Source organism: Miscanthus floridulus, chromosome 8 (assembly GCF_019320115.1).
Source record: "Miscanthus floridulus cultivar M001 chromosome 8, ASM1932011v1, whole genome shotgun sequence".
In the NCBI taxonomy this organism is placed as follows: Eukaryota; Viridiplantae; Streptophyta; class Magnoliopsida; order Poales; family Poaceae; genus Miscanthus; species Miscanthus floridulus.
The window spans coordinates 164,784,319-164,927,632 of record NC_089587.1 but is presented as its reverse complement, the minus strand read 5'-3'; the positions used below and the strand labels follow the sequence as shown (position 1 = coordinate 164,927,632).

Here is a 143,314-nt window from a genome sequence, read left to right as displayed (position 1 = left end):
TAAATCCTGATGTACAAAGCTATTTTTCCAGCTATGAATTCTTTGAAAGTGTTGTTGCTAATGTAAGAATTATGCCGCTTTCTTCTTGTCGGTGCAAAAAGTGACCAACTAGTGAATATTTGTAGTTTTGTTGTACGTTGTGATCGGAGGTGGCCTAGCACTCAATGACACAGGATTTATACTGGTTCGGGCAACGTGCCCTACGTCCAGTCGGGGTCGGTCGATGACTTTATTCCTGAGCCCAGGTGCTCGAAGTTTGCAGTGGGGTTACAAACGAGAGGGAGAAAGATGGGGCGTACAAGAGGTCCGGTTGGCTCCGACCGGAAGGGTCGAGAGTGACAGGAACTTCGCTATGAGCTAAGTGTTCGAGCGGGTGCTTGAGGTCCGAACCTGGTGGTTCTGTGGTTGTGAGCTATCGATCTAAGGAACTTTGGCCTACTGAAATTGGTCTCAGGAACTGAGCTTGGATCCTCCTCTGTTGGAGGAAGCGCACCCCCTTTTATAGATGAAGGGGACGGCTTTACAAGTGAGAGGGAAATGGTACGTATGCTACCGAGCCTTGTTGTCCACGCTTACCGAGCCTTGTTGCCCACACCGGCGGGTACCAGATAATGGTGGGTGCCTACAACACTGTTGATGTCACTGTAGAATGTCAGATGCACACGGGAGGTCATGCTGCCTTTTTCAGGGATGGTGGACGTCGGTACCTACAAATACTGTTTGATGCCTAGAGGTATGTGAGGAGTCGCGCTATGTTCACCCGGTACGGTAAATCCTGGTGCCCATACCGCTATCGGTGTCAAGAGACACGTAGGTGGTCTTACCGTATGGGAGTATTAGCGGCCCCTACAATACTGTAGAGGGAGAAGTCGGCGCCTACAATACTATTTGTGTCAGGGTGGCTACAGAGTGCTGTTCCGTGCAGGGTATGGTCCTTGGTATAGTGGTTTTGACTTGTGAGCCTTGCCTTGCCTTTCTCCGCACGCCTTCTGGTTCCTTCCGAGCGAGAGTCCCCGGTCGGATGGCCCCAGTCGGCTCTGAGTGCGCCGGTCGGAGAAGAGCGGTGAGCAGGGTTCCTACGAGCCTCGGTCGGAGGGACGCAGGGTCAGAGTCAGAAGTAGGGCTCGGGGCAGGCCTTCCGATCGGAGAGGCCGTCCGGAGGCGGCTGAAGCCCGAATTGAGTGCTCCGGTCGGAGAGGTGGGCCAAAGTAGCTGATGAACAGGCGTTGCTCTTCTTGGGCCTGGCCTTCCAGTCGGTTGCTGGACCATTCCTTTGCCCTGTTGTTTTTAGACTCTTGGGCCGAGCCTTGGCGCAGAAGCCGGTCCTCGAGGGACCCTGGGTCTATGAACCCGACAGGAGCCCTCGAGCCCCTGGGTGATTCGGGTAGAATCGTCTAGGGGATTTTTGTCTTGTTGACGGGTGCGCACGAGCGCACCTGTGGGTGTAGCCCCCGAGCCTCCGGGCGGTTCGGGCGGAACCGTCTGGGGGTTTTGTTCTAGCGGGCGTGTGTGCGTGTTTTTAGTCTGAGATGGAATTTTGTCAACCAAGGTGTCGTTGTGCAGCCGAGGCGTTTTTAGGCATGAAGATTGGATTGAAACAGAACTTACTGATCCCGGATGCGCACCATGGATCGGGCGAGGAAGTTAGTTTGGACGCGAGAGAGCTCACTGATCTTGGCGTTGGTGCGCGTCGTGGGATCGGGTGAGGGAGTTAGTTCGGACAGACCCTTGGCCTTGGCGCAGCCTGGGCAGCCGAGGTAGTTAGTTCAGTTAGTTTTCACGCGAGTTCGGAGTCGTGGTCCCTTGATTTTTGGAGCGCAGTTGGAAATGAAGCCGTTACGTGAGTTCGGAGTCACGGTCCTAAGCCGTAGCTAGATGTCGTAGATCCTGTCGACGCGAGTTCAGGGTCACGGTCCCTGGATTTTTTGGAGTGCACTCGGAAATGAAGCCGTTACGTGAGTTCGGAGTTGCGGTCCCAAGCCGTAGCCAGATGTTGTAGATCCTGTCGACGCGAGTTTGGGGTCACGGTCCCTAGATTTTTTGGAGTGCAGACAGAATGTAGTTAGTTAGTTAAAGATCGGACGAGACGATGCTCGTGGATCCTGGCGTCGGTGAGCGTCGTGGGACCGGGTGAGTCGTAGTCGTGGATCTGGCGAGTTCGAGGTCGCTTCCTTGGCATTTGTCTTGAGCCCCCGAGCCCTATCGAGCCTTTGTGGGGGTCGATGTGAGTTATGTGTGTTACCCCATCCAGTTCCTCACAAACCGGAGGGGCTGAGTTTCGTCACTTGTCCCGATCGCTCGGGCTCGAAGACTAGCTCGGTGAGTTCACTAACGGGTGTGATCGAGCGAAATCTAGGTCCGTCGTTCATGATGGGGTTGGCATAGCCCTCTTGTGACATTCTACTACTCCTTTACCTACAACACGGTAGATGCCTAGGTCGTTCCAGAGACCGACCCGGGTGGCCTAACGGCCTCTCCTCGATGGAGATTCTATGGGCCTGGCGAGAGGTTCAGGATCGAACAAGAAGGTTGAGATGACCCAGTCTGCTGGACCTGGCTAGGGCTACACGGTGCTCATCTACAATTTTCTCCCCTGGCTCTATTGGTTACTCATGTCGAATGAGGCAACCGCCGCTTTGTGACGCAACACGGAGCGTTCTGGTGCATTTCGCTGCACGTGCGATGCTTAGTTCCCGAGCCCCCGGGCGATTCAGAGCTTGAATCGTCTAGGAGGCATGGGCGTATGGAATGAGATGCATGTATGGATGTATGAAATGATTTATAAGGAAATAGAGGGGGTTTGATAGTGTTTACCTTGATGACTGGAGTGACGGGGCTCGAAGAGCTTTAGTCGAAAACGTCCGACTGAGACCTGTGCTCGTCGTTCGTGACAGAGTCGGCATGGCCCACATGGGGCATCCCTTTGCTTCCTACCTGTGTCTTGGTTGTTGTCTCGACTACATGAGAAGGTCAGGAGCTCCATGTTCTTCTACTGAGCATCTGTGGGTGCGATGTCCTTGATGTACCCATTGCGCTTACCGAAGCCGAGGGAGCGGAACCGAGCGGATTCCCCTATGGTGGTGGTGTCGCCGCGGGATTCCTGGGGGTCGCAGTGGTATTTGTAGTAGTAGAAAATGTAAAAGTTAAGTTTATGGGTGAGTCCCCGTGTGAATAGTTTTTTGTATTAATGAATACATTAGTACTGTCCCTGTGACAGAACCACGATATCCGTTCTCTATTTATATCCTAGCATAATCTTCGTTCTTATCCTTTTTCTCTCGTACCTACCCGATTGTCCCGTAGGGTGCGGCCTTGGGAGTCTGGGGCGTGGCCCGTGGGGCTCGACTGCTCGTATCCGTAGGGAAAGGCAGGGTGCGTTCGGTTGGGATTAAGAACAGAGTTACGTAGGGTAGTTAAAGACATGGAATGTATTTCCGTTCGGGGACAAAGTTGTTTATTACAAAGAAAAGAGAGGAAATATTCAATATTGTACCCCTATGGAGCCCCCGAGCGACCTGGGCTAAAAGTGTTTCGGGCAGGGGTGCTCTTATGGGAGCATGTTTTAACCAAAAAGTGGTTTAGACCAAATTTAGGGGAAAACGATGTAGCTGTTCAATGTTCCAAGTGTTGGTGAGAGCATTGCCGTTGTTGTCCTCCTGTCGGTAGGTGCCTGGTCGGATTACTTCGATCACCGTATAGGGCCCTTCCCATGGTGGAGAGAGCATGTGTTTTTCCTTCGTTGATTGGGTCCTCCAAAGTACGAGATCACCCCCTTTTGTGGTACCTACGGAGTGTTTGTTGGTAGCGAGCAGAGCGGATGATGGTTGTTTCGTGGGCCTCTTCGAGTAGGTCGACCGTGTCTTGTTTGGCCTCCGCGGCTCGGTCGCGGTCGAAAGCCTTCACTCTTGGTGCCCCGTGGTCGAGGTCGGAGGGCAACACTGCCTCAGCTCCGTAGGCTAGGAAGAAGGGTGTGAATCCCGTGGATCGGTTTGGGGTCGTTCTTAGGCTCCAGAGGATCGCTGGAACCTCTGCTACCCATCGCCCAGCATACTTGTTGAGTCGGTTGAAGATGCGTGACTTAAGTCCTTGGAGGACCATGCCATTATCACGTTCGACCTGACCGTTAGTTCGTGGATGTCCGACCGAAGCTTTGATCTGGATACCATATCCGTCGCTGAAGTCTAGGAACTTTTTTCTTGTGAAGTTAGTCCCGTGGTCAGTGATGATACAGTTAGGAACACCGAACCGGTGGATGATGTCGAGGAAGAATTTGACTGCCTCCTCCGACTGGATGTTGGTGATGGGTTTGGCCTCTATCCACTTGGTGAATTTGTCGACCGCTACGAGTAGGTGGGTGAAACCGCTTGGGCCTTTTTAAGGGGTCCTACCATGTCGAGGCCCCAGACCATGAACGGCCAGGTGATGGGGATGGTTTGGAGCCCTTGTGCCGACAAATGGGTTTGTCGAGCGTAGAACTAGCATCCTTCACACCTGCGGACGACCTCCTCCGCATCTCGTAGCGCGGTGGGCCAGTAAAAACCTTGACGGAAGGCTTTTTCGACCAGCGACCTTGGGGATGCGTGATGCCCGCAAATGCCGACATGGACCTCAAGGAGGAGCCGCCTCCCTTGGTCGGTGGGGATACACTTCATGAGTACTCCTGATGGGCTCTGTTTGTAGAGCTCATCACCGAGCGCGACAAAGGTCTTTGCGCGCCGAGCGATCCATCGGGCTTCAGTCTTTTCAGGCGGGAGAACCTCCTCGAGGAGGTAGGCGAGTAGCGGTACTCGCCAGTCGGTTTGATCGAGTGTTAGTACGGTGATGTTTGTGGGTGACGCAGAGGTACTAGGGTCGGAGCCCCCGGGCGCTGGCTGGGCATTGGGGTCGAAGCCCCCGAGCGCTGGCTGGGCGTCGAGGTGTGTCCGGGTTGGACCATCTAGGATGCGGGCAGACGGTTCGTGGATGTTGTTGATGAAGACCCCGCTTGGGGATGGATCCCGCCTGGCAGCCAGTTTCGCGAGTAAATCAGTGGCATCGTTGTCCCTTCGAGGGACATGATGCAGTTAGATCCCCTGGAATTTGTCCTCGAGCTTGTGCACCTCTTGGCAGTATGCTGTCATGAGGGGGCTTTTGCAGGAGGACTCCTTCATGACCTGATCAACGACTAGTTCCGAGTCATTGTGGACGTAGAGTCGCATAGCACCGAGCTCGATGGCGATGTGGAGCCCGTTGATAAGGGCCTCGTATTCCGTGGCATTGTTTGAAGCTGAGAAGTGGAGGCGTATGGTGTAGTGGAGCCTACTCCCATCCGGGGAGATCAGAACCACTCTGACCCCTAAGCCGAGCACCATTACGGACCCGTTGAAGTACATTGTCCAGTACTCATGGGTGACGTCCGGGGTCGGTAGCTGGACCTCCGTCCATTCAACGAAAAAATCCACGAGAGCCTGAGACTTGATAGCGGTGCGGGGGCTATATCTGATGTCATGGCCCATGAGTTCAAGTGCCCACTTGGAGATTCGTCCCGCGGCGTCGCGGTTGTAGATGATGTCTCCAAGCGAGTTTGAAGTGACGACTATGACTTCGTGGTCGGTGAAGTTGTGTAGGAGCTTCCTAGTCGCCATTAGTATGGCGTATAGGAGTTTCTGCACCTAGGGGTACCGAACCTTGGGGTCAGTAAGCACTTCTCTGATGAAGTATATGGGTCGCTATACCTTGAGCTGGTGTCCTAGTTCCTCCCTCTCGACGACTAGGGCGGCGCTCACCACATGGTTACTTGCCGCGACGTAAAGGAGGAGGGGTTCTCCCCGTTCGGGAGCGACAAGGATTGGGGCCGACGTCAGGGACGCTTTGAGGCTCTCGAGAGCCTGCTGGGCTTCCTCTGTCCAGACGAAGGCGTCTGTCTTTTTGAGGAGCTTGTATAGTGGCATCCCCTATTCGCTGAGCCGGGAGATGAAATGGCTTAGGGTAGCCAGGCAGCCGGTGAGCCTCTGCACACCTTTGACATTGCATATGGGACCCATGTTGGACATGGCTGCGATCTTCTCGAGGTTGGCCTCGATGTCGCGCTCGGATACGATGTATCCGAGCAGCTTCCCCTTCGGAACCCCGAAAACACATTTTTCGGGATTCAGCTTGATGTTGAACCTTCGGAGGTTAGCAAACGTCGCGGCCAAGTTTGCGATTAGATCGCACGCTCGAGCTATTTTGACCACTATGTCGTCAACATAGATGGCGATTGTTGGTTTCGGCCATTCGGCCTGATCAGGCTGATCGGGCAGGTCGATTTGGTCAGCGAAGCATTGCTGCATGCACCTTTGGTAGGTGGCACCAGCGTTCTTCAAGCCAAAAGGCATGGTCACATAGCAGTACGAACCATACGGGGTGATGAACGAGGTTGCGAGTTGATCAGACTCTTTCATCGCGATCTGGTGATAGCCTGAATAGGCGTCTAGAAAGGAGAGGATCTCGCAACCCGAGGTGGAGTCGATTATTTGGTCTATGCACAGTAAGGGAAAGTGATCCTTTGGACACGCCTTGTTGAGTCCAGTATAGTCAACGCACATTCTCCACTTCCCGATCTTTTTTCTGACAAGGACAGGATTGGCGAGCCAGTCGGAGTGGAAAACTTCCTTGATGAATCTGGCTGCCAAGATCTTGGTGATTTCTTCGCCTATGGCCCTGCGCTTCTCGTCGTCGAAATGACACAGGCGTTGCTTGGTGGGCTTTGAGCCCGGGATAAGGCGTAGTGCGTGCTCGGCGACCTCCCATGGTATCCTTGGCATGTTAGAAGGCTGCCATGCGAAGACATCACGATTGTCGCACAGGAAGTCGATGAGCTCGCATTCCTATTCGGCCGAGAGTTGGGTCCCGATTCGCACCGTCTTGGCTGGGTCGGTGGGGTCGACACCCACCGCCTTGGTTTCTTTGAGCAGGCAGAAGGCCGTCGAGGAGGTCGGTTTGTTGTAGTCTAGGATTGCTGGGGTTGACGACTCCCTGAGCTGCAGGAGCTCGGATGAGTTGACGACCGCGGTGGCGAGCTCATATTGCTCGCGGTCGCACCCAAAGGCGTGTGAGAAGGCGCTACTCACAGTGATGACGCCGTTTGGTCCTGGCATCTTCAACTTGAGGTAGGTATAGTTGGGGATCGCCATGAATCTTGCATAGCATAGCCACCCCAAGATGGCGTGGTAGGATCCTAGAAAGTCCACCACTTCGAAGGTGAGGACCTCCGAGCGGAAGTTGGCCCCTCTACCGAACATGACGGGCAGATCGATTTGTCCGAGCGGGTATGCCTGCACTGCCGGGATTACCCCGTAGAAGGGGGAGCCCGCCCGGTGGAGCTCCGATCGGGGGATGCGCATGGCATCGAGGGTGTCGACGTACAGGGTGTTGAGGCCGCTGCCCCTGTCCATCAGCACCTTGGTGAGGCGCTTCTTACGGACGATGGGGTCAACGACGAGCGGGTAGCATCTCGGTCTTGCGACGTAGGAGGGATGGTCCCTCTGATCAAAAGTGATCGGGGATTCCGACCAGCTGAGGAAGGAGGGGACAGCCGTCTCGGCGGCGCATGCCTCCCTATAGCGTACCTTATGCTGGCGTTTAGTCTAGATGGCATCGGACCCACCGAAGATCATGATGCATTCTTTGGGTTCGGGGAAATCATCTCCGTCCTTGCCTACCACGCCTCCCTTCTTGGCTGCCGGCTCCTTGCCGTCTCCCACCTTTGACCCGCCGGCCTATCGGAGGAAACATTTGAGGAGCTCACACTCCTTGTAGAGGTGTTTGATGGGGTAGGCATGGTTGGGGCACGGACCATCCATGAGTTTGTTGAAGTGGTCAGGCAGTCCCTGTTGGGGCTGTTTGGCCACTCGATCGGCTGCGGCGACCAGCGCGGGGCCGTCCAACCGGTGTGGATCTTTTTTGCTTCTCTTGCCTCTCTGCATGGAGGGGCCTTCGTCCGGGTCCGTGCGCTTGGCTTTGACCTTGTCCCGGCCTCTGCCGAAGACCGCTCTGACCGCCTCCTCGCTAGAGGCGTGGTTGGTGGCAACGTCGAGCAGGTCGCGGGTGGTACGGGGTTTCAAGCAGCCAAGCTTGTGGATCAGGGACTCGCAGTTCGTCCTAGAGAGGAACGCGCTGATGATGTCTGCGTCGACAACATCGAGGAGGGAGTTGCATCGTTGGGAGAACCTATGGATGTAATCCCGCAGGGACTCATTGGGCTCCTGCTGACAGCTCTTGAGGTCCCAAGAGTTTCCTAGGCGGATGTACATCCCCTAGAAATTCCCGATGAAGACCCTCTTGAGGTCCGTCCAGTCGTGGATGCTGTTGCGCGGAAGGAATTCAAGCCATGCCAGCACATGTTCCCCCATACAAATGGGAAGGTATTGAATGATGAAAGAGTCATCATCCACTCCTTCGGCCCGACAGGTGAGCCAGAAGTCTTCGAGCCAAATGCCTGGGTTGGTCTCCCTAGTGTATTTGGTGATGTTGGTGGGCAGCCGAAAACGCTGTGGGAACGGTGCTCTCCGGATACGCCGGCAGAAGGCCTGTGGCCCTAGGCCCTCAGGGCTGGGACTCCGGTCATCTGGCCGACAACCGCGCCTGGGGCGCGTTTCACCATTTCCCTCGATGGTTTGGCCGGGGCCCGTGTCGCCTGCTGCCGTATGGTGGACGTCGCTATCGTGTCGATCCTGATGTCGGTTGTTGATGATGTTGCGGGTGTCCTAGTGCGGATCGGGACGCTCATGTACCACGATTGGTGTGGAGCAGGCACTAGGTAGGACCGTGGTGCGACTGCTGCACCCTAAGTCGGGCCTGATGGCTGTGGTGGCGAGCGAATGGAGCAGTCCATTCGGTGCATCCTCGTCCCCCCGGTGGGGAGAGAGGGTGCGGGTCAGAGTCGCGACGCGGAGCTTTCCGCCTGTTGGACGGCGGTGGCTTCTACTAGAACCTGAAGGTTCCGGTAGACTGCGCGCTCCTAGGGTCGGCGGGCTCGGGAACGCCATGCAGAAGCATTGCCGCAGCGGCGATGTTCTGTCCAGCCTGGGTGAATTGAGGGAGATCGTTTCCCTCGTTCATGATGTCGTGTTGGACCTGACGGGCGCGACCCCGGGCGCCGCCTGCCGGGCCATGCACACGGGGTGCAACGGGCTGTACTGACGGCGCAGGCGCCGACGGCGGCTGGTTCTACCGTCGTTGTCGTAATTCCTCAGCGTGTGCTTGCGCAGACGCGAGGGCCCCCGCACGTGGGTCCGGAGGGATGTGAGTTTGCGCAGACTCCGCAACCACCGGCGGCTATCCCGGAGCGTCCGCCATAGCGCACTCCCGGGACGGATGGTGGCGGGGTGCCACATCATCGATGCTGGAACCGTTGCTCTCGCCCTCACCATCCGGGAGTCCGTGGGAAATGGCAGGAATGTAGCCTGTCATTCCCACAAACTCGGACGTGAGGGGGATGGTGCCAGCATCCTTCGGAGCCCCCGAGCGTATGTGTCCGCGGAGGATGCGAGGCCGTAGGGGAACCGATCATACGGTGTTTGTGGCGTGGGCGATACATTCACACCGGGTGTATGGTGGGAGATAGTAAATAAAGAGGGAATAGTAGTATGCATATTACTTACAGTGGGGTTTGAGCAGAGAGTTTGCTCGGAATGAAGCGCAGATTTCGCGTCGTTGAAGTTGCGCGTCCCGGAGTCGATGGAGGACGTCCCTCCAACGGGTGCCGGGTCGCGAGCCTCCTCGTGGAGGTGTAGTACGCCGAGCCGGTCGATGATGAAGTTTAGGCTTCCGAAGAGGAAGGCCTGGGATGGCTCGAAGATGGGTGGAACCCGCATCCTAGCGGGTGAGAGCGCGGGAAACTCCAGCGAGCCAAAGCGAATCGTATCGCCCGAGCCCGCCACGGCGAGGGTGGCGGAAAAGTGGGCCATCCGATGACTAAAAAAGTGTTGAACGTACAGCGTCTTCCCCATGGACGGCGCCAACTGTCGGTGCAGAAAGTGACCAACTAGTGAATAGTTGTAGTTTTGCTGTACATTGTGATCGGAGGTGGCCTACCACTCAATGACACAGGATTTATACTGGTTCGGACAACGTGCCCTATGTCCAGTCGGGGTCGGTCGATGACTTTATTTCTGAGCCCAGGTGCTTAAAGTTTGCAGTGGGGTTACAAACGAGAGGAAGAAAGATGGGGTGTACAAGAGGTCCGATCGGCTCCGACCGGAAGGGTCGAGAGTGACAGGAACTTCGCTATGAGCTAAGTGTTCGAGCGGGTGCTTGAGGTCCGAACCTGGTGGTTCTGTGGTTGTGAGCTATCGATCTAAGGAACTTTGGCCTACTGGAATCAGTCTCAGGAACTGAGCTTGGATCCTTCTCTGTTGGAGGAAGTGCACCCCTTTTATAGATGAAGGGGACGACTTTACAAGTGAGAGGGAAAGGGTGCATATGCTACCGAGCCTTGCTGTCCACGCTTATCGAGCCTTGTTGCCCACACCGGCGGGTACCAGATAATGGTGGGCGCCTACAACACTGTTGATGTCACTGTAGAATGTCAGATGCACACGGGAGGTCGTGCTGCCTTTTTCAGGGATGGTGGACGTCGGTACCTGCAAATACTGTTTGATGCCTAGAGGTATGTGAGGAGTCGCGCTATGTTCACCCGGTACGGTAAATCCTGGTGCCCATACCGCTATCGGTGTCTAGAGACACGCGGGGGGTCTTACCGTATGGGAGTTTTAGCGGCCCCTACAATATTGTAGAGGGAGATATCGGCGCCTACAATATTGTTTGTGTCAGGGTGGCTATAGAGTGATGTTCCGTGCAGGGTATGGTCCCTGGTATAGTGGTTTTGACTTGTGAGCCTTGCCTTGCCTTTCTCCGCACGCCTTCTGGTTCCTTCCGAGTGGGCGTCCCCGATCGGATGACCCTAGTCGGCTCTGAGTGCGCCGGTCGGAGAAAAGCGGTGAGCAGGGTTCCTACGAGCCCCGGTCGGAGGGACGCGGGGTCGGAGTTGGAAGTAGGGCTCGGGGCAGGCCTTCCGATCGGAGAGGATGTCCGGAGGCGGCTGAAGCCCGAATTGAGTGCTCCGGTCGGAGAGGTGGGCCGAAGTAGCTGATGAGCGGGCGTCGCTCTTCTTGGGCCTGGCCTTCCAGTCGGTTGCTGGACCGTTCTTTTGCCCTGTTGTTTTTAGATTCTTGGGCCGAGCCTTGGCGTAGAAATCGGTCCCCGAGGGACCCTGGGTTTATGAACCCGACGCTTCTGATACAAGAACTGTTATTGAAAATCAAAATTCCTGCCATTTGTTGTGTCATCGAGTGCTTCCCGCCAGCTTTGAATTGCAGTAGTCGTAAATCAAATGTTGGCAGGCTGCTGGTTGCTGGTAGCTACACCCAGTGCAGTTGTAGCTGCAGCACAACAATAACATCACTGCCAATCACACTGATGATTGACTGCTTTAGGGCGTCCCAATGATCGTCAAATAGCTAGTCTATAAGAGGAGAGAGATTAAATAGCTAACGATTTTCAAATAGCTAGTTTAGTATGATTTCTCAGAAACACCTCTCTCACAGCTCACATAACTCTCCACTACGGTGTTCATTTTTTATTATTTTTATGTCTCATCTAGCTAGCTATTTGCAAATTATCATTGCGAACACCCTTAGAGCATGTACAATAATGGGATTATAGCGAAGCTAATGCTGATGTGGAGGAGAGAAAAGAGATAAGAGCTTAGATCTCATGCAAGCACCAAGCTGGGCACGGAAGCATATGCAATAGTGGGTCCAAGTAGCAAGTGTTGTGAGAAGAAATAAGAGAGATTTTTTAAGACAAATAAGAGACACTTATTGTATAACTTGACTCTTGTAACTTGGCTTATAACTAAGCAGCTTGGCTCTATTAGAGTAAGGTTAATAATAGAGCCAAGTGCTTGGCTATTAGTAAGGTCATAAGAGTCGATCAATATAATAGTTATCTCATATTTGTCTATAAAAAGTTTTTTATTATTATGTGGTATCATGTTTTATTTTCTCTTTCCTATTTCTCTTCACATATACTTTTGTTTGGGTCCACAGATGTCTATGCTTTCGTGCCTTGTTGCTTACATGAGAGCCAAGCTCTCTTCTCTCATCTCTCATATCTCTTCCACGTCAGCAAAAACACTGACTAGCTTGGCTATAAGCTTATTATTATACCTGACCATGCTCTTAGAAAAAAAATATCTTCACGTTGTAATCGATGGCCTAAGACTACTGCATTTCCCAATGCAAACCGGTCATAATTTTCCTATGGACCCCATTAGTCTCTCGTTGTCCCATATCCCTACATCCAATGGCTATTGTCCTAATGTAATCGTCGTGTGCCAATCATGGACGTCACACGTCCAGAAAAAAACACATTTTAGGGTCTGTTTGTTCACCCTTTCTAGTCATTTTTAGTCATTAAAATGCTAAATACATTCACTAAAGTTTAGAGGTCACTAAAGTTTAGTAGCCTTTAGTCACTAAAGAATAGCTAAAAGTAACTAAAATATATATGGAACAGCTGCTTTAGTCACTTTTAGTTACTATAACCAAATAGAGGGTCACTAAACTTTAAAAGGATCACTAAATTTTAGGGGTGGAACCAAAACAGGCCCTTAGAAGCGCTCGTTTGCCATAGTGTGTTCTTCATTGGATACTTCTGCAAAATGTGAGCTGAAGTATCTATGGCTTCTGTAAACCACACTCTGATAGCCCGCGTAATGACCATTTTCTTGACTTTTCTCTACATGTGGCATCCAAACCTACATGGCCTGACAAGGCCACTAGCTAGCATGGTACGTTGGTCATGGCCTTAGCAGTTTAGGCCATGGCACCAAGCAACTCCCTGACCAATGCTAGTCGCTGGTGAATGTTGATACACGGTTGCTTTGAAACTATTGGGGGTTAGAAGAAAAAACAAATTCGGACTTAAACTTTGATCTCTCTACGTGTTACATTCTAAAATTCAACCATTCATTGATTTAGAAATACTTTCCCAGTTTAAAATCATTCATACGTAACATGGTACTATGAGATTTCATTTGGATCCTTTTACTTAAATTTTACTATTCAATGTGAAGTGCTAATAAAATCATCAAGAACTTTTTTGCATAGCTGCTGTTCCACCTCATTTTCAGGCTCCAAAACTACAATGACACTTTAAAGAGTCTTCATGATAAGCAACACCACATACTCTTCTACTCATTAATTCAATTATGTATCTTCTTGCCAATAAGACGCCAAATTTGTTTTAGGCATGATGTATGGACAATTTTACCCTGCTTCGTTTTTGTTGGTTGACAAGATTCACCTAAGAAAATACAAGGTCATTAAGCTCAATACACATCAATGTACTTACAACATGGTTAAATCATTTCCATAATCTGCAAAGGTGTTTCTATGCGTGTGTGGATGCTATTTAGGTCTCCTCCAATATTCGACAATGAAAGAAACAAGAAGCTACTCCCACTGTCCTGTAATATAGTGCATTCTAGCATTCAAAAATTGTCCTCAAATATAATGCATCATAGAGGACAAAAACCAGTTTTGTATTAAATACTTTTCATTTATCAACCAATCACCATTAATCATGTTGATGATAGTGTCTGATTAGGAAATAAAATGAGGGTACATGCGTCTTTTATGTTCTCTCTTAATTTGTCTTAAAATTACTAGAATGCATGGTATTTCAGGACAGAGGGAGTAAGTGCATAACACATAACCTTTCAAAATAGGCAAAAGGTGCATGGTATAGGTACCACAGACATCTAGACACACAGAAAGCCGAGAGAACACCTCTCATTGCCACTGAAAAGAAGAAAGAAAGTTGCATAGGCTCGAGGCTTGAACCTTGGTCCAAATTTGCCATATATAGAAGGCATATATAGTATAGAACAAAAGTAGAGAAGGGGGAGGGCATGCTACTTGCATTGCTACACATGCAAAACGAATTCATTCATCCCAATTGATCCTTTAGTCTTCATGCCAATTTATTCTTTCGCCTCAAGAGGAGGTTATTGTCTAGAAGAATCACTAGGATCAGAACCTATAATACTCAGTTATCAATACATTACGTTAGAACAGACAAACAACCACAAACTTGCACAGATAATTACCTATTATTTACCTTTAAATATGTTATTGAAGGGTTATTACCGCAAAGTAATGCTAAACTATTTCCTCTCCTTTTTCTAAACCTAAGCTAACTCATTTTTTTCTCTCTTTCCAAATCATTTTTTATTTTAACATGGTCATGAAGTTGAATGCATCTGGCCATGGCATGTTCGTTTGAACTTATCAGCCGACTTATCAGCTAGAATCTACAATATTTTTCTCTCACAACAAATCAGCTTCAGCTGGCTTATCAACCGGCTTTAATACCAGCCGAACATACCCTTTTTAGAGACAAAGTAATCCTAACTACCTGAAGCTACCGGCATATGCATCTGCTATAGCTAAATAGAAGGAACCCGCTACAGGAATTCTATGAAATCTCAGCGATCCACGTCACCTATATGGCCCACAGTTCTCCATCCCTAAGGCTGTCCGCACTGCAGACCTGCAAACCGGCCGGTACGCCAGCCGTAGCGTGCGCGCGCCCGCACCGAGCACCTATATCGCGCGCGGGCGCGTAGCGGCCGGCCGGTACCGCGCTATACCCAGAGGCGCACTGTGCACGTACGCCAAACACTGTAGCAGGAGAGAGAGAGAGAGAGAGTTGGGGAGAGAGAGAAGGGGGAGGGAGGGGAATAAAATATGGAATAGTGGGTATAGAGTATGGGATAGAGATAATACGGGTGCGAGAGAAATGGATATAGAGTAGAGAATCTCGATGAATATGATAGAATATTCCTTTTTAGAGATGAAAATAGAGGTGGACGAGTGTGGATAGCCTAAGTCTACGCTAATGTCCTCCTCTCTCCGCTACCGAGTCTGTTCCTTGGACAACACTGATGGACAACAACTGATGCATGAAGTCAGTTCCTCGGACTTTGAAGAGACACTGACGGTCACTCCAACTCCCAACAACTGATGCATTAGGGCAGTCACAATGGTGTATTGACGATGGTTTCTATCCTCATTAAATGACTTGCCATATAGGCAAAATGCTGACATTGCAACGTAATTAATGAAGAAAGAGAGCAAAAATCCTAGAAATGGTTTCCTCATGAAGAAATCAGGTCTTCTCTTGACCCAATGCACCAAGAAATCATGAAATCGTCATTGGGGAGAAACCACCAGTTTCTAGCGGGCTCGTGCCGCACTCTCTTTGAAGGAAGAAGATAGAGTTGGGAGAGAGAAAGAGAAAATAATTATTACTCATAGAAACCATGGGTTGAAAAACAGTACTTTTTTGATGCGGTATCCTATATTATAGAAACTACTAGTTTCTTTCATTGGGACTGCCCTTATAAAACCATTCTCACCCCTGCAATTGATGCAGCTAGATCGGACTTTGAAGAGACACTGACTGTCACTCCAACTCCCAGCAATTGATGCATCAGAAAACCATTCCCACTCCCTGCAATTGATGCTGATCAGTAACTGCCAGACAATTGAGCGGTCCACTGATGATGGTACTTATATAGTACGTTCATGCATCTATTGGGGGAAAGTAAATTTTGGTCGCCATTCGCATGGCCTGAGCCATTCGTCTCTCCTCTCTAAGTTTTCCTTTTCATGCTTTACTACGGATGATGATCTAATGGATAGAAGAAGTAATATTATTATGTTTGCTTGGTTCGATATGCATGATCTAGATGCAGGTGGTGGTGGCTGGTGAACTTCGACTCAGTGATGGGATTCGGCGCGACAACCTCGTAAGGCGCTGGCAGTTCTGGTGCCTCAAGGTTGCCATCCCGTCGTAGCTGCAGAACATGTCCGAGTTGCTGGGCAATAAGAACATCGGCAGCCTGTCTTGGTGAGCACCTGGGGCTGCACGCCATCGAATAGAGCCTCCGTCAGCACTCAGCAGCGCGCCTTCCACCACATGGGCATGATGAAGTAGCAGGAGGCCTGGAGCCTCAACACCGCCTCCCCGAGCACTCCATCGACATCATCCGCTCTTTGTTCCATGAAGGCTTGAACACTTCCTCCACACGTGCATTGGTCGCAATTCGCATGGCGCGGGTGCACCCTGCGTACGATTGGCATCATCGATTCATCGTTGTGACAGCTCTGCAGGACATGGTGGAGGTGCATACATGGTGGGCTAGAGGAGGAGGCGGTGTACATGGTGCATGTGCGGAAGTGCCATGGAGGCCGTGGTTATGCTGGTGCCTGGAGCGTGGCTACGGCGCATGCAGGTCCTGGGGCCAAAAAAAAATCACTGGTGACGAGATTCGATGCCTAAATGCTCATCTTCAGAATTCAGATGAAGCTTACTGATTGTTAGTAGTTTTGGCATAAGTGCAACTATAGTCTATACATTGATGATACTGTTCTAATTATTTTCTCCTTCGGACATTCTTTAAATAGTTAAACTTTTGTTAACTTACCAGTTTAGCAAGATTGTTGCAACTATATTATAACATGATTTTCTATAGCTCTATATTTTCTAAGTTCTAACATAATTTCTGTGGCAATGCGCGGGGTATCATCTAGTTTAATAAAACAAGCTAGCCTCAACTATCAAAGATTTTAAAAGTAGAACACATCATATTTTTTAATTTATTCGAGCTCAAAATCACAAGGGCCCTCTCATTAGCGTAATTAACAAGGAGATGCCTCGCTGTGAAAGCATAAACCTTCTAAGAGGCTCTACACCAATTAGTCAAATTGGCAAAGCCGTGAGCTACAAGAAGATTTAATGTTTTATTTTTGCAAATCATTTTTAATCGAAAGAAAGACACTGTACAAGAAAAACCTTATATATATATATATATATATATATATATATATATATATATATATATATATATATATATATATATATATATATCACTAGAAGTTCAATCTCTTCGTGCAAGGTGTCTCTGCATCATTTTCCACTAAGTGCTCCACTAACTTGCAATCCTTTCCTGCAAACTATCCATGTCTTCTCCTATTAATTACAAATATTGTCCACATCATCTCTATTATGTACAATACTTTAATCTTTAATCTATCAACGTACAAGTCATCTACATATGTTATTTGTTTCATTATTCTATCCTTCTATAATGTGATCTAATATTCAATTGGCTTTTCTTCTATTACTTTACCGATTTTTACCGGATCCGATACAATAAGATAGCATGCAAGTCAAGTTCATATATATACACATAACACCCTGCAGCACCCGGTGGGTATTCTTTTAGTTATATATATTTGATATTATTCTTGTGCTTTTCTCTCGGTAAAGCCACATGTTTAATATTCTCAAATTACATTGTAGGATACAAAAGGCCATAAATGCTTGTATATCTAGGAAAAAACAGAAATAGGCCACAGGTTTTGTAGTAAACACTACTCCTTCCATTTTAAATTATAAGTCATTCTAGTTTTTCTAGACATATAGCTTTTACTATACATCTTGATATACACTAGTAAAATTTATATATTAAAAAAATAAAAAAACAACTTACAGTTTGAAATGGAGGGAGTACTTATCTTTTGCAGTAGGCACCTTTCAAGTAAGATAATTTGCTGTTACACACCCTAACTAACTAATAAAATAATGATTTTCTAGTGCATTGAGAGTGAGGGGTTTAAGAATGACCATTCTGCCCCTGCTAAAATTGGTCCAACCACACTTCTGCTGCCTGCTGCCGCTGATCATGCATGTTCTCCTCGACGTTGGCACGTGTACGAGCAGATCATATATGAGAAGTGGGACTGTGGGAGGGGATGGAAATTGGAAACTGAACAGTGGTTCACACTACTTGAAAAATAGTTTGTAGCAACGGGACTTTTTTTAAGGGTGGCTGGCATTGGAGCCACCCCTACAGTGGCATGCTCGGGCTCCAGCACAGCAGCCGCCCCTACAAATGCGTCGATTTGTAGGGGCGGCTGGTATGTAGAGCCGCCCCTGCTATGTCCATTTGTAGGGACGGCTGAATCACCAGCCGCCCCTACAAATGCCCATTGTATATATAGCAGCCACCTTCTTCCACTTCCCATGGGCTCCACACAAAAATATCTTCCTCCTCTCTTCCACTTCTCTTGTTGCCTCCTTGTCTCCACCGCTTCTTCCTCCCCTAACGACGACTCCTCCTGCTCCCTCCGCACCGGGCCACATCGGCCGGTGACCGGCCCTAGCAGCGCAGCCGCCCCGGGCGCGTGCGACGCCGGCAACCCGGCGAAGCGACCCCAGTGCCATAGCTGCTGCTCCGCCCCTCCCGACACGACCAAGCCCTAGCGCGGCGGCACGGACGACGACCGGCCCCAGCAGCGCGGCCGTCCTAGCGCACGCGACGCTGGTCGCCCCGGCGGCGTGGCCCTAGTGCCATCGCTGCTGCTTCGCCCCTCCCGACACGAGCAAGCCCTAGCGCGGCGGCACGGATGCGGTCGTCCCGGTGCGAGAGGCCTCAGTCACGACCAGCCCTAGGTGAGGGTGTGTTGCCTCCTTTATTCCTCTCCCCTTCCCTCGCCGACGCCGGGGATGGGTGATTTGTTGATGGAGATGACTATTGGAATGAGGGTTAGGCCACCACGATGAGTTTCTCTGAGGTTTGGTTCTGCTGCCCCTTTGTCCTTCTTTCTTGTCGCAAGCAAAGAGATAACAAGCACGCTCAATGTTTGTTCAATCCGATTTAGCCAAGTTGCAGACCACTCAAATGTTGGAAATTATGAGGATGTTTATTTTGTCCTAAAGTTTGTGCTGCAGCTTCGACCAACTAACTTGCTTTGGATATCAGTTTTGCCTTGCTAATATCGTAGAGTTAATGAAAGGGATACCTTCTCCATGCTACCAGCTTGCAACTAATTTTAGTTGGGGATTCTCTTTAGTTTTCGATTACTGTCGTCTAGAAAAAGTCTTAATTTTATTTATAAAATCTTTGAAGTAACCTATCCTTGAAATTGAACTATATTAATGCACCCTTCTTTTTCTTTCAGATGCGGTCCGGTGATTTCCATGTTTCTCTTTTGTAACCACTATTGGACCAATGTGATCTGGGTTTTATTTAATTTTTTATTCCCTTTCAATAGTTGTGTACGTAATTCTAATGTTCTTCACGTATATGAGCGGGCATGTTTCCTATATCAGAAAATACAGAGCAACACACAGTAGAAGATATTCTTCAAGATCTGCCAAACTTGATTGCTTCATCTTGAATTTATGTTGCCAATTCTCTGGCTGGACACAAAACTAATATTGTTGGACCTTCACTTGAATTATGCTTCAGGCGCTCCACAAGAATAAACCCTGGGAGGAGATAGGCCAGTGTTTTAGATGAACAACCTGTCTTTGCCATAGCTACTATATCGTGACCCTTTATACCAGTTGGAGATGACTGAGCTTGATACAATTTCCCTAAAGCAATATGCTAGATATTCATTTGGTATATCATTCCTATCAGATTGTTCAAGCATCTTTGTTGAGCATGGGCATTAATTAATTTAGAGTTACTGCAGAGAGGCCTAAAAAGCATTCATTTCTGGTCGATTAGTTTGCACAGCAATCAGAAAGACAAATATTGGGCCTGCCCTTGTTTCAATCATAGGGTCAGGTGACCTCCTTTCCATTCCATCTTACAAGAAGTTCATGACATCTATGTTAGCTTCGCTTTTTCCCATGTGTTCTCAGTTTTCACGGTATTAGTTGATCCTCATGGATGTGAAGCTAAATAATTGTGTTCTGCATATAGACCCAGTATAAAATTATCAATGCCTACCTACATTGTCCATGCCTGGTATTCTATTTTGTTTTATTCTTTCTGCTACTACCATGAATTGGATGAGATTTAGATTTGAACGCATAAATGAGTCCTCCTACACTGATTCGTGGCCTGGATGCAAGGATTCCAAAGTTTCCAAAAGTCTTATCTAGATATTTTTATATTTCTTTGCAGCTCATCCAAGGCCTACGATGAGTTGACTACAATCACGAACGTGGCTTCGCGCAGCCTATTAGTCCTCACTGCCCTCTCCACTAGCATTGTTTGCTAACCAACAACTTAGAGTTGGTACCATTTCTTTCTTGTATCTCCTGCTACTTTGTCTTTGCTTAATTTCCAACTATATATTAATACCACAACTGCTCCTTAGTGCCTTAGTGGTTGCAGTTATAGGCTTTTTAAGAAATTTAGGAGCAGCCTGCCATGGTGACCTCTTCCATTGAAAGCAAGAAAGCTTATCCCATCAAGGTAATCATTTAGGGCCCTTGGACTTCCTTCATGTACTGAGTTGTAGTATGCATAATGTTCATGGGACATTTAATTCCTGAATTTACATTTTATTTAGTAGAGAGGCATTTAGTGAATCGCTATGACAGAATAAAAATGCACCAAATAAATTGAGGGTTTAGAGTTTAGCAATCCTAGAACCCTCAATTTATCTTTGCTTGGTTAATTTATTCCATAAGCGATAACCCAGTTCCTAGAACCTTCAATTTATCATGTTTCCAAATTGGTAGCAGTCCTCATGGTCCCGTTGTCTTGTAATAGTTCCAATCTCTTTGAAGAGACATACATAGACACTCTCTCGAAAGTTTCTCATTATCCATCTGTAAACTTTCAACGCTGACAGTACAGTCGTTGCAAATGCAGGAATGAAAGGTGTTATGAGAACTCATAGTACCTATACTCAGATGGATAATTACTTCCACAAATACCATGCTGAGTACCTAGCAAATTATGCATCAGAAGAGAGTTATGCAACTCCAGTCCATTAGGTATATCATGGCCTTCATCTAAACCGTTTTCCCCCTTGATCCATTATTAGAAACCTCTGCTTTGGTGATGTCGTTTTCTTGTTTCGTGTGGTGGCCACAGGCCGGCAATGATGACCTCACATTGTTACAATGGATGCTGGCAGGAATTGTGCCATTAGACCTGCCTCACTCACCCACCAGGGAGGTTGCTTAATGATCCTATCCATTGCTAGAAGAGGTTGCGCCATACTAGAGCGCTCCCTTAGTTCCGTGTAGGTTATGCCGATGGGAGCGATCCAGGTTTGCATCTATGGCCTTCATCCATCGTTGCTTCCAGAGTTGTATCAGTATGTGTTGTTATTCAACTACATTCTATAGTCAGTTTCGCTGATGCGTGTCATAGTCTTCCAACTTTTTTATTTTTAGCCCTTTTTTGAAAATTTTTCACAAATATGCCCCTGGAGGTATGATTTCAAAATCTGGACCCTTAGCTCAGCGCCATCGTTGCTGGCATCGAGCTTACACTTCTCGGTGCCATTGTTGCTGGCACCGAGGTCTTGGCTCGACGCAGACGTGGCGGTGACTTGGTAGGCAGCTCGGCGCCGAGCTTGGCACCGTAGATCCTGGCGCCGAGCTTGGCCCCGTAGATCTTGGCACCGAGCTTGGATCCAGGATCTATGGCGCCGAGATGGTGTTTTGACCCGGCCCCCAACCTTCCTGTCTGAGCCTTCTTTCTCTTCTTTCTCCTCCGTCTCGGGTTTTTTCTCTCCCAACTTCGTCCTACCTCACGAATCGACATATTGGACCTTGAAAACTTTGATTTGATCCATAGATCTTCGAGAGAAAGGTATCCTCACTCCCCTCCTAGTTTTTTTTCGCATCGATTCGGTATATATTAGTCGGATTTTTCAACCTAAGAATCGTCATTACTTAGGGTTTCATGTAATTTTTAATATTTATATTATACAACCATAGGATGCCAAGGCGTGGAAAAGCTAGCAAACCAAGGTAACCTCAGTGCATGTTGTTATATTATGGGTTCATTGTTGTGCATCAAATGCAAAACCCTAGGTTTATTATTTAATGTTAATTGCTTTTGGTTCTTAGAATAAAATTGGTTAAATTGTAGTTATGGCCGGATGATCAGAAATGCCTTCGATCCATTGCCTCTGCCTAGTGGTGTTCCAGTGCCCATGTGCTTTTGCGGCGATCCTTGTAAGGTAGCCAAGTCCGATGAAGAGAACACACATAGGCAAAGGTATTAGATGTGTTCCAATTTTACGTTTGAGCCTACACTTCGTTAGCGCCGCATTAACAAGATGGTGACGAATTGATGTTTGTGTCATATGACATCTTGCATGATTTTTTTTGTTTTGTAACAATTGTATTTTTTGCAGACCCCTCCACCGCTCTGTGATTTTGAGCAGTGGATCGACCCTAAGATCAAGCCTGAAGACATGAAATGGATGTAGAACAGTTGCTGTGGGAGGCAGAGGACAAGGAAATGATGGAGAAGAGACGCGGAGAGGAGGCTGCAAAAAAGGAGCACAAGAAAGAGGATGAAAGGTGGCCGCCGTGGCCATGGCCGAGGGCGCGGGGAAGGGCCAGGGCACGAGCGAGGGCGAGGGCGCGCGGGCGCGGGCGACCGGGGGCGGGAGAGGGCGCGGGTGGCGGCGGGGGTGCGCTGGTTCGGGCGGGGCGCTTGCTGTGCGAGAGAGAGAGGGAGAGCAAGAGAGAAAGGAAAGGAGGACCCATATGTAAGACAGGCTTGACACCACTAACTACGGCACGAAGCTCAGCGCCAAGATCTACGGCGCCAAGCGCCAAGATCTATGGCGTCGAGCTCGGCGCTAAGATCTACGGCACCGAGCTGACTGCTAAGTCACCGCCACGTCTGCGTCGAGCCCAAGAGCTTGGGGCCAGCAACGATGGCGCCAAGACGTGTAAGCTCGGCGCCAGCAATGATGGCAATGAGCTAAGGGTCCAGATTTTGAAATCATACCTCCAGGGGCATATTTGTGAAAAAAATTCGAAAAAAGGCTAAAAATAAAAAATCGGCATAGTCTTCTCTTGCCATTTTTATAATTTCTGCTATAAAATATCTATAGGTAATGTCAGGTTTAGTCCCAAACTTAGATCTCTATTGCTCTGTTCGTAGACTCATCCTGTCACCTGTCTAAAGAACACACTGCATAGGGTTGGCGTATTCATGGTGCAAAATTTTAGAGTCACTTTCAGATGCAACTTGAATATAGAGGCAAAGATATGGCTAACCTAATAGAAATATATACATATTTATTTATCTGATGTGCCTTATTGATTCCGTTACAAGTTTGTATTCGCTCCTGTGTGGCTGGTAATTGTAATTTGAAGGAATTACATACTTTAGCTCACAAAATTATTTGAGGCAGCCTATAAGTTGCCTTCTTCGCATTTAATTCCAGTTGAGTTTATGGCTGTTACAACTGAGTGGTGGATGGTCAGCAATCAATGACCAGTATGCTTTTGTGTGTCCTGCATTTATTTATCTAAAAGTCTCTCTGTGTTACCTATAACAGCACAAGTCCTATAGAACTCAAAACATCACCAGACTTACTTTTGCTGCACCATTCATGTTTTATATTCCATAACATTTTCTATTTGATCATTGATTATTTAATTTGCTTTAGTTAAGACATTGATTATGTTGTACATTTTATCTAATGAAAAATATGAATTATACTTTAAATTTGTGCACCTGTAATTATGTATCCCACATTTCCTTGTTTGCAAGATTTTGCTTTGTCCCATGAAAAAAGGTGATGGATTTTTATGAATTGGACTTGTAATGGTAGTGTATATAATGCTCTTTGTGCTTGTGAATTGGATTTTTGTGAATTAAACCTGTAATTGGACCTATGAATTGGACTTGAAATTTTTTTACGGAAAAATATACTGTAGGGACGGTTCTAGACTAAACCGCCTCTACAAATAGGTATTACAGGAGCGGCTGGTACTACAGCCGTCTCTACAAAATCGATTTATACTAGCTGCCCCTACAAATCGATTTGTAGATGCGGCTAATTATAAAAATAGTCTGAAAAACGTTCCTATAAATACATAATTTATAGAGATGATATGGTAGGAGTGGCCGAGCAAGTCACCCTAGGAAGCCTTATCAGCCGTTGTTAGAAATCATTTCTGCAGTAGCGTCAGCAACGCGGCGGCGAACAGCGGCAGCACGTGATCCGCGAGGTTCTCGCGCCTTGCTCCAGCTTGGGTCGAACGCGGAGGTGAAAGACGAGCTGAAGGACAGTCCTGCATATATGCTCATGCAAGATGGCATAGAGCAAATACTGTTTGATTACTGTCAGTAATAGGAAATGCAGCTTTTTGTTTACCTGATGGGTATTCAATATGCGCTAGCTGTACATAATCGGTCTGTTCGCGAGCAAATACTGTTTGATTACTGTCAGTAATAGGAAATGCAGCTTTTTGTTTACCTGATGGGTATTCAATATGCACTGGTTGTACATAGTTCGCTTCGCTTGATCGGAAACGTTTATAGATTATAAATTAGAATAATATTTTTTCACCTTAAATCAGTCAGCCATAATAACTCATGTCGTTTTATGAACAAACTAAATATACCTTGTTTGCCAACTGTAATTCCTCCTTTTCAAATGAATTTTTTTTATCAGATGCCCTCCCGGAGAGACCTTTTCAAATTAACTTTTTTTCCTACTTCCATTTGCGTGCCGCAAGCCGCTCAATATATCATTATTGTACTCCCATCGTCATCATATACCACGGATATTTGTTAGGGCACTCTAATAATTATAATTTAGACATAGATTAATTAAGTTAATATAATTATATATGGAATATATTTATATATTTATTGTTAGGCATACCAGGGATATATTTATATGTTGCATTTTTATTGTAGAAAAATGAGTTAAAGAGTGTGCTATGAGTTGGAGAATAGAATTATAGCATAAATGATCTATAGAATCCATTTCGATCTCCCACCTCTATGAATTTAAGATAGGTTTATTTGTGAGTTTGAGAAAGTTATATAGGTTTATTTGTGATTTTGTGAAAGTTATGGGATGTCAAATTTTAAGCCAAATAGCCTAATCCATTATGTAGATTTAAATTCCTCCAAAATGAAGTGATCCAAACGGCCCCTTATATGTTATACGAATCTATTTCTAAAAATTTATTTGTTATTTCATCCCTTGAAGGAAACTTTTTTAGACACCTTGTCAACATTTGTATTAACTTTAATTTTTGAAGATATATATAGGAAACATTGTTATCTAAGGTTATGTAACCCCAATAATATTTTGTCTAATAGTCTAAGTGGCTAATTACTTGAATAGAATAGATGAGGGAACGAGTACTGAGTGCCTGAGATATGGAGCGGCCGAGTGATCCGGTGGCCCAGTGACATTTTAAGAAAACAATCGCATCTCATTAGCAAATTAATTCAGAATCTATATCATATTATTATAATTGCGTCGACTAATATAGTTTCTTAAATTATATATTAAGCAAAAAATGTGTTGTGCTGAGAGGGGGCATATGGCCCCTTCCAGCCCCTTACTCTACCCGCCCCTTGACTCTAACCCTTCTTGTTAGGGAACTGTTAGTCTATGAATAGCTTAAAAAAGGTTGGTTATGATTTCATGTCATATATTTATCTTTTGAGCAATTCCCTGGTAGTAATAGTGCTCATGGCACTAGCCGTGCACTGTTACCACCACCGGCGGGCAGCGCTCAGCATGCACGCGATGCGGAGGCGGTGCGCGGGCGAGTGAGGTGCAGCTGTCAGCTGCACAGCTCGCCGCTTCTCAGGCGAGGACGCAGGACCACGAGCTAGAGCTCGCCACGGTGTAGACGAGCACGCTCGAAGGAAAGCTTGCCGAGCTAAAGCGGAGGTGCCACGGCTTCTATGAAGAGCTCAGACAGGAGAGGCAGAAGGCTAAGCAGGACAGGGATATGCTAAAGGAAGGTCAACAGACATCCTATGACATGTACAAGGAGGCAGTGCGAGAGGTGGAGTTCCTCAAGGGACTGCTAGCAGTTCAGGTGGAGCCAAAATAAAAGGTTATATCTCATACCTAAAAGAAAATTGTCGTGCTGAGAGGGGGCATATGGCCTCTCTCGTCCCCCTGACTTCACCCTACTTATTAGGGAATTGTACTTGACTCCATCCCTAATTGTTTGGGAACTATATAACTCATTAGTGTCGGTGTTTCGGATCACCGGCTAGTAAATTTCTAGTTTGCACGTCTGGCCCGGATGGTGTGCTCGGAGGACACAAGGATTATACTGGTTTGGACAGAACGTCCCTACGTCCAGTCTGTTGCTGCTCGTGTTACCGGCACTGTCTGTAGTAGGGGTTACAGATGGGCGAGAGATGGAGCAGATCTGAGGTGAAAGCTCTAGTTTGGTTTTGGTTAATTGATGAAACCCTAAGTGCTAACCTAGTTTATCAAAGTGATTATGAGATAGGTAGCACTATTCCAAGTGGTGAAGCAAATGAAGATCATGACATAATAATGGTGATTCCATGGTGATGATCAAGTGCTTGGACTTGGAAAAGGAGAAAGGAAAACAAAAGGCTCAAGGCAAAGGTATAAGTGGTAGGAGCTTTTTCGTTTCGGTGATCAAGACACTTAGCGAGTGTGATCACATTTAGGTTCGATAGCTGTACTATTAAGAGGGGTGAACTCATATCGAAATACGGTTATCAAAGTACCACTAGATGCTCTAACTTATTGCATATGCATTTAGGATCTAGTGGAGTGCTAACACCCTTGAAAATGTTTGTGAAAATATGCTAACACACATGCACGAGGTGATACACATTATGTTTAGTACTTGAGAGCAAGGGTTTAAAACTCCACCAGCGGAGTGCCCGCCCGTAGAGTGCGGACAGTCCGACGGTGCCACTGGCGCTCTGTATAGAAAAGACAGGATTTCATAGAGTGCACCGGACGCTGGCCTCAACTGGACCGGAGCGTCCGGTCAGTGGAAGCAGTGAAGACGCTGGCGTCGGTCTTCGACCAGACGCTGGGTCACTTAGTGATCGGACGCTGTTGGGGTGCGTCCGGTCCTACTGATGTGGCAGCACACAGTGAAGAGGGTGACTGACCGAACGGTGGGCGAGTCTGGTCAAGGGTGACCGGACACGTCCGATCGTGAAAATTTGTCTCTGGATGCTTACTGGAAACGACCGGATGCTGAGGTCCTACGTCCGGTCACTATGAAGCAGCGCGTCCGGTCACAACTTAAATGTACTGATGACCGTTGAGATCGGACGATCATCGTTTGAAGTAGGGGCCACATGGCGAGCATCGCGCGACCGGACGCTGGGGTCCAACGTCTTGTCGATCTAACCGGCGCGTTCGGTCGCCCCGACTTTTCAGAGAACAGAGAGCCAACGGCTCTATTCGGGGGGCTCTCTATTTAAGCCCCATGGCCGGTTCAAGCTCACTCTCTTGACCATTTGCATTGACATAGCAACCTTATGAGCTTAGCCAAAGCCCTCCCACTCATCTCTATCATTGATTCATAATCTTTGTGAGATTGGGTGAGAATCCAAGTGCATTGCTTGAGTGATTGCATAGCACTTGGTATTCGTGTTTCACTGTGGGATTCACTTATTTCTCTTGGTGGTTGCCACCACCTAGACGGCTTGAAGCAGCGAGGATCGTCGAGCGGAGGTTGGTGATTATCTCTGGCTCCGATCATGGTGATTGTGAGGGGTCTTGTGTCTTCCCCGGCAGAGCGCCGAAAGGTAACTCTAGTGGATTACTCGTGTCATTGAGTTACCTCACTTGTGGGTAGGTTCTTGCGGTGTCCAATTGTGTGGACGAGGTTCGTACAACACCTCTTAGCCGCCGAACCACCAAGTGTTGGTCGACACAACAAGGACTAGTGTGCCGACAAGCACGTGAACCTCGGGAGAAAAATTGGTTGTCTCTTGCCCTTTGGTATTCTCCCGGTGATTAAAGTAGTATTCATCTTATGATTGGTTCACTCCTCTACACGGCGGTATAATCACCCTACTCACTCATTTATATTCTTGCAAACTAGTTGTAGCAAGCTCTTTAGTGTAGCTAGAATTGAGAGCTTGCTTTGTAGTTTAAGTTCATCTAGTGGAGCTCTTTAGTGTAGCAAGTATGAGAGCTCTTAGTGAGTAGTGACATACCAAATTGTGTGTTTAGTGATTATAGCAACTAAAATTATTGCATAGGTGGCTTGCAACCCTTGTAGAGCTAGAGCAAGTTTGCATTTCGCAATTTGTTATACTAATCAAATTGCTCTAGTTGGTCTGTAGATTCTTAAATAGGCTATTCACCCTCCTCTAGCCATATTAGGACCTTCCAAGTGGTATTAGAGCCATGGTCACCGTTTGATTGAAGGCTTAACAACCTCGGTGTCAAATTATGGCTCAAGTTGTGTTCAACCATGTGGGGGGCAAACCACCATTCTTTGATGGCACATGCTATGATTATTGGAAGAGAAAAATAAAGATGTATCTTGGTTCAATCAATGATCAAGTATGGGATGTGATCAAAAATGACTATGCTATCATTGATCCCGACAATCTCACCAACCAAGACAAGGCCAACAAGCAATGCAATACAATGGCCCTCAACACCATATACAATTCCATTGATTCCAAGGTGTTTGAGCAAATCAAGGATTGTGATAGAGCAAATGAGGTGTGGAAGAGATTGGAGGAAACATATGCGGGCACACCGGAGGTAAAGAGTGCCAAGTTGTATATTCTCAAGGATAAGTTGACAAGCTTCAAGATGAAGGAAGATGAGAGCATTCTGGAGATGTTTCATCGATTGCAAGTAATTGTCAATGATTTGAAGGCATTGGGAGAAAAGATAAAGAATAATGATGTCTCTTATCGGTTCTTGATGTGTTTACCTCCAAAATTTGAGATGTTGAGATTGCTTATCATAAGAGAATTGAAGGAGACTACCCCAACCAAGTACTAGGTGAGGTCATGACACAAGAAACTTACCGTGTGGAAAGGGAAGGGGTTGACAAGGATGACAAGAAGGAAGACAAAGATAAGAAGAAAAAAAGTGTAGCATTCAAGGCTAGTTCATCATCCAAGAACAAGGGCAAATCCAAGAAAGAATCAAGTGATGATGATGATCTTAGTGATATTGATGATGAAGCCATGGCTCTATTTATGCGCAAGATGTGCAAATTCATGAAGAAGAAGGGGTACGGTTCAAGAAAGAGAAGAGATCACACCAAAAGCAAAGAATATGTGAGAAGATGCTATAATTGCAAGGGCCCCGATCATGTTGTAGCGGATTGTCCGTACAATAGTGACAATTATGAGGATGAAAAGAAGAAGCACAAGAAGGACAAGAAGGAAAAGAAGGAGAAGAAGGAGAAGAGGATGACCTTCCAAAAGAAGAAGAAGGGTGGATGATATGTGGTCACTTGGGATAGTGATGGCTCTTTGGATAGTGATGACTCTAGAGATGATGATAAGAAATCTATCAAGAAAGCACTAGCAAGCATCTCCATCAACAACAAGCACTCCATCTTCGACACTCCATCGACATGCCTCATGGCAAAGCCTACCAAGGTAAAATATAATGTAAGTGATGATGATGAATGTGAAAGTGATGCTTGTAGGAGTGATGATGATGAGGAGGAGGAGTACACCAAGGAGGAGCTCTTAGACATGTGTGAGCAAGTGCACACTTGCGTTGAGATGAAGAGAAAGGAGTGTAAAGAATTACGCAAGAAAGTCAAATTTCTTGAGCAATCCTTTGATGAGCTCAATGCCACTCATGAGAGGCTAATAGAAGCCTATGAGAAGTTTGGCAAAACTCACTCTAAGCTTGAAAAAGCTCACTCCTCTCTCATTGAGCAAGTCAAGAAGGAGGAAGCCAAGAAGGAGCAAGTGATTGTGTCTTGTGATGTGGGACTAACATGTGATATTATTGATGAATCTTTTTATAAGCCCATTGTAGTTGCTCTCACTAACCCTTCTTGTAGCACTTCAACTTCAACTTCACCTTTGAGTGATGGTCTCACTTGTGATGCCTCACTAATGGTGGAAAATGAGACCCTCAAGAAGGAGGTGAATGAGCTCACTCGTGCCTTAGGCAATGCCTGTGGTGGAGATGTCCGCTTGCTAAAGTACTTGGGTAGCCAAAGATTTTTTCTCAACAAAGAGGAATTAGGCTATACCCACAAGAAAGGCAAGGCGGCCTTTGTCACTCCCAAAGTTAGCTTTGTGAAGAGCAATGGTCGGTTTTGCAATAGATGCAAGCAAGTTCAGCATATAGAGCAATATTGCAAGACTAACAAGAACAAGCAATCTATTGTATCCTCAATTAAATTTGATTCTTGTTATATGCTTATTAAGGGTGCCAATGGTGTGAATGCTAAGTTCATTGGTACACCAATTATGGACCCAAAGAAGAAGGCTATTTGGGTACCAAAGACCTTGGTAACTAACCTTCAAGGACCCAAGCAAGTTTGGGCACCTAAAAGGAATTGTTCTTCTTTTGTAGGTCAATTATAAAGCCGAAGGAAGGCATTGGGTGCTTGATAGTGGGTGCACACAACACATGACCGGTGATCCAAGAATGTTCAATTCAATCAATGAAAACAAGAGCAATGGGATTGATAATATCACATTTGGTGACAATGGCAAAGGCAAGGTCAAAGGTCTTGGTAAGAATACAATATCCAATGACTTGAGCATTTTCAATGTGCTACTAGTAGAGAGCTTGAACTTCAACCTATTATCGGTAGCTCAATTGTGTGATCTTGGTCTCAAGTGTATATTTGGTGTGGATGATGTAGAGATCATAAGTGTAGATGGCTCTAACTTGATATTCAAAGGATTTAGATATGAGAATCTATACTTAGTTGATTTCAATGCTAGAGAAGCTCAATTGTCAACATGTTTGATCACTAAGTCTAGCATGGGTTGGTTGTGGCATAGAAGGCTTGGTCATGTTGGAATGAAACAATTGAACAAGTTGATCAAGCATGACTTAGTTAGAGACGTGAAAGATGTTACATTTGAGAAGGATAAGTTATGTAGTGCATATCAAGCCGGAAAGCAAGTTGCTAACACACATCCTAAGAAAAGCATGATGAGCACATCTAAGGCATTTGAGTTGGTGCACATGGACTTGTTTGGACCAACCACATACACTAGCATTGGTGGAAACAAATACGGATTTGTGATTGTGGATGATTTTACTAGATACACATGGGTGTTCTTTCTTGTTGACAAGAGTGATGTGTTTGCAACATTCAAATCATTTGTCAAGGGCATTCACAATGAGTTTGAAACAACTATCAAGAAAGTTAGAAGTGACAATGGTAGTGAATTCAAGAACACTAGAATTGATGAGTTATGTGATGAATTTGGAATTAGACATCAATTCTCGGCCAAGTACACTCCACAATCAAATGGTTTTGTTGAGAGAAAGAATAGAACACTCATTGACATGGCAAGATCAATGTTGAGTGAGTACAATGTGAGTCATTCTTTTTTGCGCCAAAGCAATCAACACGGCTTGCTATTATAGCAACTGACTCTATTGTCACCCCATGATGGAGAAGACACCTTATGAGCTATTGAATGGAAGAAAGCACAACATAGCATACTTTTAGGTTTTTGGTTGTAAATGCTACATATTAAAAAAAGGCACTAGATTGAGCAAGTTTAAAAAGAAATGTGATGAAGGTTTCTTGCTTGGTTACTCCACTACTTGCAAGACATATAGAGTTTGGAATTTGGCTAGTGGTACTCTTGAGGAGGTTCAAGATGTGGAATTTGATGAAACAAATAGTTCCCAAGAGGAAGATAAGAATCTAGATGATGTAAGAGGCACTTAATTGGTCAATGCAATGAAGAACATGGACATTGGTGATATAAGGCCTAGAGAGGTGATTGATGTTGAAGATGACAAGAATTAAGTGCTCTCTAACTCAAATGTGCAAGCTAGTGGTTCTCATGATCAAGTTCAAGCAGGAACTAGTGATGACAAAGTACAAGATCAACAACAAGTGGCTAGTTCATCATCTCAACCAAGTGATCAATCAAATGCAAGCAATCAAGTGTAAGTACTTCAACCAACCAATGTTGTAAGAGATCATCCATTGGACACTATCATTAGTGATATTTCAAGAGGTGTGCAAACTAGATCAAGATTGGCTTCATTTTGTGAGCATTTCTCATTTGTGCCATCCATTGAACCTAAGAAGATAGATGAAGCCTTGAAGGATGTTGATAGGGTAAATGCTATGCATGAAGAGCTAAACAACTTCACAAGAAACCAAGTATAGGAGTTAGTTGAGAGGCCTAAGGATCATAATGTGATTGGAACCAAGTGGTCTTTTGGAACAAGCAAGATCAAGATGGGATAGTAATAAGGAACAAAGCAAGATTAGTGGCTCAAGGTTACACTCAAGTTGAAGGTCTTGACTTTGGAGAAACATATGCCCCGGTTGCAAGATTAGAAGCAATTAGGATCTTGTTAGCCTATGCTTGTGCCCATAACATCAAGTTGTACCAAATGGATGTGAATAGTGTATTTCTCAATGGGTACATTAATGAGCTTGTGTATGTTGAGCAACCTTCCAATTTTGAAGATGAAAAGAAACCCAACTATGTTTATAAGTTGAGAAAGACTTTGTATGGATTGAAACAAGCACCTAGAGCATGGTATGAGAGATTGAGGGATTTCCTACTCTCTAAGGGATTCAAGATGGGAAAGGTTGACACCACTCTCTTCACCAAGAAGCTTGGAAATGACTTGTTTGTAATGCAAATCTATGTTGATGATATCATATTTGGGTCAATAAATCAATATTTTTGTGAAGAGTTTGGCAAGATGATGGCAAATGAGTTTGAGATGTCCATGATTGGAGAGCTTAGTTACTTCCTTGGTCTTCAAATCAAGCAAATGAAGAATGACACATTTGTGAGTCAAGGCAAGTATATCAAGGACATGCTCAAGAAGTTTGGAATGGATGATGCTAAAGCTATTAGTACACCAATGGGGACAAGTGGAAGCTTGGATAGTGATGCTAGTGGCAACATGGTGGATCAAAAGATGTATCGGTCTATGACTGGAAGCCTACTCTATGTGACCGCATGAAGGCCAGATGTGATGTTTAGTGTATGTATGTGTGCTATATTTCAAGCCTCGCCAAGAGAAAGTCATTTGAAGGCAATAAAGAGAATATTGAGGTACTTGAAGCATACATAAAATGTTGGATTGTGGTATCCCAAAGGAGAAAGATTTGAGTTGATTGGATATTCGGACTCCGATTATGCGGGATGCAAAGTTGAGAGAAAGAGCACATCGGGCACATGTCAACTATTGGGAAGATCACTTATGTCTTGGTCATCAAAGAAGCAAAATAGTGTAGCACTTTCAACCATTGAAGCGGAGTATATTTCAGCCGGTAGTTGTTGTGCTAAATTACTTTGGATGAAGGCTACTCTGAGTGACTTTGGAATCAAGTTCAAGAAAGTGCCATTGTTATGTGATAATGAGAGTGCAATCAAGTTAACCAACAATCCGGTTCAATATGCAAGAACAAATCACATTGATGTCCGCCATTATTTCATAAGAGATCACCAACAAAAAGGGGACATTTGCATTGAGAGTGTGGGCACCGAAGATCAACTTGCAGATATCTTCACCAAGCCACTTGATGAGAAGAGGTTTTGCAAGCTAAGGAATGAATTGAACATACTTGACTTCTCCAATATGTGTTGATGCACCCCCCCATTATATGACATGCCTCTCCTTCGAGCAAAGCAAGGTAAAGTTGATTGACATGTCATCCATCCATTGCTAAGGACTTGCTTAGTGCATCTAGTTATTCCTATCATGTCCTAGGCTCATTCATAAAAATCAAATGAATTTGATGCTTGTATGGTACCACTATTGCTTGTATGTTTGAAATGATCTAGTGGTAGCATATGACATGTTTGTGGTTTTGTAAACCTAGTGTTTGATCTAGAAAATATGCTATAAGTGTTTAACTCAACATGGTACAAGATAACCCTTATTTGGAGGTGTGAAGAAGCTTGTCCTTGGATCAAACCGAGTTAAATATCTTTTGCAAGTGATCTAGATTGGACCGAATTGGGAAAATAATTCTCATTTCACATGGTTTCGCCCCAACCTATCTATAATTTGAGCTCGCCTTTTGTGCTAATTGTTGACAAAGGGGAGACAAATTCACAAAGATAGTAGGAGCAAACAAATGAAATGACATTGTAAGGGGATCAATAAAAAATGCACACAAGTAGGGGGAGATCTCATAAACTTGTATGTTGCATTTGAATGTGCATTTCATATATTTGCTTGCATGGCATAAGTTTAAAATTTCAATATACATGCTTGTGTGGTGTATGCTAGTTATATGATTGAATGGTGAAATGAAAAACTAGCATGCATAGGCTAAAGTAACTAGACTTATGTTCATTTTATGGAAACTAGACCCTTACTTGTAATGTTGATCTCATGGGGTATTCTAGTTTTTGTGTATGTCTAGTTACTAATGGTGCTAAGAATGGTATATTGGTGCACTCCGATTGGTATCACGGTTCAAAGTTCCATCTCTTATACCTTAGCATCATTTGGTAGACATTGTCTCCTATATTTCCTATCTAAGCATATGTGCAAGCTTCAATCCAAACTCTTAGCACATATGTAGGGGGAGCAATTGCTACCATATGGGATTCATGAAACTTGTCCATATCCTTTTACACATGGTAAATATGCTTGGGAAAGCAACGTGGATTCAATTAAATCTCAATTCATATCTTTGTGTAAGGGTTGTCATCAGTTACCAAAAAGGGGGAGATTGAAAGCTCTAGTTTAGTTTTGGTTAATTGATGAAACCCTAAGTGCTAACCTAGTTTATCAAAGTGATTATGAGATAGGTAGCACTATTCCAAGTGGTGAAGGAAATGAATATCATGACATGATGATGGTGATTCCATGGTGATGATCAAGTGCTTGGACTTGGAAAAGGAGAAAGGAAAACAAAAGGCTCAAGGCAAAGGTATAAGTGGTAGGAGATTTTCGTTTCGGTGATCAAGACACTTAGTGAGTGTGATCACATTTAGGTTCGATAGCCATATTATTAAGAGAGGTGAAACTCATATCGAAATACGGTTATCAAAGTGCCACTAGATGCTCTAACTTATTGCATATGCATTTAGGATCTAGTGGAGTGCTAACACCCTTGAAAATGTTTGTGAAAATATGCTAACACACATGCACGGAGGTGATACATATTGTGTTTAGCACTTGGGAGCAAGGGTTTAAAACTCCATCGGCGGAGTGTCCGCCCATAGAGTGTAGACAGTTCAATGGTGCCACTTGCCCTCTGTACAGAAAAGATAGGATTTCATAGAGTGCATCAGACGCTGGCCTCAACTGGACCGAAGCGTCCGGTCAGTGGAAGCAGTGAAGACGTTGGCATCGGTCTTTGACCGGACATTGGGTCACTTAGTGATCGGACGCTGTTGGGGTACGTCCGGTCCTGCTGACGTGGTAGCACACAGTGAAGAGGGTGACTGACCGGACGCTGGGTGAGTTCGGTCAAGGGTGACCGGACGCGTCTGATCATGAAAAATTGTCTCTAGATGCTTACTAGAAATGACCGGACGTTGAGGTCCTGCATCCGGTCACATCAAAGCAGCGCGTTCGGTCATAACTTAAATGTACGGATGACCATTGAGATCAGGCATTCAATGTTTGAAGTAGGGGCCACATGGCGAGCATCACACGACTGGACGCTAGGGTCCAGCTCTGATCGATCTGACCGGTGAGTCCGGTCGCCCTGACTTTTTAGAGAACAGAGAGCCAACAACTCTATTCGTGGGGGCTCTCTATTTAAGTCACATGGCTGGCTCAAGCTGAATCTCTTGGCCATTTGCATTGACATAGCAACCTTGTGAGCTTAGCCAATGCCCTCCCACTCATCTCCATCATTGATTCATCATCTTTATGAGATTGGTAGAGAATCCAAATGCTTTAATTGAGTGATTGCATCTAGAGGCACTTGGTATTCGTGTTTCGTTGCAGGATTCACTTGTTTCTCTTGGTGGTTGCCACCACCTAGATGGCTTGAAGCAACGAGGATCGTCGAGCGAAGGTTGGTGATTGTCTCTTGCTCTGGTCGTGGTGATTGTGAGGGGTCTTGTGCCTTCCCTGGTAGAGCATCGAAAGGTAACTCTAGTGGATTGCTCATGTCATTGAGTTACCTCACTTGTGGGTAGGTTCTTGCAGTGTCCAATTGTGTGGACGAGGTTCGTACAACACCTCTTAGCTGCCGAACCATCAAGTGTTGGTCGACACAACAGGGACTAGCGTGCCGGCAAGCACGTGAACCTCGGGAGAAAAATTGGTTGTCTCTTGCGCTTTGGTATTCTCCCTGTGATTGATTTAATATTCATCTTGTGATTGGTTCACTCCTCTATACGTCAGTATAATCACCCAACTCACTCATTTATATTCTTGCAAACTAGTTGTAGCAAGCTCTTTAGTGTAGCTAGAATTGAGAGCTTGCTTTGTAGTTTAAGTTCATCTAGTGGAGCTCTTTAGTGTAGCAAGTGTGAGAGCTCTTAGTGAGTAGTGATATAGCAAATTGTGTGTTTAGTGATCATAGCAACTAAAATTGTTGGATAGGTGTCTTGCAACCCTTGTAGAGCTAGAGCAAGTTTGCATTTCGCAATTTGTTATACTAATCAAATTGCTCAAGTTGGTTTGTAGATTTTTAAATAGGCTATTCACCCCCTCTAGCCATATTAGGACCTTCCACTAGGTCTCTGGTGGAAGGATTGAGAAGTGCTGAGAGTTTGTTCTACTGTTCAGTCGTGTGCTCGTGCCTATCCTCCTCCTATGTTGCGTTGTGTTCCCCTTTTATAGAAGAAGGGGAAGATGCAGGTTACATCAGAAAAAGAGAAGAGAGAGAGAGAGAGGGAGAAAATCGAGGAGAAGAAGCCCTCTAGGACCGCCGTGTCCTTCTTCTCCTTCATGCAGGTCGCACCAACGCTGTAGATGGTGATAGGGATAGCTCCACGTTGGGCTCCTATTCACCACTGGTGCTATGCCTCGAAGCCATCAGCTAGTCATGGCGTTCCATCCTGTCTCCGTGGATGGTGTGGTGAATCGACATGCTTGTTAGCGGTCGTATGGGGATTAGGTAGCACAGTGCCCACGCACCCATCACTATTGGCGATGCGAACCCCCGAGCGTGGCCTATCGTGGCCACGGGTCATGTCAAGGCATGCTCGTGCCCCTTCTGGTGTCAGAGGCTTGACCTAGACCCACATGCTTGGACCTGTAGAGGTTGGGGGTGGTATGAACCCCATCGGGCGAGATGGAGCCCATGCCCTCAGGGTTGGGTGAGATGGGGCCCGTGCCCAAAGGGTCTGGCGATGCAGAAACCATCCCTTCGGGGTCGGTCAAGACTAAAATACACCCTTGATTATCTAGGTGAGTTGTTGTCTGTGGTCCTCAGATCCCTTCTTTGGGTATCCCTAATACTGATACCTGACAGTAGCCTCCGAGCCTGCGGAGGAGTAGGATACTCCTTCATAGGCTTTTTTAGATGGTGGGACTTTGAGGGCTTCGATCTTCTGCTACCTGTAGGCTGCCTTGGTGGGTTACGATCCCTTTCTGTTGTGACCAGACTTCTTTTGAGGTTGTGTAGCTGTGGGATTTCTTTGGGGACCAGAGAGGATTTTCCTTAATTCTGGCCCCTCTTAGGACTCGATCGATCCGCCATCGTCATGCAACCGCGTATTCGATCTCTTTGCTAGTCCAATTCCCCCTGAGCCCCTGCACATTACGGGGGTCCGATCGAGGGGTCGCCTCGTCTTGCAATCGTTCTCCCTGAAGTGTTTTTTCAACAAAACGGAGGGGTTGAGCCATGCCATGTTTTACTCGGTGGACGAACCATGGTGCTCGATTAGTTGTTAACGGGCTGGTTCGAGTGGGGCCCCAGTGTCCCATTCGCTAGGGTCTAGGATGGGTCAGCTAATGATCGACTCCATATTCCTAACGACCAGTCCATATAGTTCTTGGATTCATTCGTCTGGTCCTAAGGGCTCGCTGCCTTTCTTTGAGAAAAAAACATAGACAACGCATTGGCCCGGACTTGATCATGGGCCGGGATGCCTGTAGCGCTTGTGCGCTTGGGTATTGGCCGCTAGTGGGTCCATCCTTTTCCACCCATCGCTCTAAATGTGCCCTAGAGCGGTTGTGAACCCATCGGTAGGCGAACCTTTCAACTCGTGGGCCACAATGGGTTGTCGGAGCATTTTTAGCCTCGTATACCTTCCTTACCTACGACAGTTCTCAACCATCTTTGCTTTCCATGGAGTCATGGTACTGCTCCGACGTCACATATGCATGCATGGAGGGCCTCATCAAGTGCGGTCTTCTTTGTGGGAGGACCGACGTGATGGAGTGGCTAGTTCTCAGCCACGAGGAGGTGTCGATGCCGCTCGATGGTTACATCATCACCTTTGCACCTTCCACGAGCGTGGGCTCATGATCCCCCTCATCTGTTCTTCCAGGGGATGCTGCACCACTACTAGATCGAGCTACAGCACCTCAACCCCAACAGGATCTAGCATGTTGTGGCCTTCATCATGATGTGCGAGGGGTACATGGGGATCGAGCCACACTACGAGTTATGGGAGTACTTCTTCGCCATCTCCCTGCACAGGAAGAAGGACAGAGGCAAGGAGATCCCAGTGCCGATGGGATGCATGGGCATCTACGTTCGAGGGCAGTAGGCACCCGAGTACATGCCCTGCCAACTATCCAGATCCAACAAGGGGTAGCATACGCAGTTGTTCTACTTGAAGAACGACCCCGCTGCCCCCTTGCTGGACTTCACTAGGCACTTGATCTAAGTGGCACCGCCGATGTGGCCATGGGGGCCACCCGATAAGGAAAAGAAGAGGATGTGCGACATCCTTGAGGCCATTGCATCCCAGAGAAGCCATGACATTCATGGGGCTAGCATCATTGGAGCATACCACGCGAGGAAGGTGGCGCCGCTGATGGCACACGGCCTCGCATTGTTTGGGATGATGCCAGTTGTGGAACTCGGCGAGACAGTGCTCGCCTAGGGGCTGCTTCGCAATAGCGAGATTGCACAGCGCATCAAGGAGGCGACGAATGAGTTTGACACCATGTTCCCAATCCTAGTACATACCGTGATGCGGCTAGAGCTAGGTTTATTGAGCTGTCGGTGAATTTAGGCTTTCAGGCCTCTGTTGCGCCGCTGTCGGAGCACATGGCTGTGAGGGCAGCAAACCGTGCCATAGATGAGTAGAGGAAGAAGGATAAGGATGACGAGGAGAAGAAATGGTAGGCAAAGGAGAGGGTGAAGCTACAACGAGAGAAGCGGCGCCAAGGCTCATTGGAGGAGGAAGAGGAGAAAGAAGAAGAGGATGAGGAGGACAATGGCTCTGGGTCATCCATCCTATGGGATGATCTGGCCAGCGGGGACGAGGACCCGCCTTCACCATAGGTGGGGCCCTTCTTGTGGCATCTCTTCAAGCAAAAGGGGGAGGACACACCCCCCAGAGATGGCGGGAGCGAGCTGCCCTGCTCCATTCGGGCCTTCTACGGCGCCCCAGAGCCGAGGGAAACTAGCGACTCCACCTCGTTTGAGTTTCCCGAGCAAAGGGAGGGCTCGAAGCTGTAGCGCGATGAGGAGTCGCAGTCGGGGTTGGTCGGGCCAGTCTCGAAATGTCAGCGCCTGGTGGCGTCAAGGTAGGCTGAGAATTTTTCATCCTTTTGTTTCTAACAAATTTTTTGTCGTGATCTAACCGCAGCGCCTTTCGCGGCGCTGGAGGACGCGGGACCCTCCTAAAGCTGGCGTCAAAAAAGACTCACACCCTTCGGTGGCTGTGCCAAGACCCGTATGGTGCCACGCCAAAGGCCAGTGGGAGCATCGCCAGGGCGACTGCAAGGTCCACCAGAGAGGCGCAGTCGGTGGCTGCGTCTACGGTAGGGCAAGCGGTGGAGGGCTTGTCCAGGGCACCCATGGTGGACGTGGCTGTGACATCATAGGTGGAGATGGCATGGCTCGAGCAGCCGTCCACACAGGTGGGTGTGTCTACGGTGGGGCAGACGGGGGAGGTCACACCCGAGGTGTCCTCGGCGGATTTGGTGTGGCCGGGCATAGCCACGACGTTGTCGTTGGAGACGGTGCAGCTAGGGTCGTCATCCATATAGATGGCCGCACCTATGGTGGGACAGGCTTCCTCATCCACATCACCCATCCCCTTTACTACTGGTGGGCTGTCTCGAAGGAGTTGCTACTACGAGATGGATCGGCGCTGCCTGAGGTCGGCGATGAGGCATCCTGGCCTCTGGTTCGGGTCGGCGGTGACCCGCACGCCTATGGAGGACCCCAAATCCGGTGGGCTGACCAGTGGAACCCGGGGGCGACGCTCTTCACCCTATGAAAGCATCTAGGCCCCTAGTTGGGTTTCGGTGATTAATAACAATACAAGATTACTATGCCTAACATGTGTTTTGCAGATGCAATTAAGTTAGGTCATGGTAATGGAGATAGATCGGGCAATCAAAGTTGTTATGCCCCTACGATGGAAATCATTTTGGTTTTCAAAGGATGGACGACAAGGTTAAGGATGACTAGTTCTAAGTGTCGATTGGAGTTGGAGAGACACTTAGAGTAGTTTAGGACTTTGTTTTTCCTTTGGCCGTACTATTAAGGGGGGTATGGACGGGTAGCTTGACCTAGTTGAGTCTAGTGAGTTAGGTGTGGTGCACACTTGTTAAAACTAGCTCTAGGTAGCTCCTATGAATGCCTAAGATCCTTTGGAGCAAACTTCATTCACATATGATTAAGAGTTGGAAGTGAATGGAGGGTCAAACTCTGACCGGACGCTGGACCCGGTGCGACCGGACGCTGGCCGTAGGGTCCAGTCAGTTCATTTGATCAGCTGTCTGCATTCGGTGTGACCGGACGCTGGAGAGGTCAAGTGACCGGACGCTGAAAGGCAGCATCCGGTCAACTCCAGTAAGGTTCCAGAGAAGGGAATCTGCGACCAGACACGTCCGGTCAGTACTGACCGGACCCTGAGGGTTCAGCATCCGGTCGAGTCCAGTAAGGTTTTAGTAAGGGTTTTATGTGATCGGACACGTCCGGTCAGTGCTGACCGGACCCTGCCAGCGTCCGGTCAATACATTTTTACTGGTTCGCGGGTTGAACTGATCGGAGCGTCCGGTCAACACGACCGGAGCGTCCGGTCACCCCGCAGAAGCTCATAACGGTTCGTTTTTTAGGCTGCCTTATAAATAGAAGCTTCACTCGTGTGTGGAGTGACTTTTGCTCATTCCAACAGCTAAGAAACATGTTTGTGAGTGCCAAGAAGAGCAAGGTCCTAGTGAGGTGATTGAGATTTGAGAATCCAAGAGAGTAGCCTCATTAGTCAATCAAGAGTAGACAAGTGTGCATCCATCTTCTCATTAGGCTTCACATGGTCAAGTGAGAGTTCGTGCTTGTTACTCTTAGTGATCGCCATCACCTAGACGGCTTGGTGGTGATTGGGAGCTTGGTGATCACCCGGCAGAGGTTGTGGGTGACCCAACTCAAGTTGTGAGCGGCTTTGGGTGATTCGCCGCGACGGAGTGTCGAAGAATCAACCCGTAGAGAGCACTTGATCCTTGCGCGGATCAAGGGGGAGCTACACCCTTGCGTGGGTGCTGCAACGAGGACTAGTGGGGAGTGGAGACTCTCTGATACCTCGGCAAAACATCGCCGTGTTCCTCTCTCTCTTTACTTTGAGCATTTACTTTGAGCATTTACTTTGAGTATTTACTTTGAGCAATTCAATACTTGTCTTTACATTCATAGAATTGCCATGCTAGAGTAAGTTTGGAACATAGGTTGCAAGTCCTTTGTGTGTTAGTTTGATAGAAACACTTTTCTAGGCACAAGGGGTTAATTGGGCTATCCGTAGGATTTGATTATTGTAAGGAAATTTAGAATTAGCCCAATTCACCCCCCTCTTGGGCATCTTGATCCTTTCAATTGGTATCAGAGCCTCGTGCTCACGTTTTTAAGCTTAACCGCTTAGAGCAAGATGTCTCACGGGGATGGACCTCCTCCTATCTTCGAGGGGAATGATTTTCCATATTGGAAAATTCGCATGAGGCGTACCTAGAAGCTCTAGACGTAGGAATACTTAGAGCCGCCTCTCAAGGGTTCCCAACACCTAAGAATCCCACACAACTTCAAGGTGATGAAGTGAACTATGAAAAATGGAATGCAAAGGCTCGCAACACCATCTTTAGAGGCCTTTGTAAAGATGTGTTCAACCGCGTAAGGAACCACAAAGACGCCCATGCACTATAGTCGGATGTTTGTGTGCTCCATGAGGGAACTAAGAGTGAGCATGAGGAACGCTATCATCTTGTTATTAAAAAGCTAAATTCATTTGAAATGCTTCCTAAAGAATGCGCTAATGAGATGTATTCACGTTTGAATGTTCTTATAGAGGAAGTCAATGGGCTTGGACTAACTCAAATGTCACCTTCCGACGTTGTGAGAAAAATCTTGAGTGTCCTCCCCATTGACAAATATGGTCATATTGTGACCGTGCTACACCAAGGTAATCTTTCCACCACTATACCGACATAAATCTTGGGAAAGATCAATGCTCATGAGATGTACATGCACATCACACCTTAAGATGGTTCATCCTCTACAAAGAAGAAAGAGAAGGACTTGGCTTTCAAAGCTAGCCAAGATAAGGGCAAAGCAAGACTTGAGTATGAAAGCTCAAGTGATGAAGAAGATGATGAAGAAAGTCTTGCTCTCATGGTGAAGAAGACCGCCAAGATGCTAAAGAAGCTAAACAAGAGTGGCATCAAGTTTGATGGCAAGAAGAAGAAGTTCTTCACTAGCTCAAGAAGAAAGCCAATCTCCGAGATGGATTGCTACAATTGTGGCGAACTTGGCCATCTTGCTCATCAATGCACAAAGCCCAAGAAAGACAAGTTCAAGAACAAGAACAAGAGCAAGAAAGATGACTCAAGCAATGAAGATGAAGATGAGAAGAAAAAGAACAAGCCATACAAGAAGAGAGATGGCAAAAAGAGAGACTTCCACAAGAAGAAGAAGAGTGGAAAGGCCTACATCGTCGGTGATTGGCTCACGGACATTGATTCATCAAGTGGATCATCCGATGATGATAGTGACAATGAGAAGGTGGCCGCCATTGCTATTGATCTTGCATCTTCACCGCCACCATCGCCATCATCCTCTACACACCTATGCCTTATGGCCAAGGGTGAACGCAAGGTAACTAAGAGTGATGATAGTAGTGATGATGAGCAAGCTAGTGATGATGATAGCGATAGCGATGATGATGATTCACCTACATATGATGATCTTGTCAAAATACTAAGAAAATATACTAAGATCATTAGAAAGAGTAGAGCTACAAATGAAAAGCTTGATGCTAAAAATGATTCACTTCTAGCTAAGTGTGATACATTGGAAAAGGCTAATGATAAGCTTAGAGAAACTAATGATGCTATATCATCCAAACTCAAGGAGCTCAAATCTTCTAAGAAAGAGCTTAAAGATAAACATAATAAACTTGAGTGGGTGCACAATGAACTCATCACTAGCCACAACAAGCTAAAAGATGAATACACTACTCTTAAGATTAATCATGATACTCTTGTTATTGCTTAAGAATTTTTACCAAATGAGCCACATGATGCTACTAACCATGTTGTTAAGATTGATATAGCTACATCATGTGATGATTTGATTGATGAGAGCATTGAGCAAGGATCTAGTGGCAAAGGCAAGGAAGTGGTTGAGTGCAATGACTATGATGAATATGTCAAGCTCAAGAACACAAATGAGAAGCTCATGAAAGATCTTGAAGAAATGAAAAGCCACAACACCATTGTGCTAGAAACTCTTGATCATGACAAAGAGTTGATTCTTGAGAATGAGAAGCTCAAAGAAGAAAACAAGAAGCTCAAAGAAGAAAACAAGAAGCTCAAGGAAGAGAAGAAAGATGATGCTCTAAAGGAAGAAAATAAGAAGCTCAAGTTGGAGAAAGAGCATCTCAAGATTGGGTTGAGCAAGTTTGCTAGAGGCAAGCACCTTCAAAGTGAGCTACTCATGAACACCATCATGAAGATGGATAGGAGTGGCATTGGATATGTGGCACATGTAGAGAAGAAGAAGGCTTAAGTTCAACAACAACAATCAAAGCCAAAGCCAAAGCCAAAGAGATGTTTTGAGTGTGGACAAGAAGGCTACTTTGCTCATGAGTGCCAAACTCCACCACCACAACCCTTGCCCAAGCATGCTAGACCCTTTGCCTTCAATACTCACTACATGCTTAAAAAGGACTCTAGTGGGAAGATGAAAGTCATGTTCTTAGGTCCCCCTAACAAGAATAGGCCTAAGAAGATTTGGGTGGCTAAGTCACTTGTTGAGAAAGTGAAGGGGCCACAACAAGTTTGGATTCCTAAAGTTTGAATCTCATGTGTGTAGGTGAACTACAAGACCGGTGGAAGTCATTGGGTTATTGATAGTGGTTGCACTCAACATATGACTGGTGATCCTCGTATGTACACCTCACTAGATGAAGAGGTAGATGGACAAGAGAAAATAACATTTGGAGATAATTCAAAGGGCAAGGTTAAGGGATTGGGCAAAGTGGCAATATCAAATGATCATTCCATCTCAAATGTGCTCTATGTTGCTTCATCGAGCTTCAACTTGCTATCCGTTGGGCAATTGTGTGATCTTGGCTTCCAATGCTTGTTCACCGAGAAGGAAGTTGTTGTATCCAAGGTAGATGACAATCAAGTGATATTCAATGGATTTAGATACAACAACTTATATCTAGTGGACTTCACCTCCGAAGATGCAAATTTGAAGACTTACCTATTCACCAAAACAACACTTGGGTGGCTATGGCATAGAAGACTTGCTCATGTTGGGATGAGCTCACTCAAGAAGCTTATGAAGAATGATTTGGTGAGAGGGTTGAAGGATGTGAAGTTTGAGAAGGACAAGCTTTGTAGTGCATGTCAAGCCGGCAAGCAAGCTGCAAACACTCATCCAACCAAAGCTTTCATGTCAACCACAAGAGTGCTAGAACTCCTACACATGGATTTATTTGGACCAACAACATATAAGAGTTTGGGAGGAAATCTCTATTGTCTTGTGATTGTGGATGACTATTCAAAGTATACATGGGTGTTCTTCCTTCATGACAAATCCGAAGTTGCATCTTGTTTCAAGAAGTTTGCCAAGAGAGCTCAAAATGAATTTGAAGTGAAGCTCAAGAAGATAAAAAGTGACAATGGCAAAGAGTTTGACAACACAAACATAGAAGCTTATTGTGATGAAGTTGGAATCAAACATGAAGTCTCCGCAACCTATACTCCTCAACAAAATGGTGTTGTTGAGAGGAAGAATCGGACTTTGATCACTCTTGCAAGGACAATGCTAGATGAGTACAACACCCCCGAAGCTCTATGGGCGGAAGCAATCAACACCGCATGTTATGCATCCAATCACCTATTTCTTCAAAAGTTCCTTGTCAAGACACCGTATGAGTTGCTCAATGGGAAGAAGCCGGATGTCTCCTTCTTTAGGGTGTTTGGTTGCAAGTGCTACATCTACAAGAAGCGGTAACACCTAGGGAAGTTTTAAAGACGTTGTGATATAGGTTTTCTTGTTGGTTACTCATTGAAGTCCAAAGCATATAGAGTATTTAATCATGCCACCGGCTTGGTTGAAGAAACATATGATGTGGAATTTGATGAATCTAACGGCTCCCAAGGAGCACATGAGAATCTTGATGATGTAGGTGATGAACCATTGAGGGAGGCTATGAAGAATATTCCGGTGGGAGATATCAAGCCAAAAGATGATGAAGATGATGTACAAGTCATTAACCAACCCTCTTCATCAAATGTACCACAAGATGGTGAAAAAGATGGGAGAGTAGAAAATAAAGATACTCATATCTCCCATGAGCAAATGGTGGTACAAGCACAAGATGTTGATGCTCCACAACCTCCCCCTCAAGTGGTCAATAGAAGAAATACACCTCTCCTACAAGATCATCCACAAGATCTCATCATAGGGAGTCCATCAAAGGGTGTAATGACTCGATCTCAAAAACTTACATCATTTATTGCTCATCACTCTTTTGTCTCTTGTTATGAGCCTACCAAGGTAGAAGAAGCTCTTAAAGATCCGGATTGGATCAATGCCATGCATGAAGAGTTGAACAACTTCACTCGCAATGAAGTTTGGACTCTTGAAGAGTGACCAAAAGGTGCAAGAGTCATTGGAATGAAGTGGGTGTTCCGCAACAAGCAAGATGATCAAGGTGTTGTTGTGAGGAACAAGGCAAGACTAGTTGCAAAGGGGTTCTCTCAAGTTGAAGGTTTGGATTTTGGAGAGACCTTTGCATCGGTTGCAAGATTAGAAGCCATTCGTATCCTTCTTGCATATGCATCACATCATGAAATGAAACTATATCAAATGGATGTGAAAAGTGCATTTTTAAATGGCTTTATTAATGAACTAGTCTATGTTGATCAACCTCCTGGGTTTGAAGACTCTAGATATCCTAATCATGTTTATAGGTTGTCCAAGGCACTATATGGGCTTAAGCAAGCCCCAAGAGCTTGGTATGAGCGCCTTCGAGACTTCCTCATTGAGAAGGGCTTCACCATTGGGAAGGTCGACACCACACTATTCACCAAGAAGCTTGATGGGCATATCTTCATTTGTCAAGTATATGTTGATGATATCATCTTTGGATCATCAAATGAAGACTTATGCAAAGAATTTGGTGAATTGATGTCGAAGGAGTTCGAGATGTCAATGATTGGTGAGCTTACATTCTTTCTTGGTTTTCAAGTCAAGCAAATGAAAGAAGGCATCTTCATCTCTCAAGAGAAATATACAAAGGATCTTCTCAAGAGATTCAAGATGAATGAATGTAAGCCAATCAAGACACCAATGTCTACAAATGGACATCTCAACCTAGATGAGGGAGGTAACCCGATTGATCAAACTCTCTACCGTTCTATGATTGGTAGCTTGTTATATTTAACCGCATCTAGGCCCGACATCATGTTTAGTGTGTGTATGTGTGCTAGATTTCAAGCTAGTCCTAAGAAAACTCATTTAATTGCCGTAAAAAGAATCCTTAGGTATCTTAAGCACATACCAAGCATTGGCCTTTGGTATCCCAAAGGAGCTTTATTTGAATTAATTGGCTATTCCGATTCGAATTACGTCGGGTGCAAAGTTGATAGAAAAAGCACATCTGAAGGGTGCCATTTGCTTGGTAGATCACTTGTGTCTTGGTCCTCCAAGAAACAAAATAGTGTGGCTTTGTCCACCGCCGAAGCGGAATACATTGCCACGGGTGCTTGTTGTGCACAAATATTATACATGAAACAAACTTTGCTAGACTATGGAGTAGTTCTAGAGAAAGTACCTCTTTTGTGCGACAATGAAAGTGCGGTAAAACTTGCAAATAATCCGGTTCAACACTCTCGCACCAAGCATATAGATATCCGCCATCACTTTCTAAGAGATCATGTGGCTAAAAATGATATATCACTAGAAGGTGTAAGATCCGAAGATCAATTAGCGGATATCTTCACTAAACTGCTAGATGAGGCTATATTTTGTAGATTGCGGAATGAGCTCAATGTACTTGATTTTAGTAACTTCACTAAAAATTGAGCTTGTGTTGTCCCTTGCATTCATTGTAATATACAACATGTTTAATTTGTGGCAATGCATATAGGGCTTGTCTAACATGGTTAAGATAACTGTCGAAAAGCATGTGAAGAAACTTAACCTTGGATCAAACTTGACAAGCAACTAGATTTACTTACAAGTATTGCATATGCATGAATGTTGTTTTGTCGTTTTGTTCCATTTGCCCTCTTGTTGCCTATTTTTTTTAAAAGAATTATAGCCTAAGGCAAAATATTTTGAAAAATATGAGGGTTTGAGAGAGGTCACTCACATCAGTCCTAATTGGTGTTTATTTGGATCTTATTTAAGTTGGGACTTGATTGGGAACAGGCAGCGCGAAGGAAGGTTGAAGATTTGTTGGAAAATGTGCACCGGACGCTGCTGTCCAGCGTCCGGTCAGTTCACAGGAGGTGAACTGCTGCCGAAGGAGTGACCGGACGCTGTGTCTATGCATCCGGTCAAGTGGACCTTCAGCGTCCGGACGATCGAAGGAAGGAAAGGCAGTACTGACCGGACCCTACCTGCGTCTGGTCATGGACCACCAGACGCGTCCGGTCCCGATTCCAGAGGAATTGGACCTCTCTGGAATCGACCGGACGCTGGGTGGTAGCGTCCGATCGCTACCACCGGAGCATCCGGTCAGTGGATCTCGCACGATTTAAGTCTCTTTTCCGTTTCCTTCTCTGTCACGTTCAGGATCCTCATATAACCGTGCCTTCGTTTTTTTTCTCCTTGACCTAACTCGCCCGAGCCCTAGCCTGCGCCACCGCCAACTCGTCGCCGAAGCCGTGCTCCGTGCCCCAGCCACGCACATCACCGCGCTCGGCCCCCTCGCCAGCCACGCGCCGCCGTACCGTGCCAGCGCCACCGTGCCAGCACAGCCCATGCCTCCCTTGCCCGCGCTCGCCCGGCATCCTCGCCAGCCGCGCGCCACCAGAGCTCGCCGCGCCGCCGTGACTCCCTGCGCGCCACCGTGCCACCACGATTGACCGGCCCTCTCGTCACCGCGAAGCGCCATGTGCCCTAGCCCCATCTCCTCTTGGTAAGGCTAGCCCGCTGTTTCAATTTCAATTTGCTTAGATCAAATTGCAATACAATGCGCTGATTTCTAAAATTCTAGGGCCACCAGTTCTTCACTGCTCCTTGTAACCCTAGCCCCTGCTGGTTCTGAGGATTCCCCTGCGTGTCGCCTTTTCTTTTCTCGGATCGCTGTTCGTCAGGTAGAAATCCATTCGATTCAAGTTCGCATCTACATTGCTTTCTCTATTAGGTTTTCGCATCTATTAGACATATGGTATTTATTTGTATATCCATCTATTCTATCGTGCAGCGAGTTGGTTCCGTTGTGGTTCTTCTGGTAGTTGGCAGTCAACTCGGAGCCAAGCTCGCGAGTAAGGATTGAGGCCAAGCCTCGAAAGCGGCAGTTTGACAGTTGATCTTCATTAGCGGCAGTTCATCATCTTGTCAGTTCAGATGGCTCGCACTAAGAACGTTGGTGGTGGCCCAGGTGATGATGATCGGAGGCCCCCACCTCGCCAGCCAGCAGGATCGAAGGGCAAGTCAACCAAGCAGGTGACATCCAAGAAGCGGAAGTACCCCGACGCAGAGATAGCAAGAGCAACAGCTGTTGCAGAGGCCGCAGAGCGTGCCGAGAGAGGTGGTGCCCGTAGCGGAGTTGTCATTGTAGATCAGCTGGTTTCACCAGCAGTCAGAGCTACGATTGAGGAGGTTGAGCGTCGTCATGGTAGTCCAGCTGGGACTGCCATGTTTGTAGGACGAAGGGTTGCCATTGAGGAGGGTCTGTCAGCACAGCAGCAGCCCCTACCAGCAGAGCCTGAGCCAGTTCAGCAGACTCAGGAGGGCGAGCAGGCCCAGCAGACTCTACAGGCCGAGGAGACAGAGCCGGCACCCCAGCTTCGCCGCTCTGGACGGACCCGTGTACCAGTCTCGCCGAGGCCGTCGACACAGCGGAGGGGATCATGTCCTCCACCAAGACCATAGGGTCCACCTCCTGTGGTACACCTCGACTTGAGGGCCGCTATAGCCAGGCAGGTTTAGCAGCTGCGTTTTGTTGAGTTTGAGGTTTGGTTTCCTCCGAGGAGGGATGAGAGAGCAGCTGAGGGTTTCTACACGCCACTGCAGGAGGATTTCTATAATGCTTATCTCAATAGTGGGGCAGTGTTCAGATCTCAGAGAGTCTGTCAGATAGAGTCTATTATGGCAGCAGCCGGAGAGCACATTCGGCCTTACTTATCATATTTGCTAGGACTAATAGATTTGATTGGATGGACGGGGATATATGTACCATCTTGGGTCCGGCAGTTTTATGCTTCACTCTTCATCGATCCACATCATAGATTTATTCACTTTGCTTTCAGAGGCAAAGACTACAGAGTGACGAGTGGCAGGGTTAGAGAGATACTGAGGCTACAGGAGCAGCCTGTCAAGATGCATGAGGTCTATTATGGACAGCAGGAGCCTCCCAAGCATCCTCATGGAGGGTTGGTGCCTCCTACAGATTTAGTGCGACATTGCTTCAAGGAGCCTTTTGGAGAGGGGTCAAGCAGGAACCCCAGTGACTTGACTCCTATAGCGAGAGTGCTAGAGGCCATTATCAGGAGGACACTGCTTCCTAGGTTGGGATATAGAGAGGGCCTGACTCGCTTACAGCTCTAGCTTCTTAATGCCCTGATGCAGCAGACAGTATTTGATATCTGGGACCTCCTTCTTTCAGAGATGGAGGATACTATAGCTGAGGGATTCAAGGGTCGCAGGCAGCTTTCCTATGCTCACTGAATCACATTTCTTATCCGTAGAGTAGTGCTTGATAAGCCCTCTGGTATGATGGATGAGTATATAGGTGCCACCATAGAGTTTCCAGCTTACAACCTGTCACAGAGGATCAGACACACCACTCCTCAGGCACCCAGACAGCCTAGCCGTCGTCCCGACGTGCCAGAGTCCGTAGCTCAGCAGGATGAGATCATCAGAGGGATTGCAGCCACTGAGGAGGAGCTAGAGGCACAGCAGGAGGTGAGCGAGTACAGTGACAGTTCTGACGATGACTACCTGCCTATTCCTCAGATGCCTCCACGCAGACATGATGCAGAGGCCGGTAGCTCTAGTTCTGCTCCACCTGCTCCGTAGACAAACCGTGCTCTCATTGCTATTCTTGAGTGGATGCAGCAGACCTAGGATAGACAGGCACAGGAGACAGCTGCTACTTTTGCCCAGTTTCAGACTCGACAGGACGAGTTCTAGAGGCAGCAGCAGGCCATGCAGCAGCAGCAGCAGTAGATGCATTAGCAGCAGATACTCTTGCAGCAGCAGCTTATTGTGATGAAGTTGGGATCAAGCATAAAGTCTCCGCAACTTATACTCCTCAACAAAATGGTGTAGTTGAGAGGAAGAACTGGACTTTGATCACTCTTGCAAGAACAATGCTAGATGAGTATAACACCCCCAAAGCTCTATGGGCGGAAGCAATCAACACCGCATGCTATGCATCAAACCGCCTATTCCTTCAAAAGTTCCTTGGCAAGACACCTTATGAGTTGCTCAATGGGAAGAAGCCGGACGTCTCCTTCTTTAGGGTGTTTGGTTGCAAATGCTACATCTACAAGAAGCGGCAACACCTAGGGAAGTTCTAAAGACGTTGTGATATTGGTTTTCTTGTTGGTTACTCATTGAAGTCCAAAGCATATAGAGTATTTAATCATGCCACCGGCTTGGTTGAGAAACATATGATGTGCAATTTGATGAATCTAACGGCTCCCAAGGAGCACATGAGAATCTTGATGATGTAGGTGATGAACCATTGAGGGAGGCCATGAAGAATATTATGGTGGGAGACATCAAGCCAAAAGATGATGAAGATGATGTACAAGTCATTAACCAACCCTCTTCATCAAGTGTGCTATAAGATGGTGAAAAAGATGGAAGAGTAGAAAATGAAGATACTCATATCTCCCATGAGCAAATGGTGGTACAAGCACAAGATGTTGATGCTCCACAACCTCCTCCCCAAGTGGTTAATAGAAGAAATACACCTCTCCTACAAGATCAACCACAAGATCTCATCATAGGGAGTCCATCAAAGGGAGTAATAACTCGATCTCAAAAACTTACTTCATTTATTGCTCATCACTCTTTTGTCTCTTGCTATGAGCCTACCAAGGTAGAAGAAGCTCTAAAAGATCCGGATTGGATCAATGCCATGCATGAAGAGTTGAACAACTTCACTCGCAATGAAGTTTGGACTCTTGAAGAGCGACCAAAAGGTGCAAGAGTCATTGGAACGAAGTGGGTGTTCCGGAACAAGCAAGATGATTAAGGTGTTGTTGTGAGGAACAAGGCAAAACTAGTTGCAAAGGGGTTCTCTCAAGTTGAAGGTTTGGATTTTGGAGAGACCTTTGCACCGGTTGCAACATTAGAAGCCATCCGTATCCTTCTTGCATATGCATCACATCATGAAATGAAACTATATCAAATGGATGTGAAAAGTGCATTTTTAAATGGCTTTATTAATGAACTAGTCTATGTTGATCAACCTCTCAGGTTTGAAGACCCTAGATATCCTAATCATGTTTATAGGTTGTCCAAGGCACTATATGGGCTTAAGCAAGCCCCAAGAGCTTGGTATGAGCGCCTTCGGGATTTACTCATTGAGAAGGGCTTCACCATTAGGAAGGTTGACACCACACTATTCACCAAGAAGCTTGATGGGCATATCTTCATTTGTCAAGTATATGTTGATGATATCATCTTTGGATCATCAAATGAAGACTCATGCAAAGAATTTGGTGAATTGATGTCAAAGGAGTTCGAGATGTCCATGATCGGTGAGCTTACATTCTTTCTTGGTTTTCAAGTCAAGCAAATGAAAGAAGACATCTTCATCTCTCAAGAGAAATACACTAAAGATCTTCTCAAAAGATTCAAGATGGATGAATGTAAGCCAATCAAAACACCAATGCCTACTAATGGACATCTCGACCTAGATGAGGGAGGTAACCTGGTTGATCAAACTCTCTACCGTTCTATGATTGGTAGCTTGTTATATTTAACCGCATCTAGGCCCGACATCATGTTTAGTGTGTGTATGTGTGCTAGATTTCAAGCTAGTCCTAAGGAAACACATTTAATTGCCGCAAAAAGAATCCTTAGGTATCTTAAGCACACACCAAGCATTGGCCTTTGGTATCCCAAAGGAGCTATATTTGAATTAATTGGTTATTTCGATTCGGATTACGCCAGATGCAAAGTTGATAGAAAAAGCACATCCGGAGGGTGCCATTTGCTTAGTAGATCACTTGTGTCTTGGTCCTCCAAGAAACAAAATAGTGTGGCTTTGTCCACCGCCAAAGCGGAATACATTGCCGCGGGTGCTTGTTGTGCACAAATTTTATACATGAAACAAACTTTGCTAGACTATGGTGTAGTTCTAGAAAAGGTACCTCTTTTGTGTGACAATGAAAGTGTGGTAAAACTTGCAAATAATCCGGTTCAACACTCTCGCACCAAGCACATAGATATCCGCCATCACTTTCTAAGAGATCATGTTGCTAAAAATGATATATCATTAGAAGGTGTAAGAACCAAAGATCAATTAGCGGATATCTTCACTAAACCGCTAGATGAGGCTACATTTTGTAGATTGCGGAATGAGCTCAATGTACTTGACTTTAGCAACTTCACTAAAAATTGAGCTTGTGTTGTCCCTTGCATTCATTGTAATATACAACATGTTTAATTTGTGGCAATGCATATAGGGCTTGTCTAACATGGTTAAGATAACCGCCGAAAAGCGTGTGAAGAAGCTTAACCTTGGATCAAACTTGACAAGTAGCTAGATTTACTCACAAGAATTGCATATGCATGAATGTTGTTTTGTCGTTTTGTTCCATTTGCTCTTTTATTGCCTATTTTCTTAAAAAGTATAATAGCCTAAGGGAAAATATTTTGAAAAATATGAGGGTTTGAGAGAGGTCACTCACATCAGTCCCAATTGGTGTTTATTTGGATCTTATTCAAGTTGGGACTTGATTGGGAACAGGCAGCACGAAGGGACTTTAAAGATTTGCTGGAAAAGGTGCAACGGACGCTGCACCGGACGCTGTTGTCCAGCGTCCGGTCAGTTCACAGGAGGTGAACTGCTGCTGAAGGAGTGACCGGACGCTATGTTTGTGCGTCCGATCAGGAGGGGATCCAGCGTCCGGTCGATCGAAGGTAGAACAAGCTGTACTGACCGGACCCTGACTGCGTCCGGTCATAGACCACCAGACGCGTCCGGTCCCGATTCCAGAGGAATTGGACCTCTCTAGAATCGACCGGACGCTGGGTGGTAGCGTCCGGTCGCTACCACCGGAGCGTCCGGTCAGTGGATCTCGCGTGGCTTCAGGACTCTTCTCTATTTCCTTATCTGTTGCGCTTGGGGACCTCATTTAACCGAAGGCCGACTTCGTTTTTCTTTACCCTAATCGCCCTAGCCGACATCTCCGGCTCTCTCGCGCCCAAGCCGCCACGCCGCCGTAGCCCCGTGCCAAGCTCCTTGCGCCAGCCACACACACCACCGCACCTCCCCTGCCCACGCTCGCCCCTGCCTCGCTCACCACCGCGCCGCCGCTGAGGAGGCCGCTACCGAGCCTCGCCGTGCGCCCAAGCCACCGCGCGGCTCGCCGTGGCCAGCGTCGTCGTCGGCTCCTAGGCACCAAGCGTCACTCCAGGCCGATTCCAGTGCCCCAGGCCTACCTCCTCTTTGGTAAGGCTAGAACCTTGTTCCAATTTTGATTTGCTTAGATCAAATTGCAATATAATGCACTGATTTCAAATAATCTAGGGCCACCAGTTCATCACTGTTCTTCGAAAACCCTAACCCTAGTCGGTTTCGAGGTTCCCCGCGCGACGTTTTTTCCTTTCTCCAGATCGCTGATCGTCAGGTAGCTTACCCATCATCTCAATTTCGCACCTACATTGCTTGCTTCCTAGGTCTTTCGCATCTATTAGATATATTGTATTTATTCGTATATCCATCTATTCTATCGTGCAGCGAGTCAGTGTCGCTGAGGTTCTCGTGGCAGTTGGCAGTCAACTCGGAGCCAAGCTCACGAGTAAGGATCGAGGCCAAGCCTCGGGAGTGTCAGTTGGTCAGTTGATCTTCATCAGCGACAGTTCATCCTCTTGTCAGATCAGATGGCTCATACCAAGAACGTTGGTGGTGGTCCGGGAGATGACGATCGGAGGCCCCCACCTCGCCAGCCTATAGGATCGAAAGGCAAGGTAATGAAGCAGGTGACATCTAAGAAGCGCAAGTACCCCGATGCAGAGACAGCGAGAGCAGCAGCTATTGCAGAGGCCGCAGAGCGTGCCGAGAGAGGAGGCGCTCGTAGTGGTGTTGTCATAGCAGATCCACAGCTCACACCAGCACAGAGGGCAGCAGTTGAGGAGGCTGAGCGTCTTCATGGTGGTCCACCTAGGACTGTCATGATGGCAGGTCGTCGACTGGCTATTGAGGAGGCTCAACCTCAGGGGGAGTCCAAGCTTGAGGCACAGCAGGGGATGACTGAGTCCAGTGATAGCTCGGATGATGACTATCTGCCGATTCCTCAGATGCCTCCATGCAGACATGATGCAGAGGCCGGTAGTTCTAGCTTAGCTCCACCAGCACCATAGACAGACCCCGCATTGATTGTCATTCTTGAGCGGATGCAGCAGGATCAGGCACGACAGGCATAGGAGACCGCTGCCAACTTCGCACAGTTCTAGGCTCGTCAGGACGAGTTCCAGAGGCAGCAACAGCTTCTCCAGCAGCAGCAGCAGCAGATGCATCACTAGCAGATACTCATGTAGCAGTAGCTTATGGGCTTTATGTAGCATGTAGTGACAGCACTTGGGGCCCCACTGCCATAGCCTTTGCCCTAGCTTGCTCAACCTGCCACCACTTCGACGACTCCAGCTATACAGCCTAGTGGGCTTCAGAGTCAGGGACAGCCTCTAGCTTAGTTTGCTTCACCTACAGTTTAGGTGTCCCAATGGTTGTCCTCACTAGTGGTTGCCCCGCAGTTCACTCCATATCACACGGGCTTCTCACCAGAGCAGTCACCCTCGCTTTTTGTGCCTAACACATCAGTCTCTAGGAGTCTTGGAGAATCCTTCAGCGAGCTGACCGACATGCCTACACCACCTCATATGCATACCACCGGTCCTTCTACAGCAGCTCTAGTCGCAGTGACTACTCAGAGGCTCCCCTCGTCTGTCGCCTCTTCAAATCCTACGACAGAAGTGCTAGCAGCTTCACAGGCAGCACCAGCCCTAGCTCAGACCCAGACCGCTTCAGCGACACTTCCTGCCACAGAGGGTCAGTCAGTACAGAGCTCAGGGTCAGATGATGATGGTGCCTAATTCCAGCTTGCCCCATGTACTTCAGCGCCTGACTCATCCACTACAGCCCCGCCGACCGACCCTTAGATTTTGGTGTTTGACGCCAAAGGGGGAGAGGGTTCGAGTATGTAGACTCAGGGGGAGCGAGTTTCAGGGGGAGATAGTTGTCTAGTATTAGCTTATTATATACATTTAGAGTTTTATTTGTGTGATACACTATTACTTATGCATTCATGTGATTACTTTCATGCATTTTATTATATCTATGTGATAGTGATATCTACGTGATTGTGATATATGACATGTATGCTCTCTACTTTACATTATGTATATGTCATATCACTTGCGTTATGCTCATTTGCCTTTGCTTCCGCGTTTATACTCCGATGTAAATGAGCTTTGTTACTCATACTCATGCTTAATTCATATCCTTTGAGTACATTATGTTGGCTTGGGTCATATCAGCTTGACTAACACTTTTGTTCTTATCGACAAAAGCTTATATTAACCAAGCCCATAAAAAACCTCACTCTTTCACATACTCGAGGTGGTATTGTCATCAATCACCAAAAAGGGGGAGATTGAAAGCATCTAGGCCCCTAGTTGGGTTTTGGTGATTAATGACAATACAAGATTACTATGCCTAACGTGTGTTTTGCAGATGCAATTAAGTTAGGTCATGGTAATGGAGATAGATCGGGCAATCAAAGTTGTTATGCCCCTACGATGGAAATCATTTCGGTTTTCAAAGGATGGACGACAAGGTTAAGGATGACTAGTTCTAAGTGTCGATTGGAGTTGGAGAGACACTTAGAGTAGTTTAGGACTTTGTTTTTCCTTTGGCCGTACTATTAAGGGGGGTATGGACGGGTAGCTTGACCTAGTTGAGTCTAGTGAGTTAGGTGTGGTGCACACTTGTTAAAACTAGCTCTAGGTAGCTCCTATGAATGCCTAAGATCCTTTGGAGCAAACTTCATTCACATATGATCGAGAGTTGGAAGTGAATGGAGGGTCAAATGCTGACCGGACGCTAGCCCCGGTGCGACTGGACGCTGGCCGCAGGGTCTGGTCAGTTCATTTGATCAGCTGTCTACGTTCGGTGCGACCGGACGCTGGAGAGGTCAAGTGACTAGACGCTGAAAGGCAGCGTCCGGTCGACTCCAGTAAGGTTCTAGAGAAGGGAATCTGCGACCGGACGTGTCCGGTCAGTACTGACCGGACCCTAAGGGTTCAGCGTCCGGTCGAGTCCAGTAAGGTTCCAATAAGGGTTTTATGCGACCGGACGCGTCCGATCAGTGCTAACCCGACCCTGCCAGCGTCCGGTTAATACATTTTTACTGGTTCGCGGGTTGAACTGACCGGAGCGTCCGGTCAACACGACCGGAGCGTTCGGTCACCCCGCAGAAGCTCATAACGGTTCATTTTTCAGGCTGCCTTATAAATAGAAGCTCCACTCATGTGTGGAGTGACTTTTGCTTATTCCAACAGCTGAGAAACACGTTTATGAGTGCCAAGAAGAGCAAGGTCCTAGTGAGGTGATTGAGATTTGAGAATCCAAGAGAGTAGCCTCATTAGTCGATCAAGAGTAGACAAGTGTGCATCCATCTTCTCATTAGGCTTTGCGTGGTCAAGTGAGAGTTCATGCTTGTTACTCTTGGTGATCGCCATCACCTAGACGGCTTGGTGGTGATTGAGAGCTTGGTGATCACCCGGCAGAGGTTGTGGGTGACCCAACTCAAGTTGTGAGCGGCTTTGGGTGATTCGCCGCGACGGAGTGTCGAAGAATCAACCCGTAGAGAGCACTTGATCCTTGCGCGGATCAAGGGGGAGCTACACCCTTGCGCGGGTGCTCCAACGAGGACTAGTGGAGAGTGGCCACTCTCCGATACCTCGGCAAAACATTGCCGCTTTCCTCTCTCTCTTTACTTTGAGCATTTACTTTGAGCATTTACTTTGAGTATTTACTTTGAGCAATTCAATACTTGTCTTTACATTCATAGAATTGTCATGCTAGAGTAAGTTTGGAACATAGGTTGCAAGTCCTTTGTGTGTTAGTTTGATAGAAACACTTTTCTAGGCACAAGGGGTTAATTGGGCTATCCGTAGGATTTGATTATTGCAAGGAAATTTAGAATTAGCCCAATTCACCCCCCCTCTTGGGCATCTTGATCCTTTCACCCTCGACGATGCCGCAGAGGAGAGGGAGTGGGGCACTGTCGACAAAGAATTTTTGTCCCGTGCTGAGGACACACGCAGCAAGCGGAAGGGTCCGCTCGATGGAGTAGATCTGCCTAGCTTTAGCGCAGGGGTGGTCGATCTTGCACGATCCTCCCGAGACGTGCCAGTCAATTTGACCCTATAATTGAGAAGGAGAGAAAGTTCATCAGTAATTAAGGGCGGAACTTGCCGGTGTTGCCAGACAGTCCCGAATGTGCGGCTATGAGAGCCAATATGAAAGGAGATTGACTAAATAGTCGATTCTAGTATATTCATGAGAATAAATCAATTAGAGCTCATGGGGTTGTGTAAGAAGAATCGATTATCATTCAGGATAAATATCATTAATCGAACAGATATTAATCAATGGTAATAAGATATCAACAATGATCGGTTTGTGCTGAGCCAATGATTATAATTAACCGAACCCCTTTTTATATAAAAAAACAATTTAACACCACTTAACCATTTAATAAAGATAAATCTAATAAACATGTTAGATCTCATCTATCATCATGACCAGTGGGGCATGAGGCAGAATCATGTAGGCCGTAGAAATAACAATAGACTCAACGACCCTAACTCGTTATTAATATCAGTGGGGCATGAGGTAGAATCAAGCAGGCCGTAATACAATAATAAGATCATGGGGCTAACATATCTTTCGACCTATCTTTACTTCAACGGTCTCGTGATGCGAACTGTTCGTGTAAGCGCTCAATATCGGCTAAAACAGCCGATTCAGGCATAACGCACAGTTAAAGTCATGCCTTACCAGGAATAGATCTACTAAATATCGATCCCCACTCCATGGTACTAATAGTGGGGTGTGAGGTAGAATCACATAGACCATGATAACGGGTCATGGAACGGTTCTCTCTAGCCAATAGATCTACTCAAGACGCAACATGCCTTAACCGCACGTTATAAACGATCAAGATTGATGTAAAACAGCCGATAAGACAACTCATCGTTTAATGTGTAGATTGGATCAGTTTTAGGTTAGCAAACAATGGGTCAAATAAGATATAAGGCCGATCTAAATCAATCTCAATCGGGTAGAGTGATATTGCTGTAATTAGATAAATAATGAAAGCAATAAGCAATATCAGTAACTTAATGAATCTACCAAAGACTATCATTCTAAGGTAGAGCCGATAACTTGACCTTGATCTAATTCAAGCAGTGGGGTGTGAGGCAGAATCACACAGGCCATACTTGAATTAAACAAGAGTCGATAACTAGTTTATACCAGAGCTGCAGCGGGGTCGACTGGATCGATGCAGCCATACGAACAGAGGTATAAACCATGACGGTACTTATAGACAAGTAGTGGAGGTCAACCGGATCGATGCAGCCATACTCACTGAAGAACTCGCCGAGATCTACTCTACTCCTACTCTTAAGGGGTGGCCGGAACCGAAAAAAGTAATTGACTTGTATTTGGATTGATTGATTCTATAATAGCTAGGGTTTGGTATTTATACCCGGGCCCTATGCATGACTCCTGTCTAAGCATGACTTATTACAATTTTTGACCCTAGAGAAAACATTCCTAATTTAAGATAACTTGGACTCTAATCTTTTCCTTTTTGTAGAGTCCGGCATGCTTCGTCCTGGCACCAAACGTAGCCATTGTTGTTATCTGCTGGCGCTATCTACAGAAAGTCGATTCCATTTTCTGCATCTAAATCAACTGGTCCCGATCTACATGTAATTGATTCCTTGGTGACATGATCTTGGGAGCTTTCGGGTCCCTGTAACATCTTCTTCCAAATTTTGGTGTAAACACATGCCCCCCCAATTTTTGGATAAAAGTAATTTTATTCCAAAATTATCATGTCTATATTCCTGATTATTCCACAGTCACGGGTAGGGAACCTTGATCAGGGGTCCGCTGTTTGTCATTGCCTGCGTCCACCCATGAGCCTATGCCTCAAAACTTTTTACAATAGTGTCACTGCTTCACGGGCACTTGGATTCATCTTTGTAGGCCGGCTATAAATGCCTATCCGACCCTGGCGAGAGCAACTCAATAATTCAGCCATGCTTTTCTTCCATCTGCTCCCTTGAGTGCTCCCGGTGCCGCTGGACCCTCCATGGTCTATTTTATGAAGATTTCAAGCGGCTAGAAGAATTCTTGTGCATAGGGCGATTGTATGGCTTATTCTAACGCCTCGTTGGGCAAGAAGACCAGCCATTGTGGTTAGAAGAATTCTTGTGATATCACCTAAGTCTTCTCTCCTGCTCACAAGGCTATTCTAGTGTTTGCAAGAGGTAGAAGGTGTGATCATCTTCCCCTTGCTGCTCCTTCAAACGCCCATCGGGCCAGCCTTAGGCTTATTTCCCAAAGTTCCTCAATTTATCGAGAAATCTGTTGAGCATATATTAGGCAGGCGAACTTTCCTCTTTTTTAGTATAATTTATTGATGGGCCGATGCGACTTGGTTCACAATGAGTGTTGGCCTTGTGGAAATCTGGACTACCTTCAAAAAAGTTCTGGTGGGTTAATCTCCGGTCAATGTATCTACCCCACGATATTTTGTAATCTGGGGAAGTAATAAATTCGAGCCCGTTATCTCTTCATTATCAGTCCCCTGAATTTTCAGAGTGTTGATCCATTTTCGTTTCTGATTTCAATTTCACACCTCCATCAAAACCTATCTTCTTGCTTTCCCAGGATATATATACGAGCTATGGCCGTGAATCAAAAAAACAACCCTCTTTGTCTTAATCCCTCTTCGTTTTTAGTACATCCTCTGCCTTTCCATAGGTTTGAGGTCATGGAGAACAACAAGAGGTTTGCTGAAGAAGCCCTCAACGGATCCACATCATCATGCCAACGCCCTCGTCGTCAAGAGGACGCATCTTAGGGTGCTCCCATCGCCTCGGATCGAAGGGCCAATTCTGCCCAGCCCTCGGGGTCATCTTTGGCACCAATCCGCCGCCAGCTTCTTCATCACCCGAGGCAACAGATTAGTAATGATGATCTGCTGGCCTCCATTGATCAGACCGACCAGTATCTAGCCAACTGCCTCTCCCTGGCGGAATCTGCTTTGGCCATGATTGAAGACCGATCTCCCCCTGAGGTTGGCCTGGTGAGGGAAAGGTTGACCAGAGCTGAAGCTAGAATCATGGGTGAGATGTCTGCCATTATTTCTCTGTTTCTTCTTGATTTTACCCTCAAGATTTCTGATCACTCTTTTTTGAATATTTTAGATCTAACTGCCTAGTTGGAGAGTCTTCGATCAGCCGTGGATCATGCAGCGGGATTTGTTAATGCTAGGGGCGCCGTTTCGGTGGTTCGCTTGCATGACATCCTGAATTGTGTCAGGGAGGTCGCCCTTCATGGCGTTCATCATGGCGCCACCATGGCGTTGGCTGCTGGCTGCACAAGCCCATTCAGGCCATAATCTCTGGCTTCTTCCTCATGGTTTTCCAGACGTAGTACACCCTGGGGAACATGAGCGCTTGGTTGAAGATTTTATGAACGCCGCCGACTCTATAGCTTTCAATACTTTGGCCGATGATATAGTAGGCAAAGTGTTTTCTAGCCCATAGCTTGTAATAGGTGATGTTTAGCCAATAACTTCCTCGCCTTGAGTGGTTTCCCATTGTTTCGTGCTTCATACCCATCATTTTATTTGTGTTTGCTTTGCTTCTATAGGCGATACACATCATATCGGCTTTTAATCCTTTGGGTTCATCTCTTGCACTAGAGGCGATATCTTTTCAATATCGGCTATTAAAGCTATCAACCGAACAGATCTTTATCAAGTATTGATCCAAATGCTAGGATAATATTTCTTTAAATATTTCCCATTGATTGCTTGGCCAAATTCTTCCTCTCCCTTTAATGTTTCCAAAATATAAGCATTACCAGGCACACAACGTTTGATCCGATAGGGTTCTTCCCAACTAGGTGACCATTTGCCGAATTTATTATCCTTTGATCCGATTAGCAATTTCACTTTCCAGACCAAGTCTCCTTCGAAGCATTGCTTAATCTTGACCTTTTTATTATAATATTTCACAACCCTCAGTTTATTGGCTTTGGTCTTCTTAAGAGCACGCAGTCGAAGGCAACTCAAGTCTTCCAAATTGTCTATCATAAGATTCTTGTAAACCTCAGCTGACAAATCATTTTATAGTGTAACACGCCTCGATCCAGTCTAAACTTCCCAAGGAAGAACAGCATTATGGCCATACACAAGTTCGTAAGGTGACGTTTTAATTGATCCATGGCAGGCCAACCTATATGCCCATAGTGCTTCATTTAGCGTTGAATGCCAATTTCTTGGCTGTTCCTCGATCTTTTTCTTGATTAGCTTAATCATAATCTGGTTGGACGCCTCTGCTTGACCATTAGCCTGGGCATAGTAAGGGGAGGAATTCAATAGCTTAATCCCCATACTGGTAGCAAAATCCCCAAACTCTTCTGATGTGAACATTGTCCCATGATCGGTAGTTATAGTTTGAGGAATCCCAAAACGATACACAATGTGTTCCCTGATAAAATCAATCATGTTCTTTGAGGTTACCGTTTTCAAAGGAATTGCCTCAACCCATTTAGTGAAGTAGTTTGTTGCTACCAATGTGAACTTATGTCATTTGCTTGAAGGTAGAAAAATCTGGCCAATTAAATCAATTCCCCAACCCCAAAACGGCCATGGTTTGATTATTGGATTCATGGCCGATGCAGGCGATCTCTAAACATTACCAAAACGTTGACAGTCCTGACACCCCTTGTAATATTCAAAACAATCTTCCAGTATCGTTGGCTAGAAATATCCAGTTCTATGAATAATCCATTTCATCTTATAAGCCGATTGATGAGCTCCACATATCCCTTCATGCACCTCACCCATCAACACCTTAGCTTCTTCTTGGTTCAAGCACTTGAGCAATACCGCATCGACCGTTTTATAATATAACTGATCATCTAACAAAACATACTTAGCCGATTTATACCTTAGCTTCCTGGTAACTTTCCAAGATGGATCTCTAAGGTAATCGGCTATTTCAACTCTCCAATCATCACTTGAGGTTTCACTACTCAAGATTTCTTGAAACACTCGATATCCTAATGCACTTTGAGCTAGACGGTTAGCTTCTCGGTTTTGTGCTCTCGGAATATGTTGGAAAGAGATATGAAGAAATCCCTTGAGTAACTTTTGGCACTCATCATAGTATCCTTTCAAAGTTTCTTCTTTGCACTCATATAGGCCGATCAATTGATTAATAATTAACTGCAAATCTCCAAATACTTCAATTGCTTCAGCCTTTACTTTATGAAGAAGTTGCAGTCCCTTGAGAATAGCTTCGTATTCTGCTTGATTGTTTGTAATCATTGGCTAAGTTGGAAGAGCGAACTCAAAACTTGCCCCCCGAGGCAAAATAATAACAATACCAATGCCACCACCCTGCTTGCATGATGACCCATCAAAGAACATCGTCCACGGCATTGGCTCTACATAACTAATGCTTGGCTTGTGATGTTGGGTGATAAAATTGGCCATTACTTGTCCTTTGACTGCTTTAGCCGATTCGTACTTCAAGTCAAATTTCGATAATGCAAGAATCCACTTTCCCACCCTTCCATTCAGTATTGGCATTGATAACATATGCTTAACCACATCAGCCTTGGAAATAACTGTACACTCGGCCGATAATAAGTAGTGTCATAATTTAGTGCAAGAGAAATATAGACACAAGCGTAATTTTTTGGTGGGAGAATATCTCATTTCTGGATCCAGTAGTCTTCTACTTAGATAGAAAACAACTCTCTCTTTTCCATCAAATTCTTACATCAGGGCCGATCCAATTGTCTTGTCATCAGTCGATATGTACAACTTAAATGGCTTACCTTGCTGAGGAGGGACCAGCACAGGTGGACACTTCATTTATTCTTTTATTTCTTCGAATGCTTTTTGTTGTATATCACCCCACTTGAATTCTTGATCATTCTTCAACTTCAACAAGGGAGAAAACGGTAGGATCCTTTTCGACAAATTCAAAATGAATCTTCTGATAAAATTAATCTTACCAAGCAGACTTTGCAACTCTATTTTGGTAGTCGGGGGAACTACTTCAATAATGGCTTTCGTGCTTTTTTGATCAACTTCGATTCCCCTCTTGTGGACCATGAATCCTAAAAATTGTCCGACTGATACTCCAAAAGCACACTTATTAGGATTCATCTTCAAACCATGCTTCCTCGTGCATTCCAGAGTCTCACGCAAATTAGCCAGGTGTTCTTTGTATCCTTTGGATTTTATCATCACATCATCAATGTAGATTTCAACAATCCTGCTGATCAACTTATGGAAAATGTAATTCATCGCCCTTTGATAAGTCGCACCAGTATTCTTTAGTCCAAAGGTCATTACAACCCACTCGAATAGACCAATTGCGCCAGGGCACCTGAAAGCGGTCTTTGCTATGCCTTCTTCAGCCATGAAAATTTGGTTGTATCCTGCATTACCGTCCATGAAGCTAATAACCTTATACTCGGCTGCTTCATCTACTAATATATCAGCTATCGGCATCGGATAACCGTCCATAGGTGTGGCTTTATTTAGATCCCTAAAATCAATGCAAACTCTCAATTTTCCAATCTTCTTGTATACAGGGACAACATTCGATATCCACTCTGCATATCGGCATGGTCGGATAAATTTTGTTTCCAGTAACCTTTCAGTCTCCTTTTTGATATCATCAAGCACGTTTGGGTTGAATCTCCTCGGAGCTTGTTTAAATGGCCGATATCTAGGTTTGATTTGCAGCCGATGTTCAATAATTGACCGATCTAAACTAGGCATCTCATAGTATTCCCAAGCAAAGCAATCTTTAAATTCCTTTAATAAGTCAATTAATTCCCGCTTATACTCTGGATCCAACTTAGCACTCACGTATGTCGGCCTAGGTCTATCTCCAGGACCAATATCTACTTCTTCTAATTCATCGGTCGACATGAAGTCATGTCCTAGTTTTCCGTCTGTACCATCTATTGGATTATCCATTAATACAAATTTCCAAAGCCGACTGCTTAAATCGGCTGTTGATTTTCACCATTGACTCTGAACTCTGATGGCAACAGAAAAACCATTTGGATATTAGCCAATGGTTGCTTTCTATCGGCTATTTGCTTGATACGCCACACATGAGTTTTACCGGATGCCTGAGCCTGTTCCATCTCTTTATTCCTTAGGCGTTGCACCCTTCTCTTCTAGCTTCTTGTTAAACCTCCTGGGCACCACTAGCTTTCCTGCCACACATATCTTCTTTTAGTGCCTTCTTCTTCATGATCAGCTCAGTCCTGATCAACGACTCTTTTTCCAAGCCGATCATGAACATTTTTATTTTTTAAGCACCGATCCATGTTATTAGGATGATATGCATCTTGAGCATGGATAGACCGGCGGTTGGTTTGAGACTGCCTATACTCCTAATATCGATTGCTGTATTCCGAACAGTCATGTCTGGTAGGCAATTTCAAACCTTCAATCCAGCAATGTCTGAATAAAGGAAAATTCCAATGTAATTCGGCTTGTTCTCTCTCATACCTTTCTTGTGTCAATTGTTGATGGTGTGTTTGATCTTTTGACCACCTCTGATAATCCTTTTCCTTCTACTGCTGCCACTCATTCAACAGAATCTGATATGTGACCCACGGCTTTGTCATCTCTGCTTTTGACGTCCTCCCCTGCTCATATCGGCTCTTCTGCTCAGCACGACGTCTCCTAATTTCTCTATACTCGTCAGCCAATATTTGCATCTTAGGATCGACTGTTCCAGCTTCTTTTGATTTGGTTGATGTTAGGACCTTAGTTTTTCCTTTGAATAGCCCAGCATCAACCATGTTTTGATCTCCTAGGAAAGTATTATCATCAACTTTCATTTTCTGAGGTGTATCAAATTTGAGCCTCTCCTGCTGAATAGCTCTCTGTATATGCTGCCTGAAGATTTTGCATTCATTAGTGGAATGTGAAGTACCATTATGGAACTTATAGAACTTCTTATTCTTCAACTAATCAGGGGCAACATGACATGACCATCGGGCAACTTGATCTACCCTTTCTCCAGCAAGAAATCGAAGAGTTTATCTGATTTGGTGACATCAAAGTCATAGCTCTCCTCGACTCCTCTTCCCCAAGGATTTGGCACCATCACTATCTTCTTGCCCCAATTCCATTTAGCTGCAGCAACCTCTTCTTCTTTATCTTCATAGCCATCATCGACTGAGTATGGATCATAAGCTTTGGCTACTGAGGTACTCTTCTGGAACCGGGTATCACTGCGCATACTATGAAATTGGCTATTAAGCGCTGCTACTCGTTGAGCCAATTGTCCTAAGTTGTCAAATTCTTGTCCCAGCAGCTTTTCTTTCCACGTCGGCAGCATTCCTTGAACAGCCAAAGCAGCTAGTTGATCATCGGCCAAGTTCAAGAAGAAGCACAAGTTCCTGGTCTCTCGAAACCTCTGAAGAAATTCAGTGCCCGATTCATTAGTCTTCTGTCTTATAGTTGTCAGATCGGTAATCTTCTTTTCTCTAGTCCCAGTATAAAAATATGTATGAAACTTCTTTTCTAGGTCAGCCCAATTGGCAATAGAATTGACTGATAATGATGAAAACCAAGTGAAGGCTGGCCCTAATAAGGACAGAGAGAAGAAACGAACTCAATGGGCATTTTCAACTGATGCTTCGCCCAATTGTGTAAGATACCGACTGACATGTTCTATCATGCTTGTACTATCTTGGCCAGTGAATTTAGCGAATTCTGGGAGCCTATAATTTGTTGAAAGAGCGACCAAATCATACCATTCTGGATATGTATGTTTGTACGAAAAGGTCAGCCCTTTTGGCTTCAGATCGAACTGATTCTTCATCATCTCAGTCACCCTCAGCAATAACTCATCAGCTTGCGGATTTGGATTCCTCTGTACTTACTAACCCATCTATGAATTGAAATCATGCGTGCCTTGATATCCTAGATTTGGCATCATGTGGAGGGTGTTATAATCTGTGCCATAGTGATACCCTTGTGGAATCTCAATCTGCTGAGTCCTTTGCTGGCTTGCTACTTAAAGTCTCTGATTATAGATATAAGGATCTATATCTCTATGGATCCTTTGAACTGACGGTGCTATTTTTTGAGCCAACGACGGTATGTGGCCTGATGTGCCAAAATTGATCACCTGGTTACGACTTTGCCCCGTCGGCTGTTGCACATGCTGTACTGGTGGTCTAGGATGGTACTGTGTTTGATTTGCAGTAGTTCCTTGAGTTTGTTCAGATGAACCCTGAACTGTCTAGACATCACCACTACCAGCCGGTGCTGCTTCTTGATGGTTGGTACCAACTCGATTGGTCCCTTGGGTCGACAGATCTAGAATATTGTAATAAGTCAGTCTGCCTTGACCAACTAGAAATCCATGAATCGCCTCTTTCAAGGCGTTATGGAATACGTCTATGAAAGCTTCGTTATGGCTCAACATGGCATCATGAATAGATTTGTCCACAACCTCTTTAAAGAAACACCTGTCTTTAGCTTCATTTGTGTCCATCTACCTGTGTAACAGAACTCTTGGCAGTGGAAATTTCTGAACAATTGTGTTGTCACGTGTTTTGGTGTAGGACAACAAATATTTGTTCTAAAACTCTTCTATAGCTTTGCTGATGATACCCTTATCCCCATCAGGTAGATCTTCATAATGTAGCATAAGGATGTCGTCGTTGTTGTGAACTGCCATGACGATTATGGGGTCCCACCAAGCGTGCCAGAAATGTGTGTCGACACAGAATTTTTGTCCCGTGCCAAGGACACACGCAGCAAGCCATAAGGGTCCGCTTGATAGAGCAGATCTGCTTAGCTTCAGCGCAGGGATGGTCGATCCTGCGCCATCCTCCTGAGACATGCCAGTCAATTTGACCCTATAATTGACAAGGAGAGAAAGTTCATCAGTAATTAAGGGTGGAACTTGCCGGTGTTGCCAGACAGTCCCGAATGTGCGGCTATGAGAGCCGATATGAAAGGAGATCGACTAAATAGTCGATTCTAGTATATTCATGAGAATAAATCAATTAGAGCTCATGGGGTTGTGTAAGAAAAATCGGTTATCATTCAGGATAAATATCATTAATCGAACATATATTAATCAATGGCAATAAGATGTCAACAATGATCGATTTGTACTGAGCCAATGATTATAATTAACCGAACCCCTTTTTATATAAAGAAACAATTCAACACCACTTAACCGTTTAATAAATATAAATCTAATGAACATGTTAGATCTCATCTATCATCATGACCAGTGGGGCATGAGGCAGAATCATGTAGGCCATAGAAATAACAATAGACTCGACGACCCTAACTCATTACTAATATCAGTGGGGCATAAGGTAGAATCATGCAGGCCGTAATACAATAATAAGATCATGGGGCTAATATATCTTTCGACATATCTTTACTTCAATGGTCTCGTGATGCGAACTGTTTGTGTAAGCGCTCGATATCGGCTAAAATAGCCGATTCAGGCATAACACACAGTTAAAGTCATGCCTTACCAGGAATAGATCTACTAAATATCGATCTCCACTCCACGGTGCTAATAATGGGGTGTGAGGTAGAACCACACAGGTCATGATAACGGGCCATGGAATGGTTCTCTCTAGCCAATAGATCTACTCAAGACGCAACATGCCTTAACCACACGTTATGCACGATCAAGATTGATGTAAAACAGCCGATAAGACATAACTCATTGTTTAAGGTGTAGATTGGATCGGTTTTAGGTTAGCAAATGATGGGTCAAATAAGATATAAGGCCGATCTAAATCAATCTCAATCGGGCAGAGTGATATTGATGTAATTAGATAAATAATAAAAGCAATAAGCAATATCGGTAACTTAATGAATCTACCAAAGACTACCATTCTAAGGTAGAGCCGATAACTTGACCTTGATCTAATTCAAGTAGTGGGGTGTGAGGCAGAATCACATAGGCCATACTTAAATTAAACAAGAGTCGATAACTAGTTTATACCAGAGCCACAGTGGGGGTCGACCGGATCGATGCAGCCATACGAACAGAGGTATAAACCATGACGGTACTTACAGACAAGCAGTGGAGGTCAACCGGATCGATGCAGCCATACTCACTAAAGAACTCACCGAGATCTACTCTACTCCTACTCTTAAGGGGTGGCCGAAGCCAAAAAAAGTAATTGACTTGTATTTTGATTGATTGATTGATTCTATAATAGCCGGGGTTTGGTATTTATACCCGGGCCCTGTGCATGACTCCTGTCTAAGCACGACTTATTACAATTTTTGACCCTAGAGAAAACATTCCTAATTTAAGATAACTTGGACTCTAATCTTTCCCATTTTGTAGAGTTTGACATGCTTTGTCCTGGCGCCGAATGTAGCCTCTGTTGTTATCTGCTAGCACTATCTGTGGAAAGCCGATTCCATTTTCTACATCTAAATCAGTTGGTCTCGATCTGCACGTAATTGATTCCTTGGTGACATGATCTTGGGAGCTTTCGGGTCCCTGTAACATCTTCTTCCAAATTTTGGTGTAAACAGGCACATTCACTCGGGGTCAAGATCACGGTCAACACCCTGACCACCGCGCTGAACTCGTTGCAGGACATCATCACGCCGATTAGCCAGGTACATCATGTATGTGTCTCTGACCTTCATCTCTCTCCTTTGCACCTCTTAACTCATGTCTTCTCTGCACTCTCTCTTGGACCACAGCCGGGAGAAGTCCCTGTTCCTTCATCGCGAGAAGGATGTTTGGGACCGCCTCACCGAAGAGAAGCGACGGCGTGAAGAACTAGAAGCACAGCTCGTTGCCACCTGTCAGGAGGTGGATGAGCTTGCCCCCATCCACTAAGAGTTGGCCGATCTCTAGATCAAGGAAGCGGAGGCTCACGTTGATGCCCAAGAGGCTGGGGAGAAGCTCGTGGCCCTACTTGAGAGGACACATGTGGATGAGGTGGAGGCCGAGCAGCTACGAAAGGAGCAGGATGACCTGCTCCAAACCGTAGAGGGGTTCTGCATGGAGCATGACCTGGCTCATCAGGAGTGTACCAATGCCTAGCAGCGGATCTGGCTCCTAGAGGGTGAGCTCCGGGGAGAAAAGGACCTCAAGGTTGTGATGAAAGCGGTGACCGCCAGACTCACCATGGAGGTCAGTCAGCGCTAGGAGCAGATCTAGAACCTATAGGCTGAGGTGACCTAGCGGCGTGACAAGGCGCACAAGCTCTAGGAGGATGTGGACGGTAATCCTCTGGTTTGCCTTATTGTCCTTTTCCCTGGAACCCGTGGTGAGTCCTTTTATGTGGTTGTCGTGTGACTTGGATAGGACTTGACGACAGCCTAGCGGTGGAGGTGATGAAGAACCGTAGCCTAGAGAAGGAGCTCGGCAAGGTGAAGGTCACCCTCCTAAAGGAGAGCGAAGAGCATGATGCCCTGCATGTCACTGTCCAGCTGGTCTACAGCGACCTCAAGCTGGCCTCGGCGTAGGAGACGAGCTTGCTCCTGGTTCACGCTGTCCAGATCATGGATCGGGCGCATGACATTACGAGGGGCGTGCTCCACTTTGACATCAATCGGTCGTTCATGATCGCTCTCTCTCACTATGAGAACATCGATCTAGCGACGATGAGCCAAGGCTTAGCGCCTGGCTACTCTGACGCTGAGCTAGAGGACATCGAGAAGGAGGTGGCCCCTCTTGCATAGGACTTATCTGCCAAGATAGAGGACGATCTCATCCCCCCCAAAAATTAGTTAGTTAGATAAGCGAAGTGGTGGTCTTGTAATAAATAAACAAGTTTTAGTTCTTTTGTTTCGGTCAAACAAACTTTTGGGTACTTTTTTCTTTGTGTTAAAAAAAGGTTACTGCATTCCGACCCTAAGGTTACTGCATTCCAACCCTTTTCCATTGTTAAGGATACAAAGCTTAAGGCGTGGGTGAAAGAACCCTAATCATGCTGGTGAGCAAGAACGCCATAGCCACTAGGGCATAGGTTCCTTACAGTCTGACCAACATTACTCAGTGTTCATTTCCACAGCTCTCGCTTTTAGAACTTAATGTTAGAAGGGGTCAGGCATAGTGATTGTTTTTTAATAGGTATGCTCTTATCAGCCCTCAAGTGAGGCCTGGCCCCATGCCGTTGTTGGGGTCGAGTGTCACTAAGGATCGAGGACGACATAGCGAAAAAGAAAGCATTTTTGTATTTTAGAAACATCGTTCTTCATTTTCATGGTACATGCATATGCTAAGGGTAAAAATGACGTAGCTACAGGATATTCCATGCATTGACGAAGACCTTGCCATCAATGGTCTTGAGGTTGTAGGTGCTAGGTCGGAGCGCCTCTACGACGACATATGGTCCCTCCCACGGCAGAGAGAGCTTGTGACAGTTTTTGTTGCTTTGGACAATGTGGAGTACCAAGTCCCTGATGTTGAAGGCCCAACCCTACACCCGACAGCTGTGGTACCGGCACAACGCCTGCTGGTACTTAGCTAAGCAGAGGAGGGCAATGTCATGCACCTCGTCGAGCTAATCCATGGCATCCTTGAGGGACGCCTCGGCTCCCTACTCGTTGTATGCCCTGGCCCTCGGTGCTCCATAGTCGAGGTTAGTCAGAAGGATAGCCTTAGAACCATAACTATAAAGAAGGGTGTGTAGCCAGTGGCCCCACTAGGGGTCATCCTGAGGCTCTAGAGCACCGCCGGGAGCTCCACGACCCATTGTCCGCCAAACTTGTTCAACCGGTTGAAGATCCTAAGCTTAAGGCCTTGTAGGATCATGCCGGTGAACTGCGTGCCGTTGTCCATGATAATGGAGTTCAAGACTCCAAAGCGATGGACGATGTCAAGGAAGAACAGCATTGCTTGCTCAGACTTGATCATCGAGATTGGCCGAGCCTCTATCCACTTTGTAAACTTGTCTACGGTGACAAGCAAGTGCGTGTAGCCCCCAGACGCTCTCTTGAGAGGTCCGACCATATCGAGCCCTCAAACCGTGAATGGTCATGTGATGGGGATCGTTTGGAAGGCTTGGGCCGGCAGGTGGGTCTATCGAGTGTAGTATTGACACCCTTCGTAGGTGCGCACAATCTGTTCAGCATTGGCTACCGTGGTCGGCTAGTAGAAGCCCTGTTGGAACGTATTTCCGATTAGGGTCCTAGGCGAGGCATGGTGCCCGTAGACCACACCATGGATATCTCATAGCAACTGCTTTCCTTGTTCAATGGGGATGTCGTGCTATAGGATCCTGGTGTGGCTTCGCTTGTAGAGCTCCCCCTCAATAACGACGAAGGACATGGCACGACACGTGAGCCATCGAGCCTCCATTTGGTCCATCGGTGGTACCTCATGGAGGAGGTAATCGAGGTAAGGCGTCCTCCAGTCAGCAAGAGCGTTAGGCTCTACCACTGGGACTGCGTCAAGCTCCATGACCTCGAGGTCAGGGAAGCTGAGGGCTGGTTAGCCCTCGAGCTTGGGGCCAGTGGCCTATCACTAGTTCGTTATGACTCCTCATAGTGGACTGAGGGCTTGTACTGGCTACTAGTGAAAATGTTCGTTGGCACTGGCTATCAGCCGGACATCATCTTTGCCAGCGCATCGGCTGCTTCATTGAGCTACCTCGGGATGTGATTGAGCTTGAGACTGTCGAACTTGTCCCCTAGCTGGCAGACCTTTCAGCAATACACAACCATCTTGGCGTTGTGGCAGCTTGACTCTATCATGACCTGGTCGATGACTAGCTGGGAATCACCTCAGACGTCGAGCCATCAGATGCCTAGCTCAATAGCGATGCGTAGGTCATCAATGAGTGCCTCATATTTGACCACATTGTTGGAGGCAGGGAAGTGGATGTGGATCATGTACTTCATGCACACTCCGAGGGGTGAAACAAAGACTAGCCCCACACCAGCCCCCTTCTTCATCAGCGACCCATCGAAGTACATTGTCCAGTACTCCTGGTCGACGGCCACTGGTGGCATTTGGATCTCGGTCCATTCTGCCATGAAGCCAGCCAGGACATGGGACTCGATGGCCGTCCAAGGGGCGTACGAAATACCCAGACCCATCAACTCAAAGTGCCCACTTCGTAATCCTTCCTATGGCGTCCTGGTTTTGGACAACCTCGCTGAGGGGGAAGGACGTCACGACCATCATCGGATGTGACTCGAAGTAATGATGTAACTTCCTCTTGGCGATAAGGATGGAGTACAGGAGTTTCTAGATTTGGGAGTAGCGAGTCTTGAAACTAGATAAGAACTCACTAACGAAGTACATGGGACATTGTACTTTGAGGGCATGTCCCTCCTCTTCCCGCTCTACCATCAGGGCGCCGCTGACCACTTGCATGGTGGACGTAATGTAGAGCAGGAGCGGTTCCCCGTTGGTCGAGGAGACCAGGATCGGGGCCTTCATCAGGAGCTGCTTGACCTTATCAAGTGCCTCTTAGGCCTTGGGCGTCCATTCAAAATGGTCGACTTTCTTTAGAAGCCGATAGAGGGGGAGATCTCATTCGCCGAGGCACGAGATAAAATGGCTGAGCACAGCGAGGCACCCTATAACTCACTGTACCCCTTAGTTGTTCCACCCACATGTGAGGAAGGCCCCCTACAACTTCCTCAACCTCATCGTCGAGGTCGTTTGGTGGGGTAGCCCCACCCTCGTGGACGCTTTCGACACATCCCTCAGGGTACCTGCCATAAAACATTCTCGTGAGGGGTGATGGCTCTCCCTGCTGGAGTTAGAGTCAGAGAGCGATTCTGAATCTCCCGCGAGAAGGTCGTGGAAAGATTCCACGATGTATTTGGTCATTCACATGAACTCATCGTTTGTAAGGGATGGGTGCATGCGCTGCGCCATAAGGTGGCCAATGGTCCCCGCAGCATTGTACAGACCGAACAGGAACGCTGCCGGGGCGCCCCGGGTGAGGTGTTCCGGGGAGAGCGGTTCTCCTTCGGCGAGTTGTATTATGGCGTTGGCGAAGGAGAAAGTAAGGCAGTGCAACTCCTCTCGGGATGGTCAGGGTCCTAGGAAGGTGTCGAGTTGGCGCTCCAGCCTCCCATAGTCAAAGCCGAGGAGCCGGTCGCTCCCGGGGACATGGGCCTCCAGCGCGTGCAGCTACAGCTCCTCAAGCGCCTCGATGATCGCGTCGAGGTCGGCGGAGTGGAGAGGCTGGACGGCGGTGGGAGCCTACGCCAATTCTCCCTCCGTTGTGACGATGAAGTCTAGGCTCCCGAAGCGCACGTGTGCGCCCGGGACCTAGCTAACATCGTGACTAGCCATACGAGGCCTGATATGGACGTCGAGACACGCAAAACACCTTACCTGGCACGCCAACTGTCGGTGTCTCGGATCACCGGCTATTAAATTTCTAGTTTGTGTGTCTAGCCCGGATGGTGTGCTCAGAGGACACAAGGATTATACTGGTTTGGGGACTTCGGGCAGAACGTCCCTACGTCCAGTCTGCTGCTGCTCGTGTTACTAGCACTGTCTATAGTATGGGTTATAGATGGGCGAGAGAGGGAGCGAATCCCAGGTCTCTGGTGGAATGATTGAATAGTGCTGAGAGTTTGTTCTGCTGCTCAGCCACGTGCTCATGCCTATCCTCCTCCTGTGTTGCATTGTGTTCCCCCTTTATAGAAAAAGGGGAAGATGCATGTTACATCAGAAAAAGAGAAGAGAGAGAGAAAGACGGAGAAAATTGAGGAGAAGCCTCTTCTCCTTCATGCGGGTCCCGCCGCGTCCTTCTTCTCCTTCATGCTGGTCCCGCTGACGCTGTAGATGGTGACGGGGACAGCTCCACGTTGGGCTCCTGTTCACCACTGGTGCTATGCCTCGATGTCATTAGCTGGTCGTGGCGTTCTATCTCGTCCCGGTGGACGGCGTGGTGAGCCGACGTGCATGTCAGCGGTCGTACGGGGATTAGACAGCACAGCGCCTATACACCCGTCACTGTTGGCGGTGCGAACCCCCGGACGTGCCGCGTGTTCCCCATGACGATTGATCCGTGCAGTAAGTCAAAGGTTGATTTGATCTACTCCTCGCCACTTGACAGCCGAACTATAGTATAGTACTCCCTTCGTTAATAGAAGAATGCAATTATAGAAACCGTGTCGGTCAATCTAGCTTAAATTTAATTAAGTTTATAGTAAATAGTATTAACATTTATGTCTTCAAATAAATTTATTATAAAAATATATTCTATACCTAATCTAATAATACTTATTTTGTATCACGATTTTTAGTACTTTTTATATAAAATTTGTCAAATTTTATATAGTTTGACTTCTCAAAAACCAAGAATTGTATTCTTTTGTGAACAGAGGGGAAGTAGAACACAACATGGTCATATCATGCTAGAGATGCTGTCATGTTCGCTTGAACTTATGAGCTTGGTTTATCAATAATAGTATAATATTTTTTTTCACAACAGTTCAGTTTCAATCGATTTATCAGCCGCAGAAACCATCATCTGAGCGTGTGCGGCAACGCCACCAGCTACGACTAACAACGTGGATGTCACTGCTACGGCTAACAACGTGGATGTCACTTTGATGAGGCTAAAATTGACTCTCTTTTTTCCAAATCTTTATCTCTCCTCCCGAACGAGAACTGATTTTTCTTTTTTCTTTTTTGTCTACCGACAAACTGACTGAAAAGCATAGTGTCCTTAAGCAAAGACATGATTCAACAGTGTCTGTATACAAAGACCACAACTGGAAAGTGTGTTGGAGCAAATAAGATATATATAGAGAGTATATTCAGTAGCCAGCTACAAAATAAGTTATTCTGTAGCCACCTCCATTTACGATAATTTTATATACTAATTTACGATAATGTCAATACATATTTATGATAGTTTGGTTACTATAACACATGGGAATATTTACCATAACGTTATAGTAAACCACTTAGTAAGAAGTTACTATGATTTCATAAATTAACATAGTAATTATCGTAACTCAAAGTGGCTACAGAATAAGTTATTTTGTAGCCAGCTACAGGGTAGTAGTTCTATCTATATATATAGACACACTCCCATTCATTCGGCGACTGTTGGCGTATCCTTACGTGCTCAGCTTAGCGTCCTCCTCTGCGCAGACACATAAGGATTAGGTCCACGTTTGGCCTCTCAATTATCATGTTAGTCTAATTTTAGTCAAACTATAAAATCGTCTAGTACCAGTACCCCAACAGTCAAAACCGTTCACTTGCATCTGGGCGGGGGCAAGGCTGTTTTGACCGACGTTGAGTGGTTTTGACCACGCCACGCTGGCGTTGACCGCCAAGTAGGACGTTGGCCTGCATCTCAGCGACATGTGAGGCCCGCGCCCACCGCGGATGCTGGACTCGACCACGTCACCTTGCCTTCGCTGCCCACCGCGGTGCCCGACGTCGCCGGGGTTGCTGTTGCGTACTACGCGGATGTCGCAGCGAACATGCACGCAATGCAGCACATGGAGGCGCTGCCCGACTTCGCGGCGGCGCTGGTGACGATGCGACGAGAGGAGGAGGAGGAGGAGGCCGTTGGCGGCGACGCAGCGGAAGGAGAAGTGGACACGCATGGAGCGCGCGAGGTCGGCGAGGCGGACCCCGACGTCGCGGAGGTCGTCGTGGCCGGGCGGGGAGGACGAAGGCAGCGACCTTGCCCTCCATTCACCCGAGCACCAGAGCAAGGGAAGGGAGAGGGCGAGCAAGAGAGGGAAAGAAGAGAGAGAGAAAGAGAGTCGGAGGGAAGGAGGGCACAGGGTGGCGCGCTGTGCAGGGCGAGCGAGATGGAGCAGGGCAGTGGCGTTCATAGAGCAGAGGGATTACAGAGAGAAGATGGAGCAGAGGAGATGTGAAGCCAGGTGTGGGCGAGCAGAGCAGGGTGGCGGCGTGACGACGGCTCGCGGCCACGGCTCCGGCGCGTTGGAGGGCGTTGGGCGACTCCGTGGCGGTCTTGGGCTACGTCGGCGCGGGCAGGGAGATTTTTACCGACCACCATGGCAAGTCCTCTTCCACGAACTTCGGCGGCGGGCGGAGGACGCACCTCCTCTGTCGGCCACCGCGGCCTGCTCCCCATGCATAGGCTGCGCCGTCCACCGTGGGCTGCTCCTCGTGCGGAGTCATGGCGTCACACGGGAAGGCAACCAGCCCCGGCAGCGGCGGTGGCGGACGACATGGAGGCTGCGGAGGCGGACGACGCGGCAGCGTTAGCGGCGGCGGCGGTGGCGGCCGAGGTCGATGGGGTGTTGGTCGGGCGCGGCCTGCGACGGCCCGGGGACGCGGAGGCCACGCGGCGGAGCGCGCCGCCGGCTGTCCAGTTGCGACGGCAGAGGTGGCGCGGCTGCCGCACGTCGTAGTTGTTGAAGTAGCAGAACTTGGTCTCCCAGCTACCGCACCGTGAGCACGGCACGGCTTGCCACCGCCGCCGGTGCCCCCGGCGGCCCCGGGCGCCTGCTGTAGGGGCAGAGGCGGCTGCGGTGGGGGAGGAGGAGGAAGGACCGTCGCCGTCGTCGACGGAGGCAGAGGCGGCGGAGGGGCGGCGCCCTCGTCCGCGGCGCGGTGATGCGCGTCGGGGGTGGAGGTCGGAGCGGGAGGCAGGGCTCAGGGTGGGTAGGGGATGTCGGCCGACGTCGGGTTTTATACACAGGTTTTATCCCTCCCTTGCGATCAACGCCGGCGTGGCGGGTCAAAACCAAATATACGTCGGCATAAAATAGCCACAACCGTGTCTAGATGCTAAGAGTGAACGGTTTTCAAACTTGGAGTTGTTGTACCAGATAGTTTCTTAGTTAGGGATAGAATTAGACCAAGATGACCGTTGTGGGGCGACTTAATCCGACACATAATGATGGACGGCCGGTGCAGGCCCACGGCTACGCCTGGAAAAGAATCAGCCTAGATGCGTCCGTCATCCGCCCTCGATGATGTCGCCACCGCAGCGCGCAAGAATGCGGTGCCCGGCCTTCCCACCAGCTATGCGCGCGGATCCTTCGTCTCTTCCTCTCTCCCTGACGCCGCGCGCACGGATGCCAGGACTGTCCCTGACGGAGGCTGCGCGGGAGGCCTCGCGTTTGGCATGGGGCGGCGGAGCGCTACTCGCGCCCCGTGGTCCACATCGGGGAGTTCAGCGGTACTTGGGACCGGTGCAGGTGCTCCTCTCCTCCGCTGCCTTCTCTCCATGGGGTGGAAAATCGATGCCGGCGGAACGACGACGACGAGGTCGTCGCTGTCGCGGATCTGTCCAGGCGGGGGATGGCGCAACAGGCATCGACCGCGCTGAGGTCGACGAGTGCAAGGGAGGATGGCTGACACCATGGATGCCGGGGGTGGCGTGCGCGGAGCCGGCGGTTCAGGGCCAACTGCTCATGGCCAATCTCCCCGTCTTCGTCCCTTCCGCCACCTGGTCTCTGCATCCAGCTTCGTACAATCAGGGTACAACCTCTCCCTCCCTCCTCCCTCTTTCTTTGGTTTCGCCATACTGAGGTTCTTATCTAGAGTTCCACACCTCATTGTTGTTGCTGCTGGAACACTGTTCCCGTCCTGGCTTGGGATTTTCCCTTTTGTTGCTGACAGATCCAACGAGATTGGATGAGGAGGCGCCTCTAACAGCTGCAACACAAAGAAAAATTTTCCTACAGAAAGAATACCATATGCAAGGTCAATCATGCTTCCACAATGTTTCAATTTTATTCACATCCATCCATTTATTGCTAAAATTTCTGTTTAACAATTTATACGATGGAAGATATACTGTGATCTCTATTCTATCTGTTGATTCCTTATGCCCGTTTGTAGGATACACACCTTTCCTCGGATACACATTGATGATAGCATCTACAAATCGCATTGATGGTGCATCAGTTTGCTACAGACATATGTTCCAGAGTGTAAATCATAGTTGTAGCATTTTTTTAATGGATGCTAGCCTTTAAACATATGTTTATACAGTCAACTTCAAAATGTTACAGATATGGAAAAATTGGTTTCATAGCATCGAAAGATCACGACATCCGGAAAATACCATCGAAAGACGTCCGTCACGTAAAATACCACTGAAAGAGTGGGCTGTTACCTACAAATAGCATTCCGTCACGGTAGACACTGATGCCGTGAATCCCTCCGTCTAGCCCTCTTCTTTCTCAATCCAGCAGCTTCTCCGTTCGCATACATGAGGTATAGCAGCTCCGTGCCCCTTGGCCTGGCAGCAGGGTGAGCGCCGTGCCTGTGCCCACCGCCGCGTGAGAGCGCTCCGTCGCGGACGCGACCAGGGTGATCGAGGCGAAGCAGTGCCAGCCTGCCAGGTCGACGGGGAAGAGGCGGACAACGGGCCGCGGGCACAGCGATGGCAAGGAGGACGAAGACAACCTAGGAGCTCATCGCCTAGCTAGGAGCACGCGGCGACTCGGCCATTGCGATTTTCCATGAACCGCTGCAGCGATGCCTACCTCACCATGGATATGGACATGTCTGTGCCAGACTGCCAGGCATTAGAGGGAGTACTGCCACCGTGCCTGTAGACCGCGCCTCCACCGCCGCTATACGCGTACCAGCGGCCGTGCCGTAGTAGTTAGTAACTGCGTGTAGTGATAAATGACGACATGAACACAAGCACCCTTGAGCGATTGGTCGCTCATGGTCTGCAAGCACATCCTTGTAGAAGAGTAATTAAAAAGGTACGGCCAGTGCAGCCATCACCACCAACACCACCGCTTGCATGTTTGATTATTTAGCTGTGTTCCTGCGGGATGAAAAAAATAGTGAAAATCATGCTGGCCAGGGTCTTCGTGGTGATGAAGAGTTCCGAGGTTCCGCGGTGCCGTAGTCCAGGTTCCTTGCCATGTCCACGGCGAGCAGCATGAAGGAGCAGCTGATGCCGGCGGCGGCGGTGAGCAGGACGCAATGGTCAATCATGATGGTGCCGCCGAAGTAGCCCGCGGTAGGGTCCCTGCCCGATGTCCGGCAAGGAGGGGAGGAAGGCGCGATTCAAGATGGTTGCGGCATCGGTGTGTGCTGCGATCTCAAGCAGGAGGTTCACCGGGAGCTTTGGAGCCGGTGGAGCGCACGTTCGGCAACGCTTGCGTGCCGGTGCTTTTGCTTATACGGGAGGTCCTTCATCCTGGACGGTGTTGCCTCGTGAGGACAGAGAAGGCGAGGAACTGCTAGACGGAGAACTCAAACGGACGGAGGAACCGTTGGATTGGGGAAGAAGGTCCCTGACGGAGAGATTGACGACGACAACAGCAACCGTGACGGAATGCTATTCGAAGGTAACGGTCCACTCTTTCAGTGGTATTTTACATGACGGATGTCTTTCGATGGTATTTTCTAGATGTCGTGATCTTTCGATGCTATGAAACCAATTTTCCCGTAGTTAACAGAGGATGCATCTATCACACCCTCAAAGGTGATCTTTTGTTGGTGCATAAGCTCTCTGAAGAAACCAAAAGGGGCACCCTCTTTGTACTCGGATTGCTTGCAATTTGCTTCACCTTGAGAAATCGGTATCAGACAATCCACCCTCTATTTAGTTATCCTTTACAGATCATCTTGATAACACGTATACAGACTTTTTATCAACAACAAATAATATGAGATGCTAATATCAGTCTCTGCCCCTTCAGCAACAGGTGGGCGCGCTCTGCTGCGCCGGTTCTTGTGGGATGCAGTGAAGAATTGGGATTACAAATGGTAAAATGCCATACCCTATATTATATAAGAACAGGTGATTAGAAATGCTAAAACTGTGGCGGATTGGATGGCGCCGATGTTGTGTGCTGATTCATTTGGGATTTCTTTATCAGCACACAAATGGGATTTCTGATTAATTTGCATATCCCATTTGTGTGGTGATAAAAAATCTATGCTCATTTTCTTTAGGTGATTTCTGATTCATTTATGTGTATAAACAACGTTAACAGTCTTTGTAAATGTTGTTCGGGGCACATGTGTACAATTGCAGTGCTTGCTGTCTTTGTGGAGGATATATATTTATATATCCTAGCATCCCCAAATGAAAATGCTTCCCCTATCTCAGTTTTTTTCCTTTTCCAATTTCTTCTGATTCCATTAGCTTCTGTAAGGCTGGGTTCAGTTATTCTCTTTGGCAGATCTTTGTATACATGTACACATGTGCCTGCTGGCCATTAGTCAGTCTTTTAGATCTTGTGATGTGCATTTATGGGTTATCGGTGAAAGGAATTTCTGTTCCTTTAAATTTGTTGATGAGATAGGTCTTGATGGGTCAATTCCTGTTTGCACAAATGAATTGGTCTACTGATTTCGCATACAGATGTCTGCGAAATTCTAATCAACTTTTGGACGTGCAAATATTCTTATGCATGATATTAGATGCTTTTACTGTGGATGATCTAGATATGTGTGACTACCTCTATCAGAATGTCTCTTCTGCCTCCAGGTATGTTTTGTACCTACCATTCAGAAAATAATACCAGATCTTGGAAGTTCATACATATCTCTTAGGTTTAGTGATCTATTTTTTTAGTGCAATTTACTTATATTGATAAATGTGCCTTAGATATTCTACCTCTGTGGGTACTAGCCCTACTAAAATAAGTGATTGCTTCTATAAGTATTCTTTTTGTTGATTCTTCTAAAGTAATCATGTCCTCACCCACATGGTAGCATGTAAATTACTGTACGCTGCAAAAATATAATGGTAGCCTCTAGCTACAAGTTAGACCCTTGCTTCAGTTTATATCTATATATGAAATATCTGATTTCAGTTTTAGTATTTGATTATACATTATCCTTTTCTAAATTTCAGTTTGCTTCTTCAGTACCTGTAAGTAAGGACATAGCGAGCAGAGTGCTGTTTGCGGCCAGGCTGAAAAGGTAGATGACCATCACTTCTTCCTACCGCAGATAAACATCTTATTTTTAAATCCCTTCCTATTCTTGCATTGGAGTATATATGACCAGAATGTAATGAAATCATGGCCATAATGACATAATGATATGAAAGTGCTTCACCAGATTTTTTTGCCGATTGGTCAGGCACGACTAGGGATGAAAACGGATCGGATACGGACGGATATCACCGATATTACATTTGTTTTCATATTTTTGTCCGGATTCGGATTCGAATACGGATAGTGTCAACTATGTCGGATATGATACGATTGGATATCGACATCATAAATATGTGATTTGAGTATTCGGATACGGATACGGTATCGGATGTTGGATATCCGGACTCGGATACGGACAGATCTCAACCCCTCTAAACGGATTCGGTTTCGAATACGGTCGGAAAATATCCGTACCGTTTTCATCCCTAGGCACGACTAAAAGTTTTGCCAATGCTGCAGTATTTGTCATGTTTGGCTGCAACCTCTCTGCAGCATGATTTCGTTGAGTTAATTTACATGGCTAATGTATTTTGTAATCATTTAGTTCCCCTTTCAAAATATCATGTGAACGTCTTAAAAATCAACCATCAGGTTTATGTAAAACAAAGTGTGCTTAGAGCTAAAGCTGCATTCTTCACAGGCTGTAACATTAGTACCATATATATGTGTCCATAATCTCAGATTTTTTTACATATATATTAGGCTGCTGCCGTTGGGTATATCTAACATTTGCTCAATTGCATAATTAGATTTTCAGCTAACAGATTACAATTGTGCAGCGGTATCTTCTTTCCTGAAATCTCCTTTGTAGTATTAACAATTCTATTGATTCAAATCTGTTTGTTGGCCAAAGTGCCTCCTTTTGTTGTACCAAGAACATGTGCGTCACTCCATAAAAAGAATGTCCAAGTCAATTGAACTTGAGTTCTGACTCCTGAGCTTCATCTTACTCTTGCAGAAAACCCTCAGGTGCTGATGAGTTCATGTTATCTATTCTGGGAGATGGCAGAAGAAGCTGGGTCCTAATTTTGTATTGTTTCGTTTAATGTCTGCAGGCGCCCCAATTTAGATACTCTATATGTTTACTGCCGTTTAACCTCTTGCGTTGCATACCCCTAAAATAGAACAAATGACGAGTGAAATAGTTTGATGTTTTTCACACCAAAGATCGGTTTCCTTTCTCAGTCGTGTAAATATGTTTGCTCAGTTGCTCCTTCATGGTTCTTTTTTGTGTCTTTATTAGGTTTTAAACTTCCATATTGCTAATTTTCCTCCACGCCTTATTTTGTCTTTAGGATCGGTTACTCCTTCAACTGGAATATATTTTCTTTGTAGTACTCTTTGAAAACATTTCTACCTGGTCTGAAAAATTCATCCACGCCATGTCTTTGTTTTGACATCACAACACAATTTCTATTGTTGCACATTTTATTTTATTTTTTGTATTTATGTTTTCAAGGTCTCGACTACTTGGTAACATAAGGCAAATGATCAAATAGTTCAAGATTAGTTGCTGTGGCTTTAGAATGCAATCTGTAACAGGCAGTCTATACTTTATCTAAAAAAACCCAGCAATCTACTACTGCTTGTCCACAAGCAGCAAAACCGGCGCTTTGCTAGTTTATCCTAAAAACCAATCGGATTGGCGCGAGTTGGAGATTTCAGTTCAATTCCCCTACCTATTTTGCAGGAATTGGATCAGCTCATTCTTTATAGGCTATATCAACCCATCAATGCCTCCTTGGAAAGAGAGGAATATAAAACCGTCGCTTAGAGCACCTGCAATGATATAAGCTAATTACCAGCTCTAAGTTGACTTTTTTAATAGTGTTAACTTTTAGTATATAGCTCATAACATAGATGGTCTCACAGGACACCTTTCTATGATCTTGGAATATGTCTACGAGTCTAGCTCTTGATCAGGAGGTAGCTTTTCTCTCTCTTTGTTAAAATATAAAAAAATATTTAGAGCTAGCTTATGAGAGCAACTCCGAGAGACTCTTTAAATCATTTCTAAATGATAGGAATAGACATTTTGGTGAAAAGTACCCTCCAACAGCTTGTCTAAATGGTTATCCAAATATAGCTATCTTCTATTGTAGATTTTTCGCTAGCAAAAATAGAAGACGAGAATGACTTTCTAGAATACGCATGAGATATAGAAAAATTATTGGAAAGTAAAAATATATAAAAAATAATTTTTATGTAAATGGCTCTCTCAACAATAATTTAAAAAATGAGATTTGAAGGTGCTCCGAGTCACCCGTTGTAGATGCCCTTATCCAACTGGCTAGCCGGCTTGCCGTTGCTTTTGACCCGGGAGAGACGATCGGATGAAGAGGGAATACCGTGTCATATATGAGAAGTAGGAGGGGATGAAAACTAAACAATATTTGTTAATTAGTGGGAAACAAAACAAGATTTCTTAATAGGAGGGGATGGACCCTAAGATCTAAAAATTCCGTTCTTCCTATCCTTAACACAATTAGTGTGTTTTCTGTCCTTTTGTTTCTCCTCGTGTATTCAAGACTATCGTATAACTTGTACAGGAATTTTATGAAATTAGAATAATTTTATAGGAAAAAACATAGCCCCGTCCGTTCGGCTTACCCCATATTCGGCTTGTTCAGCTTCTTTTTTTCAGTCGGAACAGTGTTTTTCTCTCACAACAATTCAGCCAGAACAGTGTTTTTCAGCCAGTTTTAGCTAAAATTCTGCTAGCCGAACGGGGCCATAGCATTCACGAGGGAATCCCATGTTCCCAACATGCCCTAGGGGCAGTCCGTACTCACCTCTCTTAACTTCAGATCCTTCCGTCTGATCAGCTTCGGATGACAAGCTGGGGCTATCAAATACTCCAATAACTAATGCAGTATAAGAGCATCTCTAGCACAGTCTTATGTATCCATAGCTAAGTATGAGTTACCTGACCAAAAACTATGTTCTAGCAGCCCCTTAACTTTGGGTGAGCATCCAAATTCTTCCTCCACCCCTCGTTCCTAGGGCTTAGCTTTAGGCGCCCATGAACCTATCCCTCTACGCTGGCGTCGCCTCCGCCCAAGCGAGGCTGTCCCGGCCGGCTCCCTCTCCTCTCCAGCGAGGTCACCCCGACCGACTCCCCCTCCCCCCCCCCCCCCCCCCCCCCCCCCCCCCCCCCCCCCCACACACACACACAGAGCCTAGGAAGCTCCCTCCTTAGCATGGTAACCACCGCCCCCAGGTCCTCTCACGTATTATCTCTCCCTCCCCTCCCCCGAAGACCGGCAGCTCCCTCCCCCATGTGGCAACCATCGCTCTCAACCGCAGCGAGATTATCTCACGATGAAGCCACCCGACGCAGTACTCACGTATTATCTCGCGACAAAGCCACCCGGCGCAAGTGGAGACCGTCGTTTTAGAGCTCCTGCTGAAGATGCTCTAATGGGAGAATATTGATCTGCTTTCTTATATACTCCCTCCTTTCACTTTTGTCACATTAACTCAGTTCTAAGTCAAATATTACTATCTTTGACCGTCCATTTAAAAAATCCTTATAGTTTCATGACATATTTTTAACTATCCATTTTTTTTAAAAAAATAAACTTTATAACTTCAGGACATATTAATTATAATATTATGAAAGTATTCTTTATAGAATCCAATAATATAAATCTTATATCATGAATCTAGATATTTTTTTAAAAAAAAATCAGTGGTAAAAAATATTAATGTTTGACTTAGAACAAAATTAACACTGACATGTAAAAAACGGAAGTACTAACAGTTCATGGTCCATCGTGTCCAATATGGCAATCCTCATAATCGTTTCTGACAATAGAGGATTAACGGTAGTATCGAGTATATAACAATGGAATGTACTGGGGCATCATGCATCACAGAACCAACTGCAAAGTTGACTGAAAGCTTAACTGGACCATTCCTAAAATACAACTCTACAGCTTGTACAAAATTTGCCTGTGGCCACTACTAACATCAGTCACGATTGAAAAACACAAAAACCAATCTATGCCACCCCGGATGAAGACCCATCAATCAGGAGTTCAGATAGGTGCCTGCAGAACAAAATCAGGGCTTATTTTTGGGGAATGCAAAATCATCATCGCAGTAGTCATAACATACAATTGTAGCATGTGCAATCATCATGAGAATCAACATAACATTCACCACGCGCATATAGTAGTAAAAACTTATCAATAAGAACGCCCGTACAAAATACATAACAATAGCACAGATAACCACTCACCTGGGGCATAGGAAACTACAGGCTTGCAACTAAACTAACTCTTGTCACTTTTCTTCTTTCTTTTATGCTTTGGTTTGATAGCATCTTTTAGACTCTTTGGCGATCCAATTTCCTGGGACTCATCAGACTCTCCAGCAGCCACAGCACTTGATGTGTTCACCTCAGCATTAGATGATTCAGTCATTGGTTGGGCATCCTCGTGGCTGCTGACCTTGACGATAGTTGGTGGATCTGCATGATGTGAAGCAAATAAGTGAATCCAAACGAGAGAGAACCAATCTTGGCAAGCAAAGTATTCTTCAAGAAAGATTACAGCAAGTTCCATATGTCAAATCAAAATGACTGAAAACTAAAGGATGACTCTAGACTGGCAGGAGGCAGAATTATAGACATCAGAATTTAGAAGGATTCAGTTTGTGTAATTATTTCTACCAGCCCTATAAAAAGTTGTATGAAAACATGACTAGAAAGTAGAAACAGGGGAGAATGACACGCCATAATGATGATATTTAATCATAAATGAGCATTAAAAATGCCAACCAAAGAATGACTCCAAGTACATCACAGAGAGGTGTTATGGAGAGTTAGCAAGCAAGAAGAAAACCCATAACATGTAAACAAAATTATACCCGGCAAATCAGAAATTCTGAGGGAGCTTAATGAAACTCCTTTAGAATATGGATCCCTACATGGCAAAAACCAGGACCAGTTGGCAAAAAACTTGTGTCAAGCAAATGTTTATGCTCTAGAACTTAGGAAACAAAACATCAGACCAACCACTACCAATTTGATGGGCCACCAATGAATGTTGATGTTTGTTTGTGTTTAGCAATTCGGTCCCCAGTCAAGGGTGAATTCCTTTTTATACTTTGATGGTCCTCATCACCTTTGCTTATCTGCTGAACGTCCACAGTTTGCTTTTCCAATTCACCATCACCTTTGTCCTCCATAATTACATCAGTGACACTAATTTTCTGAGGAACCGAGGTTGGTAAACGTTTTACTTTCTTTAAAGCTTTCTCGGTGGTGTATGAGTCTACCTGAAACAGAATACAGCCATACGATTAGTAATGAAATACAAAGCCAACAATGGAATGAAAATCATAATCTGAGTAGCTTCACAATCCACGAAACATTCAAAGACATGCAAACTACAACAACTTCGCTACTTAAAAAGTACAGTTAGTAACGGGATCCTCTGTTCTACAACCTCACATCCCTTCTGGCCTTCTCCCTCCTTTCACGAAGTAATCAACCACGACACGTGGGCCCACCAGTACCACCTCATCCAGCACAACCTACGACCAGCTGTTCACCCTCCTGGCCTCCTCCCACCCAACAAATCAGATTCATCCAGTGCTTGAGGTCAGGATGACTGCCAAGACAATCCCCCAGCCACCACGGTTAGGAATGCAAGAAGCACGGGTTGAGCCACGTGTCCGCTGGGACAGCACGCGCTGCAAACCCACCAGAACCCGCATTATGGCCGGCATAGTTTTAGCAGTGCTATGCGGCCAGCCCACGTAACCCAGCGGCGCCGCAACCAGCGTCTGCAACCCAATGGTGGAGAACCCTAGCACCGGCCTTCCGACCACTTCGCCATCAGATCAGCACCCAGTCATCGTCCTCAGCCTTGCCGCCGTCGCTGTGCCCTCTGGTTGCGATTGTGCGTGATTCAGCCCCCTGTTTCATCTGGGCACCTCATCCATTCCATCTGGGCACCAAATCTGATTCCTCTTGTTTCTTGCAGTAGCCCTTCGGATCCACTGCAGCCTGAGCTGGAGCTGCTGCGACAACCTCAGCCCCCTGCTGCGGCGACCACAACCGCTACATTTTTTGAGAACCCAGTAAGGTTTGCAACAATATCATAATTTAATATTAAGTTGCACTTGTCTAGCCGTTGTGTTAGGCCAGTCTCAGTGGGGAGTTTCATCTCCCAGTTTCCAAGACTCGTGTGTTGGAAACAGTGTAAATGAGTTTCATCCCCATGAAACTCATTCCATCCCATGAAACTTTTATCATCTCTCACTTCATCTATTCCATGCCGTGGCAGCTCATTTAATGCCATGAAACTCCCATTGAGACTGGCCTTATTGGTTTATTTATTTAATCTAGCACTGTTTTTGTCTCAGCTAGTAGCAGCAGTTCAGTATGAACTATGAAGCTAGCAGAGACTTGGAGCTCTTTTTGTTTGCATGGTTAGTTGGGTCTGCCCCATATTTTTCCTTACAACTAGGTTTTCTAACTTGCTATTATGTTCTAAATCGGGGGTGGCTACTTCCAAGAAGACAATGAGATGAAAATGTACATCACTAATGTTACAGATGCTTAAAATATGTAAATATTGTCTCATTAGATACACAAATAACTTAATAGTTTAATTTATTTTTATTATTGTAATAAATAGGAACATATTTATCACTAGAAATGTCATTGTCATGTTTTTTATTTTTGTGATTTTTTTAGGATTTTGTTGAAGTATGTGAGATGGATTGTAAATTTGTGCAAGTTTGAGAAGAAGATAATGTGAGTGAATCTGCTAGCTATCTTATTCTGTGTCTTGTGACTAGTGGACAGCGAGCAGGTATTGTTTTAGGCGTGCGCTTTCCAGTCGTGAGCTTTGTGGCACTGTGCGGGCTGCTGCAAAGCCTGCAAAAGCTAGTTGTGCTGCGCGGGTTGCCGCATATGCCTGTGAGCTCTCTCACGGCTCTCACGGACACGGGGCAGGCTGACCACCGCCGTCCTCTTGTAACCCTAACCACAGTGGCTCCCTGCCTCTACTCATCATCATTCTATAGCACCTGGCTTGCCCTGAGAAGGTATGTGCCACTACTGTCAATCTGAGATACACCTCTCTTTCCCCTCAGTCATCTCCACCCAGCTTTCTGCCTTAATTTAGCTCAGACGAGGCAGCAATATTTATTTCAATCCAGTCTAGCTCAATTTAAGGATGAATCAAGTGACATGTTTATTTTCAAGCCGACAGAAGAATCAATAAAAGAGCCAATAATTGCATATGATATTCATTGCGTTGAAAATGTGAGTGCATTGGTTTTATGTATGGGGATCCAATAATACAGCTATGCATTCTAGGCCTCCAGGCAATGGAATTCAGTCCATGTGGCTGTTCATCAGACTGTTGTTACTTTGTGCGTCTAGCTCTATGTAAACCCAAAAGCTAATTCTAACGTTCTCTCCACAGCTTTCTTTTTTGGTTACACAGGCTCACAGGTCCTGCCAATGTAGAGTAAGATAATGCAGTGCCGCTAACCAGTTGATCATAAGGTAATTTGTGTCCTCTTCTGGAGCATCAACCTTTGCAGTAATTGCTTTGGTAGTTTGCATCACTAAATTTGCATCTGTATCTATAGAGTGGAGAAACTACTGCTATTAGGGAAAATATTTCTATTGAGGTCAAATATGCAAAGCAATCTGCTTCAAATGCTGATGTAGTATAGGCGAACATTTTCCAGCTAAGTAAACATGCAATGGAATCCCTATGTAGGTAGAGAAAGAATCTCTTTATGCAAAAGTCCCATCAAACTTAACTATAACTTATTTTACATCGTATGCATGATTTGATTTGAACTTTGTTGAGAACCATATCAACACATTGGCACCTCAGCTAGTCATCAATCTGATGGCGCTTACTTACTGCTTTCTTTATTTTGCTTGTTATATCAGCAGCCTTTACCGAAGCAATTCTTAAACACTGCATGATAACACTTGACATGACACCCTCTCCACCAGCTTTCTGGATGGCACAAACATCACCATTTGAGTTAACTGTAGCAGTCATCCTCCCTCCCATTACTGCTTCTTCCTTGTATGTGGGATCAAGAACCTACACAAAAAGGTCAGTTCCTCAGCTGAGGATGCTAATACTTTGATGAAAATTGGTCAAGAACACTTCAATCTTAAATATCGAGACATACCACGATGTTGCCTTCACCAAAATATGCAAATGTTACAGCTATGGGCATATGATGTATTGTAAGAGGAAGCGGATCCCTAACCTGTAAAATACATCAAATCAGAACACACGATAGTTGCAGTGGTCAACAAAGCAGGACAAAAAAAGCAACCATTAGGCCAATACTGCAGTTGCACACTACAGAAAATTGTGGGAGTCATACAAATTAGCTCGTAAGGACATAGTAAAGTAGTGAATCTACTGATTTATAACGGAGCATGACCTTTGAGGGATATATTAGCAGCACCATATACAATAGAGCACATTGAAAGTGTATGCCTACCTCAGGATCATGCACTGTAACTTGCTGACCATCGTCCCCACCAACCGTGCATTCAGGCCTCCGGAAAGTAGATAAAGCTGCCAATGCAGCGATGTTAGCTGCATCAATGAGATTCCTATCGCAATGGAGAAGATTAGAACTGTAACTTGCAAGTGTTTACAAATTAATTACATCAGCAAACAACCTATAACTCGTTAACCCATACCCTCCATTATCCAAGATGTGAAGGTCGACACGCACAGACCAGACATGCTTCCCAGCAACAACACACAAGGACTCCATGTCAACAGCTCGACTCTCCCTGAAAAAAAAAATACAAACACACACAATTCACATTATCAGGCTCCACGCTTAAACCCCTTCTGATAAATTACAGAACCAAGAATCAGGAGACCTGAGGCCACGGTCGATGACTCGTCCAAGCTCAATTGCTGATTCCCCAGGACGCCCAGGCTCGAAGGCTGGGTCGGCCATGGGTGAGAACTCGGTGAATATGGCCAACGTCCCCTCGTTCGGCCTGTCACGGTATGGCTGCACCAGCTGAGCAGTCACGTAGCCCATCACGTGCGTCTCCCCGAGCTGCACCTCCGACGAGCCGTCCTCCCTGAAGTTAACAACACCACCACCAATAAAGGATGTAAACCTACTCGCCAAATAAACGCCCAAATTGCAACGCACCAGAGCAAAGCAAAACAAAGCCGCGGTGGCAACGAGATAAAATTGCGGGCTGTCAGCTAGGGACGAGGACGAATCTCAACCCATAGGAGCGGAAGCGAGCTGGGAATAGCCGAATAGGTACAGTGGCGGAGCTCGGCTGGAAAGTTAGGTGGGGCGGACAGCCGACTCCTGCACTCTCCTTCAAGCTCGCTCCCGGCGCCAGGACCTCCCACATGGCCACGCCCACGGCCAGCGTCAGCGCCGCTCACCTGCTCGCCACCACCATCCCCCAATCCATCCTCCATTACCTGCGGGGCTGCTCCCCCGCCCCTACGCTGCGCAGCTCGCTAGCGGCGGCGTGGTGGGCGCCGGGCGGCGGTGGCGGTTCCCTGATGCGGAGGGGAGGCACGGCGATGGCGCGATGCGGAAGGGGATCGGGGAACGGGCGCGACCGAGCGAGACAGCTAGGGCCGGCGCCGAATTGGGGATCGGGGAGACGGAGCTCCGCCTCTGAATAGGTAAGACGAGGGGAGCGGCGGATGTTACCTGCCAAAGGTTATCTTGAGTTTGCGGAAGTCGAAGGAGTGGCGGCCGTCGACGCGGAGGTCGGACTGGAGCGCGCGTTCGATGAAGTCGCGCTCGTTCACCGTGGGGCGCCACCGGAGGTGCTCCATGGCCATGGCAGGCGGCGGAGAGAGCTAGGATTTTCCCTTTTTTTTTTATCGGAGAGCTAGGGTTTTTCGATGAAGTCGACGAAGTCGCGTTCGGCCGTCTTCTTTTATTTCCCTTTTCGTTTTGGGGCGGACTCCCGTGGTCCGGATCGGTCCGTGGAGGCTTGTGGTTTGAGAAAAGGGCTGGGCTAGAAACTGTGATGCTCTGCCGGTCCTGGATACTCTATGTGGGCCGAGGCTTTGGATGGGCTGATTTGCCCCAATGCCGGCTCGGAGAGGGGCGGCTGCGCAGGCGCGAGGCCGCCGGACGCGCAGCCATCGACGGGGCGCGCAGCTGCCAGCCTCCGCCGCCATTGGGGCTCCCGGGCCGCGCTGCCGCGTGCGAGCCACCGCCACGCCCAGGAAGAGAGACCGACGCGGTGGAGGAAGAAAAGTGATAAGGTGGAGAGAGAAAAGGCAGAGGAGAAAAAATAGGAAGAAAAAAAGAAAAGATATTGTGGACATTTTATTTTAACGATAAAGGAAGCTGTTCTACCAAATATTTTTCTAAAAGAGTAACAGCTTCACCAGAAGAGATGCTCATATGCAAGCTAACAAAAGCCGATTCACTAGTGAAGCTCTAGACCCTTAAGCGCACAAGTGTTTCTTATTGGAAAAGTCCTTTCGGCCTCCCTTAATTTTTGCGGTTGTCCGATTTACCTTCATTATTTACAAAACTGATTATTTGACTCCGTTTAAATTTTAAAAATTGTTTGTTTTTGCAGCCTGACTGGTTTTGATAGTGGATTTACTGACGTGGTGACATGTCATAGGAGATAAATCGAACTAGTTAAAAGTTTAGGAGATAAATCGGACTGAAATATTTTTTTAAAAAAACCAAAAATCAAAAGTCAAAAAATTATCCAAATATTTTTATATGAAAAAATAATATAATTAAAAATCATAAAATTTGGCTTACTCTTAGAAAATATAGAAATTTTGTTTTAGCTTGGAAAATTATGAAACTAGTTTCAATTTTTTTAAAAAAAATCATGCTCTATCTTATGGTGCCTAGTTTAAAATTGTTGAACCTTCATGTACTCATTTTAGTGCCTATTTGCTAGTAGAAGCTTTAAGGGTTTTTAAGATAAGATCAGTTGCAGGTTGAGGTTTATGCTCAAGGAAAAAATTTCATAACACATCCCAGAGATGAGATTTTAGGTAGAAATGAGTCTTTTAGGTGGGTAAAAAGTTTACTATAGAGTCTCATGTTTTGAATTTTTAACCCCATGTTAATTATATTCGAAAAGATGTAGAAATTGACTTTTTCAAATTTTTCTTTATTTTCTTGTGAAAAAATATTTTTAAAAGACATGTGTGTGTCGTACGTGCATGTCTACTTAGTAATAATAAAAGAACAAACAAACTCACAAGTTAGATGTGCATCATTGTCATTTCACTTAGCTTGGTTAAGAGCCAGGTATAAAAATTTAAAAACACTCGACCAGACAGGCCCGGCGTGGGACACGATCTCTTCTTTAAGGATATTTGCTAATATAAGATAGAAGAATTTTGCTAGCAAACAAACTTCCGGACCGCGGCTTCTCTAACAGGGATTTTCTTATAATAACCAACTTCGCTCTCGTGGGAGTCAAACCCACGATTGCTGTTAAAGCATTGTGACCACTATGCTATATGTAGACATGTTTACTGTCTGTAAGTGCAGAGGCCAAAACGTTTGTTTCCTTTATCTTACAAAAAGTAGGCATGGTCGCAGGAGGCTGGATATACTATATTTCAAGAAAGAAAAAAGAGACCAGATATGCTATATGATTTTGCCACGCAGGGCACGATGCCTGCAGGCGGTCTGCACATCAGCGTTAAACCCGGCTTGATTCGCTTCTTTTTTTTTTAACCGGAACAGTATTTTTCTCTCATAAATTCTTTCAGATTCATTCAGATTTCTCCAGATTTCTTCAGAATTTCTCAAAGTGAACGGGACCTTGGTACTAGTAGCTCGCAATTGCAGCACCCAGTCGGTCAGAGGTCAACTCGATGCTGACACTTCACTTTGTGCTTTTCTTTAGGCTCCACGGATTTTTCGGCGATCTCAAAAGTGTTCAGAGAGTGTGGAAGCACCCCTTGAAGAAGATTCATGAGTGTCCACATGGAATCTTTTGGATTTGGGATTAACGGTCACGACACTTCCCAAGTCCAAGTGTGTCGTTTTAATTTACAGCCGAATCCGACGGGCAGCGCAGAAACCGGGCTTGCTTTCACACGAGCTCTTCAGCAAAAAATCGGGCTACGTTTGGATGCAAAGTATTTTCAAATATCGGAAGAATAGTATGGTTTTACAAAATACTTTGATTTTTAAAAGCTACTGGGTATTTGGATGTAACAAATCTTATACTTTCTAGAGTCATGGTTTTGTGCCTCTTTGGCTTATAAAATCACAGTTTTGTAATACTATAGCTTTCGAAAACCACATCATCCAAACAGGCCCAGTCTTTGACAAGAGAAGAGCGATGGTGTGTAGTGCCATGTAACAGTGACACACGTATAAACAAAAATGAAGAGAAGACTACCCTTGATGTATCCACTCTTAACTAGAAAACTGCAGAGCAAACGCTGAAAACCTAACATGCCAAACCATTCAAGATCAAAATAATAAAAAAAATCACACGTAGTTCCAATCCTACACATCACAATATAAATAAAGGTTACAAAAATACTAATTATGCCGAGATGACACACTAACACCTTTGATTCAGTCGTTTGGAGAAGCACGCGATGTCTATAAACAACCTAGCCAGCTACTCCTAATCTCGGAAGCACTCGTCATCGCTCGATTGCTTTCGTTTCTAGGATGGCGATGCCAGTAATCCTAGCTAGACTGGGAATAGTAGGCGACGAAACTTGCAGCTGCCTACTTCATGCCATGACATCCGAAGTCATCTCAGACGGAAAACGAAAGTCTACAACACCTACTCGAGGTCAACCAAAATGCCAAACCAAGTCATTTTCTGTGTTCTGCTTTTAATTTAGAGAGAATGGTGTATTTGGCACCGAAACAAATCAACCTTCTGTATTTGGTATTAAAATTTTTGAACTTTCTTATTTGACACCAAGTTAAAATTCCCTTCCCTAGATAGCACTGCCGTCCATTTAGATTAGTAACGACTAACGACGTCAAGTGGCTGGTAAAATGATATGAATGTTCTTCCTTGCAGCAGAAATATATGATGCCAAATAGAGAAATAATAGATGGACAAATTGTCAAATAAGAAAATTATAAATATCACAAATATATTATGAACTAAAACATGGAATTTTGATAATCGAAGTCTGCAAATAAATAAATAATAAATTTCAAACTCTAAGGCAAGAGCAGGTCCTACTGGGGTAGGCTTAGCACGGGAGGGATTTGCTCTGTCTAGTTAGCTTGGTCAGAATTTTTTTGATGCAGTTTAGCAGCTCGCTCATCTCAGTTTGGTTAGTCCTATATTCTTGTCAGATCATCGCAAGACATGAAGACAACGACAAACAAATATTTCTCTGCAAATGCTTAGAATAGTACAGGTTTGAGCATCTGGTGTCACAGCTAGCCGATCATCTAGAGTTCTCCACAATTGAACATCAGAAGTATACATGTACTCATATTTCTCGCTCAATCACCGAAACTACGAATTACTCCCTCTGTCCCTAAATGTTTATCGTCACGATTTGTGTGCCGATAACTTTGACTTGATTTATAAAAAATACATATAATATTTCTATCTCTAAATATATTTATTAAAAAACTAAATTTAAATATCTATCCAATGATACTAATTATGTATCATAACTATTAATATTTTTTAATATATATTTAGTCAAAGTTATTTTTCGAAAAGCGAAAACGACGGACATTTAGGGACGGAGGAAGTATTCAATAAAGGACTTCACTGGGGGCACTGCTTGTCTTCCCAAGCTTTTGGATATGTAGCCAGGGTTAGCACAAAAAAAGCATTGCAAATCTCAGGAATAACAAGTGCAAGAAAACTCTATCCCGTTCCAGATCCAAGAACATGCCCCACAATCCTCCTGATCTGGCCTGGGGATGCTGCCCTGTGGCCTGTGCGCCGGGAGCCGCCGTCGTGCCGCCTCTGCCACGTTGCTGGCTGGCCGGAGCGTCGGCCCCGCCGCCGCGACCGCGCCACGGCCTGGCTCCGCCAGGTGAGGTCGCCCCGCCAGAGGGCACGCGCAGCTGGTGCTGGGCGCCACCAGCTGCAACATCCTCTGCTCCATCATCCTCTCCTCCTCCTTCCATTAATCTAGGGTTTGGTGTTTTTTTCGGGGAAGAAGGTCACGGACTCACAGGAGACAGGAGTGCTCGACCACTCGGGAAGTCCAGGGAGAAATTGGATGTGTGAGTAAGAGAGGGTATATTGGTCACACTAAGAAAAAACTGACACGGTCAAAATAGTCAACTAACAGATGAATGGATGAAATGAACGGTAGTGCCATACAGGGAAGGAAATTTTAACTTGGTGCCAGATAAGAAAATTCAAATTTTTAAATACCAAATACAAAAGACTGATTTATTTTACTATCAAATACATAATTCTCTCTTTAATTTATTCTGCAGGAGAACAACCAACGTGCAGACTCCCAGCTCCTAACCTTGTTCCTCTTGATGAGCATTGCGGCCTTGTTTAGTTCTAAAAAGTTTTCCCAAAAAATGCTACAGTAGTCATCACATCGAATCTTGCGATACGTGTATAGAGCATTAAACGTAAACGAAAAAAAACTAATTGTACAGTTTGGTTGAAAATCGCGAGACGAACGTTTTGAGCCTAATTAGTCCATGATTAAATACTAATTGCTAAATAAAAACGAAAGTGCCACGGTAGCCGAATTCTTAAATTTCACCCAAATAAACCAGACCTGCATCGCTGATGGAGCCAAGTCGCCGTTCCAGCTCACAACTAGTACTATCATGTGCAAATAGTAGTACAAAAAGATGCTCGTGCTGTGCCGTGACAAGCAACCCAAGAGGATGGTTTGCGCCCTGTTCGTTTGGAGTCAAGCGAACGTGGCATTGGTTTTCACACTAGTCTATTCATCAACATGCCCTTACGAAGATTCCTAGGACCAATCGTATCGGAGTAGTAATAAAATCAACTAGTGAGATGATCAACAAGCTCACTTAGTGAAGAAAACGGTATGGATATTTTCCGATCGTATTCGAGACCGAATCCATTTAGAGGAGTTTAGATCCGTCCGTATCTAAGTCCGGATATTCAACATCCGATACCGTATTCGTATCCGAATACTCAAATCGCATATTTATGATGTCGATATCCAATCGTATCATATCCGATATGGTTGACACTATCCGTATTCGAATTCGAATAGGGGCAGAAATATAAAAACAAATACAATATCAGTGATATCCGTCGATATCCGATTTGTTTTCATCCCTACTCACTACACAGAGCGATGCAGAGCAGAGATAGAGATATTATACTTGGGCAAGTACAGGTTCATTTCATCAGTGTGCTAATACGAATCTTGCCTGCTTTTCCATGGTTTAAGGCTGTGTGTGACCTTCAACTTGGGTTTTTGTAGCGAGGTAGGATTTCAGAGACAGAGACAAGCCTTAAAAGCTTTTCTTGCGAACTTCAGTGCAGCTCACCTCTTCTTCCTCCTGCTTTCTGCCCTCTCCACCTACCAATCTTACGATCGAGTGCCCCAGCCAGAGCCATGGCAGCAGGTGCGGTACCGCTCGCGTACCAGAGCTCGTCGTCGTCGCCGGAGTGGCTGAACAAGGGCGACAATGCGTGGCAGATGACCTCGGCGACGCTGGTGGGCCTGCAGAGCATGCCGGGGCTGGTGATCCTGTACGGCAGCATCGTGAAGAAGAAGTGGGCCATCAACTCGGCCTTCATGGCGCTGTACGCCTTCGCCGCCGTCTGGATCTGCTGGGTGGTGTGGGCGTACAACATGTCGTTCGGCGACAGGCTGCTGCCCTTCTGGGGCAAAGCCAGGCCGGCGCTCGGGCAGAGCTTCCTGGTGGCGCAGTCGCAGCTCACGGCCACCGCCGTGCTGTACCGCGACGGGTCCACCGAGGCGGAGATGCTCCACCCGCTGTACCCGGCCGCCACCATGGTCTACTTCCAGTGCATGTTCGCCAGCATCACCGTCATCATCCTCGCGGGCTCGCTGCTGGCGCGCATGAACATCAAGGCGTGGATGGCGTTCGTGCCGCTCTGGATCACCTTCTCCTACACCGTCTGCGCCTTCTCGCTCTGGGGAGGCGGGTTCCTCTTCCAGTGGGGCGTCATCGACTACTCCGGCGGCTACGTCATCCACCTCTCCTCGGGGATCGCCGGCCTCACCGCCGCGTACTGGGTGGGGCCGAGGTCGGCGTCGGACAGGGAGCGGTTCCCTCCCAACAACATACTGCTGGTGCTGGCGGGGGCGGGCCTGCTGTGGCTTGGATGGACAGGCTTCAACGGCGGCGACCCCTACTCGGCCAACATCGACTCGTCCATGGCGGTGCTCAACACGCATATCTGCGCGTCCACCAGCCTCCTCATGTGGACGCTCCTGGACGTTTTCTTCTTCGGGAAGCCGTCGGTGATCGGTGCTGTGCAGGGCATGATCACCGGCCTTGTATGCATCACCCCTGGTGCAGGTGAGTAGAGTAGCCGCCTTTCCCTTGCATGCTCCATTGGCAGACGCCAAACAGACACGTTCAGTCAAAACCTAACCACCAATTAAAGTTTTGCAAATTGTATTGGTTTTTTTCCCTGGAAAAGTGGAAAGTAAATAAACTAAGGAAAACAAGTGAAACCACCTTCAGCTATAGGCCAATATCTCACAAAAAAGTCAGCAAAGAATAAAGCATCTGCATTCAGGGCTCTCAGATCCATTCTGCAGCCGCCTAAAGAGACTTTAAGATAACTTGATCCACTAACATGCCACAACTTGTGATGATCTAATTGGGGCGTGAAAGTATTTAATTTGGGATCTTGTCTTCTGTGAGGTGACACTCTTGCTACTAAGCAAGCAACAATGGGCGTTCGTTGACCTGGATTTTCAGAACTAATGGCCGGCCCTTCACAGGCTAACACTACATATTGGTATTTTATCAGAAAAAAACCCCTATTTTGTCCCAATCAGAACCAGCTTCCCTTTGCCTCCCCATTGGCCTGAAATTTCTTTTCTGTGTCATTTTCTTAGCAGAAGCATCTCAAAGGAAAATATATTTGACTGACAGAAACAGGTTCTGACAATGGCATGCCCTTCCAAAATATTTTTGCGTCAATAGATGGCAACCTTCCTTGCCATGTTAGGAGATATTTTTAGCTTGTGTGTGGAGTGCCCACATTTTAAAAGAAACATTCCAGAACCGAAAATTTATCTGTATGCGAATGACATTTCATGGAAGTGAACAAAAAATAAGACCACAAGATAATAGGCAAACTGACAAAAGAAATAGTACATGTTATAATAATGTAGTAAACCAGGCCCAAATAACAAACCAGTACACCAAACAGTCTCCATAGTTCATTCTCCATTTTAATTGATTAACTAACAAATATCTTTCATTCAATAGGCCTGGTGCAAGGGTGGGCAGCTATTGTGATGGGAATTCTCTCAGGTAGCATCCCCTGGTACACTATGATGGTACTGCACAAGAAATGGTCCTTCATGCAGAGGATCGACGACACCCTTGGCGTATTCCACACCCACGCGGTGGCTGGGTTCCTCGGCGGCGCCACTACTGGACTTTTTGCTGAGCCCGTCCTCTGCAACCTCTTCCTCTCCATCCCGGACTCCAGAGGTGCATTTTATGGTGGTGATGGTGGATCACAGTTTGGGAAGCAGATTGCTGGCGCACTCTTCGTCATTGCTTGGAACATTGTTATCACTTCCATAATCTGTGTTCTTATTGGCCTAGTTCTGCCCCTCCGAATTTCTGATGCACAGCTGCTTATCGGGGATGATGCTGTACATGGTGAGGAGGCCTATGCTATATGGGCAGAAGCTGAGCTCAACGACGTAACCCGCCATGATGAGAGCAGACATAGTGGCGTCGCTGTAGGAGTCACACAGAATGTTTGAGCATAGTTCTTGTAAGGTTAAAAGGAAAAAAAAACACAAAGTGCATTTGTTTGCTAACTGCTATCAATTGATGAGACAAAATTGTATGCAATGAAGCACCTGTTTATGGAGGAAAGTAGAGTGTCAGTTTTGTTTTTTTTTTGGAATCTGGAATCTTTTCTGCTTTCATGATTATCTATGCTGTACATTTGAAGCTGTAGAAACAAGACATTCTTTGCCACAAGTTGTTGCAGTTGTTCATGCTTGACTCATGGAGAAACTTCACTTCAATAACACTCTTTATACAAGTGAAAACCTTTGTTAGTTGAATTTTATTTTGCATACCACAATAACCACAATAAATATAAGCATGCCAGGTGCTCATTTTGCTACACATTAATACATTCATGAAAAGAATGAATGTGTGTGCCCAATTTATATGGGTGTGTTAGGACAGAATTCTGAGCCAAATGTGGAACAGCATAAATGTAGAATCTTTTCCAGTGTGGATTCTCAAACTGGATTAGCACAGGTTGCCTGCCCTACATAACACAATATTCCCTCCATTCCAATCTATAAGACGTTTTAGCCTTTTTAGATACATTGCTTTTATTATGTATCTAGACATAGTGTATATATAAGTGCATAGTAAAATCAATGTATCTAGAAAAGCCAAAATGTCTTATAATTTGAAATTTAGGGAGTGTATATTTTAGACAAATACTGGGATACCTGTTCTCAGTATGTTATATTATAGGGCCCAATTTTGATTTAGTTATCAGTGTATATAAGCATGTGCCAGCTCCTAGTACTGAGTTCACATATTAAATCAGAGATGGGAATCAGAGATAGGTGCATTGGGAGCTAACGAATTAACAACTTTTTCTGCTGGCAACTTGCCAAAAAGAACAGTTGCCTTTCTACTTCTGACAGAGCGAGAGTCAAAATGGGGCTTTTGGAAATGTAGAATTGTAGATATATCCAAACTACAACGACCTAAACTCACACAGATTCATCTTAAGCTTATATATCACAAAGTGGCAAATCCTTGTAGATCTAAACAGATCAATTAACCAAGACAAATCACACAAAGTAAATACCTAATAGAAAATACTAGTGCATTTTCATCATATTGCAACAGTTTAACAGATATAATAACTGATTCATAGTTATTGACAAAGATGTGGCACCAAAGACTGGAATATCAGGTAAAATTCAAGGGAATCACAAGAACAATTACTAGGAAAGTTGAAAGCATGAAACTTACTCAAGCTTGTATCTTTGACAAGCATCCGTTTTCATCTCTTAAGAGTACAGTTTGAGAGACGTTCTGAATGCATCTCCCAAAGAACAAGGAAGTATCTTGTTCATCCTCAGCAGATAAGTCCAGGAGGTTAATTAGTGATTCTTTCAAGTGGCATAAGAAGGTGCATGTTGGGTAACGTTTTCTAGGTATCCCTCCAATTCTTTCTCACCACTCTCAAGAGTCTCCCACAGCACTTTCCTTAATGCCTCCTGCCCTTGGCTCTTCGTGACAAGATCATAAGCATACCTCATAACATAGTTGCAGTATGCAGCTTCATCATTCATACATTCCTGATATGATGATTCATATTGTTTTGGGTTGAAAACCCATTTCTTTGCATCCTTGGTCCACCGCTTCAGTATGCAACTTTCTGGAATTTTGCATATATTCTTGATGCTAAGAGCTTTCAGAGCATGTGGGCAGAGTAAACCCATTGTCTCAAACTTACTGCAGCTGCAACTTAATCGCATTGTAGGCATATTGAAATGAACTGTGCAAACTCTTGATCCTCGCCCTTGCATGGTCATCTCAAATTGATATGTGTTGTTATCTTGACATGGAAGCTCCTTGAATTTTGTGGCACCACACCCGTCCAGAAAATCTGTCTCAAACAGTTTGTAGATTCTATGTGTATAAACCTTGGCTGCATGATTCAAAATATCACTGTGTTTGATGATACAAGCAGGTGGCTTCTGCAAACACCGTGCATCCTCATCCAATTCTTTTTCCCTCCAATCTTCAGTCTGTTTATCCACAGCAACAGCAATTGCACAAAGAGAAGTCAACTTATCAGAAACATTATTAAATATGTTGCTCATATTGTCACATTGTGGTTCATACTCAATCCCACCATCAAAGGTGCACTTGTTAAGAGCACTACACCACTTCCGTTTGAGCTTATACAGTTTTTTAAGCCACTTGTTATCCTGCAACTTAAATTCACAGAGCATTTGAGCCCATGCTTCCTCAAACTCTGTTTCCGAGTCACATCCCTGTATGCACTTGGTGAACATCTTATTGAACGGTTTTGAAACATTAAGAGCACCAAGCCGAGACTGAGCATTCTTTTGGATGTGCCAATGAGCAATGCGATGACATGCACTTGGGAAAACCTCCTCAACTGCTTTTGACACAACTTGATCAAGATTTGTGAAAATAGATTGTGGATGCCGGTTCCCCATGGACTCCAAGAAAGACTTGAACAGCCACACAAAAGATGAAGTAGACTCGTCAGCTAAGAGCGCGCAACCATACATAGTGGTCTGCCAATGATGGTTGACGCCAACAAAAGGTGCAAATATCAGGTTCTGTTTGCTCAAGCGATAAGTTGAATCAAACACGACCACATCACCGAAACAGTCATAGTCGGTCCTGCTCCTCCCATCTCGCCAAAAGAAATTAGTCATCCGACCACCTCTGTCCAATTGAACATCCCAGTAGAACATGCCATCTTCATTTGCTCTGCTTTTCAGGTGGCTCACAAGGCTCTGCACGTCCCCAATCCCTACAGTCAGCGTCTTCGCCGTAGCACCATAGCCGAGGAGCAAATCTTGCTTCGGATTCTCCACATTGTTGGTTGCACTAGTACTCCCCGCAGGCAATTGTGGTTGCACCTGATAACCCCCATACAACATCGCCTCCACAGAACTCGACCGCCCTGCTATAAGTGACCTCGCAGAACGCAAAAGGTGTCGTTCCTCAGGCCTTGCCAGGTTGTGGTTGTGATCAGATACCAGTCGGATAACCTTCCACTCCCCCTGATCATTCACCCTAAACCGCACCATGGCCCTGCAATTGGTCCTGGTGTGGGGGTCGTTGAAATTTGTATCGGTGAGCTTCTCCCCTTCCTTGAGCCCCTCCTTGGAGCAGAAGTAGTCCTTGGTGCGTATCCGCTTGGTGCCTGTGAAGTAGGACTGCTTCCCTTTCCGGATGCTGAACCCCATGCGGTGGCCGTAATCGCAGTAGAGCTTGTAGGCGGCCTCTTCGCTGTACACTACCTTCCGGAGCAGCTCTTCCGTGCCCTCCTTGCTGCCCTGCACCGTTGCGGCCTCCTCCTCCTCGTTCTCTGCATCGTCGCCGTAATCGCCCCGCCTCTCGTCGCCGGAGGTGGAAACGGCAACAGCCACTTGCGCTTCCGCGGTTGCTACGTCACCCCCGCTGTCACCGACACCGTCGCCGTGCGGCACGACCGCCCCCTCGCCGACCTGTTCCGCGCCGACGGCGGTGGGCTCGACGTGCGACATGGGAAGGGGCACCCGAGTCCAGTACTGAACTCTACCAAATCGAAGCATGGATGGATGGATTGCATCAGTAGGGCACCAAGCGGCGTGGAAGGGATTGAATCCGAGTAAGCTAGGGTTGCTTATACCTTACCACCACAAGGAGAAGGGAACCAGTCTACGTCCGGATGAGTGGATCTCCGCTCCGCCCCAGTGCTGCTAGCGGAACGGAGGAGGAAGGGGACGGAGGCCGGGGTCTCGCTTGTTGTGTGCCGGCGTCGCTGGCGGCGAACGAAATGCGAAGGTGGGGAAGGAAAGGTGATTGGGGACTTGTGAAGGAACGCATGTGACAGATTTTGATGCAAAATTGCAGACAACTTGAAAAGGTGGGGAAGGTTTTTTTTTATCAAGACCGTTACAATTTTTCAAAACCATTACAATTCGCCTATTGCGAAATCTGTCATTATAATTTCATATTCGCCTCAACTATACCATTCTATATGGTTGCAGCGTACAAAGACCCACTGTCAAACGCGTATACGTACAGGAGCGCCGTCGTCCCTCTATCTTTCTCCTGTCCGCTCTCTCTCTCTTTCTCGTGTCAGCCCCCTCTCACTATCACAGACACGTGGGTCCTACATGTCATCTTCTTCCTCCTACCTTCCCTTGTGAACTGCAGCAGTTGTCGTCGATGGGAGCACACTCGTCGTCGGCGGCGGTTGCTGCACGCGGCGCTGCACACTGTGTGGCGCGACTGTTGCACACCCGCGTGGCCACGGCGGCTAGCTTGCCTGCGCGCGGCCGTGGCGCCTAGCTCGGTGGCGTATGGAGCACGACGCCGATGGGCAGTAGCAGCGCGGGCACGAAGCCCACGTGAGTTCTGTTGATTGTAATCCTTGTGTGCTAGATTTGGACTTAGCATATATGTCCAGTAGCTATTTAGGCGCATGATCACTGATTGTGATTGTGATTGGTCTGATTGAAGACCTTGATTAGTTTTCTTGTAATAGCTTATTTAAGCATAGCAATACAACTAGAAAAAGCTGCCGCTTTGCAGCACCAAAATCATCATGTGTCCACTGTGTTCGTGTGTGTTCATCATCTTCTCCCTCTCGCCGGTTCGGGATTCTGACATTTGGTACCAGAGCCAGGTCCCGACGTCGCCATGTCGCAGTCATCATCCAAGAAGCTGTTGACTGGTGATGCCTTCGGTGAGAAGAAGGTCCAGCCGTCGAACTCGCCGCCACGTCGCCGTGGCCGCTCTCACAGCTGTCGCTCGCGCAACCGGGACGCCGGGTCGCGCGTCGTCGAGCGCATCATTGAGCGACCATCAGCGAACATCGCGTGGCCGATGTTGACCCAGACCAACTATCCGGAATGGGCCCTGGTCATGGAGGTAAACTTCCAAACCCTCAGAGTTTGGGACACCGTCCACCATGGCATCGCCGAGGACCCCGACGGAGATGAGTACCACGACGACCGACAGGCGATGGCCGGGCTCCTGCGCTTGGTACCCTCTGAGCTCTAGAGTACCCTCGCCGTCAAGCACACGGTGAAAGAGGCGTGGGACGCGGTCAAGAACTTGCGGATCGGTGACGAACGCGCGCGCGACGCCAGCACGCAGCAGCTCCGCCGGGAATTCGGTAACCTCTCCTTCAAGGAAGGGGAGAGCGTCAACAAGTTCGGCATCCGCATCACCGCGCTCACCACCAACCTCCGCTCCCTCGGCGACAACATCATCGACACTGAGGTAGTGAAGAAATTGCTGTAGGTGGTCCCTAAAAGGCTGAACCAAGCTGCTGTCTCCCTCGAGATGTTCCTTGACCTGAACAAGGTCACCATCGAGGAGGTGGTCGAACGGCTACGCGTGTTCGAGGAGCGCGCCAAGCCCAAGGAGGTCATGGATGCCATGGGGGGCCTGATGCTCTGCGAGGAGGACTGGGAGGCCCGCCGTAAAGCACGCCGTGAGCAGGAGAACTCTGGTGGCAGCGGTGGCCCCAGTAGCCACGGGAAGCGCCGAGGGCGTGGACGCGGTCGCGACGATGCGGGATCCTCGACGCGTGACGACCGTGATGGCCAGAATGCAGGCGCCGGGAACGTCGGTGGCGGGTGGCCACCACCCGGTACCCTCTACAACAATTGTGGCAAGTCCGGCCATTAGGCCAAGGATTGCCGCAGGAAGAAGAAGGGCGCGGCACATGTTGCGTAGGCTGAGGAGGATGAGCACGCGCTGATGTACATCGTTGTGGACGCCGAGGTAATCGCGCCTTCCGTGTCATGCTGCCACCCTAGGTCGTCGCCGCCCGTCGTTGAGCCACAAGCGAGTGTCCTCCTCGTCGAACCGAAGGTGCTCCTCCACCTCAGTGAGGAAGAGAAGGAGGCCGTGGTGTATCGCCGCTGGGTACTGGACACCGGGGCCACGAACCACATGACAGGTACATGCACTGTCTTCGCCGAGCTAAACATCGGCGTCACTGGCACCGTCAAGTTCAGGGACAGATCGATGGTCGACATCTAGGGCAAGGGTACTGTCCTCTTCGCCTGCAGATCAAGTGAACATCGTCACCTTGACGGGGTCTACTACATCCCACGCCTCACCACGAACATCGTCAGCCTAGGGCAGATAGACAAGGACGGCTACAAGGTCGACATCGAGTCCGGCATACTGCGCCTCTTTGACCTAGAGCGGCAACTGCTGGCGAAGGTGCACCGATCACCGAGCCAGCTCTACTTCCTCAACATGAACATCGCCGCTCCGGTGTGCCTCACCGCGCGTGTCGGCGATGTGGCATGGCGCTAGCATGAGCGGTATGGTCACCTCAACTTCCAGGCGTTGCGCAAGCTCAGGCGTGCGGACATGGTGCGAGGACTACCGGCGATCGACCATGTAGATCAAGTCTGCGAGGATTGTGTCCTAGCAAAGCAGAAGAGGACGCCGTTCCCCAAGGCCGCCAAGTATCGGGCTCAGGAGGAGCTTGAACTGGTCCATGGTGACCTTTGTGGCCTGATCTCGCCATCAACACTGGCCGGGAACGCCTACTTCTTGCTGCTCGTCGACGACATGAGCCGCTATATGTGGCTCACTCTTTTGCGCTCAAAGGCGGATGCACCGGCGGCGATCATGATGTTCCAAGCACGCGTTGAGCGTGAAACCGGCAAGAAATTGAAGGTGCTCCGCACCGACAACGGTGGTGAGTTCACCTCAGTTGAGTTCGGTGAGTACTGTGCAGGAGAGGGCGTCCAGCGTCACCACTCAGCCCCATACACGCCACAGCAGAATGGCGTGGTGGAACATCGAAACTAGGATGGTCGTGGCGATGGCGAGGAGCATCCTGCGCGCGCAGGACATGCCGGGCCACTTTTGGGGCGAGGCGGTGCACACCGTCGTGTTCCTCCTCAACCAGGCGCCCACCAGCGCGCTCGACGGGATGACCCCATACCAGGCATGGTACGGAAAGAAGCCGCCCGTGCACTTCTTCAAAGTGTTTGGGTGCATCGCCTACATCAAGCGCCTACGCCCACACCTTAGCAAGCTCGATGACCGTGGGGCAGAAGGTTGTCTTCATCGGGTACCAGGACGGGTCAAAGGCGTACCATTTCTATGACCCTATCACCGAGCGCGTCCATGTCTCCCACGACGCCACCTTCGACGAGGGCGCGCGCTGGGACTAGGAAGATGCCTCGGTCGCCATCAATGAGCACCCCTTCACCATCGCGGATGACTATGAGCTACGGCGCCAACGTGTCGAGGCGACGGCCCAAGAGCCGACGTCTCCTAAGCAGCGCTTGCCGGCTTCCTCACCACCGACCGCATCGCGCTCGTCCTCGTCACCTGGCGCACCGAGCTCACTGCCACCCGCGTCGTCGGTCTCGACACCATTGATGGCTGGGATGCAGGTAGAGTTCGTGACACCACTCGCTGCTGACCCAAACCTTGATGCTGATGATGAGGAGGAGGGGGAGCACCGGTACCGGACGCTGGACAACATCCTTGGCATGGATGCAGCACTCGGACTGGCACACCGCGACGCCATGGAGGCTGAACTGCACGCAGTGAGCCACGCCGTGAGAGTGGAGGAACCCAGGTCGCTACAAGAAGCCGATAGCGACCCCAACTGGGTTGCTGCGATGGAGGATGAGATGGAGTCGATCCGCGACAATGAAACATGGTCGCTGGTCGAACTTCCGCGTGGACACCGAGCCATCAGTTTGAAGTGGGTGTACAAGGTTAAGCGCGATGAGAACGATGGCATCATCAAGTACAAAGCTCGCCTCATCGCTAAAGGCTATGTGCAACATCCCGGCATCGACTTCAAGGAAGTGTACACGTCGGTCGCTCGACTGGAGTCGGTACGACTGATCATCGCCATCGCGGCGCACTATGGGTGGGGCGTCCATCACATGGACGTCAAGTCGGCGTCTTGAATGGAGAGCTCTAGGAGGAAGTCTACGTCCAGCAACCTCCTGGCTTCATCGACGACAAGCACAAGCACAAGGTGCTCTGACTTCACAAGGCACTCTATGGCCTTCGTCAGGCTCCACGCGCATGGAACCAGAAGCTGGATGCCGAGCTACTGTCGCTTGGGTTCACACGTTGCATCGACGAACATGGGATGTACACCCGTGGCAAAGGTGAAGGGCGCCTGATCATGGGCGTATACGTCGACGATCTTATCATCACTGGAGGTAATGCAGATGTCGTGGGGAGGTTCAAAAAGCAGATGTTGAGCACCTTCCGCATGATTGATCTTGGGCTCCTCTCCTACTACCTTGGCCTCGAGGTCACCCAAGGAGCTCATGGGATCACGCTGCGCCAAAGTGCCTATGCCACCAAGATCCTCGAGAAGGCTAGGCTGGCAGGTTGCAATGTGAGCACCACGCCCATGGAGACAAAGCTGAAACTTCTGAAGGAAGGCTCGACGCCAAGTGTGGACGCCGCCGAGTACCGTAGCCTCATTGGTAGCTTGAGGTATCTGTGCAATTCCAGGCCGGACCTGGCGTACGCGGTGGGCTACCTCAGCCGGTTCATGGAGGCATCGCGGCAAGAGCATCTAGCAGCTATGAAGCACGTCCTTCGCTATGTGGTGGGCACGGTGCACTGGGGTGTGCACTACCATCCGAGAGGAAAGAAGGGAGCAGTGCCTCGGCTGCTAGGCTACTCCGACAACGACCTAGCAGGCGACGTTAACGATCGGAAAAGCACAAGCGGTCTCATCTTCTTCCTTGCCGGTGGGCCAATTGCATGGCAGTCGGCGAAACAAAAGGTGGTTGCGCTGTCGTCCTGCAAGGCGGAATACATCGCGGCTGCTGGAGCTACATGCGAGGCAGTTTGGCTGGCACGGTTGCTGGCTGAGCTCATTGGAGGAGCCATCCTCGCACCCAAGCTCAAGGTGGACAACAAGTCCGCCATCGCATTGATGAAGAATCCCGTGCACCATGACCGGAGTAAGCATAATGATGTGAAGTTCCACTTCATCCGGGAGTGCTGCGACAGGAAGCTGATCAACGTCGAGTTCGTTGGCACTGAACTGCAGCTGGGTGACATTCTCACTAAAGCGCTCGGGCGTGTTCGGTTTCAGGAGCTTCGAGGTAAGATCGGCATGCTTGATGTAAATAGTAAGCACAGCAAGACTTAGGGGGAGATTGTTGATTGTAATCCTTGTGTGCTAGATTTGGACTTAGCATATTTGTCCAGTAGCTATTTAGGCGCATGATCACTGATTGTGATTGTGATTGGTCTGATTGAAGACCTTGATTAGTTTCCTTGTAATAGCTTATTTAAGCATAGCAATACAACCAGAAAAGGCTGCCGCTTTGTAGCACCAAAATCATCGTGTGTCCACTGTGTTCGTGTGTGTTCATCGTCTTCTCCCTCTCGCTGGTTTGGGATTCTGACAAGTTCAACTATGTGCGACCGGATCCTGCGAGGGGAACAGAGGAGGACCGACTTCAACAACGGTAGGTAGGCGCCCGAGCTTCGACCGTCTAGATCCGGGTTGCTGCCGCCCAGCCGTTTCCGCGCGGGCCACATGGGCGCACAAGCACGAAGCCGTGGCCGTAGCCCGACCGACAAGCACGAGCCGCCGCTTGCGAGCGCGCGGCAAGCCAACGCCGTCGCGGCCACGCGGGCGAGCTGGCGAGGCTGCTGAGGAAAGAAGATGGGGAGACCAAGGTGGCCGGAGAAGAGCTCGTCAGCGGCGAGCTGCTTGCGTCTCCCGTCACCGTTCCCCTTCCTCGGCTGCTCGTGTCTCCCGCAGTTCAGCAACGGATGATAGAGGGAAGAAGAAGATGACATGTGGAGCCCACACATAAAGTGATAGGGAGTGGGGTTGACAGAAGAAAGAGAGAGAGAGCGACGGTGGTCTGAGTCTAACGGAGGAGGCGGAGAGTTAACGTACGTTGGTGTCCATGTACACATACACGCCTGACATTGGGCCCTTGTATATGGCAACCGCAGAAGATGGCACGGTTGAGGGGGAGATGAAATTATAATGACAGAATCCCTGAACTAGTCGCTGATTTGGAAAGACCACTCAAACTATAATACCCGATAATATACCTTCTTAACTTTTAAAATCAGACAAAGTACCTACTTAACTATTTTAAAGTGGTTGTTTTGCAGATGTAGCAGTAGCCATGTGATCTTTCTTTCTTTCTTTTTATATGTAAAAGAGCATAACTTTTTTATATGAAGTTGTATGAATAAAAACTTTATATTAAAGTTGTAGACCTCAACACGGTCTACAACTTTGTAGTTTATAACTTTACTATTTAATATATTTTAGAGGCTCAAATATTCATTTTAAGTTACTAGATTTTGAAATTCAAATTTTTGAATTTTAAAATGACCTCATACGTTGACATAGTCTATACAAAAGTGGTCATTATTAGTAAGATCTATAACTTTATAGTTAACATTTTTTTATTTAAGATAGTTTAGAGCCCGAAATATTAGTTTTAAGTTCTCTAGTTTTAAAATTCATAGAAATAATTTGTTATTTGCTCTAAAATAATTGATAGTTTAGCGCATGCAGGTGGTCCCCGTCGGTCATAGGCCTCACGAGCACATATGGATACCACTGCAATTTATGAACAATTTGTTATTTGCTCTAAAATTTGTGAATAATTTGATATATTCTCTGATATCTGTAATTCATAGAAATAATTTGTATTTTTAAAAAAAATTTGGCATGAGATCTGCAATCCATAAAAATAAAAGTTATGTTATATCTAAATTACATCACTCTGTCTAATAAATTACACTGAAAATATTATTGTAAATATAGTAATAAGATGGTGTAAATATAGCTATAAAATAGTGTAAATGCATTGAAAAAAAATCTGTTTTTTAGGGGCTAAAACAACCGGCCGTTGGCGAGACAGATTCTAAATCCTCTAAGATCCGTTGGATAAAAATAAACCGCAATTCGGATTTCGGAAGCTGCTCCCCAACCTGGCCCTGTGCTCTCTGATAACCCTATTACCGTGTTTAGTTACCTCCATTTTCTTACCACCTTACTAGTCGGTTACTCCTCACGGTAACACGCCGACGCCGCAGCGGCGAACTAAGCGTCCATCGGAGCCCAATCTTGCGCCGCACGCCGAACCCTACAAAAACACAACACCGGCGCGGCGGTGGTCCAACCAAATACCAATTGCCAAAATCTCCCCTCCCCCTCTCCCTTTTCCGCTCCCTTTCTCTCTCTCGATCGGAATGGCCCAGCCGGAGCCGGAGAAATGGTTCACCCTGGGCCGCCGCGTCGTCGTCGTGCAGGTGCAGCACGGCGCCAATGCCTTGGATGACCGCTACCTTGACCTCAAGCTACCGCTCGACAGCCCGCCGCCGCGCGTCACCAGGCTCACCGCGCTCACGAGGGTCGGCGTCGTGCGCGGCCAGCTCTCCATCGTTGCCACCTGCAACAAGGACCTCCTCCTCCACGAGCTCGAGAGGCCCTCCGAGCCCAACACCCTGAACATCTTCCTGGCGCTCGACACCGACACCGACTTCATGCCTGATGAGCGGGCCGCCGCCGCCGCCGGACGCAGAGTGTTCGACGTCACCGCCACGCGCCTCCTCAACCGCACCCCCGGATTGCCCCACTTCTCCGGCGTCAGGAACGTTGGCTTCCTCAGCATCCGCGGCGGCAACGGCACGAATGTGGTCGCGGAGCTCCAGGCCACCAATCGCGAAGCGGACAACACCGTCCCCTTCATCACCTGCCGCTCTCACCAGGACCAGGAGAACGACACGTTGGAGTGGGAGTGGAACCAGACGTATCTCACCTGGCCCGTCCTCGACGACGAGGCCAACCCGCAGTGGACTACCCACGACGTGATCGCCCACGACGAGAAGCTCTGGTGGGTCAACCTCTCGCGGGGCCTCGTCGCCTGCGACCCAGCCCCGGTCCAAGATCTACTGCCGACGCTGGAGTTCGTGGCGCTCCCGGTCCTCGCCGGGTTCGAGAACAGGCACGAGCCGCTGGCGCAAATCGACAGGTACCGCATCGTGGGTGTGAGCGCCGGCGAGATGCGGTTCGTGGACGTCGCTCGCAGGCGCAACGATCCCGAGGGACAGACGCGGGTGGTCGTCTGGACGCTGGACTTGCCGCAGGCGATCGGCGACGCCAGGTGGGAGGACAACCCCAGGCAGACGACGCTGGCGAACATCTGGAACAGCGCCAACTACGTGCAGATGCCGAGGGATGTGGTCCCCGTGGTCGCGCTTGTGCACCCCAACGAGCCCGCCGTCGTCTACTTCTTCCTGGAACAGTACGTCTTCTCCGTCGACGTGAATCAAAGCGCCGTCGTGCACTTCGCGGTGATGCCGGAGGACGGCGTGCCACGGCCGATCAACCAGCGAGACGTTCTCGCTTGGAAGCGCCCTCCCTTCAAAACGGTACGGTACTACTATAGCTAGCTTAATTTGTGCTTGGCATTTTCCACAATTTCACGAACCTGTGAAATTTCACGAACAGACTGTGTTTTCTTCTGTTCCAGAATTTCACGAACCTGAGACCTATTTAGAGAGGCATTCCATCCGTTTGACTGAGATTTCTGCTCCAGAATTAATTTCCTCTCACATTTAGCGATTCTTTTAGTACATATATTATTATCGTAATCAGTAACTCTTGACTGACTACGTGGTGTATTACTTCTTTGAAGGTCCCGTTACAGGTGGTATACGAGAAAACGAAACACCAAGCCCAGTATCAGCAAGGATGAGGATCCTGCTGAAGGATGAAATCCCCATTCACGGTGCGGTTATACTTCTCTTGGGTTGACCGCCTAGCTATATATATACCCGCACTATATATCTTTCAGTAGCAAACATGAAGTTATTCCTCTTTTGTGCAGGTCGTGACCAAGTGTGAAGGTCGTGCGCAAAGCCGGCCTTTGTTGTTGTTTCCTGTGTTGGCTGTGAGCAGACAAGAGTGTAGACAGGGATTCAAGTCTTTTCTGGTCACAAACTATACGTACAATTCTAGCTGTCACAAACTATACGTACAATTCTAGCTGTCACAGACTATACAATTTTGCTACCTCTATCCATGCTTTCTACTTCTCAGAAGTATTGTATTCAGTTTTGTTGACGATGCGTTATCAAATGTTGGATATACTTGTGTGGTTTCAGAGCTTGTTGGATATATTCATATTCATATATATAAGGTGTTGATGTTGCCCATATGATTGAATAATTGAATTAATTGTTGCTGGGTGAAAGAATTTTCCAGCCCAAACAGGAACAATCCACTGGTGGTTTTGCTGAGTGGCCTCATCTTCTTTCTCCTTTTTTTTTTCTTTTCCAAAGACAATGAATATAATGACAGAGATTCAGGTTGGATCTTGCCATGGCAACTGAACATCAATCAAACATAAATGACAGCAGGATTTACTACGTGATTTCCTGGAGGTGCTACATCTTCAGCGTAATCACAGCACTCTGCCTGCAATTCAGAAAAGCTCCCAAAAAGGCTCCAGCTAGTATGATGTAAATCTCGCTCCATAAGTCACATTTTTCACCTTACCAACTTGACATCAGTTCATTACAACGACATTAGGGATGCCAGTTTTGATAATGTTGTCATTAGAGTTACTACGTGACTTCATCAGTATGCATGTCATCGCGGGGTGTGTGTGCCCAGTAATTCCATCGGAAAAACCTCCACCGAAACTGCTCCCCATCCTTCACGGTTTCACCACGCAGCAGCCGATGTGGCTTGTAATTTTGCCATTTTCAATTTCAACATGAGCTTCACAAAATAGCCACCTCCGTATTTTGTTTTTGTTTTTCTAATTTCAGCCTTGCGCTCCTGACGGTCTAACTGCTCTGATTTGATTGGCTTGCATCGGTTCTGAGTTCTGAGTGGCTGGCGTCGACGCGGACGCCCCCAGCATGTTCACCTTCCGCTCGGACTAGAAATGCAGGCGGGGCGGGTTCTTAACATTAGCCGCCTGCTCGCCCCGCAAAAGATTTGTTGGCTGTTGCGGTTAAGCTGCTAATTGTTCGTGGACTATTATCCTTTGAGCCTGACGAGCCCGCAACCAAAGCGAAAACCTGCTACAGACCCGCAAAAACCTGCAAGTACCGTCTCCGCTGCTATCGATGTCATGCTCCTCTCCTGAAACCTGTCGTTACTGACGACGACGTGCTGAGAGAGGCCTGCAGGCTAGGCTGCCTCCTCGCCGGCTCTATCTTCCTCAACAGCATCCAGCCGGTGCTCTCAGGCGTGGCCATCGGAGCCAGCTGGCAGGCGCTCGTCGCCTTCGTTAACATAGGCAGCTACTACTTCGTCGGCATCCCGCTGGCAGCGCTCTTCGGCTTCAAGCTAGTAAGCATGGATGCAATGATAAAAACAAAAAAAGAAATGGAATTCGAAAGTTCATTCGGATCAATTGTGTAACCTCTGTACATAATTACATGACATTCTGATCAAATGAAATCTGGAGGGGATTTGGTTGAGCATGACACTCGGAACTCTGCTTCAGACCGCTATCCTTGTGTTCATTTCATACAGGACGAGGACCAAGTGGGAGAAACAGTTTTTTTTTGTGGGAGAAACATAAACTACACTAACGGCAGACAGCAGCAGCCTGCCGCGGTGCCTGCGTGGGCGCGGCCAATTGGCAAGGACAAAACAGAAGTTAAGAACACTCAATTAGTCTTGTATAATTTTACAGTGGCTAAAAAATTATTGTTTACCCAGGAAGAACGTATTTGCAGAGAGCTGTTGCGGATCTTGCGGGTTTTGCAGTCAAGTTTGTTGTGTCCGCGGAGCATTTGTCCACAAGGTCCGCATCTTAGTGGCTAGCCGCAAACCCGCTAATAAACTTTTGCGGCAAGCGATGCGGATTAGCGGCCGGCCGCGAACGAGCCCGCCTGCAAGGCTAGCTCGAACACCAACGCGTGGGTGGGTCAATTTGGAGCATGGACTGCGGAGATTAAAGATGGCAGCGGATCGGGTTCGGGACGGATATCCGCGGGTTTCGGGTCCGTGGTTTTCGGTTTCGGTTCATAGTTTTCACCCACGGATTTGCGGGTTCAAATACCCGAAATACCGTAGTTTTGGGACGGATCTTTAAATTAACCCGTGGAGCTCCATCGGGGCTCCGAAACTTTCAGCCCACCAGAAGCCCACCTAGGAAGCCTAAGTATATAAGCGTGGAATCGTTCAGCCCCCAACCCTCAGCCCTCATCCACATCCACCCAGGCGCCGCAGCAGCATCCACCCGACGGGGCGACGAGCGACGGCGGCTCGTTCCTTCCCTGCACGGCCGCACGCAGGTACGGCGGCGCATCCTGATCGGCGACTCCGGCGTCGGCAAGTCCAACCTGCTCTCACGCTTCACGCGCAACGAATTCAGCCTCGAGTTCCGTCTTCCTGCCATTCCGCCGACCAGAAGAGGTGAGCCGTCCGTCCTCTTGCCCTCCTCGCTCTTGGCCGCTGCTTTCCATTCGTTCGTTTTCCCGCCTCTCCGCTGCTTCCTCACTGCTGGGCTGCTTACCGCTGCGGCGCTCGCCGCTGCCACGGTCTACAGGTGTGGGGCGTGGGGACGACGCCGGATCTGTGGTGCCGCCGGTGGGGCAAGATCTGGAGCGAGGCTGCGCGAGAGCTGATCCGGAGCTGCGTCTGGTGTGCCGGAGCTTGGCCGCGGTCGACGCCACGCCTGCTGCTATCTGCGGTCGCTTAGGTATGGTTCCTCAGCCGTGTTCTTCTTGCGCTTACTGCTTATGAAATCGATCTACAGAGATGTGACATTTTGATTTTTCTTGCGCTTACTTGCATGGACACGGTCTCAGTCTCTCAGGTTGCTGCCTATAGTTGAGAGCTCTCTGTAAGTCTCATTCTAGGCGGCGTGCATGCCAATTGTTCTTGGTGTCTGCTTTGATATTTTGCGTGGACTGGCCGAGGTAAACTATACTAATGTCAGTTAACTCCACCAGAGGAACCCTCCGTGTAATCATGTGTTGGCACCAATGTGTCGGTTCTACGAGCACCAGCTGCTAACCTGATAATTTATATGAACCGCTAATGTACACTGTAAGTAACACATAACAATTGTCTCCGGCAACTGAATGATCCTAGAACGGCAACCACACTTCCAATTCGTTTCATCGAGACGAATAACCAATCATCTCTATATGCATGTGTGCTCAGGTCAACAAGACAACAATCCCCGCTTACTGCTTATGGAACATCATAGCTTAAAAACTCAATCCATTTTCTAAAATTGAAACTGCCCATCAAAATATTTTGCATTCTTACACTTAGCCCAAAAGTTTGGCTATTCATCTTGTTTCATACTGCACAACTTTTCATCTCGAATTCTCTTCCCTACATCTCGAATTTCCTTTTTGTATTTGTCAGGAAGTGAGCAATGTTGGCTCCTGGCGCTTCAAGTGGATCTCAAGCTGCTGCTGCTGCATCTCAATCTGTGGGTAAGTTATGTGTATGCAAGCATGGTCTCATAACATGTTAGGTAAGTGTAATTTCTATAAGTATGTGGTTTTCATTCCGTATAAGTTATATAACTAATTTGTGAAAATCACATCAATGCAGGGTCTCATTCTACTTTTGTTGGTGCTTTGATGACTTGTCTTGATGAAAAAGATGAAGCAATGGTAGTGTTGTTGTTTTCTTCTATATTCAATTTGTGAATTTACAATGCATTGAACATTCAAGTAATGAGCTACTCTCTATTTTTATTTCACAGGATGAAGATGACTCCACCATAATTGATGAATGATGAACTCTGTAATAATCTAGACAGTGTGTGTACTGTTATTTGTTTGGACTGTAATATGTGAACCGTACTGAACTTGGGTTGCTTCTCCAATTCTACCTTTGTGGCGCTGCAATATTTGTTTGGACTGTAATTGATGAATGTTTGGACTGTAATATTTGTTTGGATGTTTGGACTTTGCCACTTTGGACTATCTTTTGTACCATGTACGTCTGTACATGTATGTAATATCTTTTGTTTGGACTTTGCCACTTTGGACTGTAATACTATTGTTTGGACTGTAATATCTGGACAGTGTGTGTTCTGTAAATGGCTGGACGCCTTGACTATCTTATGTACCATGTACGTTGTACATGTCACATGTCGTGTATCATAGCTGCTACTTGCATGTTTTGTACATCTTTAATTGCAATATCCTCGGGTTTCGGTTAATCCGTCGGGTTTCGGGATCCGCGGGTTTCGGTTTCAGGGATGGATTTTCACCCGAATCGATTTTCGGGACGGATTCGGGTTTCAGGTTCGGATTTTGGTTTTTAGGTGCCCAGACGCTCCACCCGATCCAAACCCGCTCGGTTGCCAGCGGAGATCTCCGTCTGGATGCTGCCCCAGCTAGCGCCCAAGCTTGTCGTGGAAACCACGGTGCCTAAAGCCTAGGTGCCATATGGGATGGGAACACACCACACAGCTTCGGTCCTGTTTGCTTGTATTTGTCAACTTACTTTTTTTTTAGTTATAACGGTGTTTTTCTCTCACAACAAATCAGTTAGAACAATATTTCAGCTTGTTTTCAGCGAAGCGAACGAGGTTCATCGATAAAGACGAGCTTGTTGCAAAGGATACCCCGAGTTGGCGCTGCTGCACCGCACCCGGCTGATCCTGACATCGTATACTTGTTCCTGTGGCAGTACCTTCTTCGGCGTTGACGTGAGCCATAGCGAAGTTGTGCATTTCCTCTCCGCGTTGCTGGCCGGCCCTCCGTTCACAGCATCCCTCTAGGAACTTACTGCGTCCGTTCCAAATCATACTTCGTTTGATTTTTTATCCTAAGTTTGACTACTCGTCTTATTCAACAATTTGTGCTAAATATTACTTCTTTTATTGTGGCTTACTTTATTAACAAAAGTTCTTCAAGAATAACTTAAATTTGACTATGTTTGCATAATTTTTTTAAATAAGACGAGCGATCAAACTTGGGGTAAAAAAAATCAAACGAATTATAATTTGGAACGGAAGGAGTAGCAATTTTCTCGAGCAATGACAATAGGATGTGAGCGGATTAAGATGAAATTTACCCCTCCTACATAACACGAGAGATATCTCTAGATCCCTCGGTGTGGTTGGATTAAGAAAGTGTATAGCCATGCCAATGTGATTAAAGAGTTAATCATGGTGTGACTAAAGAGTTAGTCACAAGTTGTAATCCGCAATAAGATCAAGTGAAGTGTCGAACTATCACAAGGATGGGAATCTTGTCTTGAGTTCAATTGCTATCGTGTCGCAAAAGGATCGGGACACGTGCGTATCAATGTTTAGCCAATTTGATCTTTGTATATATGCGAGATTCGATTAATGATTCAAAAATGGTTTTTGACCGTGGCTGTCTACACATGAATCTAATGGGTCACACACTTAAGGGGTTGGAACAGTTGCCAAGATGACTGACTCTAATGCAGGTGGAAGATTGTTGGTGATGGGTCTAAAAGTCAATCATACCCGTTGTGAATTGGATCTATAAGTGGGATAAAACATGATAAATTGATAATGATTCATTAATATAGTACTAATGAGCTTTTAATGAGAGGCAACTTTAACATTTAAAGCCCATGAATAGAGGTGGAACATATAACATCAATTAGTACCGTACTGCCAGTTAATGCAAAAATATAGAGTTCTTCCTATGTGAATGAATGTATCAACACCCATGCGAAAAGATAACTTTGTCTTTCCAAGCCTGGCCCTAAGCCCTCTCTCTTCCTCTATCAGCGCCCGGCGTTTATCTCCGCACGTGTGGATAATATGGAGATGCTGCTGCTGTTGTTGTGGCCTTGATCGGCAACGACTGGATAAGGCGGGTGGATGTGTTGCTACTTCCACTGCATTGACACATAAATGGTAACGACGTTAGACTAAGGCTACTTTCAACTCTTTTTCCGCATGGTAACAATCTATGATCACCACTCGCACGTTGTCTTGATAAAATACGGTAGATAGTTTTTATGCTAGGATAGCATACCCATTACCCTACAGATAGTGTTACATAATTCTTCCAATGTATCGAAGTTGCAGATCGAAGATAGTGTTACATAATTCTTCTAATGTATCGAAGTTGCCGAAGATCGAAGTATATTTCATAGAAATTATATTTCGCCTTCTAGCTTAATCACTCAACGGTTCATTGCAATTACACAGGCATTGAGGAAGCCGGTTAGTATATTCCATAGAAATTATATTTCGCCTTCTAGCTTAATCACTCAACGGTTCATTGCAATTACACAGGCATTGAGGAAGCCAGTTAGTATATTCCATAGAAATTATATTTCGCCTTCTAGCTTAATCACTCAACGGTTCATTGCAATTACACAGGCATTGAGGAAGCCAGTTTGATAATTTACAGAGTATAACACAATATGCGAAAAAAGGTGGATCCAGACAGAAGGAAACTACAAGCACCGAGGGCGCAGCATCTCAGCACCACAAACTACAACAAATCCAAACAGTATCTCATCAGTTGAGAACTTGGCCTTGCCAGGAGCTTCACTTTATCAGGTGTTGAAAATCCCAGCTGGCATGTACTTGCTTCACCTGTTTGTCATACTCGTCCTCGCCATCGTATTCCTCATCCTCCCCATCCTGCTCGTCATCCTCAGGTTTCTTGCCATCTTCCTGCTCTTCTTCCTCAGCCCAACCAAAACCAGCCACCGGAGTAGATGATTGGGGCGGCGTGCGGGCCTCCTCTACGATCTTCATGATCTCTTCGACGGTTTGATCAGAGAAGGTGGGGGCACTGTTGTCCTTCTTGTAGTACTTCGCTTGCGCAGCTTCTGTAAGTTCTGTGGGCAAATTCTTCAGGAACCAGGGGTGATTCCTAATCTCCCTAATTGTTATTCTCTGAAGAAATGAGACGATATGGCATTAAGATGGTGGTAAACCATAGTAAAATGATCGAGGCTTTGCAGGATTCACTGCCCAACAGTACCTTTGCAGGATTTGCGATGAAGATCCTAGCAAGGAACTGTCTGCAGTCTTGGGATATGTGGACATACTCTGGTATCTGGTACTGAATTGACACTATTCTCTGAAAAAGGATATGGGTGCATAAAATTTTTAGAAGATAATTTCAAGGTGCAAGAGCCAGGATTTAGGGTCTTCTGAACGAGTGAACTGTTACCCCAATCGTTTTTCTGAAATTCTTGGGATCATCGGGGTCCTCAAAAGGGTACGCACCAACCAGCATCACGTAAAGAGTCACTCCACAAGACCAAACGTCTGCCATCTGCAACACACATTACAAAATGTAATAAACCCCATCATGAGGAGAAGAACGGGTTTGACTCGGGTCATCGGTTCGACTCCTTATGGGAGTGAAAAAAAAATCCCCTCCGTGCCATGCCAAAGCACAGGTCTTACCCCCCGCAGGTCGAGTTTTCTTTTTGAGAAGGAGAAGAACACGAACAACAGTTTCAAGGAAGTAGGTGCCTCTATAAATAAAAATTTGAGCTCAAATATAAAGGAAACATGCTATAGTCCAACAGGCAAGCACGGAAGCACTTGTATTTTATGTTACAACATAAATAAACCTATGTTATCTGTAACATACTATTGATCGCAGCCATTGTGCTTAAACAGAACATTTTAAAACAAAACAATTTTCCTAAGCATGTGCTAACATGAGTTAAAAGCATATCCACTGGTGATGAAACTTCTATCAAATACTTCAGTTGTTCAAATATAAGAGAAGCAATGAAACAATCACGCATCACTAAGGACTGGGCAATAAAAACCTTGAACATATATACAATTATATCAATGGATCTATTAAACAGTATATGGCTACTTCACAATTTTCTGTCACTTCATAAGACCAATCATGACAAATCATTTACAAAAATTTATCGCCAAAGTAAGCATGGGCTATAATAAGACTAAGACACTCCAAAGATACAAATGGAATGGAAAATGGATAGGTGAAGATAAAGTGAATTCCACTACTGGAGCTAGAATTCCAGAGTAGCCCCAAAGCAAATCACAGAAGTAGGCCTTGAAATTTGGCAACGCTTCTAGAAACCAAGAATGCAAAGTACTGAGCAATGTCCATTGCTTGAACTAATCTTGGTGAGATCCTAAGGTTTCTCTTTCACACGCACAGGCAACAAATTTTAAATTCTGTAGAGGAAATTTTGTGAGCAGTTTGGTATGACATTCCAAAAAGTGAGAAACAAAGTATAATAATCAAACATTAAACAGTATCTGCATCAGGCAGGACAAGTAAAGAGGATGAAAAGAGAGCAAAGGATAAAGGCAAGCAACACTGAGGACCACAGACAACCAACGGGATATCCAGTCTAACATGGTTACATCACATGAAAAGATAAGGCCTTGTTTTCACACACACACAAAAAAAAAAAGATAAGGCCTGAGGGAGCATAGATCATTGCAACTCATGAACTAGAGCAGGAAAAATGGTCACGAAAAGGACATAAAAGTATGACATGGGAACAAAATAGGACTTATAAACATGCCCACGGGGCATCTCTTTTTTTTCGCGAGCGGGTCTTTTACCCGTATTTCATTAAGAGGAAGGGCCTAAAGAAGGGCCGGTAACCGGATACAAAGGACTCATAAGTAATCCACGGATTACCCACGAAATCCCCAATACACAAAACAAACAACAAGAAAACATGATAAGGGAGAGGGGAACCTCCACCTCCACACACCACCCAACTATGCCTGCAAAAGAAAATTACATCCACGCAATGGTCGCCAGCAGATTGTAGGTCAAGCCACGGTGGCAAAGCATCCACCGATAACAGCGGCAAAGCATCCGCCAACGAACCAAGCGGCAAAGCATCCGCCAACGAACCAAGCGGCATAGCATCCGCCAACGAACCAAGCGACCACGGCGGCCAAGCATCCGCCTAGAAATGGGTCCACACAGCCTCGATAGCAACGCATCTGCACGAGGGGAGACCAACGACAACGACGACGGCAAAGCATCCATCAGGTAGAGACGACAGTGGCGACACCAAGCAAGCTGGACAAACCATGGCGAAGACGAGCATGAGGCACCCAGGCATAGATGCGAAGGAGCGAAACCGGCGATAGTAGGGGATGGGCTGCAGTAGTGCTCCAACGAAGCCTTCACGAAGGAACTTGACATCCGCGGACACCAACAACGATGGTAAGCACACGAGTAAGGTCACGTGACCTCAGCTACCCCAGCGGACCAAAGCTTTGGCGACGCCTCCAAGAAGAAACATGGCGCAGCTGCGCCATCGCCACCGGCCTAGACGGGCCAGGCAAGGTTTTCACCCAGCTATTTTACGTCCTCCAGGGCAGGCCACCCAACTGCAGCAACCATGGCACCACGACACCGGCGCCTGCCCGACCGCAGCCACAGCCAGCGCGCACGGGCGCGGTCACCGTAGGCCGGATCGGCCAGCCCCGCCCGCCAGCCGGACTGACACCGGCTAGCCGGCCGCCGCGTAGACCCACCACGGCCTCCCGGAGCCGCCATCGAGCACGGGGCGCGGCTGGCCACGGCATCACCGGACGGCTTGGGCGCCACCAGATCCGGCCACAAGGGTACTGGATCGGGCACGCCGGCCGCAATCGCCGCCGTTCAGGAGCAGGAGGAGCTCCAGCCTGCCGCGTGCCGCAACCCGGGCGGATCCAGGACGAGGTGGGGCAGATCCGGCTGGTCACTGGCGTTCACCAGCCCCAGGTGGGGTGGATCTGAGCGGACACCGGAGCTCCACGCCGGAGGTCGTCGCTCATGGCAGTAGACCGTCCCGGCCCAATCCCATCGCGGAGGGATGAGATCCGGCCACCGGACCTCCAGATCCGGCCCCAAAGGAGGCGGATCCGTCCGTCCGCCGCTGCTCCTCGCCGGAGGTGGATGGAGTGGAGGGGGGAGTCAGAGTAGCGCGTGGGAGGGAGAGGAAGGTGCGAGCGGTTCCCGTTCGTCGGTGCCGCCGCTGGCCGCCGCCACCGCGCGCCAGTGGGCGGCGACGGCGGCCGGGAGGAAGGCCGGGAGGGAGGCGCTAGGACCGCAGCAAGGTCGCCCCCCGAGTCGCCCTGTAGAGGACGCTCGGGAGGGAGCGGCTGTAGGAGATGGAGATTGTCAGTTTCACTTCACATCCCCACGGGGCATCTCCACAGTAAGGAGTTTATCATGAGCAAGGATTTCATTTCTTTTTAGTGATTTATCTTTTCATGTATCTAAAGAGATGAAAATGACATTTTGGAGTTTCTACAGGGGTTTAAGAGAAAAGTTTGCTGGGTCAAGGGTTCACCAGAATACAAGTGCACAAGATCTCTTTTATTAATCCTCACTTTAAGCAGATCATTTAAATTAAGCATGGCAATAAGATTTGCATCAAGTTCATGTCTTACCGCCTGTGACCGGAAGGTCCCGGGTTCGAGTCGCGGTCTCCTCGCATTGCACAGACGAGGGTAAGACTTGCCACTAACACCCTTCCCCAGACCCCGCACAGAGCGGGAGCTCTCTGCACTGGGTACGCCCTTTAATAAGATTTGCATCAACAGAATCTTGTGCTTTTCTCCACAAATCAAACTGTCACCATAGATCACTACCCGCAAATGCCACGAAGACAAGACGACATGTAATAGAGTATGAATCTGATCATGATTAGAATCTATGCATGAAAGAGAAGCAGGCATAACCCACTGGGGCAAAGTTCAACATCTGGGAAAAAAAAATGGCCCAGTGGCACAGAATGAAGATTTCTTTAGACAAGCTGTCCCCCATGCTTCTTTGACAAAATTGTCAACACAAATAATTGAAGTACTTGGAAGTTGGAATTTGGAATCTCTCTACAGAGATAGGGATAACAAGCCAATCCTGGTGTGTGGGGCCAGGCCCACACCCTGCCTACTAGGCCTAAGGACGAAAGTCCAAAAATCCAAAATCACTGATTACAGAAGGGCTCCAGGAGCCTTGTCCATAAGGCAGAAACGCATGCCGTACTGGGGCCACACGGCAATGCAAGTGGTGCTGTCATGCACTGGGTCCAGGAAAGCAAAGGAGCTGACTAGGACTACTACAGTACGGTCAGCATCACAGAGCATACTGTCAACAACACACAAGCAGAGGCGATGCAAACAAAAAGGTTAAAGAAGAAAGTGCAATAGGTACCGTAGCTGCAGTGATATATACGTAAGTAAAAAGGATGAATAAATCACAGCACTGACCTTGCCGTAGTATTCCCAGCGAGAGAGCACCTCCGGAGCAATGTAGGCCGGAGTTGCAAACGTGGATTTAGGCTTTGAGTGCAGCAGCTATGACTGGGGCAAAGAAAGGTGTTAGCAGCTGATTACACTGCTACAGTATCTGTTTAAGTATTGACTTCTCTTTTTTTAGAGCAATTTTTCCACAGAACTGGAGAAAGGGATCAATTTTGCTCCTCTTTCTTTAAGAGGGCAATAAAAGACACGAGTTCAATAAGCAGTGCGAGTGTGAGAAAAGGCAGCACAGTTTCGTGTCAAAATTTTGGTCTTCCCAGCATGGCAGGCTAAGCAAGAAAGGCCTCTTTCAGTCTCCCTTGAAAAAGAAATCTCACAAGAAACTAGCCAATTAATTAACAAAAGGAAAAAGAAAAACAAAAAAACGGTACCTTGGAGTAGCCAAAGTCGCAGATCTTTAGTTGCGGCGCCGGGCTGCCATCCAACAGCGTGTTCTCCAGCTTAAGTCCCGGTGACAAATTTCCTGTGAATGAATCCAAACAAAATTTGCAGTCGCACACCTCATCAGCATGGATTTCTTTTTGAGGCTTTTACATGTATGCCATTAAAAAAGTTTGTAATTACACACAAGCCATTAAAAAAATTGACCGCACACGAGTGCCATCGTTCTGAACTTCTTTGCTCTCCAAACCATTCCGTCGGTGTTCTGTTCGTTTTTCACCGTTTGGGAGTCCTAACAAGTGGGTCCGCCCAGTCAAAACGTCCATAATACCCCTCTCATCCCTATCCTCTCTCTCTCAAACTCTCTCTCTCTTCTCGTGCGTGCGGCCGGGGCGGAGCTCGCCCGCGCCCGCGGCGGCTGGCCGAGGCCGAGCTCGCCCGCGCGCGCCCGCGGCGGTCGGGGCGGAGCTCCCCCGCGCCCGCGCTCGTGGCGGCCGCGCGGAGCAGCGGCGCCGAGGCGGTCACCTTGAGGATGGCCGCGGCCAGAGCGGCCACCATCAGCAGCACCACCATCTCCTTCTTGGCCACGGCGGCACGCCTGCACCTCGCCCGGGCGCGCAGCGCGCAGCGGCACAACGCGGCGGGCACGCCCACGGCCGCGAGCACGAGTGCTGACGGAGGGGATGGAAGCTGCAAGCTCGAGCGCGAGCTCCGCCGAGCGGGGCTCTGCCGGCCGCAAGCGCAAGGGTTAGCTGGGCGTGGACGACGCTGCCGCTGCCGGAGGGGATAGGCGGCCGCGGACGCGAGCGCGGGCACGAGCTCCGCCGAGCAGGGCTCTGCCGGCTGCAAGTGCGAGCGCGAGCTCCGCCGGGCGCGGACGCGAGCGGAGGAGATGCCGGACGACGAGGAGCTGGAGCGCATCGAGCTCCCCGAACAGCGGCTAGTGGCTGTGGCGACGCTCGTCGAGGAGGCCAAGGCGCGGCAGCGGGACCCCACCTTCGACCGCGTCTCCTACATCCGCATCCTCCAGGAGGTGACGACAAGGCCAGGGAGCAGGTGGACACGTCGCGGGAGGAGATCGCCAGGGAGTTCGGCGCCCTGGCCGCGGCCGAGCCCCTTCCCGTTCCCGACGCGCGAGCGCGAGAGGGAGCTGAGCTCTGCCGGGCACGGGTGCGAGCTCCGCCGGCGTCGGACGCGAGAGCGAGCGGTGTGGACTAAAGAAGTAAGAGGATAAGACGAGAGAAGGGTATTTTGGATCTTTATACTGACCGGACCCACATGTAACGGTGAAAAACGAACAGAACACCGACGGAATGGCTCGGAGAGCAAAAAAAAGTTCAGAACGATGGCACTCGTGTGCGGTCAATTTTTTTAATGGCTTACGTGTAACTATAAACTTTTTTAATGGCATACATGGAAAAGCCTCTTTCTTTTTTCCTGGGTACCTTTTTATTGCATAATAAAGAAAACACTCCGCTTTTACTTGGTTGGTGAGTGGCAGTAGCTGACACCGCAGATGAGCTGCTGGAAGAAATATAGTAGGATTAATAATAAAGAAATTAGAAAAAGGAAGAGAAAATAGCACGTCAAGCCAAATGGTTTTGGTTTGGGGGAAAACAGCAGGAGAGGCTCCCGAGTCGGAGCCGCCGCCTAATTGGAGTAAACGAGCGATCACCTCGTCCTCGTTCAACCTCCCGGCGCTGCAGATCCGGTCGAAGAGCTCGCCGCCGCCGGCGTACTCCATGACGATGGCGAGGTGCGTGGGCGTGAGCACGACCTAGTATAGGGGAAAAAAAACAGGGGCCCTAAATGATGAAACGAACAAGAAAACAAGGAGAGAGAGGAAAAAATTCTCCACCGCCTGCAGCTGCAGCAGCAGCAGGGGAGGTGTGCAGGAAGCACTGCCCGTCCGTCCGGGAAATCCGCCCTCCGTTTGGACTTTGGCTCACCTCCTTGAAGCGGATGATGTTGAGGTGCCGCAGCGAGCGGTGGTTTATGATCTCCCTCGCCACATTCTCGTCAATCTGCGGTTCCGCAGAGAAAAGAAATTAACCCGTAAACAAGGACCGAAATTTCCGGGGGAGGGGGAAGGGAAGGAATCGAACGCGAGGACCGGAATCAGACCTTGAGTCCCCTCGGGATGTACTTCATGGCGACGAGCTCCTTGGTGTCCTTGTTGCGCATGAGGCGCGCCACCCCGAAGTTGCCGAGCCGATGTCCTTGAGCAGCTCGTACCTCTCCATGGATAGTCCCTGGGCCGCCACCGACGCCGGGCCGGCGGGATTGGGCGCGGGCGCATGGGGAATTGGCTGGGGTTTTGCCGTTGCGAGAGGCGGAGAAAGCGCGGGGGTTACTCTGGGAGGAGCCTGGCCTGGCTGGACTGGATTCGAAGCCTGCGCCTTGTTTAGTTCCGCCTAAGTTCCCAAAAAAAAATGCTATCTATTTTGAGCCTAACTAATTTATAATTAAACACTAATTACTAAATAAAAACAAAAATATTACAATAACTTTAAATTCCAACTTTCTAGAACTAAACACGTGCTTAACGAGGAGGCTTCTTCTCCTCCTCGTTCGTTCGGGTACTACTGCTAGCGCGGCCAGGCCAGCGGCAGGTCAGGTGGGGATTTTAAATTATTTGCCACCCTTACGCTGCCCGCCTCTCTGATTGCCAGTTACTCCTATAATTCCTGTGACATTAAATGTTTGAATATATGCATAGAATATTAAATATAGATTAATTACATAATTTATGATTAATTTATGAGACGAATTTTTTAAACATAATTAGTTCATGATTTGACAACGTGCTACATTAAACAGGTGCTAATGACAGATTAATTAGGTTTAAAAAAATCGTCTCGTAAATTAGCCTCCATCTATGTAATTGGTTTTGTAATTAATCTATATTTAATGCTCCTTATTAGTATCTAAACATTTGATATGACATAAATTTTAGAAACGACTAAAGAACTAAACACCCTCTTAGCGCGACAACTACGCATTTGACGTAGAAAACAGTAATATACTTGCAAATTTATCATTTTCGCTAACGTGACACACCACCTTGTCTCAGTTTGCCCAGCTCAACGGCGCCAGCACTGCCCGTCAGCTCTCCCTCTCTAGTCTCTACTGGTGATCACTGCTAGTGGGACCCGCATGTCAGCCTGTCCTGTGCACTGTTCATCTTCTTCGTTGGGCATGGCCATGGCCGGTTCTAGCACTGCGCTCCTGCTGCTCCTCTCCCTCGTCGTCCTCCACTCGCGCCTGCTGGACGCCTGCTGCTGCTCGTCAGTGCCGCAGGCTCGAGTTCGCGGGCTCCTGATGCTGCTCATTGCCGCAGGCTCGGGTTCGCCTCCTCCAGCTCAGCCCTATGGGCCACAAGGCCGCCGCCCAGGAGTGCTCCCTCGCGCAGTCGCGCTCCAGGCCGAGCCGCGCTCTCCTTCGCCGCGCCCGCGCGCTCGAGGCCCTCGGCGGCCACGGGCTTGCCCTCGCCGATGCGTCCGGACCCGGCGAGCCGGCCTAGGCGGCCGCCCTTTCCCCCTCCACCGGCCGGCCGTAGGCCCTGCAGGAACCGACCATGGCCATGCCCAACGAAGAAGATGAACAGTGCACAGGGAGGCAGAGCAAAGGAGTACTACTACTCGCCCTCAGCTCTCGGCTCTCGCAGTCTGGGCGGCCGGACTCTGAGCAGGAGCAGGATGGGTGGAGGCCGGTGGACCGAGTGGACGGGCCGGGGCTGGAGCTTCTTCCTGCCCGAGACAAACTGCTGAGCAGCGAGCCGGGATCGTAATCGGATTCGGTCTGCCCCGAGGTGGACGACGCGCCCAGGTCGTCGCGTTGCGCGTCACCACGGCCGCGACGCGGCAAGGCGTGACGAGGCCGCTCCTCGCGACAGCACGGCAGGGCTCGACTCGACTGCCGCGAACGTTTCCGGATTCCGGCCTCTGCCTACGCCCGACGCGACGTCCGTCCGTCCGCACTCGCGGGCTGCGACGGGTGGTCGAAGCAGCGCAGCGTGACCTCCTACGCCATGCGGCTAGCGCTGCCGGATGAGTGCGACAAGAGCAAGATGCAGGCCGAGCTCAAGAACGGTGTGCTCCTCGTCACCGTGCCGATGAAAGAAAGAAAAGAGGAGGAAGAAGGTACCGATAGGCGGGCCCACTAGAGGAGCTGACGGACATCTGCAGCTGCCGTCCGTCTAGCAGACGGAGGCGTCAAATTCTACCGTGCCTTGATGACTGGCATGCCAAGGCAACAAAAGTTACTGTTTTCCACGAGAAATATGCTGTTGGCACGATAAAGCTGACAATCGGAAGGAGAAGCGACAAATAATTAGAAATTGCCAGATCTCTCTGTGTTCCGGTTCTCTGCGACGGGCACCTGTTTACCAGTTTTTGCGTTTTGGTCCTCATCCTCCTGGTGTGTGAGTTGGGTGGGGGGTGGGGGTGGGGGGGGGGGGGGGGGGGGGCGCAAGAGCATCGGCAGAACATGAAATTCCTCCACTTCAGGGAATCCATTGTCCTATTCAAATTCCTCCACTTCAGGGAATCTATTGTCCTATTCGCTGGGTTGATAAATCATGATTGAAAGGACTGTTGACTGATTTGTTGTGAGAAAAATATATTATTTGTTGGTTGAAAAAATACGGCTTATAAGCTAAGCGAACATGACGCATAGAGAGAAGTCGATGGCAAAAAAAAAACGAGAACATTTGATTGGGTAGTATCGGAAGGCTATTAGCAAATGGGAAAGTGGAGTAGCAAAACGTCCAAGAGGCTTGACACGCCCGCCGTAATCCGGCTAAGTGTTGGAAGGGAAGCAAATTGCTCAAACAAGGAGTCCACTCGTATGGCGACTCTGAGGATTCCAATCCCACAACTTGTTCGTTTCGGCTCAAATAATCGTGGATTATAAGCCAGAAGTATTGTTGGCTGGTTTAGTGTAAGAGAAAAATACTGTTGTAGCTTATAATCCACGATGTATAAACCGAAACTCTCACTACTACCGCCGTCAATAAATTTTAATATTGTCAGCCGCACACTAAGATCCCTTTATTTAGATCGGAGATAGCATGTGATCTGTACGCCGCTTTTCATTTCATCTGCAATGCTGCAATGTATCGTTACGCTACCTAGGAGATCGAGAGCATCTCCATACATCGGTGAGAAGATATTTTATATATTCTGTTGATGACGTTGGAAACACGAGCGCCACTCTAGTACACCGTACACGGTATACACCGGTAAGTTCCATCCGAAAATTCAAATTGGACCGAATTTCAGCATTAGTTATTGCCGTTGGTTATTACAGTATACAAGAACACTAGTTTCACGGCAACTTTTTTTCTCTCACTTAGAGCATCTTCAAGAGTTCCCTAAACATCCTCCTAATCCTTGTTTCTTAGAAAGATGGGAAAAAATCCTCTTCAACAACTTCTAATATTTACTCCTAATCTTTTAGGACTTGAGAAATTTCTTATCCTTCCCGTAACTTTACGCGGACGAAGCCACGTGCGGAAGCCGCCTCCTCGTCGTACCCACCCTCTCCAAGCCTGGCGTCGACGAGCCCCGCCACCCCGCGCGCCCTGACACGCGGCAGGATCCGCGCCGTCAGGTTCTCGATCTTGGACGCCGCTCTGCCAACGGCCGCTAGCAGACCCATGTGAAAGGATCAAGATGCTCAAGAGGGGAGGTGAATTGAGCTAATTACAAATTTCTTTATAATAATCAAATCATATGATTAGCCCAATTAACCCCTTGTGCCTAGAAAGTATTTCTATTAATCTAACGCATAAAAGTTTAGCACCCTAAGTTCCAATCCTACTCTAGCATGATAATTCTAGGAATGTAAAAGACAAGTATTGAATTGCTCAAAGTAAATGCTTAAAGTAAAGAGAGGAGAAGAAACGCGCCGATGTTTTGCCGAGATATCGGAGAGTCGTCACTCCCCACTAGTCCTCGTTGGAGCACCCGCGCAAGGGTGTAGCTCCTCCTTGATCCGCGCAAGGATCAAGTGCTCTCTATGGGTTGATTCTTTGACACTCCGTCGCGGTGAATCACCCACAACCGCTCACAACTTGAGTTGGGTCACCCACAAGCTCCGTCGGATGATCACCAAACTTCCAATCACCACCAAGCCGTCTAGGTGATGGCGATCACCAAGAGTAGCAAGCATGAACTCTCACTTGACCACAACAAGCCTAATGAGAAGGGTGGATACACACTTTGCTACTCTTGATCTCACTAATGAAGGTTCTCTTTGGGATTCTCAAATCTCAATTACCTTACTAGGATCTTGCTCTTCTTGGCACTCTCAAACGTGTTTCTCAGCTGTTGGAATGAGCAAAAGTACCCCCACACACGAATGGAGGTGGTATTTATAACATGGGCTGAAAAACGAACCGTTATGTCCCTCTGCGAGGTGACCGAACGCTCCGGTCAGTACATCCCAAACTCCAGTGGTTAAGTGTTGACCGGACGCGTCTGGTCACATTTTCCCCTCACTGGAACCTTACTGATGTTGACCGGATGCTGGACCCCCAGTGTCCGGTCACTTACTGAGCAGCGTCCGGTCAGTAGCCGAAACCTGATCAGCGTCTGGTCAGCATTGACCGGACACGTCCGATCAGGATTCTCTCTCTCTGAGACCTTACTGGAGTCGACCAGACGTTGGTCCTCAGCGTCCGGTCACTTGACCTCTCAGCGTCCGGTCACTTCCAGACGACTTCACCTTGATCAAATGAACTGATCGGACTCTGAGCTAGCATTCAGTCACATCGAAGCCAATGTCCGGTCAATATTTGACCCTCCATTCATTTCCAACTCTCGATCATATGTGAATGAAGTTTGCTCCATTGGATCTAAGGGCTATTTTGGAGCTACTTAGCGCTAGTTTTAGCAAGTGTGCATCACACCTAACCCACTAGACTTATCTAGGTCAAGCTACCCATCCGTACCCCCCTTAATAGTATGGCCAAAGGAAAAACAAAGTACTAAACTACTCTAAGTGTCACTCCAACTTCAATCGACACTTAGAACTAGTCCATCCTTAGCCTTATTGTCCATCCTTTGAAAATCGAAACAATTTCCATCGTAGGGGCATGACCATCATGATAGCCCAATCGATCTCCATTACCGTGACCTAACTTAATTGCCTCTGCAAAACAAACGTTAGTCACCGTAATCACGTATTATCATTAATCACCAAAACCCAACTAGGGGCCTAGATGCTTTCAATCTCCCTTTTTTTGTGATTAATAACAATACCATCTCGAGTATTTGAAAGAGATGAGGTTTTTAACATGCTTGGTTCATATAAGTTTTTGACAATAAGAAGAAAAGTGTTAGGCAAGCTTATATGACCCAAGCCAGCATGATGTACTCAAAAGATATGAAATAAGCATGAGTACAAGTAATAAAGCTCATTTGCATCGGAGTAAACGCGGAAGCAAAGGCAAATGAGCATAGCACAAGTGATATGACATATAAAGAATTCAAAGTAGAGAGCACACATGTCATATATCACGACCACGTAGATATCACTATCACATAAATATAGTAGTAAACATGAATACATAATGTATCTCACACATAAAAACTCTAAATGTAATAGATAAGCTAATATAAGATAGACTCCCCATAAATAGTCGCTCCCCCTAAGACTATTATACTCGAACCCTCTCCCCGTTTGGTGTCAAACACCAAAACCTAAGGGTCGATCGGTAGGGCTACAGCGGATGAGCCGGGCGCTGAGGTACGAGGAGCGAGCTAGAACTAGGCACCATCATCATCTGACCCTAAGCTCTGAGCAGTCTGACTCTCTGTAGCTGGAAGCGATGCTGAAGCAGTCTGGGTCAGATCAGGAACAGGAGCTGCTGTAGGCTATGCTGGTATGACTGAAGCAGCTGGCTCTGATGATGCCACTGATGAAGGGAGTGCCTCTATAGTCTCGGTAATAGATGCAACGATAGAAGGACCTGTGACATGTAGGTATGGAGAAGTAGGCTACCCTATCAACTCACTAAAGGAAGCACCAAGGCTTCTGGACACTATAGTCTCTAGCACTAGCAGCGAGGGCGTCTCAGCCGGTGTGAAGCCTGTTTGAAGATGTGTGAACTGAGGGGCTATCACTGGCGAAGCAAAATACTAGGACACCTACTCTGTAGGTGAAGCAAACTGTGCTGGTGGCTATCCCTGACTCTAAAGCCCACTAGGCTGTAATGCTGGAGTCATCGAAGTAGTGGCAGGCTAACCAAGCTAGGGCGAAGACTATGGCGGTGGAGCCCCAATCGCTGTCACTACATGCTGCATGAATCCGAGAAGCTGCTGCTGCATGAGGATCTGCTACTGATGCATGGCCTACTGCTGCTGCTGTAGAGCCTGCGTCTGCTGCTGAATAGCTAGCTGCTGTCACTGAAACTCGTCCTGCCGAGTCTGGAACTGTGCAAAAGTGGCAGCGGTCTCCTGAGCCTAGCGTGCCTAATCCTACCTAATCCGCTCAAGTATAGCAAGGAGAGCGGGGTCTATCTGAGGTGCAGGTGGAGTTGAACTAGAGCTACCGGCCTCTTGATCATGTCGATGTGCAGGCATCTGAGGAATGTCTCGGTAGTCCTCGTCTGAGCTGTCACTGGGGTCGCTCTTGACCATCCCCTCCTACTGAGCAAGCTGCTCCTCCTCAGTAGCTGCAATACCTCTGATAATAGCATCCTGCTGGGCTACAGTCTCTGGTACATCTGGACGATGGCACGGCTGACTAGGTGCCTATGGCGTGCTGTGATGGATCATCTGAGTCATATTGTATGCAGGAAATTCCGTCATAGCACCACTGTACTCAGCAAGCATCTCTGGTGGCCTCACAGTAACTGCCCTGTGAATAAGAAAAGTGATCCAGTGGGCATATGATAGTTGCCTGCGACCTCTGAAGCCCTATGCAATAGTGTCCTCCATCTCTAACGGAAGAAGATCCCAGATGTCAAATATTGTCTGCTACATTAGAGAGTTGATAAGCCATAACTGTATGCGAGTCAAGCCCTCGCAACACCCCATCCTCGGAAGCAATGTCCTCCTCATGACAGCCTCAAGCACGCGAGCAGTAGGAGTAAGATCACTGAGGTTCCTGCGTGACCCCTCGCCAAAGGGCTCTGTGAAACAATGACGAACCAAGTCCATAGGGGGCACTATACCACCATGAGGGCATCTAGGGGTGTGGTCTGTCCATAGCAAACCTCATGTAACCTAATAGGCTGCTCCTGAAGCTCAAGTATCTCCCTGACTCTAGTGCTCGTTAGTCGGTAGTCTCTACCTCTGAATGCAAAGTGAATATAGTTATGCTACGGGTCAATCTAGAGAGAAGCATAGAACTGACGAACCCAAGATAGAACATATAATCCGGGCCATCCAATCAAGTGTGTCAGCCCCGGTAGATATGCAAGGTAGGGGCGTATGTGCTCTCTAGCTGCTGCTACTATAGACTCTATGTTGCACACCCTCTGTGATCTGAATACTGCTCCACTGTTAAGATAGGCATTATAGAAATCCTCCTGCAAAGGTGTGTAGAACCCCTCTGAAGCTCTCTCATCCCTCCTCGGAGGAAACCACACCTCAAAATCCATGAACCTCAGCTGTTGCACCTGCTTGGCCGTGGCGGCCCTCAGGTCAAGATGGGTCACTAGAGGCGAACCCTATGGTCTAGGCGGTGGACGAGAACCCCTCCGCTAAGTGTCTGGCCTCGGTGTAACTAGAGCACAGGGACGACCAGAGCGGCGTAACTATGGCTGAGGTGCTGGCTCTGTCTCCTCGGCCTACTCGGCCTGCTCACCCTCCTAAGTTTGTTGTGATGGCTATGCCTCCTGAGTCTGCTCTGCTGCCTATGACTACTGCTGTGACTTCCCTGAGGCTGACCCTGATCAATGGCAACACGCCATCCTCCAATCATGAGAGTCCCAGCTGGACCACCATGAAGGTGCTCAACCCGCTCAAGTGTAGCCCTTGCTTCTGGTGAAAGCTGATCAGCAATCCAGACTCCACTGCGAGCACCTCCTCTCTCGGCATGCTCTACGGCCTCTGCAATTGTGGCGGCTCTCGCTATCTCTGCATCTGGATACTTGTGCTTCCTTATTGCCATCTTCTTTGTCGCCTTGCCTTTTGGATCTGTAGGCTGGCGAGGCAGGGGCCTCGGATCCTCATCACCGGGACCACCTTCGATATTCTTCGTACGTGTTGACACCGTTTTTTTGCACGTGTCAAAGTGATCGGAGTGGGCTAATCGGCAAGGGGAAAGTTACTGTATACTTTGATAGCCGATGAAAGCCAGCTTGTAAAGATGGTTGCCGATAGCTGGTGATGGTCGATGGAGAGGTTGATTTAGACTCGGGCGTTGCCGATGAGGTTGAAGGTGTCATTGTCGATGCCGATGAAGGGAGGCTTGAAGACTACTGCCGATGAAACAGGGAGTATGCCGATGAAGGAGGACTTGAGAACTACTGCCGATGAAATAAGGAGTATGCTGATGAGGGAAGACTTGAAGACTGTTGCCGATGAAACAGGGGGCATGCCGATGGAAAGGAAGACGGTGGGATTTCCATCGTAATTGAGGCGGACAGGGAAATAGATAGGAGTTGATTTCCTTTTCTATATTTGTTAGAGTATGATTCATGTAAGAGTCACGTGTTTCCTTAGATATGGGCTTGGTGTCCTAGTCGTGTTTGGTTGTGTCTCTTTAGATCAGGGTATAAATATGGAGTGAGGGGCAATGTAATTAAGATATATCAATCAATATCAAAACCAATTTTTACTCCCATTTGCATCTACTTACTTTTCGGTGACTTCGTCAATTTGCATTATTTTCTTTTTACGAGTTCTCATTGATTCGGCGAGCTGCATCACTTCAGTGCGACCTTCGGCGATCCTCGAGTTCCGCGTGAGTACCTCTTGGCCGTGATTTCCGGGCGTATCGCTGTTGTCAGGACCAAAGTGCTCGTATCTTCATCCTTGTCGATTAACAGGTCAAATCGACTGGTACACCTTGGATATCGATTCGGGTATTAGCCCTTTGTGTTTGCAGATCCACTTTTTGCATCAACACATCTTTTGGCACGCCCGGTGGGACAAATCAATCCGATCAAATATGTTCAATTCCGAGATCGATGCGGGGAACATTATCGCGGTATCAGAAGAAGATCTTAAGGAAGAACAGAGGCAGGCTATGGAAAAGGCCGTAGAAGAATACAGGCAGCTTTGTCTGAAATCGTTTAGCCTGAACAAGAGTGGACAAGTCATCCAGAAGCAAGATTTGCCGTTGCCTCGGCAGGTTACCTTTGACTCCAATCCTGGTAAACTTCAAGAGATGGTTAATTTTGCAGTAAATCATGCTTTGATTAATCATTCCAATGTGTTGTCCAATACTGTTCATAATGCTGTGGTTCGAACTCTCAAAGAAGGACAAGCGTCACTGCATTATGTTGGGCCTGCCTATCACCAACCAGAGCCGGCATCTGTCAATACTCCATCGGCTCCCTCGGCCGTTGTGGGTATAGAAGTTACTTCTTCTCCGGTATCGGCAGGCTTACCTAATATTCAATCTACACCGATACGATCAGATCCGGTACTACCAGGAGGACGAATTCAGCTTAGTACAGATCTATCGGCATCAGCTATGTCAGGTCCTGTGTCTCAGAATAGCCAGATTCCTACTAATTGGTGGGGATATGGTATGCCTCCGGAGTTATTTGCTTTCAATCCTGGATTACCTCAAGTGTTTCACGCAGTAGGAAAAGCTCCTATACCATCGGCTGTTTCGCTGATGGCCCAAGTGCCTCAATATGCCATAGCAACCACTGTGCAACCAACTCCAGGGGGTTTCCAGATGCCTTTGGTTCAAACGCCCAGTTCAAATCCATCGGCAAGCTTACTACCGATGCAGCAGAAAGCCCCTGTTATGAGTCAAACTGGGGTTCAGTTTATGCCTCAAGCTAGTTATAATTATCCAACAATGTCAGCAAATTACCAGCCATCGGTAAGTTTTGTACCGATAGGTTCTAATAATGGTTGGTCAGGATAGTTACTTGTTCAACATACAGTTCAGCAAAATCAACAGAGTGCAGGGATTCAACAGGGTTATATGCAAGCTGGTGTCCAGAATCAAGCATCGGTAGCACAGCCGATGAATCCTTTCCAACAGGTTAATGGACCACAAGTAACGGCGAATATGCCGATTGCTGGAGATCATGGACCACAAAGATATGTGGAGGGATGTCAGCAGGCACTTCCTGTAGAAATTCAGCCAGTTCGTCATCAGGAGGCCGATGCTTTTTGGACCGATAGGATAGCAGAAATTATGAAGGATCAGTTTGGGATAAAGCCCAAGGTCAATACTTATTCTTATCGGACTCCATATCCTCCTACATATGATTTAATTCCTCTCCCAAATCGGTACAAGGTACTAGATTTCACTAAATTCTCCGAGCAAGATGACACATCAACAATGGAACACGTCAATCGCTTCATTATTCAATGTGGAGAGGCAGCTAGCAGAGATGAATTAAGAGTTCGGTTATTTTCATCATCTTTGTCTGGATCGGCATTTACGTGGTTCATTTCATTACCACCAAATTCTATTATTACCTGGGCTGATCTAGAAAAACAATTTCATAAGTATTTCTTTGCTGGAATCCATGAAAAGAAGCTTACCGATTTAGTAAAATTGAGACAGCGCAATGATGAATCGGTAGAGAGCTTTGTGCAAAGACTATGAGATGTAAAAAATAAGTGCTATAGTCTGGTGCTGGATGATCGGCAGCTTGCTGATCTGGCTTTCCAAGGGTTATTGCCACATCTTAAAGACAGATATGCTTCTCAGAAGTTTGAAAGCCTCAGTCATCTTGTGCAAAGGATCTCTGATCAAGATACTAGGGTTTTTGAACCTAAAAAGAATTGGAGTAAAAAGGTATCATTTGTTGAAGAAGTAGGAGATTCTGATTCTGATGAAGAACCAGTTATCGGCTTAGCTGAGTGGGTTAAGAATAAAAAGCCGATATCTTGTCCCTTTGGTCAAAAAGAGCCAGAGAAGTTTACCTTTGATCTCACCAAGGCCGACAAAATATTTGATCTTCTGCTTCAAGAGGGCCAAATTAAGCTGTCACCTAATCATGTGATCCCATCAGTAGAAGAGTTGAAGAAGATCTTGTACTGCAAATGGCACAATGCAACTTCACACAGTACAAATGAGTGCAAGGTGTTCAGGCAACAGTTACAATCGGCTATTGAATCTGGGAGAATTAAGTTTGGTACTTCCAATGCCCAACGGCCGATGAAAATTGATCAACATCCTTTTCCAGCAAATACGTTGGAGGCCAACGGGAAGACCAAGGTATTGACGTCTGAAGCTGCTGAGAAAAACGCATCAGTGGATCCCCAACATCGGATAACTACCGATGATGCAAAAAGTAAGGGTTTGCTGGGAGAAAGCAGTAGTTCCAAAAAACCTCCTCGACCTGGCATTGTGATTACTCATCGAAGGCAGCAGGAGGGTTGGCGTCAGCGTAATGATCGATATCGACAACAGCAAGAAGAAAGACGTCGGGAAGAATGGCATCGGCATAAAGATCATTGGAGGTGCCCGTTTTTTATCCATTGCTAGGAAGAAGGTATTAAATTACCAACTGTTGAAAATTGCCCTGAGTGCAATGGTTATTATGGGGTCAATCGGTCAAAAAGAAGATTTCAACCTGGCAATCAGGGTTTATTTGTCAATGAGCCGATCAGAAGCAGAGCATCAGTGCATGATCGGCTGGGGGGCAGACTTAGTGTACATGAAAGGCTTGGTAAACGCGCTGGATATTTTCCAAGGAATCAAGAGGAGCTTGAGGAAATGGCAAATGCAAGAGTTCCCGATGAGGAAATATTCTACAGGGACCCTAATATACGCCGTGTGGAATCAACTAGGACCTATTATCAGCCGGTTTGGAAAACCAAGTTTCCTCGATGGTGCCCGGAAGGTCTAACAAAGACACAGAGGAGGAGGATGCAACATGAGCGTCAGGAGGATTTATACCAAGAGGAAAATTCCTCCAATGAGAGGTCCGGTCATCAGTAGTGGTAGGTAAAACACAAAAATAAGGGTCCATCAGCAGATGTTAATATGGTATTCGTGTTGCCGATGGAATTTTTGGCACTATCTGATAATGAGGAAGAAGTTGTTCTCTCTGATCAAGTAGCTCAGTTGACACTAGATCCAATGATGACTGTTTTTGAGAAACCTACCAATGACGAGAGACAGCATCTTAAGGCTTTGTTTGTGAAGGGCAGAGTTGATGGGCAGCCTGTGTCTAAGGTACTTATTGATGGAGGGGCTGCGATTAATATTATGCCTTATGTGATGTATCGGAAACTTGGTAAGGGAGATCAAGACTTGACCAAAACCGATATGATGCTGAAAGATTTTGAAGGCAATGTGTCACCAGCTAAAGGGGTGGTATGCGTTGAATTGACCATCGGCAGCAAAACCTTGCCGATGATGTTCTTTGTTATTAACGGCAAGGGTGCATATAATCTGCTTCTAGGGAGGGATTGGATTCATGCTAATTGTTGTGTTCCTTCTACAATGCATCAATGCCTCGTACAGTGGATTGGGGATAAGATTGAGGTTGTCCCTGGTGATTCTTCTTATATCATCGCATCGGCAGAATCAGATACTTATGAGCGAACTAAATGCATATCAGGAGAAGCTTGGGAAAAGAGTTCCTTAGAGTTGCTGATTATGAAATTCCACCGATCCAAGCAGTCGGTTCTGAAGAAGAGTTTTAATGGATAGGTTTGCCGATGATGGAAAATTAGGTCAAGGGTTCACATCGGCAGATGATTTAGTAGAAGTAGATATCGGTGATGGCGATAGGCCAAGACCTACTTTTATTAGTGCTAAGTTAGATTCCAAGTGTAAGCGGCAAATAATTGATGTGTTAAAAGAGTATAAAGATTGTTTTGCTTGGGATTATACTGAGATGCCTGGGTTAGACCGATCGGTAGTTGAACATCGGTTATCTATCAAATCTGGATTTTGGCCACATCAGCAGCCAGCGCGTCGATGCAACCCTAATATACTTCCTGATATTAAGGCCGAAATAACTAAATTAATTGAGGCAAAGTTTATTCGGCAGTGTCGCTATGCAGAGTGGATCTCTAATGTGGTTCCTGTTTATAAGAAGAATGGAAAGCTTCGTGTTTGTATTGATTTCAGGAATCTCAATAAGGCCACACCGATGGATGGCTATCCAATGCCGGTTGCTGATTTGTTGATTGATGCTGCAGCCGGACATCGAATTATCAGCTTCATGGATGGTAATGCAGGCTACAATCAAATATTCATGGCTGAGGAAGATATTCCCAAGACTGCTTTCAGATGTCCAGGTCATGTGGGGTTGTTTGAGTGGATAGTTATGACGTTTGGTTTGAAAAATGCCGGCGCTACTTATTAGAGAGCTATGAACTTTATTTTTCATGAATACATCGGCACATTAGTAGAGATCTACATTGATGATGTGGTGATTAAGTCTGGGGATATCACAAAACATCTAGCCGATCTACGAAAGATACTGGAGTGTACAAGGAAGCATGGATTGAAGATGAATCCTAATAAATGTGCATTTGGTGTATCGGCAGGTCAATTCTTGGGTTTTATGGTTCATCAGCGGGGCATCGAAATCGGTAGGAAGTCTATTGATGCAATTAACAAGGTGGTTGCTCCTGCCAATAAGACTGAAATACAATCTTTGATCGGTAAGATTAATTTCATTAGAAGATTCATATCTAATCTGTTGGGTAAGATCAAGGCTTTCAGTCCATTACTTAAATTGAAGGTCGATTAGGAATTTGTATGGGGAGCTGAGCAGCAGTTAGCCCTCGATGAAATTAAGAAATATTTAACAAATCCTCCAGTGCTAGTTCCACCTCAACATGGGAAGCCTTTCAGGTTGTATTTGTCAGCTGATGATACTGTTATTGGTTCAGCTCTTATTCAAGAATTTGAAGGGAAAGAACGTGTTATTTATTATCTGAGCAGAAGATTAGTGGATGCTGAGACAAGGTATTCGGCCGTTGAAAAATTATGTCTATGTTTATACTTTTCTTGTGTCAAATTGAGACATTATTTGTTATCTGCCGAATGTACGGTCATATGCAAAGACGACGTAGTTAAGTACATGCTGTCAATGCCGATATTAAGTGGTAGAATCGGCAAGTGGATTTTAGCATTATCAGAATTTGAACTACGTTACGAATCAACCAAGGCAGTTAAAGGGCAAGTTATGGCTGATTTCGTTACTCAGCATTGTAATACAGTGGACTCTCTGGAGGTTGCCCCTTGGACACTTTTCTTCGATGGTTCCACATGCGGTGAAGGAGCAGGTATCGGCATTGTGTTGATTTCACCTCAAGGAAGGAAGTATGAGTTTTTATTGCCGATTGTTGCTACATCGACAAACAATCAGGTTGAATACCAAGCTTTGATAAAAGGGTTAGAATTACTGAAGGAGATTCGTGCCGATGCTGTTGAAATCTTTGGTGATTCTATGCTAGTTATAAATCAATTGGCTGGAATTTATGAATGCCGAAGTGAAGCTTTGATTTCGTATTATGAAAGATGTTTGCAATTATTGAAAGGATTTAGAGATTTTCGTCTTGAACATATCTCTCGGTTGCATAATGAGGAAGCTAATCGACTAGCTCAGCATGCTTCAGGGTATCAACTTATTCAGGAAGTGCTAACATCGGCAGTTAATACCGATGACTGGAGAAAGGAGATTGTCGATTATTTAAAGGATCCATATAAAAAGGTTGAAAGACATATAAGGTTCCAAGCTACCAAGTATGTGCTCCTCGATGATGAATTATATTATCGAACTATAGATGAAGTTTTACTCAGATGTGTTGGCAGTGATGAATTGAAAACTTTGATGGGTGAAATTCATGAAGGAGTGTGTGGTGCGCATCAATCGGCTTTCAAGATGAAGTGGATGATTAGAAGGAATGGATACTATTGGCCGACTATTCTTGAAGATTGTTTTAAATATTTTAAAGGATGTCAGGGATGTCAAAAGTTTGGTAATATTCAAAGAGCGCCTGCATCGGCTATGAACCCTATAATCAAACCGTGGCCGTTCCGGGGATGGGCTATTGATCTCATTGGTCAGATTTATCCGCCATCGAGTAAGGGACATAAATTTATTCTGGTTGCTACCGATTATTTCACAAAGTGGGTTGAGGCAATTCCTTTGAAAAAGGTGACGTCGGTTAATATGATTGATTTTGTGAAAGAACATATTGTTTACCGATTTGGTATTCCTCAGACTATCACTACCGATCAGGGCACCATGTTTACATCAGGAGAATTTGATGAGTTTGCTGTAGGTATGGGAATTAAAGTTTTAAATTCTTCTCCATATTATGCTCAAGCTAATGGTCAAGCTGAGGCTTCTAACAAAGGGATCATCAAACTCATTAAGCGCAAAATTCAAGAAAATCCTAGGAGGTGGCATACAGTATTAAATGAAGCCTTGTGGTCATATCGGATGTCATGTCATGGTGCAACCAAAGTAACGCCTTATCAGTTAGTATATGGACACGATGCAGTATTGCCTTGGGAAATTAAAGTTGGCTCTAGGCGAATACGTTCTCAAGATCAGTTGACAGCCGATGATTATAATACTCTTATGAAGGATGAGTTGGAAGATGTGGCGGGTCATCGGTTAAGGGCTTTAGTTAGCATCGAAGAAAATAAGAAAAGAGTAGCCAGATGGTATGACAAGAAGGTAAAGGTAAAGGAGTTTGCCGATGGAGATTTGGTCTGGAAATTGGTTTTACCGATTGGGACTAAAAGTTCAAAGTTTGAAAGTGGTCTCCTAATTGGGAAGGTCCATATCGGATAAATCAGTCTGTTCCTGGTAACGCATATATTCTAGAAACCCTCGAAGGGGTTGTGTTTCCTAGAGCATTAAATGGAAAATATTTAAAGAAATATCACCCTAGTATTTGGATGGATGCATAAAAGTATAAGTGCCGATAACAGTCCTATCGGCTAGAATTATGCAAGGATATCAATGTCTCATAAAGTGCCGATACAATAAACAAGATTACAAGTTTAACAAGGATTGGATAGCTAATATCGCACGCAGGCGAATTTGCTCGGCTTCCTCCATTTCTTTGATATCGTCATCGGCAGTACCCTCCACAGGCTTGAGTTTTTTCTTCATGGCCAAAGCTTTACGAGCCTGGATATCTCTTTCTTGCTGAAGGGCTTTGATGGCATTGGGTAGCTGGCTTTCTTCTTGTTGAGCATGAGTTAAGGCTGCATTGACTTCCTTCAATTCAGCCAATAGAGCCGTCTTCCTTGCCGATAAATCCAAGATTTTCTGCTTAAGTTCAACACCCGAAGTCTGCAAGTTGCCGATGCCCTTGTGCTTCTCATCGGCAATTTGTTTTAGTTGTAGCATCTCTTCCTTGAGTTGAGCCTGAGCTGCTCTATCGGCAATACATTGAGTAGCCCGTTGATATTGTAGTTGGCGGCTTTCTAAATGGACTGCTGGGAAGAGTACTTCTTCAACATTGGCAGGGACCTGGCCACGGATTGTTTTGAAAATTG

At 46.8% G+C, this 143,314-nt stretch overlaps 6 protein-coding genes, 1 long non-coding RNA gene and 1 pseudogene across 14 annotated transcripts; 4 read left to right on the top strand and 4 right to left on the bottom strand.

The window, feature by feature from the left end:
* Nucleotides 1–5,063: 5,063 nt before the first annotated feature.
* LOC136470116 (uncharacterized) lies at nt 5,064–5,624 on the bottom strand. Its single transcript, XM_066468071.1, has one exon. It carries the CDS (start codon nt 5,622–5,624, stop codon nt 5,064–5,066), a length of 561 nt encoding a protein of 186 aa, XP_066324168.1.
* Nucleotides 5,625–78,170: 72,546 nt separating this feature from the next.
* On the top strand, nt 78,171–83,686 carry LOC136473913 (uncharacterized). 2 transcript variants are annotated; one of them, XR_010762801.1, is made up of 4 exons: nt 78,171–78,717; nt 78,859–78,942; nt 79,081–82,137; nt 83,113–83,686. It is a non-coding gene; the product is annotated as an uncharacterized lncRNA (long non-coding RNA). The 2 variants fall into 2 exon arrangements; XR_010762800.1 differs by having other exon boundaries at nt 78,859–82,137.
* Nucleotides 83,687–85,975: 2,289 nt separating this feature from the next.
* LOC136477481 (exosome complex component RRP45A-like) lies at nt 85,976–92,068 on the bottom strand. Of its 4 annotated transcripts, XM_066475654.1 has the most exons (10): nt 91,857–92,067; nt 91,048–91,257; nt 90,859–90,954; nt 90,654–90,768; nt 90,333–90,413; nt 90,053–90,241; nt 87,181–87,437; nt 87,027–87,082; nt 86,398–86,628; nt 85,976–86,206 (listed from the first exon to the last, which is right to left on the bottom strand). In XM_066475654.1, the coding sequence occupies exons 1-9, from the start codon at nt 91,988–91,990 to the stop codon at nt 86,432–86,434; spliced, it is 1,335 nt and encodes a 444-aa protein (XP_066331751.1). In that variant the 5' UTR covers nt 91,991–92,067; the 3' UTR covers nt 85,976–86,206; nt 86,398–86,431. The 4 variants fall into 4 exon arrangements, 3 of the variants coding, with proteins under 3 accessions (XP_066331751.1, XP_066331752.1, XP_066331753.1); XM_066475655.1 differs by lacking the exon at nt 87,027–87,082 and having other exon boundaries at nt 87,284–87,437; nt 91,857–92,066; XR_010764032.1 differs by lacking the exon at nt 85,976–86,206 and having other exon boundaries at nt 86,586–86,628; nt 87,175–87,437; nt 91,857–92,068.
* Nucleotides 92,069–97,495: 5,427 nt separating this feature from the next.
* LOC136477480 (ammonium transporter 3 member 3) lies at nt 97,496–100,273 on the top strand. The gene is made up of 2 exons (XM_066475653.1): nt 97,496–98,642; nt 99,567–100,273. Exons 1-2 carry the CDS (start codon nt 97,709–97,711, stop codon nt 100,073–100,075), a joined length of 1,443 nt encoding a protein of 480 aa, XP_066331750.1. The 5' UTR covers nt 97,496–97,708; the 3' UTR covers nt 100,076–100,273.
* LOC136477479 (protein FAR1-RELATED SEQUENCE 5-like) lies at nt 99,912–103,931 on the bottom strand. 4 transcript variants are annotated; one of them, XR_010764030.1, is made up of 3 exons: nt 103,729–103,931; nt 101,322–103,634; nt 99,912–100,049 (listed from the first exon to the last, which is right to left on the bottom strand). XR_010764030.1 is itself a non-coding variant. In XM_066475651.1 (2 exons), exon 2 carries the CDS (start codon nt 103,601–103,603, stop codon nt 101,465–101,467), a length of 2,139 nt encoding a protein of 712 aa, XP_066331748.1. In that variant the 5' UTR covers nt 103,604–103,634; nt 103,729–103,931; the 3' UTR covers nt 100,359–101,464. The 4 variants fall into 4 exon arrangements, 1 of the variants encoding a protein (XP_066331748.1); XR_010764029.1 differs by lacking the exon at nt 99,912–100,049 and adding an exon at nt 100,215–100,352; XR_010764031.1 differs by lacking the exon at nt 99,912–100,049 and adding an exon at nt 100,215–100,352 and having other exon boundaries at nt 103,734–103,931.
* Nucleotides 103,932–107,611: 3,680 nt separating this feature from the next.
* LOC136470115 (uncharacterized mitochondrial protein AtMg00820-like) lies at nt 107,612–108,004 on the top strand. Its single transcript, XM_066468070.1, has one exon. It carries the CDS (start codon nt 107,612–107,614, stop codon nt 108,002–108,004), a length of 393 nt encoding a protein of 130 aa, XP_066324167.1.
* Nucleotides 108,005–111,293: 3,289 nt separating this feature from the next.
* LOC136473912 (uncharacterized) lies at nt 111,294–112,823 on the top strand. Its single transcript, XM_066471541.1, has 2 exons — nt 111,294–112,475; nt 112,742–112,823. Exons 1-2 carry the CDS (start codon nt 111,294–111,296, stop codon nt 112,799–112,801), a joined length of 1,242 nt encoding a protein of 413 aa, XP_066327638.1. The 3' UTR covers nt 112,802–112,823.
* A 6,504-nt stretch (nt 112,824–119,327) lies between these two features.
* Nucleotides 119,328–127,092, bottom strand: LOC136477478 (serine/threonine-protein kinase SAPK7-like; annotated as a pseudogene).
* Nucleotides 127,093–143,314: the final 16,222 nt, after the last annotated feature.

What these genes read in the sequence shown, in the direction of transcription:
- LOC136473912 (XM_066471541.1), top strand. Translation starts at nt 111,294, where the DNA reads ATGGCCCAGCCGGAGCCGGAGAAATGGTTCACCCTGGGCCGCCGCGTC. An exon ending in AGCGCCCTCCCTTCAAAACG is followed by an intron (nt 112,476 to 112,741) that starts GTACGGTACTAC and finishes ACTTCTTTGAAG; the next exon opens with GTCCCGTTACAGGTGGTATA.
- LOC136470115 (XM_066468070.1), top strand. Translation starts at nt 107,612, where the DNA reads ATGGAGGCTGAACTGCACGCAGTGAGCCACGCCGTGAGAGTGGAGGAA.
- LOC136470116 (XM_066468071.1), bottom strand. Translation starts at nt 5,624, where the DNA reads ATGGCGACTAGGAAGCTCCTACACAACTTCACCGACCACGAAGTCATA.
- LOC136477479 (XM_066475651.1), bottom strand. Translation starts at nt 103,603, where the DNA reads ATGTCGCACGTCGAGCCCACCGCCGTCGGCGCGGAACAGGTCGGCGAG.
- LOC136477480 (XM_066475653.1), top strand. Translation starts at nt 97,709, where the DNA reads ATGGCAGCAGGTGCGGTACCGCTCGCGTACCAGAGCTCGTCGTCGTCG. An exon ending in ATGCATCACCCCTGGTGCAG is followed by an intron (nt 98,643 to 99,566) that starts GTGAGTAGAGTA and finishes TTCATTCAATAG; the next exon opens with GCCTGGTGCAAGGGTGGGCA.
- LOC136477481 (XM_066475654.1), bottom strand. Translation starts at nt 91,990, where the DNA reads ATGGCCATGGAGCACCTCCGGTGGCGCCCCACGGTGAACGAGCGCGAC. An exon ending in TTGGTGAAGGCAACATCGTG is followed by an intron (nt 90,242 to 90,332) that starts GTATGTCTCGAT and finishes CTTTTTGTGTAG; the next exon opens with GTTCTTGATCCCACATACAA. An exon ending in ATTGGTGGCCCATCAAATTG is followed by an intron (nt 87,083 to 87,180) that starts GTAGTGGTTGGT and finishes TTTGCCATGTAG; the next exon opens with GGATCCATATTCTAAAGGAG.